Genomic DNA, 133,274 nt, shown 5'->3' on the forward strand with positions numbered 1-133,274 from the left:
GAGAAAATAATAAATTACTCTTATTTTTTTTATCTAAGCTACAATATTTAACCCATCTTATATTAATTAACCTCATATCTATCAATAAATTACTTATTTATACTATAAACATATTGTTAATATATAAAAATAATTAACTATAATTCAATTTTACATCATATTAAAGACCCGATCCTTATAAAAATATTCCCTACAGATATGAAAATAATAAAATAAAACTTTCCCTCGATAACTAAATGAGGATAAAAACAGAGATGAAAAAACACTCCCAACAGAAATTGATCCCATTACCATCCCTACCTGACATGCCGCTGCCAAATAACACCTATCTACAGCCGAAATCAATGGAAGGGAGAAAGTACAGAAATGTTGGGAGTTGAAATAAATGCAACCATCAGACGGTTCAGATTTAGGATAATGAAGCGCGCAGGACACAACGGATTGGAGAAAAATAAATATGTCATATGCATTGAAGGAGAGGGACGAGCTATTCAGTGAGGCAACCTTCAAAACGCAAGATTTGTTATAACTAGCCCAGTTTACGTGGGTTGCAACCGATCTTTAATGTATAAATAATAGTAAAATTTTAAACTTTGCACATAGCTATCTTTCACAAATATTTATTTTTAAATATAAAAAACAAATTGGTCATTAAGCCACAATGAAACCATATGAGTGCGGCTGTGCGTAGGGGATCTCCGCACACATACACGCATACACAAATCAGTAAATATAAAATCCTACAAAGTTGAAGTGTAAACCAACCAACCATTACCATCGATCACCAATTCCAACTCCTAACTTTTTAAATAGTAAAGATAAAGATATCAGCATATATCATGTGATCGATGTAGTCAACTATTGTACATGCATATTCACTCAAGCATAAGCTATATAATTTACTTGTGCATTTTACCTTAAATCTAAGCCTCCTCGCATGCCTGGGAAATAGACCTCAGCACCCCCTTCTCATGTCTCGGTGCCAACAAGCATACAACATTAAACGAAGTAAGACAACTATATATGTTGTTCCTCCACTCCAAACCAAGAGATGGTTCCAAGATGTATGTCGCTTTGCCTCTACACAAAACAATTGCCATGGTTATCTAATCTCTTTTATTCCTTAGGATGGGTTTTAACGCGAAGCTTTAACTTTCAACCTGAATTTTATAAACTTTAACTACGGAATCCTATCAACCCAGAAAATCGAACTTTCAACAAGGGGTAAAAATCTTTCAACTCTTATTAAGAAAGAAGACAATAGAAATCACAATTTCAACTAGCTAGATCAATTTTTTACAAAGTAAATTTGAGAACTTCCGATCAACCAGGTCAGGTTTCAATGTGAAAATTTTCTTCCGAGGGATTAGCTATCAACTTTATTTGCCGATCGACGTCTGCAATTCCAAATCTTTCGCCACCATATCCATCGCACGGGAGCTTGTTGTATGAGGGTGAAGAGCAGCAACACAATGGGTAAGGTTCACATCGGGGTCGACGAGGATGAGCGCGAGGCAGTGATGGAGGAAACAATCAGGCCGGGAGGGAAAGAGAAACTAGGCAAGGCTTATGGAGGAGAAGGGGGAGTAGGAGAGTGTCGTCACCTTAAGCCTATCAATGTAGCCAGAGATCACACGGGTTTGAATCTTGAAAATCATGATGGGAATTCAGAAAAATAACCTATAGTCAGCCAAACCCTTCTTGCACTATCCAACGGTTGACATATTAAGAATCACTACGGTACAATTCTTCCAACTTTGACCACTGAGTTACCCGAACCATGCCCACAAGAACAGGTATGCACCTAGCAGTTAAACTGTATGGATGCTCATTAACAGAAAGAACAAGCATATAGCCTGAAAAGGGAATGTTACCTCACCTCTCCCATTCCCTTCTCTTCTCATTCAACATACGTTCCTATCCAAAGTGTCATCATCCCACAGCCAACTGCCCCCGAGTCACCCCCAGAAGTGCGTGTGTGGAAGAAAAAGAAGTGAGGGGGGGGGGGGGGGGGGGAGAAAGAAAGTGGAAAGAAAGCAAAAGGAGCATGGTGTGGGAGAAAAGATCAATCTATATCTTCCTTCCTAAGACCACCTCCAAGCAACAAAGCTACACCCCTCTTTTTCACTCAGCACACATACAAATACAAACACACACTCCTGTCCTTTTCATTCCAACTCTCTCTCTCTCTCCCCCTCAACCCCTCCCCCTCCTCCCATTCTGAACTCCTGCTCTCATACTCTCTAGTCTCTTCCAAGCAAGAAATCCTCCTCCTCAATTTCCTTACTCCGCAACCAAATCAGGCACAACAACAGAAACCATATTATCGTCCCTCTCTTCAACAAAATACGCCACCGGTTTCTCTTCATACAAATCACAAGAGCAAGAAAATGGAGCTGTTCCCAGCACACCCTGACCTGCAGCTGCAGATCAGTCCTCCCTCAGTCACCAAGCCAATGGACTTAGGGTTTTGGAAGAGAGCTCTAGACACCACATCGCCTGCAACATCAACAGCGGCAGCCAGTACAGCCACTACGGCACCATCCATCGCCATCGCCTCCTCGGCGCCGACAGCCGACGCAGTCGGCTTCCATCCGGCGGCCGCCGCTCATCATCATCAGGGGTCCGGCCACCCCGGCCTCCCGTTCTTGCACCAAACCCAGCCCATCCTACCGGAGACGCGCGGCCTCCGGGACGTGGCCTCAATGAGGCCCATCCGCGGCATCCCCGTGTACAACACCTCGCAGGCGCTCCCCTTCCTCCAGAGCCATCCGCACCACCGCCACTACAGGCATTGGTACGACGCGATCGGCATCGGCCACGCCGCGGCCGCCGCCGGGCCGAGGTCTCCCAAGGCCGCGCTGCGGCTCGCGGCAGCGCCGGCGAAGCGGGGAGCTCGGGCGCCGAGGATGCGGTGGACGACGTCGCTGCACGCGCGGTTCGTCCACGCCGTCGAGCTGCTCGGGGGCCACGAGAGTATGCGCCCGCCCTCTTCCTTTGCCTAGCTTGCTTGCTTGGTGAATGCCTACGTAGTGTCCCTGACGATTTTGCTTGTGCAGGAGCTACACCCAAGTCAGTTCTTGAGCTAATGGACGTGAAGGATCTGACCTTAGCCCATGTCAAGTCTCACTTGCAGGTGAGGGGAATGAACTAAATTTTTATTCCTTAATCGGTTTAAGTTTCAGCTTGAAATGGACCTCTATATATATACTTATACTCTAGCTTCTCCCTTGGGAACAAGCTTTGCATTCTTTTTACACTGGCTTGGTCTACGAACGCTCATCCTCTCCTTAACGTACAGATCTTACTTCTAATATATTTTCCTAAATAAAGAGTACAAACTAGACCTTACTACAATATGGAAGAGATAATACATAGTATACATACAACTAGCTATACTCGTTTCTTCCCCGAAAAAGTTGACCTTTTTTCATCAGTTTCACTTGTACTGCTACCAGCTAGCTCATGCATGGAACAGTCATATATTTTAGATTTTACACTTCACTTGCTGAGCAGTAAATCTCTCTCCTGCATCACCACCCCATCTCCCTCTAGAGACGAGAGAGAGAGAGATAGAAAGAGAGAGAGAGAGACGAGGGGTCTGATACTGTAGCTATAGCTTTTCCAACACCGGCCGCAGCTTTTCAATAAAAACTCGATATCAGCAGTTCCGCACAAAGCATGCAATGCATGCCATTAAAAGCCACACCGGAAGGAGGGAGGGAGGTGCATGGTGGCGTCGTCGTGGATCGATTGTTTCGATCTCCATACGTACGCGCACACGCAGCAGCAGCATTGATATGGATACTGCCCAAGAAGAGGTGGCAAGTACAGCCCAAAATCATTTCGCAATAATCAATCTTACCCTTCGAGAGCTGCTGCTGCACACAGTATCTGATCGAACCATCAATTGCCCCGCCTGTGCAGCCTTACTTATTCGCCCTCGTTGTAGTCCAGTACCCCTTTGACTTTAATGCACTCACTCGATATATATATTCCTAGCTTGCGATTTTTTTCTTTGTTATGCTTGATCATCAGCATGTATATCCATGGTTCTTGCAGATGTATCGGACCATCAAGACCACTGACCACAAACCAGCAGCTGCTTCATCCTATGGTACGTAGCCCGATGATCAATTGTGAGCTTGAAATAAATCTTACTAGTACGTGCCAGCAGTAGGCTGTAGCAGCAGCGTGGAAAAATGAATTGATAGTTATCTGGCTAGTAGTATAGAGTTTGTGACATACAACTAGAATATTTTGCAGGGCAAGCAGCTGCTAAAACGACTATAGATATCTCCGACGACAACCTGTTTGACGTCACAAACACCACCAGCGGGTCTGAGTCGTCTGCGCAGCAATCGAATACTGACGGCAACGAGAATGGTTCCACCATTTGTGCTCTCTGGAGCAACTCCTCAGTAAGGTGCCATGCATATATATATAACGCCATTGCTTCCTAGATACTTAAATTTGTGTCATCTATTTTGTGATGCGACATGTGTTGTACGAGATCGAACCATTTCGTTTTGTTAGCCTGATCGATATCTGAAGCACTACTAATTAGTAAACCATAGGCCGTTAATTCGCCGTTACCTCTTTACGCTACCCCATCTGAAACCAAATCAGCCTGTTGAAGTGTTCATGATAATAGTCACAAGCAAATCTGCTAGAGATCTTGAATTACATGCACTAGACTCCGTACGCCATTTCAGGGTTCAATTAGTAATTAACAAAGCGAAAGCTAGCTTAAATTCTTGTGTAGTAACAATTTGTCTAATCGACCGTATAGGTCCATGAGGCCTTAGTACTGGTCAAAAGGCTGTGTAGTGCTAAAGGCAAAAACAAAGTACTCCCCGAATACATGTCATGTCCTACTCGCATTTTCAGACTTCCCATGCAAGTATGTCTCTCATCTCTAGATGCAGTAGATTACACATACAATATTGGCGCACATATACTATGTGATTGTTTGATAGAGCTCTCTTTGATCCAAACTTTTTAGAGAACGTATTTTCTAAAAAAAGTAATTCTGTAGCTGAAAGTGATTCTCTATAGTAAATTTTATAGATAAAGTGATTTTATAGGGAGTGAATCAAGGAAAAACTGGTTTTTTCAGCTCTGAGCATCTAATTCATTTTAGAAAATTACTCTAGAAGCTAACTGCTATTTGACAGAACTTCCATTAATTCCACTCTAGGAGCTCTGTCAAACATACCCTATATATAGCTAGCAGTATAACAATGTTGTAAAGAACAGTCAGCTAATGCACAGTTTCCGACATCCTTTAGACTCAAACTACTCATTTTCTACCTACTTTAGGCAAATCAATGGAGTATTCCTTTGTCTCATTTCCTTGTTTACTATAACAATCACTTCCAAGTGCTCACAAAAAGCACCAGGGCTCGTACCTTTGTTCCATCTGCTCCCCATGATGGTGCAATCATCTCTCGAATATATTGAGCTCTTAAGATTGATTAATATGTATGCTAGATAGCTATAGCAAAGTGCACATATTTTTCACCACCACAAAGAGACAGTGGTAGAATCTTGAGAAACTACATACATGAGAAACAACATGATATATACAATCTTGTGATCTCTTTTAGTTACATATTTGTATGTACGGTTGCAAGCACCTGTGCACTACAAACGTACACGGTAATAAATGGAGTAGTAGAGAGTACCAGTGATGTATCTATGTCTCGTACATGAACCTCCCTAGCACCTACATGCATGTTTGTGCATGCATACAGCATATATGCAGGCATTGATCAGTGTGCCATATCACATGGCACGAGAGTAGCATAAGCCAGAATATATACACAACTTTTACCTCTAATTAGTCTGATCGTCTGATAAAGTTAGCTTGTCATTTACAGCATCTTAGCAGTGAAAGTTGTCGTTGCATGCATGCTTTGTTCCCTACTTTTTTCTCTCTAGTCTCGCATTTGTCTCCCACTACTGATGAAAAAGATATGAAGGCATTTGATTCTCTCGATCGATCAGTACGTCCATGATAATCTTTTTTGATGATTGAATTTCCTTTCTTTCTTTCTTTGCTTGAGCAGCAGGGGGCCCTGGTTCCAAGACAAATCAAGAGATGCCACTCCCGGCGACATCAAATCCTTCGAGGTAGCCTGCTTTTTCCAAACCAAGTTCATCATTATCTCCAATACCTCACCGTACACCAATGGCCATGATGCTATATGCTAGTTAGTGCAACCACGATCATTCGTTTCGTGCGTCTTTCGACAGCTTCCTGTCGAGCTATGATCAATGCGTATTGTCGGCAACATTTTGGAGCCATCGGTTAGTACAGTTGTAACATCATTCCAATCTTTTAACTCCCCCTTTTTGCTTTTTTCCCCACACAACATTGCAGGACATGCAATCACAGAGCCTTGATGATGTCTCCGACCTGAACTCGTCGCCATTCCAAGTAACCGGGATGCTCAGGAGCAAGAAACCGAACCTAGACTTCACCCTAGGACGAATATAACCCGCCGTCGACATGTCGACATTGACTGAGCAAGGATCGGATAAGAAGAAGACGGCTAGCTAGCTGCATACATCAACGTGCGTCTAAGTAGCCATATGATCTGATATGTGGAGCATATATACGCATGTGTGCCCCATATGGTCGTCCGTACGTAGCTGGTGAAGGGAACCAATGCTTGAAGAAAGGAAAAGAGAGGCCAGGAGTAAAGAATAAGATAAGACAACCGTCCATCTAGGAACAAAGCGCAAAAGGAGCTAGGGGGAGACATCGGTGCGTGCATGTGTAGTGCCTGTGTGTGCGTGGTAGATACATAGCTAGATATGCTTTATCAAAGGCAGGCAAGACCATACAAGAGGTAGCTTGCTTGCCTGCCTTCTCAAAGGGCATATGCATATGCTCGTTGCTTTGCTTTTGGATGGTGTACACATGAAGAGTGAGGTGTGTGTGTACCTGCAGATGCATGAGCTTGCTAGGTAAGGGCCGGTTGGCCGGCCAAGGTTAACAAAAAGGCTCCATCTTTTGTTATATGCTTATGCCACAAAAAGTGTGTAAAGAGAGCGCATCTGTTATATATGCGCGCATGTATGTATGGACCATGCACGGGCTCATGGGATAGATTCTTTCCCTGGACTGAGTATATCATGCGTACCACCTGGTCGGATTTGTAGTTCATGAGCGAAACAAAAGGCGTTCAATAATGAAGTACTAGTTAAGTACATGTTCCCTGCAAGCAATTTTGTGGCAGTTTCACTAAAGAAATGAAGCTGCACAATAGTAGTACTTCCTTTAGCTCCTACAAAAATTGATGGAGATCATATATGCTGATTTCTGAAGCCTTGGTTTTGCTCCGATCTATTGTGCTCGTGAAAGATCAACTGAATCCTACCTATAGTACTCTATGCATGCTACCCTTGATTTCCTGAACAGAAAAAGGGTTCCTCTACAACTGTGCATACCTATGTAATGTAGACCAAGAAGTACATCAAAAGCTTATATATACCACCAAAAAAAACACAGGTCGACAACAAGGGCTAACAAGCAACTTGAGAAGCCTCGTACGGCCTCAATATAATTAACGAAATTACAAGCATAGTACTCCAATTTACAGGTGAACAAGAGCATGCATGCATAAATACATGTAGCAAACTGCAACAGCAGGCATGCCATGTCGATTTGGCCATTTGGGGAGCCACCCTATGGCCAGCGTGCATGGATGCATGCAATTGTCTGCGTCAATCAATAAAGAAGAAGAGAAAAGGCATGCGTGGAGGAAGGAATTGAAGTCAAATCTTTTCAGGAGGAGGTTGGGACGTGGATGGATGGACGCGCCTGATCGATTGAAGTGACCTCTCTTGGAAAGCCTTGATTCAACTACCGCCGTTTACCCTCTTCGCTAGGGTAGCTGCCTACTTTTGTTTCCTTCCTTCCCCCGTCCCACATGGATCGATATCCGGGCCCAGCCAGCTCCTCCCATGTACCATCTCGAAACTACCGCAGTACCGGACCAGTCTGACCCTATTGATAGTACTAGCTAGTACAATTTTCGTTGTCATTATCTTGAATTCTTGATAGTTTAAGTGCCCTTTTTTCAGCATGATGCTCTACTATCTAAGGTTTAATCAAGTCTGCAATTTTTTCAGTAAATATTTTTCCTTTCCTAGGCTACAAACATGTGCTTTTTTTAATCAAGACCTTCATTTACTAGTTTTCAGTACTATTGCAATATAAAATCGAGCCCTAATACATGATACTTCTTTTATGTATAAACTAGCGTATCAATTCGTGCGACTGTACAGGTTAGAAATTTAGCTTACGGCTGAATTGTAGATATTTATGTTAATAACGGTTGTATGCTAAGATACATTAACTATTCATATTTAAATATATGAATGTAAAATATAAATATATTTTTTGTTCATAATATTGGAATCATGTTTATTATTTGTGAATAGATCAAATTTATACTTTTCATTTTATGTGTTATGCAAATTGATTTTTATTTGTTTCTTGATTTTTTGAAATTATTATTATTTTTAATGTCGTCACCGTATCTCACATTATTTTTTTAATACATTATAAATTCTTTGATAGGAGTATTATTTTTGTGTGATAATCTGTAATATGTTTGCGTTCTGTTGTTTTAATTTTGTAACGTTTGATTATAATTGATTTGGAAAAGTGTGTTAATTGCTAACGTAACTAAGTTGGAGTTTGCTAACGTAATTTTGTTGGACAAATAGTATCTGCAACAAAAAGAAGAAGAAAAATCAAGACAAGAAGTAGTCTTGGGGCTGAACTCTATGATTTATTTTTTAATCTTCTATGTTGTTTTGTCCGGTTGTTGATCTATGGTTACAGTTAGTCAATTAATTAATTCGACGGTTGAATGTTTTGATTTTTTATGAGAATTTCTAGAATTTTCTTAGATTAATGTGGAGGCGCTAAAAAGAGTCTCCAATTAGTAAATATAAGATATGTAACTTTATTACAAACACGATTAGTATAAGAAATAGAAAAATTCAAAATCCTCCCGCTAAACTCCTTAACGTCATCGTGTATTAACGAAATCCCATACCTCTATGTCATCGAGTAGTTTACTATTCGTCTCTATAAACAACCGTTACCTCCTTCTCGCATAGCGAATAATAAACCATCTCCGCAAACCATGTGCTTGCATAGCTGCATGAAGGACGGGCGGTGCAGTAAACCGACAAGCACAAGCAACGTAACGTAGCGCGCAGAGACGCAGACGGACCAGGTTGCGTGATTGACCGTGTTGCAACTAGCAAGCTACGCAGAGCCATGCGCCAAAAGAACAGAAAGAAAAATCCAGCGCCGCGTGATTTCCGCGGGATCCATGCATCCATCCATCCATGCATGCATGCATGCCAACGCGCGCGCGGGCCACGCCGGGACAGGCGCATCTGTACACGCAGAGACACTTGGGTCGCAGCGCCCGGCTAGGCTACTCACCGGCTCCTCTCTCTGGTCACTCACAGCTACGTATGCACGTACGTACAGGTTGCATACGTGTCTGTGACAGAGAGACTGGACCAAGCCACTTGCTCCGGTACCTTGTTTTAGCTGCGTTCGAATTTGCACTGACTTTGAAGCAAAAGTGTTTCTTCTTCTTTTTTTACTCTGGCTTCTCAGTCGACAGAGATGCTCGCAGCAGGTGATCAGTCACTGGTAGATGATATACTGGATAGCTAGAAAAATACAAGTAACCATACGTACATATAGAGCTACTGCATCCATGCATGCATGTAGAAAAAGTCCAGTTAATGATCAGTATGGAACCAAGCTCAAGTAATGTAGTCAGGCAGCAGAATCTCAGACCGTGGAGTCGGCCTCGGCCATTGTAATTCAAGCTTGGTGATACTGGGCCAACATGCAGCAGGAGTACTGCGGATCTTCTGAAAATACTACTCCATGCGAATTTGGTTTAGGTTAGCACAGAGAATTTATTTTGCGTACAGATATTGCTCTACATCGTGAATAATTCAAATAAATTGAAGGGGCGGCCTATGTAGCTGAAGTAGCTTTGCTTTGCTTAGTCACACGTACGGCAGCTAGTTCTTACCTGTTGAAAAGCTGTAGCGCTGAAGAATCTGCGATGGGTGTAGACAACACGCAGCCCGAGAACGAGGGTTTGAGCAGAGGAAATACAGAACCGGGAAATGAATGATGAGGCACTCCATTACGCTATGATTGGGGGGGTGGGGGGCGCCCCAAGGAGAAACAACAAGCGATCGAGTAGCAGTAGCCGCAGCAGCTAAACAATTGCCAGCTACGGGCAGGTGCAGACGCAACAGTCGCGAGAGATAGAAAAAGAGAAGCTAGGAGGGAGAGGTCTTATCATGTCAAGCGAACGCGACGCAGGGGCAGGGCAGAGAGAGATGGGAGCTGGTGCTGCCGTGCTGGTGCTGGTGCAGTGCGTCGCTGTGGCCTCGATCGAAGCAATTGAAAGCAGCATGCAGAAGCGAGCAGCGGGTAGCAGCGTTGGCGCCCAATGGAGGTACGACCGATCCGTCCTTTCGTCCGTTCGTCGTCCTGACGGCGACCAGACGTGCATTGCATACCCCGCCCGCCCGGCATTCAAGGCCCCCAATCCCTGTCCCTCGCCTCACACCCGACCCGAATTATTTTTTGGAGAAGGGACTTGACAGAAATTGTTCTGCTCCTTGCAATATTTTTTCAGAAAGATCTTCTTGCAATATTACTGTGGCTTAAACTGTAGAAACTGAATTGGTCCCACCGTTTTCAGCTGCTACTGGGAATTATACAGAGCCTAATGTTATGAAATGATCAGTACGATATTCTCAAAAAAAAAATTAAAAAAAGCGCCAGGAGCTGTGTCATTTCCTGAAGAAGGGTGTAGACACCCGAGGCAGACCGCTTCACATGTTCTCACGATTTCGACACCGTATTCCACGAAAAGCATAGGCACGCTGCACGCATGACGCGAGAGAGACCGAGCGACGACTGACGACTCACCCTCCTCTTTGTTTGGAAACTGGTCGCAGCCCATTTCCGGTACTGTACGGACGCGGTCGCGGTGCTCACATGCACGACCGAAGCGAAGGAAACAAACGAAACGAAACAGGCCATGGATGCGACGTGACCTTCGCGACCTGCTCGCCTCGCATTTGCTTTTCTTTTCTCTTCGCCACACCCGCCGCCGCGCGACGAACAGCAACATGCCGAGCTTTTTTATTTTTATATTTCGAAAATAAAAAAATTATAAAAATAGGTGTTTGTTTGAAAGAATTGTATAAGTTCTGGGGAACAGGTAGGTTACATTAATTTAAAATAAAAATTTACTATAATCACCTAAGAAATCATGCCAGTAGGGATCATAGGTCGTTAACACTTATATGCGTAGTATAGCAGAAGAAGAATTAGAGTAGGATGATCCAATATCGTGCACGTCAAACTTCTTGAACAGTTTCTCAATCAGATCGACGATCAGTCCCGTGTAGGTGGTCATGCTTGACCAACTCCGAGCAGGTGATCGTGCTCCTCGACCAGTTACTCGACTAGCTCCCGATCAGGTCTATCGCGACCTCGACTAGTTCTAGGTGGTCGTGTCGTGCTATCTGAGGAGGTGAAAAGATGTTTCTGAAAATTTAAAATTTCACAACTAATTACAGAGTCTGAATACTCTGGGTCAATTCGGACACTTCGGGTTGTACATGATCCGAATATTCTAGGTGAACCCGGATAGTTCGAAAATAACAGGAAATCGAAAACTATGAATTTTTAAGCAAATCGAGTCTATGAGTTACCACAGGTTCCAATTGATATATGAGCTTCTTTTCCACAACCACATGCTGTAACAAACTCACAGACAAGTAGATTAGGGCAAACCACCCAAAAGATTAATCAGAACAAGAAAGTATTCAAGAAAGTAAAGAAAATAAGTATTTATTTCCCGAAGTTCGGATAAACTAAAGATGCCCAAATGGGCCATACCTACTGGGCCGACCCGAGGCACGACACTGTAGGCACGGCTCAGGCATAGTACAGCCCGAGTTGAGATGGGCCGGGCCGGCGCTTCACGAGGCCACGGGCCGTGCCTGGGCCGAGCACGCGGCACAGCCTAGCCCAGGCCGGCACGGGCACGGCCGGACACACGGCGGCTTGCACGGCACGGCACGGCCCACCGCGATGACTCGGCACATGGCGGCCCACGGCACGGCACGACCTAGCGCGCGGGGCACGGCCCGACCAGCACGCGGGGGCACGACGGGCGCGTGGGGCCGGCGGGGGCTTCCCGGCCCGTTTAACCCGTTAACCCGGTATTTTTGAATTTTATAGCCGTTTTGTGACCGTTTGAGCTCCAAAAAAATCAAATTTTTTTTGCAAAAATCACCATTTTTCACCTATAAGTAGAGGAGCACCTTGCCCTTCCATTCCACACCAGCAACACCATTTTCTCTCTTATTTCCTCCTCTCATTATTGTCTCAAAGTTCTTGAGAATTAGCAATAATTTGGCAAAATTAGTTTGAATTGTTGCAAAAAAATCCGAGCAATTCCAAAACCGTCATCCTGCTGACTTGCTGTCTTGAAGTTGAAGAAATCTTGGTGATTTTTTTTGCATCGTTGTTGAGTCTTATTTTATTATTAGTTTTATTACTTGATTATTTTTAACTCTGAATATTTGCAATTTTTGTAGTGTCATTCGACATTGATCATGGATGCCGGTGATCATGATACATCCATAGATCATGATTTTTTTCTCCAATGACTCACAGTGGACTACGCCCCCTTTCATACCAGTGCTGCAGGTGATGATGGACCCGATGGTGAACCTCCGGTTGGTTCACATGTAGGTGATGCAGCAACAGTTTCATCGTTAGACTCTATAAGTGTGCACACATTAGCAAGCACCGGGTCTAAAAGATCAAGAGCTGGTACTTCTGAAGTTTGGCAAGACTTTGCAAAGTTCTACAAAGAGGAAGATGGGGTAAGTGTCAGGTATGCTAGGTGTTATATTTGCAAACATGAATTATCTGCAAAGCCCTCGGGTGGAACGGGGCACTTGAAGAGGCACGCCACAAGTTGCAAGCGAAAGAGTGGAGCAGCCATGAAGTAGACTGTATTGCAATACAACCCCGATGGCTCTGTTCGTCATTGGGAGTACGACTCTGCCAATGCTCGAAAAGAGCTATGTCGCTTCATTGCAAGAGCGGATCTACCACTCAATATCGGTGAGTCTGCTGTATTTGAAGATTACATTAAGCAAGCTCATAATCCTAGGTTCACACATGTTTCTAGGCAGACAATTAGTAGGGATATGGTAAAATACTACAATACGTGTCGTAGCAAGCTTAAAGAAATATTGCAAATATGTACATTTTTAGTCGCTTTGACCTCGGACATATGGGCAGGTAGGGCTAGAGAGGATTATCTTAGTGTGGTTGCTCATTTTGTTAATAATAATTGGGAATTAGAAAAGAGAATAATAGGTTTTCGGTTGATTGACAACGCGCATACTGGTGAAAATATTGTTGAAAAAATATCTAAAGTAGTTGCAGACTTTGGTCTCACGAATAAAATATTTTCTATCAACGTTGTGCAATGGATATTCTTGCTCCGTTGTTTAGTACCTATGCTGAATATTTCTTGTTACATCAACGTTGTGCTTGTCATATTATCAATCTTATAGTAAAATCCAGTTTGAAGAGATTGTCGCAATACCTAGACGATTTTCGTACTGCAATATCTTTTATGAACTCCTCTAACCAATGAATTGCAGCATATAAACAGTATTGTATTGCAATGGGTGTGCGTCCACGTAAGTTTGCTCTGGACATGCTGGTAACATGGAACTCTACTTTCTTAATGCATAAAAATATTATACCATATAAGAGCACATTTGGTGTGTTTATTCATACACATTACCATCAGCATGGGGTCAAATTTTACTCACGAAAGCGCATTAGTATGTTGGTGAGAGGATACTGGAGTTTCTTGAATTTTTTTATGATTCAACCGTGAGTTTATCAGGAGTTTATTATCCAACATCTTGTTTAGTAGTGCATAATATTATTAAAATTGCTACTCATTTAAACAACTATGAAAATGACAATCTTCTAAGAGATTGTGTAGTTCCTATGAAATCTAAATTTTTAAAGTATTGGAAAGAAATTCCTTTGTTGTATGTCTTTGTCTTTGTTTTATATTGTAGAGCTAAAATTGCAACTTTATGTAGAGTTCTCGCAATTCTAGGTGATGCTCTTGGTCAAGATTATTCTAATTATTATACTAATGTTCGTTCTAAGTCATTCGAAGTTTATAGTAAATATGAAACAAAGTATGGCGGAGTTCGCCTGCAACGACCTCCACTAGCACCCACAACAAATAAGAAGACGACAACGTGGGGGGAAATATTTGGTGCAGGTTCTTCATCAAGAAGTTCAGACTATTCATCACGATCGTCTACGAGCACCGGAATTCCAACATCCGGAGGGGAGCTAACTACATTCTTCGTTCTAAGTTATTCGAAGTTTATAGTAAATATGAAACAAAGTATGGCAGAGTTCGCCTGCAACGACCTTCACTAGCACCCACAACAAATAAGAAGATGACAGCATGGGGGAAATATTTGGTGCAGGTTCTTCATCAAGAAGTTCAAACTATTCGTCACGATCGTCTACGAGCACCGGAATTCTAACATCCGGAGGGGAGCTAACTACATTCATCGACAGTGACGTTTCAGTCATGAACAAGAAAACTTCAACATACTGCAATAGTGGCATGAGCACAAGACGAATTATCAAGTGCTTTCACTGTTAGCGCGACATTTGTTAACAGTTCCTGTATATACAGTTTCTTCTGATGCTGCCTTCAGTCTTACTGGAAGGATAATCGAAGAGAGAAGAACAAATCTGTCAAGTGAGATGGTTAAAATACTCACCATGGTAAAGAATTGGGAACAAGCTGAAGCACGAATGTAACACACTGTAGAAAACACTAGTTTGAAGAATCATTCCAAAATTTGTATCTAGATGCTGATGAGAACGTGTAATTTCAAATTTTCTGAGCTAGGTTGTACTCTTTTTTCCTTTGCTAAAAAGGTTTTTAATGAAGCAACCTATCAATAAAGCTCATTTTTAGAATTAATCATGTGTCCCTTTTTTTATTTTATTCATGTTTTTTCTTTCTTTTTTTGAAAATGACCCCACGGCCCCACCCCCACCCACCTCTCGTCTTGATCTATAAATACCATCTCAAACTCTATGTGATCTCATCGGTCACCCATCTCTCTTTTCCTAGTTGCTAGCAAAGTAGCCAGTAGCCACTTCACATCAAGAAATCAATTCCATATTTCAATGCATGGATCAAGACGCCAAGAACTCGCGTGCATGGTCATGGGTGTGGCAATATTTTGAAAAGGTTTTTAGAGAAATTAACGGGGAATAGGTAAGGTTTGCTAAGTGTAATATATGCATCAATGAATTAGGTGCCAGATCTCCAAATGGAACGGGACACTTGAGAAAGCATATTAAATATTGCAAGTAAAATTCTGGGGTTTCTAATGAAACTATATAATTTTCAGAGCATAATCATAGGTTTTACTCTTTTTTCCTTCTAGTAAAAAGATTTTTAACGAGGCAACTAATCAATAAAGCTCTTATTTATTTATTTTCTATTTTTTGATTTTTTGGAATTTTTTAGCTATTTTTTTATTTTTTCCTATTTTCGGAGTGCTGGCGGGCCGTGTGTGCCTCCACCGTGCCGGCGGGGCTTGTCGTGCCTCCACCGTGCCGATCGGGCCCGTCGTGCCTCCACCGTGTCGGCCGGGCCCGTCGTGCCAAACAGGCTCGTCGTGCCTCCACCGTGCCGGCCGGGCCCATCGTGCCAACCGTGCCGTGGGTTGGCCCGGCACAGCATGGTGAAAGCTGGGCTGTGCTGTGGGCCGACGACTTGGCACGCGGGACGACACGGCACGTCCTGTTACTGTAAATAGGCCTATCGGGCCGTGCCGAGCTGGGCCCGTCGTGACTCCACCGTGCCGGCCGGGCCCGTCGTGCCGACAGTGCCGTGGGCCGGCTCGGCACGGCACGGTGAAAGCTGGGCCGTGCCGTGGGCCGACGACTCGGCACACGGGCCAGTACGGCACGTCCCGTTACAGTAAATGGGCCTATCGGGCCGTACCATTTTCGGCCCGTGCCGAGCTGGGCCCGTGCCGGGCCAACCTGAGTGGCCCATTTGGACATCTTTGGATACAACGATCCTACATCTCCACTAAGGTGCTCACATAGAGTCAGGTCCCTCTCAACCCCTATCCTCACCAAGCGATCATAAATATCAAGCTCGAGACTTACTCAACCTTCCTCTTCCCTTGCAGAAGTGAGGATGACCTTCACAAACTTTCCGGAGCACTCCATAAACTTGGGTGCTCTCCGGGTGACGCCTAACCGTCTAGGAGCTCGGAGCTCCAAGAGTAATGAATGTGTGTCGACGGCTTGACGATGAACTCAAGTGCTCAAAAGATGAATTTAAGCTCACTGGCACTAAATCTCACTTTCCAACCCAAACTCTCAAATCCTTTCTAGAGTTAATGCACTATAGGAGTGGGTGGGCTCTAAAGAGGCTATGAAGTCTTTTGTCTCGAGTTGGTTCAGCAGTACTGGATGAAGGGGGAAGGGGGTATTTAAACCCAACTCCTAAAAAACCAGCTGTTACAGTTCTTTTTTACCGACCCAGAGTATTTGAGTTCACCTAAAGTATTCGGGTTTGCCTTTGAAAGCATTACAGAGACCTCTGCCTGGAGCCCTATCCGGAGTATCTGGACCTTCACCATGACCCGGAGTATCCGGGTCACCCCGAAGACTTCAGGTTGGGCACTCAAGCCCAAACAGAGAGCTTGACTCGGAGACTCCAGACCACTGACCAGAATTCAGAATATTCGGGTCAACCTGGAGACTCTGAAGTCAGTACCTAGGTTCTATCCGAGCACCCCTGGCTCGAGCCTTACCTGGAGGTTCCGGCTCAACCCAAACACTCCGGGTGCAAACTAACACTAAGACCTTTCCGGTGTCCGTGAGGTGATTGTGTCTGTTATATTTGGTCTACAATAGTCATTTGAGCACTAAGACCTCTTCAAGTCAACCTAAACGTATCTTTTTTGATAAGACAACATTCGTAAACTCAAGTTCGGGATTAAAAACAATTTAAACTTAATAAGAAATTCCATGCTGCTTCTCTTTTCTTTTTGAGGGATGCCAACGTCATTTAACTTCTCCAATGAACTTAAAACATGTTCATAACTTCAATAAAACACATTAGTCCCTTAATCATTTGTTATCAATTATCCAAAACCCACATAGAGGGCCTAGATGCACTTTCACTATCCGACTAGATCTGAGTGGTTGTGTTGTGCTTCGTGACCAGACGAGTAGGTCTGTCGACCAGTGTGTCACGATCGATGACCAGTCCCAAACACGTCACGATCAACTCGCTGAGAATATCAGCGCCACAATAGCAGGAGCACCTCTACGGTATCCACACGTACTGGATTAAAACACCGAGCGCCGATGTGCTAGCACATTGCACACGACTAGGGTTTTGGAAGATCGTGTGAAAAGTTACGGTTAGGGTTTTCGAGTGGCTCAACCTCACCACACCCCACCCCACGTCTCTCCTTATATAAAACTTGCTAATGGGCTCTTACGTTAGAAGCCTTTTAGGACTCTAACACATCATGGATCATAATCCCATCAAACCCATAGACGAATCCAATTCGTATATTTTTTCCAACCCATTAAGTATGTGACCCGTTAGGTTTATATACAAATGTCTATGACTCGGAAACCGTTTTCAAATCAAAATCAATAGCAGTCCCTAGCAGGACATATTGGCTCTCGAGTAGACACAAAAGATCATATTGACTGAACCTTGATATACACATGCACCAATCTCTTTGCCTCACGATACTAGTCAAGCTTAAGGCGAGATACATGACATCCTTGTGATAGCTCGACTATTCACTCATTCAAGTAGTGGGTTCATCATGATTAACTCTTTAATCATATTGACATGATCATGCACTTTCTCAATCCAACTACCTCGAAGGGCCCACTATCTCTCTTGTTATTAAGGAGGAGCAAATTTCATTTTGATCGCTCACACCCCATGACATGTTTCATGACAAACCCGAAAACTATCTTTATGACTACCCAGTTACAGAATAACGTTTGACAGCTCCAAAATATGTCACTACACATTCTGTGAATCAATGATGATCTCAATTCTATAGATCCTACAGGTACACCATTTAAGATAACAACTGATGACACATCATAATAACAATTCCAATAGTATCGTAAGGTGGGTCTATGCAACATTATATTCTCTAATATAAATGTTCACATTATTGATTTGGTAGATCATCAATTAATACATGTTTTGATCTTATGTATCATCATAATGATATGCGATCAGAGATCGACTAAGAATAATATCACGGTATAAACAAAATAGTTTTATGAATAAATCACATACTTGCCAATCAAAATAAACGATTGTCATTCTTAAAATAACACATTATTCAGAAGTATATGAATATAGACATGTGATACAATAATCTTTATGATTATCTCTAGGGCATATCAATACTTTGTTCAATTGATGTTAAAACTTAAAACACTATCAAAATTGTCATAATTTTTTTAGTTTTTTTTATAGAGAATACTAGGATCTAACTTTAAAAAAAATTCAGATAAAGATATAATATGTATATAAAAAAGATAATTTTCATATAATTTTCATTAGAAGGACGACAAGGCGATAGGTGCATGACACTTATTTTTGTAATTTTTCTAACGGACGCTTATTTTTTATTTTTCGAAATAAAAAATGAAAAATGCCACATGCCTCGATTGGTTAATGGGCCGTCTCGCCCACTTTCCTGGGCCGTCAACGTGGTGGGCAGCTCTGGCGCATTTAGAGTTATGATGGGCTTTAACGGGCCCACTGGTGTGGTTCGTTTCGGGCCCCAGTTGGGCCGGTTGGGCGGGTGCGTCGGCCTTCGGGGAGGAGGCAGGTTTTTGGCGGAGCGAAGGCGCATTTCGTTCCATTCTAGTGGAAGTGCGCAGACGCCGAGTAGAAGGAAGCCGCGAGCTCCGCGACCGCGAACGCGAGAGGTCGGTGTGATTTCGGAGATGGGCAAGGGCGGCGAGCTGTGGGACGACTCGGCGCTGGTCGACGCCTTCGACCGCGCCGTCGCGACCTTCAAGGTATGCGCGCTTGTCTCCGGCCTCTACCACGGATTCAGGGATAGTCGACTCTTGCCGCAGCTGCTAGGGTTTAGGGTTTAGGGGGCTTTGCGGGACGAGTTGGAACGGTCTGGGATCGGGCTATGCTGTGGGTGGATGGGTGGGTAGGTGCGGTGGGGTTGGGGATTGAATTGGGGGATAGGGAGCCGAATCGATTTTGTTTTGTTGATTGGCGATTAGAAATTCATTTAGGGAATGCACATGTCTGTCCCCTTTTTGCAATTAGTTCGAACTTCGTTTGCTTCGGGCTAACGTTGATGATTGGCAGGCAATGCACGGCAAGAATACCCAAGCAACGCCATGTGAGAATGAAAAGCCAGAACATGCTTCTGCTGCTGCAGAAGAAGAGGAAACAGATGAGTAAGTTTTTTCGCAGCTTCAGTGACTGGCCATTGTTTGTAATTTGAACTGTTGCAGTGGACTGATCATGAGTTTGTGACTATGCTATGTGAAGATAATGTAGTGTTACATGAGTTGAAGAAGTACTTACTGATGGAAAAACTTAGCATCGCATGAGTATTGAGATCAGTGGAGAGAAGGGTAGCCAGATGAAAAAAAAACCTGTTCTCCTTTCCCATCTTTGTATCTGATTGTTCTGTTTGGAACTCACTTTTTTTGTAAATGGGAAGAATTAAAGTATGGGGATGACGATGCTATGCAACCATCAACTAGTTATGCATTTTGTAAACAGTCGACCAACACAAACTATTATTTGAGGCCAACTACTCTTTTGTCTATCTAATGTCTCCCCAATATTCCCGATGAATATTGTAGACCGTGTGTTTTGGTGAAGGAAAAACCTTAGAAGCAGCCAGCTTTGGCCATGCATTCTTGTCGTTAGGCAAATCCAGCCCTTTTTGGGGAAACTAGGCACCAGTTGTTGCCAGCCAGTTTGTGATTACCTTTTCAACCTGATTAAGTCTTCATCCTGTGTTCAAAATGCAGAGTGCCAGATAACTGGAGGTGCTGAGATCTTTGATTTTCAATTTCTTTGAAACATATGAAAATGTGCAATGGCCTAAAGACATTACCTTTTCTATTCACCTGGATCTATCTTTAACCTTTGCATGCACATTTGTCATTTATTTACCCGATTCAAATTCTTGTTTATAGTCTTAGTGCTCCATTCTTGTGAGAGTGATAAGTTTAACTTTGTTTGTGGATTTTAAAGGCACAGAGAGAAAGATGACAACTATAACAAAATACCCTGTGGTGCGATGGAGACACTACAGGAGCCCTCTGAAGAAAGCAAGACAATTGAGCAAGCTCCTCCTCTTCAAGAAACTGATCCAGGCATAGAGATACATGCTTCAGAGTTTAAGACACTCTCCTCAGATGCTACTGATGCTGACAGAAATGTGAGCTCAAGCCAGCAAGGGGAGCACACCGAATTGCTCAGACGATACTATGAGCTTGAGGAGCAGAGTCGGAATGTTCTTCAACAACTCCAACAAACAAACTATTGGAATTATAAAGAACCAGAATATGCTTCTATGTACCAACAACAGCAAGCGCCTGCCTATAATGGTACAGCACCAGATCCACACTCTTGCACCGCTCAATCCTCATGCTGCTATTGGAATGTTCCCCTGGTATCTGTCTCCTGCTGTTCAGCTGGCCAGCCAAGTGGAAGTTCTGATTCTGTGCCACCTAATGGTGGTTGCAGCGTATCATTGACTTGTAGGTGCCTAGTTTATGCTTTCTTCATCTTTTCAAATCTCTTAGCCCTAGTCCAGTGCCTGCAAATAGACTACATGTTATTGATTTTTCAGGTGATCAGTGCCCTGGTGCAAGCACTACATACACTACCGGTGCAAACTTCATGCAGCCCCCAACAACGGTATCAACCAATGACGATCAAGTTACCAAGGTTGCAATGATGACCACCGAAGGTGCCTTCAATTTCATGAGAAGTACAATATCTGGAGACCCTGCCTCCCAAAGTAAGCAATTTCGTGTTTGAAGCGGTGGCAGTTCATCCACTTTCCCTTTTTTAGGCATCTTAAAATAAGTTAGCAAGAATGCAATAGCTAGTTGTATGCCTGTACTTCCCAATTATACTTGTATTTTGTGGTCACGAGCTTTCTTTCCAGTTTTGAGCTTGAGATGATTATATCATACAATGGGCAATATGCATATATACCTCGTCTCACTATTCACCTCTTATCTTCAATATAGGAAAAGAGACTGAAACTGGAAAGGAAAGCACAAGTATGGGTATGTGGCCGAATTTTGACACCACGGGAGCAGATAGTGATCTTGCTGTTGTCTTAAATGCATGGTATGCAGCTGGGTTTTACACTGGCAGGTAATCCTTGTCCCTTGAACTCTGATATTTCACTGTTCTCAGATTGCAGTGCTGCCTTTTTTCTTCTTGTCATCCACATTAACTTTGCATTTCTTCGTTAATGCTTATTCTCACTTCCCGGTGTTTAAAGGTGTCCCTGCTTTTTAGGTTGGTTTTTGTATTCTCCTCTCCATTAATGAAATGAGGCAGCGCTCTTGCTCTTATGTTTTTTTAAAAAAGAACACTTATATTCTCACTTAATAGTTGAGGAAAGATGCAGAGATTACTTGGTTAATTGACATAAATTATTTTGGAATACTAGAGCTTGAAAGAACTATGAAGTTCTATACTCGTACCGACTAATTTTAGAAAACTGTATTATACCTGTAAATCAGTTATATTTACGGTCCGTTTGGTAGGGTTCTAGATTCTCCCAGAAACGTTCTGGTTCTAGTTTCTCCCTGGAAACATTTCTCTGATGAATTAGAATCACTTTGTGCAATCATTTGACTAGTTCAATGGATTCTGATTCTCGAGAGAGGATGACAATTGTAAATGAGAATGGAGTGATTCAGAAATAGGAGAAACTACCTTTTGCATGTTTCTGCCTCAGTGTAAAGAAGAGAAACGTTTCTCCCATTTCGGATTCAAATCACTTGCCAAAAGCACAGTTTGGCAGGGATCCGAGTGATTGTGGGGAGAAATGGAACCGTTTCTCTCGCATCCAAATGGAGCCTTAGTTTCTGGCACTTGATCTTTATCATTTCTGCACATGTTCTTACCATTCTACCCTATATTTTTTTTATCATCGATCTGAAATGTCTGGATTTTGTTTACAGGTACCTCATGCAGGAATCCGTGAAAAACTCGCGACAGTAGTGTATTATGCTACTGCCGTCGTGATGTAGATTTCTACCAAGAGTTAGCTAAGAGTCTCACCAAGGGTGCCTGTTTTGCTTATGGAAGAACTGAGAAATCTACTTAACCTCCCATGAAACTGAATATTTGGATGGACTTCTGCAATTTACTGTATTGCGCTTGTCTTATGATTTGACAGAAAAGGGGTAACATTTGTACTGTTGCTTCAGCTTGTCGTTTTGCAACCCATGTTTGTGAGATCCATAGCATCATATATATGGACTGTGACCTTGGTGAAATCTCTTTTCCAGTTACTGATGGTGGTGATGTCTAGAATGCGCTGCAATCTGTAACCTATTTCGGCAGGCTGTTTTTAGCAGGTAGCCATTTGTGGGCTCGAATAGCTTTACAAGTGCTTCTGCTATTAAGCAATGCCAACAGGAAGTTTTGGTGCTTGTGATTTCTCCATGGCTCCATGTGTGATCCCTTCTTTTATTATATTGTACGAGTTGAGTTGCTTTGATATTGCCTGCCGACCGGTTTGCCCCGCGCGTCGTGGTGTTGGCGGTGGTGGTCGGTACACGGCACCTTTCAAAAGTCGTGGCGTCCGTCTCCGAGGGGAGAATGCTCTGCCATACTCGTCCGTCGTTTCCAAATTCCCAAGCCGGAGCCTGCGGTAAACGAGATACAGCCCTCTCTTCTTCTTTTTTTTTCGTTGAAACACGCTATACAAATTAGAACCCTCTAAACAAATATTTGGCGAGTTCATATATATTGTTCCTGTTTGAAACACCTGAATTTATGAATTCATCTTAACAAAAAAGTTAGGACGAATTGGTTCCTAGATTTCTTCTTCTTCTGATTGACATGGAATTGTTGGCTTCGTGCACTCATAGGCGATTCACCAAGTGCAATGGGTTATTTGAGCGGGGTGTTTGCAATTTTCCCATTCAGAATTACGAGTAACATAGATGTAACAGCACCAAAAAGGCGGCGGAGTGTAACGGGGTTTATGGTTGGTCTAGAACTCACCGAAAGAGACCGCGGCTGCGAAAGAACTCACCGCGAAGCAACAAAGCGGAAGACAAATCGACGGGTACGAGAAGCAGACGTCGCTCCAGATGGATTCCGTTCCATTCTTCCACCCAGCATAGCAGAAGTCGTCTTCGATTTCGTCGCGGAGGTGCGCCCCCGCCCCAGGCCCCAACCCTTCACCCTAATCCTCCGCTTCTCCTGCTTGGCTGCTCCCTCAATTTCCTCTCAAATATTTGGATCTAATCGGTTCTCTCTCTCTCTGTGCTGCCGCCACCCGCCACAAGCAGGGCTTCGTCCACCGGAGTATTCTCTGGTCGGGAGGCGTCGGTCTACTCCTCCGCGCCCTCTGCTGGTGCTGGACTGCCGTGGGGTGAAGATCCATCCGGGCTTGGATCGAAATCTTCTTTAATTTGTTGGTAAGTAAACCCTAGCGTGCTTGGACGGATTCTTCTAGGGGTTCGTTTTGTTGTGGTGGGGTCTTCTCTTTGCCAATTTGCTTGGTGCTAGTCCAATCGAAACTAAATATATGGTCCAATTAGGTTCTTCGTCCTTAGCGTGCAAGATCAGTGTATCCAAAGCAGTTTATTTCCAAAAAAATTGGGGGTTCGAATGAATTCCCTTGCCCCACGTTAAGTCCGCGCCTGTGCTTTGGACTGTTGATCTAACTCTGCTGTGCCCCCCCTTTTTTTTTAATTTACCAATTTGGGGCTTCTTTAGGCGAAAATGAGTGACAACCTGATGGACAAGGTTAGCGCCCTCGGTGAGCGCCTGAAGATCACCGGGACGGAGGTCAGCAAGAAGATGACGGCTGGCATGAGCTCCATGAGCTTCAAGATGAAGGAGTTGTTCCAGGGCCAGACCCCCGCGGACAAGATTGTCGAGGACGCCACCTCGGAAAACCTGGATGGGCCTGACTGGAACTCAAACTTGGAGATTTGCGACTTGATCAACACGGAGAAGGTTAACAGTGTGGAGCTCATCCGTGGGATCAAGAAGCGAATCATGCTGAAGGAGGCTAGGGTCCATTACCTCGCGCTGGTTCTTCTCGAGACAATTGTGAAGAACTGTGAGAAGGCCTTCTCAGAGGTTGCGGCTGAGCGGGTTCTTGATGAGATGGTCAGGTTGATTGATGACCCTCAAACGGTGGTGAATAACAGGAACAAGGCCCTTACGCTGATTGAAGCATGGGGGGAGTCTGGTGATGAGCTCCGCTATTTGCCAGTCTATGAAGAAACCTACAAGGTATGCAAACACAGTTACATAAGTCTTCGTTTTGTTTACACTGGATTCATCAACCAAACCAACTGTACAAATTATATTATGTTTCAATTGGCTCGTTCTATCACACAGCAGTGGGTTTGTTTCCATTCTGCTAGTGCATGCCAAAAAGAAAAAAGAAAAAATAATTTGTGTTGTTCCATTGATGTAAGTATAGAAAGGAATCTGTTTTGTGAGCAACGTGCTGAAGTGAGGTTGCTTTAGCACATTACATTACTTCATGCAAGTATGCAACCACTGAGCTGTTTTATGCTTCACACTTCACAGATTTCATACTTTTGTACTTGGAACTTACTGGCATTTTTTTAATGGTTATAATTTTGTACAATCAGGCCATACACCAAGTACTTATAATGAGCAGCCCTTAGGCCATTCACCAAGTACTTATAATGAGCGGCCCTTAGGCAGCACTGGTATCATTTACTATAGTTCTGGACTGATTACTTATAATAAGTTACAGGTTGTTTTGATGTCAAATTTGATGGCAGTACTCCCTTTATTCTCTTAGTTGGTCATTTAGACCTCAACACAATATCTGATACATGTCTTTGCCATTACTTTTTCTAATTATCTGTTAGAAAAAAGCTATTGAAAGTATGATGATATGGAAGTACTTGTGATAGCATATCTTACAGTATCGTTCTTTTTTATACATTTGTGGTCAAAGTCTTGAAAGTTTGGTTGTACACATCCTAGGACAACAAGATAATGGAGGGAGTACTACAGATGCTCAATATGTTTTATATCCTTGCACTAAAGGTTTTGTACTTTAGTAACCAAGGTAGTCCTTATAAATATCTATAATAATTAACATGGTTATTTCTTTCTTGTGTAGAGCCTGAAATCAAGAGGAGTGCGGTTTCCTGGACGTGATAATGAGAGCTTGGCCCCCATATTTACTCCACCACGATCAGTTGCTGAAGCTGAAGTTGATGCAAGCTTGCCCCAGCAGGCATTCGAAGATTTGCATGTGCATACATATACTGCCGAAGAAACAAAAGAAGCTTTTGATGTAGCTCGTAACAGCATAGAACTTCTTTCAACTGTTCTTTCCTCTTCTCCTCAGCAGGATGCTTTGCAGGTAACTAGATTTTGTGTAGTTGATTCCTAAGTTCATTTTATTATTTACACTTGTTGCCTAGCTTTTCTACACATCATGACACAAATAGCTATTTCCATGCAAGAGATATTTTCCTCATGGACCTTTTGCAGTGAAAGATGTCTTGAAATTCGGGTATTGCTTGTTCTGTCGTGTTGATGAGTAAAAATACTTATAGCAGATGGATTCATTTTACAGCATATAGAGGAGTACCGATCCCACCATGATCGCCAGAGCCCTTTTCCCCTCACCTACCTCCCCATGACGAATCCTTTGTCTACCTGGATCTTCAAAGAGCCTCATAGCAAAAATTTCTCAAGCACAGCCTTCCCCTTTCACTTCCATAGTGGTCTTCTTTGTCCGGCTCACTCATTTCACTCTCAAGCTCTATGAGAAGTGAGAATCCGATTCAAGATGTTTAGAATTCTGCCTTTCCTTCATGTCACTTGCAGTACTGATACTAGGTAATAAATTGATGCAGTACTTTATTTACTACTAACAAGATATTTTGCAGTCCATGCTGCTTGTCAACTTAATATAATGCATATTCTATAGTCTATACAGTCATTTAAGTAATCAGAATGACTGAAAAGGTACTCCATGGTGCTTTGTTGAGCACGACATGCTGATTGCTTTCCCTGTTAACAATCACACTCATTGCATTATAACAACTGCAACTGTTGTAGGATTAGGGAGCACATTTTGAAATGTTTACACTTTTTCTTTTGTGCATCCCGGACTAGTTTGATCATGTACTGTATTTTCATGCTTTACATTAAGCACCGACTGCTATCTTGCGGCCTGGCATGGAAGGCCAATAAAAAAAACTGAAACACCATTATTTGTTAATCAAGTACAAATTATACTCTGTGAAGGTTACTTTTTGACTAGTTATGTTACCACCACAGGATGACTTGACAGCCACTCTTGTGCAACAATGCTGCCAATCTCAGCACACTATTCAGAGAATCATTGAGACGGTTGGAGACAATGAAGCTGTGCTCTTTGAGGCCTTGAGTGTGAACGATGAGATCCAGAAGGTGCTAACCAAATACGAAGAGATGAACAAACCCATGGCCTCAGAGCACTCGGAACAACGGCCAGTAGTCATACCGATTGCCCCAGAACATGAAAATTCCACTGCTGTTGGCAATGAAGATGGCCTGGTCAGAAAACCAGCTGCTGCTAGAACAAGGTCAGGTGGAGATGATGATATCCTTGATGATCTCGACGAGATGATATTTGGCAAGAAGGGAGGAAGCAGCTCACAGGAAGGGACAAAAAAGCAGGATCCGAAGAAAGATGACTTGATTAGCTTTTGAATACCTTCCCATAATCCCAGCCGGTAGTTGCTGCTTTATGTGCTGAATAGTATCTGTATTCAGCCGGTAGAAGATTGCACATTCATTAGGATTCGTATCGCTTGTTTATTCGAATACGATCGTACCTGTGGCTGTGCCCCCTTACAGTTTGTTCAGTTGTTAAGTTGCTACACTTTATCATCTTCTGGTTTCATGGATGAATGCCATGGATGTATTGGATGGTGAATTATGCCTCGATGGAAGAAATATGTTCAGTGGGTTAAATGGGTCTTTGTTCCTCTCTTCGGTAATCAACTAATTATTCCGTTCTGCCTTGGCTTGTCTATCAAATTCGCTATGTGACCGTCAAGAACTGATCTCAGTTTTCCTCTTTTCTTTTGGCGAAATGAATGAAGCTCTCGTGGAACAACACCTGAAAATAGGCACAGCGTGGACACAAAAATGTGGTCAGAAATAGCCGAGCTAGCGTCCATCAACCGTTACCAAGATGACGTTTCACAGTGACGTTCAGTAGTGTAGCCGACTACAGTACCTGCTCGGATATGAACTCCTCGATGGCCTCCTCGGCGATGTCGGAGTCAGCGGCGCGGACCACGAAGGCGACCGGGACATCACCGGCGGCGTCATCCTTTTGCCTGTCATGTCATGTACATACACCCATTCAAGCCGAGCAGTTCTTCCGGTGTGTTGTGATATCAAAGCAACCGATCGAAACGGTAGTCTTACGGGACGACGGCCTCGTAGGCGATGGACGGGTGAGCGATGAGCAGAGCCTCCAGTTCGGCCGGCGGCACGTGCACGGGTGTTACAGCTTCAGAAAAGGTTGAAGCAGTTTTAAACGGATACACATTTCTGGCTTTCAGGTGTGGACCTGGAACCCCATGAACTTGATGAGCTCCTTGACGCGGTCGACGATGAAGACCTCGTCGTCCTCGTCGACGTACCCGATGTCGCCGGTGTGGAGCCAGCCGTCGACGTCGATCGCCCCGCGGTGGCCTCGGGGTTGTTCAGGTAGCCTGCGCCACACGCGTGATGAGTCATTGGTGCACGGTGCAACACACCGAGGCTACGAGCAAAACGTACGTGCAGTTGGTTGGTGCCCGTGTCGGGGTCGGCCACCTTCAGCTCCGCGTTGCGCACCACCGTGCCGCACGACCCCGGCTTGGCGGGCGTGGGCTCCTTGGCAAACGCCGGGCACATGGACAGCACCGTGTGTCGGACTGTTTCTCGTCCGGCACAACGCAGACAACAGCCGAGCTGATAAAGGCGTGACGGAGCGGGAGTGTTGACGCGTTGCGGACTGACTAGCGTGTGCTGGAGGCATGCGTGTGTGCGTTGGGTCCACAGGCGTAAGATGGTAAAAGGAATCGGGTGGCCTGTAACTAATTCAAACTGAACAGATGAACCTTCTGAACTGAAAGGCAGACAGAGCCCGAACCACCTCTCCCTTGCCATTCTTCTCGTTCGATCAAATCGTGTTGCTGTTAGAGATATGCCCTAGAGGCAATAGTAAATAATACGGATTGGATACATAGTTGACCAATTAATTGGATTAAAAGGTCCTTTAGTGTGAGGAAGGTCTATTCTGTCAGTTTCATATTGCTAATAGATATGAAGATGGAGGGTTTTCCCCTATATATATGGAGCAAACCGTGATCCAAAACTAGCAAACTATACAGACAACTATTTGGAACAACCCTTATTTGGGATTGCTCATATTTGGTTAATCCCTTGTTGTGCGTACGGTGCTAGCACACTAACGCACAGTGTTCTATTCCTATATGTGTGAATACCGTAGAGGCACTGTTATTGTTGTTGCGGTGCTGATCGACGACAAGGACGCTAGGAGGAGATGCTTGGTTCATATCGAGATTGACTACTTCCTCTACATCGGGACGCATGGTGTTGGATTGATCTTCTCCAACTTTTCTTCCGCTGCACTGCGCGTCTAGTGGTAACGATCCATGATCTCCTACTCGCATGGTTTTCTGGTTGAATGTGGTAGAGAAATTTTGTTTTGCGCTAGTGTAGCCTACCCGTTCCCCAACAGTGATATCAGAGCTAGGTTCGTAGTTTTTGATCTGGATCGGTCACATATAGTTGATATGTGGTAGTAATAGATTGGATCTATCATTGTTCATGTGATGGATCGATCGATGCACGACTTGTTGAAATTGGGATCAGAATGAGGTGTGAGTCGATGGAATCACACGACCAAAAAGATTAGCTCGATCTTTCACTTGACCACGTGTGCGACTTGCCCTATTGGCCGGAATCACTACGGGGCTAACAGCGTGTGCTGCTGCATGGTAGAAAAAAAATAGCAGATCGAGATTGTGTATGTTATCGTTGTTTCTAGAAAACCTCACGCAATGATCAATATGATTGATCTAGTGGAAATCAAGACATTGTGAATGACTCAGAATTGGCTTGATATGATCAATTCAATGAGATTTTCATAGTCGTTGCATAGTGTACACGTATAGATTATTATAATAACATATTCATATCACGACATTAGAATTCGATTATATGCTTAACTTGTTTTTGCAGAGAATATTGTGATTGGTATGGCCTTATTATGTATGTGATGCATGTGTGCAATTTTTATGGCTTGTGTGTCATGGTTAATTACAGCCAAAGACTGTTATGTTATTGTATAATGGCCTACGTATTGACTTGTGATACTTCTTTTTTCATGCAATTCATCTAGTGCTATTAGGTGTAATATACTAGCACATTATCATGGAGACTTGGAGCATGATGACTATATGAAGGGGCCATACTATACTACAGTCAATATGATTATTTGTGATCCTTTTAATTCCTATCATACTATTCTTTCATGTTTTATATACGGTGGATATGATTACTATGATATAATAGCTTTCATCAAAAAAATTAAGAGTAATTGATGCCCTTCCAATAGCTGCATGTACATAGGTTTTGATCATTGTTTGGTAGGTCTGCCAAAGCAGGGTGCCATCATTTATTTTAACCAGTTAGGGTGGATATCGGATATATACATGCATAATAATGGTTTGCTTAACAAAGCTATTAAAACAGTTTTGGGCTTTGAGGTATGGAGTTGGGAGCTAGAGCATTTGATGCCACCTAACAAACAAGAGTCACATAGAGATATGATCAACAATGTGTTGCTTACCTATGTCACCTAGGTTTCTAACAGTGATGCCAAAGCTCACTAGAACCTAGTTGAATATGGATCTTATCCTATTGTATGACATTAGAGGGAAATGATTTGAAAACATACAATGGAAGTATCTTCTGATAAATTGTTTATTGTAGGATACATATAAACATAGTCTTGAAGCGTTGTATATATTTTGTTGTAGATTTTGGAAGTAGTTGCCTTACAATTTCTGAATTAAATTGTGACGATTGATATAAAATTGAATTGGGAATTGTTCTCACTCAATGATGCAAATGACGTGTTCTAGAGTTTCTTATCCTGATGAACTAGCTCAAAGATGCTATATTGTAACTAAGGAAGTTTATGGGAAACACCATGATTACTCACTTTATGTCCATTGCCTCACATTGAATATGACTTCAATATGATTGGAGGGCATATTGCTTTGTGGAGAATCAAGCTTGGCTAAAAGATACTTGATCACGAAAGCCTCGCTTGTGTACATGTTCAAAAAGTGGGGCATAACACTTAAAGAGCCGTAATCATACGATGATAGTTCAAAGAGAAACATGGATTACTTATAAGTTTTCAAACAAGGAAAGAAAGTATGACTTCTAGCATTAGATACCAATGATATAGACTTAGATCTTGCCATTTTCTCTTATAACTCCTGGGTAGTTGATACTAGAATCAAACTGGAGTTTTTGACAAGATGTGAAGTTGATATGTGCATCGACAATATATCAAATGGTTTGTTGTGTTGGTCGATTGGCACTATAGCTTCATTATTATCCTCAGAGTTTTGAATGGAATAATTGTTATTTTGATCTTAATTTGACTATAACTATAAAAACTGCTTTGGAAGTAAAGGATTGTGGACAAATATTGTTTAACTTTCTAGCAACTCGGTCTAGTGATGATCCATTGGTGAATAGAATTTTAAGGATGTGTGAGTCTATAACATTGATTGGCTCCACTTTTATCTGGCATTGTTGCTTGTGTCATAAGAGACGTATGGAGAAGTTCCGTAGGGATGGTCTTTAAGATTCATTTGATTTTGAATCATTTTACATGTGTGAATCTTGTTTACTTGGCAAGATGACTAAGTTACCTTTCACCGGTCTAGGAGAAAGGGCGAGTGAGTTATTAGCTCCTGTACATATAGATGTATGTGGGTTGAGGAGCTCTATAGCTAAAAGTAGCTCTCGATACAAATTTGAATCCTTCGAAAAGTTCAAGAAGTTTCAGAATAAGGTACAAAATCATACGGACAAGATAATTACATTTCAGTGATTGGATCATGCAGATGAATACTTGAGCCATGATTTGATGGTCACTTAAAGTAATGTGGAATTGTTTCACAGTTGACTCTGCACGACATGCCTTCACGAAATGGATGTCTAAATGAACGAGCTGTATTTTGCTGGACATTGTTTGGTGTATGATGAGCTAATCTGGTATTCCATTGTCATTCTGGAGTATGCTCTAGAAATTGTTGTTTTCACGTTAAAAGGAGTTCCTCCTATGTTATGGGGGAGACGTCATATAAGATATGGACCAGAAAGCGTCCCGTATTGTATTTCCTTACGGTGTGGGGTTGTGAGGCCTATGTAAAACGTTTAATGTCTAATAAGCTTACTCCCAAATAAGATAAATGCTTCTTTATGAGGTATCCTAGGAAAACCAAAGGATATTATTTATATAACCGGGAACAAAGCAAAGTGTTTGTCGTCCAGAATAGTATTTTTCTGGAGAAATAGTTTCTTTGAATGAAAGTTAGTGGGAGCATGGTGCAACTCAAAGTGATTTGGGAACAATCAGAAAATATTTCAACTCCTACTAAACCATAACTGGATGTTGCAGAACATGTTATGGAGACACTAACTCCACATCATTGGACAGGGTCAGTCGTGCTCCTGAGATGCTTATGTTCCTAACCACGGAGCAGCGTGGTATATTATTGTTGGACAATAATGAGCCCAAGTACTATACTGAAGTAATGGTGGGACCAAACTCTGAGAGATGGCTTGAGATCCGAATTAGAATCCATGGAAGAAAACCAAGTTTGAAATTTGGTCGATCCACCCAATGGTGTAAAAACTATTGAGTGTAAATGGGTTTGAAGGAAAATGGGTAGATACTGATGAAAATGTTCGTGTCTGCATAGCATGATTTGTGGTGAGAAGTTTCATGGTAATTCAAAGTATTGATTATGATGAAACATATTTCCCGTCGCAATGCTAAAAGTTTACCGGGATCGTCCCAGCGATTGCTGCATATTGTGATATGGAAAATGGATGTCAAAACAGCTTTCCTTTATGGAAACCTAAGTTAAGGCATGTATGTGATACAACTTAATGGTTTTGATAATCTTGAAATATTCTAGGAAGCTATGGAAGCTTCGATAGTCCATATGTGGATTGAGGCAAGCATATCAGAGTTGGGATTTTCACTTTGATGTGGTGGTTGAAGGAGTTTGACTCCATCAAGAGTGAGTAAGAACCTTGTGTTTACAACAAATCTAGTGCATTAAGTTTCTCAAATCTTCATTGAGAAATGGTTTCAAGATAAAGTTATGGGAAAGACAATATAAATAGGGCATAAAGACCTATATAGATAGATAAAAGGAGGCCAAAGTGTTGGCACTTGCGAGAATGAGTGTGTGGTGACACCTGATAAGCACGATATCCTAAATAAAATACCTGGAAAAATGCTAATGAGATTAAACCGAAGAACGCACATTAATAAGGTATTAAAATAGTTCAATATGCAGGACTCCAGGTGAGTTTTCTTGCCAATGCCATGCAACATCAGTCTTTGCATGACTTAGTGTATTGCGACACCTGATGAGCAAGAAAATCTTGATATCAATCACAAGTCCTGTTGATAGTCATCAGGAAAAATCAGCCTCAAATATTGGATAAGAACAAGGATGTGACCATGGTTTTTGGAGGAAAGAAAAGGTCATTGTAAATACATCGATGCTCCAAACCAACAAAAGAAATCATGGTGTGGAATCTGGTTTTATGTAAATGATGGAACAGTGAGCTAGAAATGTTCTGTGTAAGAACCATTGTCTACTTTACAATTATTGCTAAGTACACCACCGCTTTTGAAGTCGCATTCGAGATTGCTTGGATCAAAAAATTAGTTTCTGAGTTATGCAATGTGTTTAGTCCAATGGGTCTCTATTGTCGATAGTAGACCTATTGCTCGAGCACTGGGAGCATTAGTACCACCATAATTTTGAGCATGTACTTTGGCATAGATACATTATTTTGAATTGAATGGAGAAGGGATGTAAATACATGCAATGGGTATTGGATACCTATTTGATTTGATCTATTAGCTTGTTTTATCCTACAACCTGAAAGAAGGTGCACTATCGAGCAATAGGTATTGGATACCTATGTGATTGGCTCTAGTGCAAGTAGGAAAGTTTTGTTGATATGCCATAAAGGAAATCATGAAGATGATTGTATCACTTATATGTTTGTGTTGTCTCAAGTAATTTGTTACTCTGTTCATTGAATGACCATTATAGATATTGATTAGCAAGTACGTACCTTGCTCATGAGACTCATTGTCTGATGTCATTCTAAAATAGTCCCTAGTTTCACATCATCATATGGAACAATAATGATTCACAAATCAGTACATGTATTGATTGATGATCATGCTTTATAGATAATTGATATAGAGATATCAAATCAATAATATGGGCATATGTTAATAAACATAGTGTTGGTCAAACCCATCTCGAGATACTGTTGGGATAGTTATGTGAAGTGCCATCAGTTGTAGTCTCAAATGGTGTACCTATAGAATCCTTTGACCTGAGATCATCATTGATTCTAGAATATGTAGTAACACTCTTAGGGGCTTCCAAAGGTTACTCCGTTACTGGTTAGTTATAAAGATTGCTTTCGGGTATGTTATGAAATATGTCATGAGATGTGAGCGATCAAGATGGAATTTGCCCCTCCTGTATAACGGGAGATATATCTCTAGACCCTTATAGGTAGTTGATTGAGAAAGTACATGACCATGCCAATATGATTAAGAGTTAATCATGATGAATCCACTATTTAATCGAGTGAATAATTGAGTTATCATAAGGGTGGCATATATCTCGCCTTGAGCTTGACTTGTATCGTGTGACAAAGGGATTGATGTGTGTGTATATTAAGGTTCCGCTGATGTGATCTTTATGTGTTCTTGGGAGTCAATATGTGCTACTAGGTACCTCTATTGACTTGCAATAGAGAAAGGATTTTCGCGTCGCGACCATTTACACATGAACCTAACGGGTCACACACTTAAAGAGATGAAATTTAATTCTTGCATGATTGACTCTAGTGCAAGTGGTAGATTGTTAGAGATATGCCCTAGAGGCAATCGTAAAGAATACGGATTGGATCCATAGTGGGCCAATTAATTGGATTAAAAAACCCATTAGTGTGAGGAAGGCTCATTATCTATTAGTCCCATATTGCTAATAGATGTGGAGGTGCATGGTTTTCCTCCTATATATATATGGAGCAAACCGTTGCCCCAAACAAGCAAGCTATACATGCAACTATTTGGAGCAGCCCTTAATTTAAGAAGGCTCGTATTTGGTTAGTCCTAAGGTTTTTATCCACTTGAGCCACCCACCAATCGCCTGATGTGAACGCGATGCTAGCACACTGGTGCACTGTGTTTCATTTTTGTACGTGTGGATACCGTGGAAGTACTTCCATTGTTATTGCGATGCTGATCGATGACAAGGATACTAGGAGGAGACGCTTGGTTCATGTCGAGATCAACTACTTCCTCTACATCGGGACACACGTCATTGGATCAATCTTCTCCAACTCTTCTTCCGTTGCATTACGCATCTAGCGATAGCGATCTATGATCCCCTACTCACATGGTTTCTAGCGATAGCGATCTATGATCCCCAACAGCTGCTTGATCGAGTCGAGATCATCACGAGGTCTGTGACAATTGGTATCAGAGCCTCTCACCTTTGATCTGCGCCGGAGCGTCGCCGTGGAAGACCTCTTTTCAAAACTGCAGCAATTCACCATGTCAGCAGCAGAAGGCGTAGGACATGGAGGAGCAATTCACCATGTTCCTCAAGGCTTACAACAAAGATTGGCTACAGCAGCGTCAAGACAATCGGGTGATGCAAGAGCACATGGAGGCTCTACAGAGATTGTTCGATGACTGGCGGTCGAGCTTGGATATGGAGGTGACGGATCTGCACCAAGCCATCGACACGCTGAATCACCAGGTGGAGCAGATCGAGAAACATTTGATGATCGCTGCGGAGCAGCTTGCACCACTTTTTGGGAGTTTGACGGTAGAATCCAGAATCCTAGAGAATAAGATGTGAGGATTACTTTGACGTCTGCACTGTGCCACCAGAGATGTGGGTGTGAGTGGCATCATACCACTTCATCGGCAACAACACGATCAGGTTGCATGCCTAAAAGCTTTCAGGAAGTTGGGACAAATTGTGCCATAAACTCTGCAATCAGTTCGGAAGGGAGCGGTATGAGGAATTGATTTGGTAGCTGTTCAATATGAAGCAAAGCAACACGATGGAGGAGTACATGGCCAAGTTTGAGATGATCATGCATTCGATCCTGGTTCATAATCTGGTCTTCGATCCATTGTTTTTCATAACCAGGTTCGTCGATGATCTCCATGAGGACATTCAAGCTATGATCATGCTTCATCGCCCCAAAGATCTGGATACTATGTATGCTCTTGCTTCTTTGCAGGAGAGCATCAGTACCTTCCCAAGGATAAGAGGAGATCATCCCAAAGACAATGTTTCTGGTGTTCGAGGAAATGCTCGTGTCCTACCTCAGATGATGCCAGTGGCTCGGGGAATAGGTGAAGGAACTATTGTCGACCATAGAGGCGTAGAAGGAGCCTGGGCATTCGAGAGGAAACCAACCGAAGATAAGCTAACATCCTTACGAGCATACTAGAAGGCTCAAGAATTGTGTTTCCAAGTGCGGTGAAAGTGGAATCCACATCACAAATATGCATCAACACTGCAACTCCATGTGATGAAGGAACTGCTTGATCTATTGAAAGATCGTGAAGGCGTGGAAGTGGCACCTCAGAGCGAAGATTCAGATGGGGACAATTTGATGTCGATCTCAAAAGTGGTTGTCACTGGAACTGATGGAGCTTGCACTGTCATACTGCTAGGTATGATTGAGGATCAGAAAATTCTCATATTGGTGGACTCAGTGAGCTCACACGATTTCATCAACTCCTCCACAACTAGCAAACTCTGCAAGAAACCCACTGTTCTTCCAGAAATGAGAGTGAAGATCGCCAATGGAGGATACATATATTGTGATAGCATGTTATCCATGTGTGAGTGGTGGGTGCAAGTTAGTCTTTCAAGACAAATTTGAGAGTTTTGCCTCTAGGCTGCTATGACATCATATTGGGAATGGATTGGTTGGAGGTTCACGGCATGATTGTTCATCAATGGGACAAAAAGAGAATGTCATTTCATCACAAAAGGCAAATTGATATCATTGCAAGGTATTGTGCCCAAGTTAAATGCTTGTCCATCCTTATCAACCATTCAGTTGCAGCAGCTGCTCAAAAGCAACTCCATCAAACATCTAATGTATCTGTTTGAAAACTGTCCAACAATAGACAACATTGTCATACCGCATGTAGTGCATACTGTAGTGATGACTTCTGTAGAAATTTTGAGGACCCAAAATCTCTACTGCCACATCGGGCATGTGATCATCACATCCCTCCCTTACCTAGGACCAAAGCCATAAGTATTCGTGCCTACTGATACACTCTAGAGCAGAAAGCAGAAATTGAAAGGCAAGTTTTAGAAATGCTTCAAAGTGGCATCATTAGAGCTAGCACAAGTCCTTTTTCATCGTTGGTTCTTTTAGTCAAGAAAAAAGAGGGAACCTGCAAATTTTGCGATTGGCTTTCATCATCTAAATGCAATAACTATGAGGAACAAATACCCTTTGCTAATCATGGAAGAATTATTGGATGAACTGGACGATGCCTCTTGGTTCTCTAAACTTGATCTTCGGGCTAGGTGCCATCAGTTCCAATTGTCTGAGGAAGATGAAGCTAAGGTGATGTTTCAAACACACCATGGTCACTTTGGATTTCAAGTAATGTCTTACGGTTTGTGCAATGCGCCAACGACATTTCAGAATGCTATGAATGAGATCTAACGACATTTCAGAATGCTATGAATGAGATCTTGGCACCGTTGTTGAGGAAAGGAGTACTCGTCTTTATCGATAACATTCTTATTTACAACAGTACACTTGAAGAACACATGCTTCTATTGGAGAAAGTGTTCACTATCCTACAAGAACATGTCTTGAAGGTTAAACTATCCAAATGCACTTTGGCATAGTAGACCATTTCCTATTTAGGACACACCATGTCCAAGGAAGGAGTTTCATCAGGAGACAAAATCCGAGACATTCAAAATTGGCCATTGCCGGCAAATGCCAAAGAACTCCGTAGTTTCCTGGGATTGGTCGGGTACTATTGCAAATTCATCAAGTATTTTGGTCTCATTATTAAACCGTTGATAGAGTTGCTAAAGAAGCATGCATTGTTCATTTAGACACCTAGATCAGATAAGGCCTTTAACAAACTCAAAAACCATTTGTCTGAAACACCAGTGTTGGCACTACCGGACTTCTCAAAGAAATTTGTAGTGGAGACCGATGCTAGCAATCGGGGGATTGGAGTCCTGCTCATGCAGGAGGGACGCCCCTTCGCATTCCTCAATAAGGCTTTGTTCCCGCGCAACCAAGGTCTGGTTGTGTATGAAAAAGAGTGTTTGGCGATGATATTATTGTCCATTGATCACTGGTGAGCTTACCTCCAACATACTAAGTTCCTGATCAAAATAGACCATCGAAGCCTAATACATTTGATCGAGCAACATGTCCATACTCCAATTCAGCAACGCACTCTGACCAAGCTCATGGGGCTTAACAAGGTTGCTGATGCACTGTCACGCCGTCCTCACTCCCCGTCTGCTGAAATTGTATGCTGTCCAGCATGGTTGGAAGTAGTCATTCAAAGTTACATGGAAGATGCATTCACCAAACAATTGTTGACAGAACTGTCTTTACTAGGGTCATCTCACTCTGATTTTGTCCTTCAATATGGAAATCTAAGGTTCAAAGGGCATATCTAGATCGGGACCGATGCTAACATATAGAAACATATTGTTTCAGCTCTCCATGATAGTGCATTGGGTAGACCCTCGAGGTTCTTTGCTACCTATCATCGCATTAAATGAATTTTCATGCGGACTAACATGAAGAAGATGATCAAGGCATATGTTCAGTCATGCTCCATCTATCAACAAGCGAAGACCGAGTGCACCACATCACCTGACCTCTTGCAGCCACTTAACAATCTTGATTAGGCTTGGCACATAGTCACCATGGTCTTCATCGAGGGCCTACTAAAATCGGTAATCACGACACTATCTTGGTGGCCATCAACACATTTAGTAAGTACGCTCATGTCTTACCACTGTCACACCTGTTCACAGTGTTGCAAGTGGCTAAGCTCTTTATGCAGCACATCTTCAAACTCCATGGTCTACCGCATGCGATTGTCTCTGATTGGGACCGCATCTTTACAAGTACCTTATGGCAAGAACTGTTCAAGCTCTCCCACACCGAATTACAGCTCAATTCATCTTACAATTCATAGACCGATGGGCAAACTGAACGTGTCAACCAATGTCTTGAGACCTCTCTATGGTGGGCGATACATTCTTGTCCTAAAAATTGGTTTCATTGGCTTGCTCTAGCAGAGTATTGGTATAACACATCCTATCACACATCTCTCGAAGTGACACCCTTTGAAGTGGTCTATGGTCAGAAACCTTGAGATTTTGGTGTTTTTCAATTAGATGAATGTACAGTCCCTGATCTATCGACATGGATCAAAGAACAAGAAGTGATGTGTTAGCTCCTTCGACTTCATCTAGATCGTTCCCAGCACCACATGAAACAACAGGCAGATAAACATCCGACTGACTAGGAATTCCAGATCGATGATCAAGTGTTCTCAAATTGCAGCATTATATTCAGTCATCGGTGGTGAACAGACCAAACTAGAAGTTGTCATCCAGACACTATGGCCCATTTCCGATCCAAGAGAAGGTGGGTTATGTTGCATACAGGTTGCAGCTACTGAGCTCTAGCCAAATCCATCCGGTGATTCATGTTTCACAATTGAAGAGAGCAATTAGTCTGACAATGGCGATCAGTCCTCATCTTCCTCCATTTCCTTAACTTCTATAGGTGTCTTAGCAACTGGAAGTTTTTTTTAATACAGGGATACCCCATTTCATTACTATGTAACAAAATTAACCATAGTTATGTCTTTCTTACATTCACCACAAATGAGATGGGACAAGGAAGTCTTAAGAGCAATTATAGAGAACAGCAGAACAAAGCCAAAAGAGATATTGGACGTAAATGTACCAACTACCAGACATAACATCATAGAACTAAGTCCAAAAAGGGTAACATTAACCATCAGCCAAACACAAAAGAAACTCATATAGTAGCATAAAACAGAAATATAAACTTCAGAGGTTCATGTCATCACCATTAGAATGGTTATGAACATCCTCATCCTCCGGATCCTCAGCAATTGTCACACAAAAACTCGGAAACGTTCTTGAGTGAGAAGATTCCTATCGAGAAGCTAGAATGTTCATCACAATTGATAATAAACCTTGGGCACCTTGCATTAGATCCTCCTTGTCCATGCCTCTCAACAAATCTACCCAAATTTTCAAAAAAAAAGAATAAGCATGAAAGATAATTTCGTTAGGTTCATGAATCAACTTTTTCTCAAAGCAAGTTTTGTTACGGGCTTTCCACATAGCCCAACAAACAACATCAAAGCCAATCATATGGAAACTCTTTCCATGAGGTAGATATGAATTTATCCAGGTATAACATTGACTAACATTATTGGGATAGTATCAATACCTAGAAATAAAGCAATAAAATCCCAAGCAACTTTAGCCACTGGACAAAGGAAAAACATATGAATGCAGGATTCATTCTATGTACAAAAGTAGCAAGTTCCATCACCAGACCAATTACGTTTAATCATATTATGTTTAGTAAGCAGAGCTTGTTGTTCTAAAAGCCATAGCAAAATCTTTATCTTAAGAGGAATTTTTGTTTTCCAAATATGTTCAAAAGAAATGTAGCAACCGGAAGCTATTGTCGATTAGAAATTAATCAAGATAGGAAAGACTATTGTTCCTCGAATTCTGGTGAAATGGAGAGGTCTGGACACGAATTTGGCTACCTGGGAAGATGTCGCTGCTTTTTGTCGCCGTTGATGGGGAATGTGACGGACTGTTACTCGTCCAGCACAACACAGACAACAACCGAGCCGACGGAGGCGTGACGGAGCGGGAGTGTTCGCGCGCTGCGGACAGACCGGCGTGTGCTGGAGGCGTGCGAGTGTGCGTTGGGTCCTCAATCGGGTGGCCTGTAACTAATTCGAACTGAACAAATGAACCTTCTGAACTGAAAGAAAGACATAGCCTGACGGTGAACCACCTCTCCCTTGCTGTTCTTCTCGTTCGATCGAATTGTGTTGCTTGATCGGGTCGAGATCGCCGCGAGGTCTGTGACACACCGGCCCGGCCTCCGTCATTCCGTACCCCTGCACGCACGCGCGCGCGTTGTGCAACAACGTACGTCGACACCCATCATTTTCGTCCGGTTCATCGCAAAATCGCGGCGAAACTGCGAGTGTTACAGCCGCGTTCGCCCTCGCGCCCATCGCGGGGCGGGTGGAGATGCGTTGGGCCGTGCGCCGACGAGGCTCGCGGCTGTGTGTATGCATGGCGGGGACCTGTCTCGCGCTGACGCGATACACGTGAACAATTGTCGCGCATCGCACGTCTCAATCAAGCGGCCGTGCTGCACGCCTACGCACATGTCTGGTGTTGTCTCTGGTTCCGGAGTCCGGACTGGGCTACGGAGACGTCTACTGACCGCTAGTACTACCTACTACACCTATGCACTAAAGTGAATTTTCGACGGCATTAGCACGCTAATTTAAAAGTGTTACTCGAAGCAGTGAAGCAAACGGAGCGGAGATACCGACCTGCCCGACGATAGCCCGCGGCACGCGGGCGCGGAGCGCGTCGACGAGCTCCTTGCCGAGTGGCGCGGCGCCGGAGAGCACGATCCTGATGGAGCTCAGGTCGTACCTCTCCAGCGCGGGATTCTTGGCCAACGCGAGCACCAGCGGCGGCACGACGGCCGCCATCGTCACGCGCCACCGCGCGATGCCCTCCAGAATCGCGCCCATCTCGAACTTGGGCAAGAATCATTTTGTACCGGTAATACGCCGTTCCATTATCTTCGCCAAACATGCCAATACACTTCCTGTTATGTGATTCTAAGCCCTTCAAAAGGGGCACAATATCCCGCGATACTTCTTTTTATAAAGAAAGAAAACTATCAAACATTTTTCTTCAAACATGTCTACCATGTAATCCATTCACAGCAAAGGGATCATACACTTGTGTGGAAAAAATAGAAATGGTTGTTCACTTGTTCATATTTACACCATCAATCACAGTTCACACCCACCTAACCCCTCACCAGTAGTTTCTGCAGGTGCAGGCGCCGCGCCTGAACCGGTGGAACCTGTTCCGGTCCCTGACGACGATCTCCCTCCCGAAGATCTCCGATATCAAGGCGCTGTACGCGTGGCACTCCTTGCTCATCCGGAGGTTGGTGACGATCCTCACCGTGCTTCCTTCCGGCGTGCTGAGCAGGCCGAACGCCATGGCGAGCTTCTGGCTGTGCGCGGCGACCGCGCGCCGCTTCTCCTCCTCGTCCACGTCCAGCGCCACCTCCGACGTGTCGGGCCAGTAGCCGTCGAACCGCAGCTGCCACTCCATCTGGTGGAGCATCTCGTATATGTCGTGCGTCCTCGGGTGCGACATATCCTGCGACACGAACCGGTGCACCTCGCCGCGCACCTCCACGGCGCTGAACCCTGGGGCCTGCGCCAGGCCTCTGTCCACGGCCTCTGTCCGGAGCGCGGCCGCGGCATCCCAGTTCGTGACCCTGGCATGCATGTCCGCGAGGATCACGTGGTCGCCAGCGTTGGCGGCGCCAAGGCGCCTCAGCTCCTGCAGGGCGCGCTCGGCGAGCTCCAGGTTGCCGTAGATCCGGCACGCGTTGAGCAGGCTCCGCCAGGCTGTGTCCGTCGGTCCCGTGGGCATGCTCCCGATGAGCGCGCGCGCGTCATCCAGCCTCCCGGCGCGGGCCATGAGGTCCACCATGCAGCCGTAGTGCTGCGCGTTGGGCGAGACCTTGTGCTCCAGCCGCATCCGGTCGAAGCACCGCATCCCGTCCTCGAGCAGCCCGGCGCGGCTGCAGGCGTTCAGCACGCCGACGTACACGGCCGCATCGGGCGCGTGGCCCTCCCTAACCATCGCGTCGAACACCTGCAGCGCCTTCCGCCCGTCGCCGTGCAGCGCCAGGCCGGACACCATAGCGCTGTACGTCCACGCGTTCTTGTCATCCGTTGCGTCGAACACCGCCGCGGCCTTCTCTATGCAGCCGCACTTGGCGTACATGTCCACCAAGGACGTCTGCATGATAGTGTTCAGCCTCGCGGTGTTCCTCAGCAGCGTGCAGTGGACGCTCTGGCCGACATCGTATGCGCCAAGGTGCGCACACGCCGAGAGCGCGCTGACCATGGAGCTCTCGTCGGGTCTCCACCCCTCGCGCACCATCGCGCCGAACGACTCGAGGCACTGGCCCCACAGCCCGGCCCTCGTGTACGCCGCGAGGAGCGCGCTCCAGGAGGCCGTCGTCCTCTCCTCGGCCTCCATCCGGTCGAACACCAGGCGGGCCGTGTCCGCCTCGCCGCACTTGCCGTAGAAGCTGATGAGGCTGTTCTGCACGTGCTCGTCGTGCTGGAACCCAAGTTTTACGACGTGCCCCTGCAACTGCTAGTGAAAACAAAGAAATGTCACATCCCAGCTCGTCACCAATTGCTAAAGAGCACACTCGTTTGTGCGAGCTGAAGCTGTCACCTGCCTCCCTTCTTGCAAGGCCACGAGCTGCGCGCACGCCTTGAGGACGAACGGCAACGTGTAGTTGTCGGGCCCGACGCTCGCCTGCAGCATGTCACCGTACAGGCGCAGCGCGGCCGCCGGGTCGTTGTCGCTGCGGCCGCCGTTGACGTGGCCTCGCATCAGGGTGTTGTAGTCGAAGGCCTCCGGCTCGTCGAGCGACTCGAAGATGGACGCCGCAAGCTCCATGCCGCCCGGCCATCCCGAGAGCGCGCACGCCGCGAGCAGCGGCCGCGCGTGCCGCGGGGAGCGGTCGAGGCCGAGCTTGACGTGCCGCGCGTGCGCCTTCCTGACCTCGTCAACGCTCCGCGCCGAGATCGCCGTCGTCGTCGTGCTGCATGGTGGCGCCTGCTCCCTCGGCCTCTTCTCCAACGCCGGCGCCGGCGCCGGCCCGGTGGTTCTTGGCGTGGCGACCTGGTGCGACTGCGCCTGGGAGAGAACTAAACCTCCCACCATGCTAGTACCATCGGCGTGCAGCGCAGCGCAGGCAGTGAGACGAAACTACCATTGCCGAACCACAACCAGTGGGCACATGGAACTCTTGTGTTCACAAGAATCGGTTACTGCGACGAGTAAAAATCCCATGTCTCTCTCGCGGTCGTCTTGCTCGATCTCACTAGTTGCAGAGACATGGACACTGCGCTAGCGGGCCCCACGTGCAAGCGATTTGTGGCTGGGGAGCAGCGCTGGGATTTTCTTGAGCTGCGGAATGTCATCCAGGAGTTGGAGCGGGCAAATGGCAGCCGGGCAGCGCCGATGCTGTGCAAACTGATTAGGCTGAGGATAAGGTCCTTGTCCAACGGGGCAAGCGGAGTGCAGACAGACTGGAGGCTAACAGTCTAGATCCACCTACCAGTGTACTCACCAGTCACCGCTCGTCACCGTACGATCTGGGATGGACGGTGATGAGTTCACGTGGGCCCTATAATTTGTTGACGACACCGAGGGCCTGTTTGAAGCGTGGAATTTCACAGAATTTCAGGAAGCACTTCAACTTATGAAGAATTCCGTCAAAATTCAAGCGTTCCGGGGGTCGACTTTGATCAGTGTGTGGCACTGAACATGTTTGCTACTGTGATCCTTGAAACCTGTATTCCAGAGCAATTGACTCTCTACCCGGCTAGAGCAGTACACAATGAAATCTTTTCCCCCATTTCTGAGAGAGAGACAAGGATAGGCTATGCGTTCATACCATTTTCAAATGCTTTGCTCCTGCCAATTAAAAAAAATAAAAGAATCTTTAAAGAATCGTAAAGCATTAAAGGGAAAGTGAAAGGGCTAATCAAATGGGCTGGATTATACGCGGTCCGTATTTTGTTCCCACCTGAGAGATGTCCATTAAAGGGAAAGTGAAAGGCTCCCCTCGCTCATGGCTGGTGGCCTGCACCATCATAAGGTTTTAGGTTCTTCATCAGGTCTTGAGTCTCTGTTGGGGCCAAAGGTGGTTTTGTATCTAGTAAGAATTTTAGGACCGAATCGAATTTGATGTATCGGGTTTTAAGTCAAGTACATTTTCACTCTATCTAACCCTGATCTGACTCGTTGCCATCCTTATTCCAGAGGGTCTCCTGCTTTCTATAATTTTCCAAGAAAAGCCGGTAATGAGCCGGCCTTCTTGGGCCGAAAGCTAACCTATCAAACCGCCCACTCGGACAAACTAGGGATGGTAATGGGTCCAGATCTGTCGGGTTTTACCACCCTAGACTCGTACTCATTTCAAATAAACACGCTCGCTACAATACCCATACCTTCCCACGAGTATAATTTTTACCCGTACTTGTACTCGACTGGGTAATAGGTATCCGACAAGTTACTCGCACCTACTTCAACAGGCAACCAGAGGATGAACTGGCGGCATGAGATGATCAACACAGTAGCACGAAGGCCGCGCTCAGACAATGAGCATAACAACACGATGGTCAAGCATCACACCGAGAAAGAGAAAGAGCATACGACGTGGCTAGAGCATAGGCTATGACGGTATGGCTGGGATAAGCTTGGCGGCATGGTGACATACCTCACTGATGGTGGTGATAGGGGTTGTGACCCTACATGGTAGGGTCTTGGCGTGGCAGGGACTTGTCCCGCTACTTTCTTTCCTCGGTCGATGGAGACAACAATAGGGATGGATTACGGTAGAGGCACGTCAGTGTGTAGGGCAGCGACGAGTGGCCAGCAGGGCTATGACTGGAAGCAAGGGGTGGCACGGCTCAAGGCTACTACCATGGCGCGACAAAGGCTCCACCCCTCCTCCCTCGAATTGGTCTCCTCTCTTCTGGATCGATCCTCCTCTTATATAGGCGCCCATAGATTGAATCGATGTGAAACATGTTCCAATCTATTAGGATTCGAAGGGTTTTGGATAGAGGCAGGATGCGGATCCGGTTTTGAGTGGATTTGGTGAGATTTGTTATAGATTTGGTTGGAGATTGGAGATAGAGAGGGGGCTCAGTGCGGCTCGGGTGCTCGGTGGGTGATAGCGATGGTGACTCCCTCTCGGATGTTGTGTCTGGAGGAAAGAGATGTTGAATCAGTAGGCATTGGCGGTGGCTGGCGCTGGCCAGGAGGGGAGCTACATGCAACAGGGCCCCGAGGCGAGGGCGACAGGCAGAGGCGACGATCGATGAGGGCCATGAGCAGTGAGGGCGATGGAGGCACTAGAGGCCAAGGGGTTGGGGGCTAGCGATCAAGGCGACCAAATGATGTGAGAGATGATAGGAATCACCGAGTCATAAGATCACAAGACTATGGGAGTCTGCAAACGGGGTTAGGGTTTAAAATTGGATTGGATGAATGAGAAAATACGATGGACAGTGCCGTAGTGAGCTGTGGGCTAGTGCAAGATCGTGGATCATGAGTAAACGGGTTTAGTACTACGAGAAATCGAGAACATACAACTCAATAATTGCTGATTTCACCCGTTATCAGACCCATACGTATGAAAATTACCTTATACCCAATCAATAATAAAATAATTACCCGCCGGGTCTAGGTATCGGGGCCCATTTGCATCTCCCACCGCGGTTTTGATCGCGACGGACGGCGAGCCTGCCTGCCTGCCAGCCAGCCAGCCTTAAACCCTACTCGCCCAAACCCACGAGCCCCCCGCCACGCCACCATGACCGCCGCCGCCGCCGCCGCGAAGGCCGCGGCCGCAACCATCTCCGCCGGGACCGTCGCCGTGCTCCGCTCCGAGCGGGCCCACGCCGAGGGGGGCGCTGCGTTCCGCTTCCCGGGATTCTCCTCCCCCGCACCTCCCCCCGCCGCGTCGCCGCCGCCGTCCCCTGCGCCGGCGGACGGACGGCGCGCGGAGGCCCCGGAGGAGGCGCCCAGGGTCTCGAATCATTACCCTCGCACAAGCGCGCCGGGGTTCGATCCCGCCCCGTTGGAGCGCGGGGTCGAAGCCATAGATAAGCTCAAGAAGTCACCGAACCCCAAAAAGGTCGGGGTTTTCGAGGGGCTTTCTCGGTGGTTTTTGTTTTAGGTCGAGTTCTGACGGGAGGCTGTGTGGTTGTGCAGTTGTTCGAGCTGATGAAGAAGCAGGAGGAGACGCGCCAGCAGGAGATCATTGCGAAGAAAGTCGAGTATCAGAAGGCGGTGGCCGAGCTCGAGCTTGTGAGATATTTCTTGTCCCGTCGCTGGTGGCTCTTGAATCTGTTGGTCGTGATTGCTTTGGTCGGATTAGCATACTTCGAACTAAATTTTGCAACAGTTTGGAGAATCATTGCGAAGAAAGCTCTTTTGCTTTTTTTTCTTCAGATTACAATATGACAATTTTGAGTGTATGTTGCACTCATGGAATCTCCACATTGACCATCATAAGTTGGTAACTGTTGTAGAATAGATCTTCAGTCCTGTGCTTCAAGGGTCATACCTTTGCGTTCATGTTGATGCTCTGCGTTATATTTTGTGCTATTGTCAACAAGCTGCTTCAACTGATTCCTTGTTCTTGTAATTCTGGCTTGTTTGTCCAAATTAGAATATACTACTTGTTAGCTGCCAAGCAGCTAGCAATACAAATGTGGGAATCAACGTGCTACCTGTTATTTGTTATTCATTCACTGGTTTATTTTGCAATATCTGGTATGGTTTTTTCTGGTGCTTAATTTTGCTGTAAGAATCAACTCCTTAAACTGAAACTAAGATGTTTATTGAGCATTGATTCTGTTACATTGTATTAAATAATTCAGATCATTTCATTCATGTTTATTCAATGAATTGTGTGTATTTGCAAATGCACTAAGTGTGCATTGGTTCTGATACACGCATCTACTAAATTGATGTTTACTGTATGTACTCCCTTCAGCCCAAATAAGTGTCATTTTGCACACTAGCATGGTCTCCAGATTGTAATTTTGAGTGGCAATTTTTGTTCTAGTACAGTTGCAAAATATAATAAAATTATAATGTTATCGATATTTTTCGAGACAAATTTTTTTGTATTATTTTCATATGGCTGATCTATGTTTTCATAAATATATTTGGGCAAAGTTAAAATAGTTTCACTGCACATACTTATTTTTTTATTGGAGGGAGCATTAGTATGTTTGTGTAACTTGTTGCATTATCGTAAAGGGTGCGACAGCCAGTGTAAATGTGCTTTGTTACGTAACAAATTAGGCTCAATTTTGTTTTGTAACACAAGGTGTTTTGTAGGAGAAGAAGCGGTTAGATTATGACGAGAGGAAAAAACTTGCACAACATCAAGCTCAAATAAAGTCACAGATGGCTCGATATGAGGATGAGCTAGCAAGGAAGCGAATGCAGGCGGAGCATGAGGCACAGAGGGTTAGGAACCAGGAGCTTGTGAAGATGCAAGAGGAATCTGCAATAAAGCAAGAGCAGATACGACGTGCGATTGAGGAGCAAATCCAGGCACAACGGATACAGGCAGAGAGGGAAAAGGCAGCAATAGATAGGGAAACTACTAGGTTGAAAGCACTTGCAGAGGCAGAGGGGAAGTCACGTGAAAAGATACTATCTGAAGATGTGGACAGGCGTATGCTTGTGGAGCGGGCAAAAGCTGAGAGGGAGAAGTGGACCCAAGTGATCAATGCAACCTTTGATCATATAGGAGGTATACCTTACCAAGTGAACGGTTCCTTATAATTATTTTGACTAAATTTGTACGTTTATTGAACTTTTCTGCAGCTATTGCTTATTGTGGGCTATTTGTACTGGTTTTTGGATGATTTGATAAAAAAAATCCCAAAGTATTGCTTTTAATTTTAAAGAAGTATTTGGACCAGGTATCACCTGGGACAATAGTACTGTGGGCCCCAGCATTATGTTACTTTACTCAGACTATAATGTTGTATCCAACCTGGTGAGGTTAGGGGTGTTTATATGCTTATATTATGAAATATCAGTGGTGATATAGGAAGCTTTGTCACACCTTCTCTGTGTAATAACTCCCTTTCCTCCTTTTTTTCTCCAGGTGGTTTGCGAACAATATTAACTGATCAGAATAAGCTAGTTGTAGCAGTGGGAGGTGTGACAGCACTTGCTGCGGGGATATACACAACGAGGTAAAATTCATAGGTAGTGCTCTATGTTTCAATTTCTTGTATTCTACTTATGTGGTTTACCAAACATTACTATACTGTTTCTTAGTGTTTGTAAGTGGTAGTGAAGAGAATGCTACATGTGTATCCGCTCATAAGTTATTACACCAAATTGCTGCTGTGTATACACTTGCAGCTTCTAATACTGCAAGGAATATGAAACCAATCATGAGGCCAGAATTACACTGCAAGCTATTGTATACCGGTTGGAATTCTCGAAAGTAATAGTCACAATGCAATCAATTTCTCTATTATCACTACATTACTCAATATTTCATATGCTTTGGCTTATTCCCGTCTTGACTACATTTTGTTTCAAGATTAAGCCATATATTTTAGTACAAGGATGAAGATCCTAGCCTTCGTATTCATTTTTGCTGAATGTGCTATTGCCTTTATTTTTCTGGAAGTCGATTTTTGTACCTTTCATTTGTGCCTTGAAGATTTTCCTTTTGGTGGCATTTTGTTTTTCTGCTTTTGATGCCCTTACATAGCTTCACATTTTTCCTCAGGGAAGGTGCAAGAGTAGTCTGGGGCTATGTTGACCGTATTCTAGGTCAGCCATCACTTATAAGGGAGTCATCACGAGGGAGGTATCCTTGGTCTGGTGCCTTCTCTCGTGGCATGAGTACCATGACTAGCAAACTGAAGAATGCAAGCGACTCAGGGAAGAATGGGAATGGATTTGGTGATGTTATTCTAAATCCTTCTCTCCAAAAGAGAGTGAAGCAGCTTGCTAATGCCACAGCTAACACGAAGCTTCATCAAGCTCCTTTTAGGAACATGCTTTTCTATGGGCCTCCTGGCACAGGGAAAACGATGGCAGCAAGAGAACTAGCTTGCAAATCTGTATGTTGCATAAACCACCCCCCTGTGAACACTAATAAAAACATTGGAAACATTGCCATCTTGCTAATGATATGATCATTTACAGGGATTAGATTATGCATTAATGACTGGTGGAGATGTTGCACCATTGGGATCACAAGCAGTCACCAAGATTCATCAGTTGTTTGATTGGGCAAAGAAATCTAATAGGGGTTTGCTCCTCTTCATTGATGAAGCTGATGCTTTTTTGTGTGAGTAAGTGGGAATCGAATTTTCAGACTAGTTTTCTTGTTTGAACTTCCATGGCATCATTTGATTTGCAGCATCAGAATTATTTGAGGAAGTCTTCAAATTCTCTTCTAAGATGCTAATAAATCTAATTGTGGTTGATATAATAGATTTGCATAATTGCTGTAGTTGCGATTTATTGTGCAAGTCGTTTCCTATTTGGCTGCTAATCGGTTGTCATATATCACATTTGTTGAATCACCTACCTACTCTGAACTTCGTTATTGTATCTTGCTTGCTTTTGTCAATATTGTCTTTTCATGGAGTAGCTATGTGGACTAGCTGACATTTGGGCTGAGAAATTGCTGTCTTTCATGTCTTCATCTGCATAGCTATGTTTACCTTTTTTTTTTAATTCTGAGAGCTGTTTACGATTTGTCTAGCTAAGGGTGGAGGGTACTGCAGCGTTGATCTGTCTAGTCGTCATAGTTGTATTATCATTTCTTCCCATGTACCAGTGCAATCGAGTTGTTAAGATCTTGTGGTTCAGATCACATTATATTTTAGGTCGTTTTTCCCTATTTGATGAGCTATTGTTACTCAGAACTGTATTGCTGACATTTCAGACTGGTTTCTTTTATCCTGCAGACGGAACAAGACCTACATGAGTGAAGCTCAAAGGAGTGCCCTGAACGCCCTCCTTTTCCGCACAGGTGACCAATCCAAGGACATTGTCCTTGCACTTGCCACCAACAGGCCTGGTGACCTTGACTCTGCTGTTGCTGACCGTATCGATGAGGTCCTTGAGTTTCCCCTGCCTGGGGAAGACGAGAGGTTCAAGCTTCTGAAGCTATACCTCGACAAATACATAGTGAAAGCTGGCGACAAGCATGAGAAGAGCTGGCTCAGGTTCTTCCGCCGCCAGCCGCAGAAGATAGAGGTGAAAGGCATCACGGAGGACTTGATACGGGAGGCAGCTGCCAAGACCCAGGGCTTCTCTGGAAGAGAGATCGCTAAGCTAATGGCGAGTGTCCAGGCGGCGGTGTATGGGAGCAAGGACTGCGAGCTCACTCCAGGCCTGTTCCGTGAGGTCGTTGATTACAAAGTCGCCGAGCACCAGCAACGGAGAAGATTAGCTGGTGATGAGAAGAAGCAGAGTGCGTAGGACGACTCATTTTTGCATCCGTCCTGTAGCCATATATACTATATTTATTTCTGGAGAGATTACCTCGACGGGGTAGGCGTTTATCTTCTTCGTCGTCGAGTTATTCTCTTGCTGCAGTCCTCACCGCAACAGGGGGTCTTTGGTGGTAGGCGATGAAAAGAGAGGAGGACATCTACATGTGGTAGGCTAGGCATTGTTTTACAGTTTTAGTAGTTCCGACTCACACGTGAGACCCTGAATCAATGGACGGTTTCTTCCATGTGTGACATCCTATCACAAATGCAGTAGCTGTCTGTATGGTGTAGACCCCATCCATGGTGTGATGAGTCGCCGCTTACGTCCCCTGCTTTCTGCAGGGCGAACCATCAGGGACGCTGCGCCCATCAGGGACGCTGCGCCACATGCCGACGCAATGCGCCGGTGGTGATGCTAATGCGTTATAGGCCGCCAATATTGACAAAATAGATAATGTATAGAATTTATATTAAAAAATAGATAATATTACTGTATTTATAAATATAATATATGTATTTAATATTATACATCGTATTTAATATATGAGGAAAACTGTATTCGACACCTTACACACGAGCCTCCCGCCGCTGACGCCGGCGCCTAGGGGACAGCGGCTCGCCTCGCTCGACGTCTTCAGGTGCATCACCGTCGCGGTCAGTCAGCTGAGCTACCCCTCGAGATATACGTTCTCCACCGTGAAATCCAAGATGCACGCATGTTCTGGTCTCTGTGCCCGTAGATAACCTGGTAGCCATGCATGGTGCCTGAAGCAACCAGGTGTCGCCCGCCATCACACCATGCATGGTGACGCACGTGCAAGCAGTGCGCGGTGGTTCCCTCAATCGCTTGCTAGCTGCCATGGATGGATGGATCGAGGGAGGAGAGGATCCAGATCGAGAGAAATATGCGCGTGCGCTCGGCTGCGAGAAGCAGCTAGCGATAAAAAACCTGCAGCGGTGGGTGGCCACCGGGTGGCGCGGATTCTCCATCACAGCGAATAGGAAAAAAAAAAAAAGCTTGCACATTGTGGCTTGTCATTTTGTTTAGGGGAGGAGGTGGTGAACCATCGGATAGAAGGAGGTGCTGAATACGGTAACTTCCATTGTATTTGGTATCTTATATATTAAATACAGTCGAATATAGTGTATAGTGTTGTATTTGATATATAAGGTAACGAAAACATTTGAGACATCTTTTTTTTTCCCAGTGTATTAAAAATTTATTTTTAGTGAATGGGGTGTCGAATACACACTACATGAAAAAAAATCATTAGTGACGGATGATAACCAGTATTAGTGACAGGTCTCGTACCCGTCACTAATGAGGTCATTAGTGACGGGTGATGATCGTGATCCATCACTGAATATTAATGACGGATCCTGTCGGTGTATCAGGAACTAGGGGTCCCTGAGTCCCGAGACCGGGCCGGCCATCCGTCACGCGTCACCATCCCGCGAGGTCCACCCTGCAAGATAAGAAGAAGCTAAGTTCCGGGAGAAGGAGCTCGGGGCCGCCGCCTCTGGTTCCCGAGCACCCTAGTTCTCCGATGATCCGCAGAGCCCAAATACCGGGAAGGAAGTGCTCGGGAGAGAGTGCTCGGGGCTGCACGTGACAGCCCCCGAGGACTCGGTTCCCCGAAGGTCCCACCAAGTGCTCGGGAGAGAGTGCTCGGGGCTGCACGTGGCAGCCCTCGAGGACTCGGTGCCCCGAAGGTCCCACCGAAGTGCTCGAGAGAGAGTGCTCGGGGCTGCACGTGGCAGCCCCCGAGGACTCAGTGCCCCGAAGGTCCCACCGAAGTGCTCAGGAGAGAGTGCTCGGGGCTGCACGTGGCAGCCCCGGAGGACTCGGTGCCCCGAAGGTTCCGCCGAAGTGCCCGGGAGAGAGTGCTCAGGGTTGCACGTGGCAGCCCCCGAGGACTCGTTTCCCTGAAGGTTCGCGCAAGATCGTCCGACGACTCGAAGAGTCCCATCGTCGGGATGTCTGCCAGTCAAAGGCCCAATACCGTATTTAATGGGCACGCGCGGCCTGACATCCTGACATTCTCAGCTGCCCACGCCCCAGTGTCAGACCCTGCCATGCACTGGCAGGGGGGCGTGGGTCCAATAAATGCACGGGTCCCGTCCCGTTTCACCCGGGTGCCTCGGGATAACATTGCCAGAATCGAAGCGCTCCGCCTGCCACCCTGCCCTGGCAGAAGAACAAGACAGGGTGGGCGCACCGGGCACCTCTGAGGCTGCCCGGTGGGCCCCCTCAATGGCGCCGAAGGGCCTTCACAATGGCGGGTGGTCGGATGCGCGCCGTATTTTTCCACTGCCCCTGTCACTTCGCCAAGACGGAATGATGATGCCTTTCTCCGTGGCGCCTTGGCACTCGTACCCCCTCTTTCCCATTCAGGATATGTTGAGGTCGGCGCGCCTATAAAAAGAAAGGATGAAGAACACGTAAAGGGGGCGCAAAAAAAAGGTGAAGAAAAGAAAAGAGGAAGCTCTCTAGAGGCACAGACCGAAGAACAAGACAAAGAAAAGCCCGACAACGCCCACGCTTGAACCAGCTTAAGCCGAGCTAGAACACGAGAGCCTCAAGTTCTCTGTAAACAGTTCTCCCCTGTAACCAGATACATCCTTGAAGAATTCCCTTCAAGGATAGATATAGCACTCACACAGGAGTAGGGTGTTACGCCTCCATGCGGCCCGAACCTGTCTAAACCCCGGTACATCCGTTTTTTCTCGCACTAGGGCGGTCATCTCCCACCTGCCACTGCATTTGTTTCCGTTCCCGCTTATTTTCCAAACAAGCTTATCCAGGATCATCCCCCCGGCCGAATCTCTAAAAAGGGGTCTCTCGGGATCCCTGCGACAGGAGTTCATCCTCCGACAGATCCTAACTGTGATGTGTCACTATTGACTAAACATTAGTGACAGATTGTAATCTCGATATGTCTCTAATAACTGATGAATATTTTTTTATATTTTTGGAAACGAAAAAGTCAAAAAAATGTTTTTTTTCACCCGAGCCATCCCAATGCAGGTACATCCCATATACCTCACAAGCCACTTTTTTTTTCATATTATTTTCAAGTTTACGTTCCATAGGAATCGAACCCACGACCTCCTCCTCATATGTGTAGCCACCTTACCACCTCTGCTATCACGTAGTTGTAATAGAAACCAGATATTTTATCCTTTTGACCTTCTTTGATAAAGCTCATTAATGACATCTCATAACCATGACCTGTCACTAATAACTAATTTTGCTAAATTTCGTCGAGGGTTATAATTTGATAGGGTTATAATTTGTCTAAGTCTTGAGCTTTGGTCTTCAAGTGCCGGTCACTCTGAGCTTCTACTCGGCCTGTCCAAAGCTTGACTTCTATCAGCCGTCCCCTTCTTCGAAGTGCTACCCCCCTTTTATCCTGCCGGGGGGAGGCTTGGCATGCCCAGAATGCGGGCATGAGTTCCCGTACGCTATAAATGGAAAGCAACCATTATGAGTCTACAGTTTGATGTTACAGGGGTTGAAGATGCGCCATTCGGCCGGTCCCGTCGCCCATTACGCCCAACTTTAGAAGGTGCAGGGGCCCACCGGGCAGCCGCCGAACATCCCCGCATGCTCGTTCAGTTAGGGCAGATCTGACATGGCAGGGTGGCAGGCGATACGCATCAAGCCCAGCGACAATATCTCCAAGCCGTTTCCTTTATGGGCCTTGCAGGGTGACGTACGATGGGACCCGTCGCATTAAATGTCCCCACGCCTCCTGCCAAGCGGTGGCAGGGACTGACGTACTTAGTACGACAGGCGTGGGGGGAAGTGGTTGGAAGTGACAGGCTACGCTCCCTCTTAAATGCAGCATCGAGTCTCATACCGATTGACACCTCACCGTGGAACTCTGGGTTCTCGGGGACCAACTGTTCATAGCCCCGGGTGCCCTCTCCCGGATTTGTCTCTTTTCGGGTCCTCGGGGAACTCTAGGTACTCGGGGACCACTGTTCAAGGCCCTGAGCACCCCTCCCGGAACTGGCTCTTCTCGGCCCTTGGGGAGATGGTCCCTGAAGGAAGGCGCCACGTGGCATTCTGCTGTCCTGGCCTCGGGACTCGGGGACCCTTGGTTCCCATCTCACCGACAATGCCATACATGAAGAATTAGCAAATTTTGAGAGAATCCAAGTTTGAATCTTTGTAGAGCCACTCCCAAATATTCACACTACTGGCACCAAATGAGTTTTAAAAACAAACATGGGGATGGGTCTGTAGTGAGAAACAAGGCTAGACCTATGGCTTAAGGTTTCACTCAAATATAGGGGATAGATTTTGGAGAGACCTTTGCTCTAGTAGTTAGATTAGAAGCCATTAAAATCCTCCTAGTATCTGTGGTATCCCAAAGTTTCAAGTTGTACAAAATGGATGTCAATAGTGCTTTCCTAAATGGTTTCGTAGTGGAAGAGGTCTATGTTAGACAACCTCAGGTTTTGAGTACCCTAAATACCCACATAGAGTATATAAGCTTTAGAAAGGTTTGTATGAGCTTAAGCAGGCGACTAAGGCTTGGTATAATAGGTTTAAGTCTTTCTTGCTAGAGCATGGATATGTGATAGGGTCGATGGATAAAACTTTGTTTATCTTTAGACATGTCAATGATTTTCTCTTGTTCAAATATACGTGGATATTATCATTTTTTGTGGCTCTTCTCATACACTTGTGGTTAAGTTCTTTCTTGGCCACAGATATTATGAACAGGAAATTTGAAATGTCGATGATGGGCGAGCTCAACTTCTTTCTTGGGCTGCAAATCAAGCAATGCAAATAAGGTACATTCGTCCACCAGATAAAGTACACTAAGGATTTGCTGAAGAAGTTCAAAATGAGTGATGCAAAGCCCTTAGCGACACCGATGGCTACCTTGACCATACTTGATCTGGATGAAGATGGTGAGGAGGTAGACTAGTGGGAGTACAAGAACATGATTGGCTCCTTCCTATACCTGACGGTGACAAAACCCGACATCCACTCTGCCGTCTGCTTGTGTGTCCGCTTCCAAACTTCACCAAGGACGTCTCACCGTCAAGTGGTGAAGCACATACTCACGTACCTCAAGCACACCCTTGAGTATGGTCTTTGGTTCTCTGCATCCTCTTCACTTTCTCTTCGAGGTTTTTCGGATGCAGATTTTGCTGGTTGTAGAATTGACAGAAGAGTACGTCAGGTACTTATCATTTCTTAGGTACTTCTCTTGTGTGGTGATCTTCTCGTAAATAGTCTAGTATTGCACAGTCAACTACTGAAGTTGAATATGTTGCTGCTGCTAGCTATTGTTCTCAGATTTGTGGATGGTTGCTACTTTTAGAGATTTTATGTTAAATATCAAGAGTGTGCCACTCCTATGTGATAACACCAGTGCTATAATCCTAGCCAATAAATCCAGTCTAGCATTCCAGGTCCAAACACATACATATGATATTTTACTTTTTAAGAGACCACAATGAGAAGGGAAACATTGAGCTAAATACATAAATACCCAAAACCGGATTGCAGATATCTTCACTAAACCTCTCGATACATCTAGATTTTCTTTTTTGATGGGAGAGCTTAGAGTTTGCCATCTCTATGATATTGTGTGAGGGGTATAGTAACTATATATATACTCTATCTTACTTTTGTTACATTTGCATTGCATAACATCTTGTAAGATAAACTTAGTAGTTGAGCTTTGACTTGTATATCTTTAGCATTTTCAATTTGCTAGACTTGGACAAGTTGAGTAGTTGTGCAGAGTAATATTTTTATCTTAGACTCCTCTTGATACTTTGACATGAAACATCTCAACCACGCTAACTTTCCTAAAGATAAAATTTGACAATTTTATGAATCATGTAGACTATGAAATGCTACATTCTTGATCACCATGTTCATAATTACTTTGGCTTAGTAAATGCTTGTGTTAAGTCTAGTTTGATCAATATCTTGCTCTAGACTTCATGGTTTAAGATAGTGGATTGGGGAATATTGAACTATGTTTTCTGTTTTTGTTAAATATTTATCTCATGATAGAACCTTGGGGGAACATGTGCCTTGTGTCGCAAAGACACTACTTGACTTGATTTTGTGAAAAATAAAAAATCTTGTAGAATCAAGTTTCTTGTGCTCAAATGTGATCCAATACGGTTGCCTTGAAGCCTTGAGGCATTTGCCGTATATAGTCGCGCGACACTTTGCTTGGATTAGAGACAACTTAAGGATAAAAATAAAATAAATAAAAAGTACCAAAAATGATCAATTCTGTTTTAATCACTTGAACTAATTAAGTTTGTTTCATATGTGAGCGTTTGCAAAGCCTTCTGTCCTGAATGCTTGTTTGCCTAGTTTGAGATTGAAATTGGCTAGTTCTTAATGATTGCATTGTCTCGGCACGAGTAAATGCTTATATGGTGATCTCATTTAACATAATTTAGCTATGTGAACCTAAATGAACCAACAATTCTTCAGTTTAGCTTGTGCAGCTTCATGTTCTTGTGTAACTGTATCTTTTCGAGCATTTGTGCAATTAGGAGCTCATCATTCCACTCTTCATAGCCCTTTGAAGTTTCTAGCTCTTGCAAATGCTTTGTGATATATTTGTGAAAGCTCATTAGGATTGCATGTTCATGTATTATATGGTGTTTTTGCCCTTGATGTTTGCATTGCCAAAGGGAGAGAAAATATGCTATACACAAAGAATCTTGTATAAATGAAAAAAAGGATAAAATATACTAGAATGAACTTATGCATTCATCAAGGGGGAGCATTTGAGTTTTCATAGCGATCTTCAGACTTTTGTAATCTTCTTATGCCAAGTGACATCTTCTTTTGCTCTTTTTTGAGTTCTTGGTCACTTGGATAAGTTTCTTGGGTTTTCTTCAAACTAATTATTTGTGCTTTGCGAAGTTGTCAATGCACTCATCAAGGGAAAGATTGAGAAACTAAGTTGAAATGCACCTTCATTCATATGTGATGAGTGATCGACAATGGTGTTGATTTAGTTTGTGTATGGTTATGTACTGCAATTATGATCATAACTAACTAAAGTTGTAGAGAAAATTGAGTTGGGATGTTTGTCTCTGAGTTTAAAAAATTGTACACACTGGATGATCCGACACTGAAGAAAATGAACTCGTAGGATGATCCGACGTTCATATACAGTACATACCAAAGCATTCCAACGAAGAAGCGAAAATTGAAGTACACACCGGATAGTCCAGCGTTGGGCATTAGTGAACACCGATGCTTTTATTGCAGAGAGGTTGTAAACTGGCTCTGGCAGACTTGTATAAGATGGATGGTCCGACGCTGGGCAATGTGTATGCTGTTATTAGTGAACACCTTATCTGGCAGACTTGTTGGAGAGATTTTATCATACTCTCTTTATATATGTTTGCTTTTTTTTCTTTCTGAATCTTGATTATTACTTAACTAACTCTAAACTAAAGCAGTGACAGATAAGATGGGCATCGTTTAAAAGGGACACATCTTGTTCCTTTCAATGTTCTAACTCAAGCAACAAACTAATCAGGGCGTAATTCATAGCTATTTATTTTTGAGATTTGTGAAGCAGAGTGGTGTTTCGAGCAATAGTCGTTACTCCCTCTGCGTAAAATTAAATTATAATGTTTGCCTATTTAAAAATTCAATCTTTATAAAATTTGACTAATGACTATACTAGTTATTTCAGTATGCTTCATGCTTAAATATTTTAGACATCAAACTTAGGGCCTATTTATTTTAGCTAACAGATTGCAAATTATAATCATAATCTGCAAGCTAAAATAAATAGGCTAGATTGTAAAAGCTGTATTCTACAATCTGTAGAAGCTGATAGAAGACGGATTGCTAGATTGTTATAATATAGAGGCTGAATTGTACAATTTAACTTTTATGATCTAGTTTTTTTTTACAATACATAGTATACAAGTTGTTGGGCTCTTGGGCTCCTTTATCTTTATTATTACCATTACTAGAGATTTCAATTTCATTTTACAAATTTTTTGTTCGTATATGAAAAGATCGAAATTCACAAAATTTCACTAAAAATTCGGTTATTCTTCATCCTTTGTTCTGTGGGTCATATATGTAAATGAAAAAATATTCCAAAATTAGATATTTTGTTCCCTTCCGAAATTTGTGAAATTTTGGTAAAATTTTAATCCCTAGTCATTTCTATATTTACTATTAATAATATATTTTTATTTTATAATCTTTAGTCTATCCAACTTGTTTTGGACAGAAAGGTTGTTTGTACATGCTCAATTTAGTGTGGTCAACCCGCACCGAGTATCAGGTCAATGGATCAAACACACATCGATGCTTTTGTTTAGAGAAACAGTAGCATTGATGGTTGGCGAGTCAACAAAATGAGGTATAAAGACAAGTTGGCAATATGTCACGTCCCAAAATCATAATCGTATGATTAAGTCTAATTATATATCATTAACACCTTGAGTAGTTTTAAGATAATTTATTTTGGAACGCTAGTGTAATTCGTTTAAAGTCAATCGGATGAGAAAAAGAATTTTAGGAGAGAAAATAATATATTTTGTAGTTAAAGTGAACCCTTTTATCAAACACGTGGGCCCCACATGTGGCCCCACCACCCTTCACTTGTGCAGCACCCACTTGCTCCCCCTCTCTCTCCCTCACTCCAGTCTCGTGCTCCCTCTCTCCTCAACTGGCCAAGCAAGAGATCTCCCTCCCTCTTAAGCTCCCTCTCTCCTTCTCCCAAAAAATCCCACCTCAAGAGAAAGAATCGAGGTATGCATGTGGTACTCACGCGATCATGAGCTCATGATCTATCCATCCATCCAACATTTTTGTTTTTCTGAAGGATTCAAGCCGGTTTTGATGTCTTTTGGTGTTCTTGGTTGAAGCACAAGTAGCACCGGCGTTTTTCCTCTTTCTAAGCTTTTCCTCCTTCAACTGACGGTCTCCAAGCTTGGCAAAGCATCTTGGGTGAGTCTCCTAAGCTACCATGGCATAGATGCATATTTTGGTTTGATGAATCCGGAGTTTGAAGCTTCGGTTTGCAAAGTTCTTAAGTTCTTGAGCTTTGAAGCTAAAATGAGGATTTGGGTGAGTTTTGAGTTAGGAATCGTGTTGTTAGGTTGGTGAGTGAGTTCTAGACTCTATAAACTCTTTCAAACATATTTTCCTTTGGTTCGAAGAAGCTCAAAAATCAAATCGACAGAGATTTCCCCCTTAAAGCAGCCTCTCTGAACAACCTGGATAATCCGGATTGACCCGCATACTTCGGGTAAACCTGAGAAACCCCATTGAATTATCCTCGGGAACTATGGCATTTTAGGGTGCAATATGAGTCTAGAACCCTTTGTATAGTGTATATTTATATTTTGGTGGAATAGATTTCGCATGCAAGTTGAATTGACCGAGGAAAACACTATAGAACTCAACTCGGCAAGAACCCGAAAAGTCCGGATCAACCCTGTTTGGCCCAATCCGGAGTATCTGGACTCACTTGGAGGTTCCGGGTTATTTCAAAAATGGCTAACTAAGAGCTCTCACTTGGAGGTTCATTCTGAGGTTCCAGAACCCGGATACTCCGAGTTTAACCCGGAGTCTCCAGCCTCCTGTTATTTTTTCGGTGTTGTTAGATCGCAAATTTCGTTATTCCTATGTATGTCTTACACCTTTAGCTTGTTATTATGTATATTATAGCATACATTGTGTATTTCATCCATGATCATCATTGCACTCGTTCTTCTTTAGTGAATGAAAACCAGAGTGTGTCGCGATCGTGGTTGAAGGCGATGCCAATCTACCTAAGTTTTGCGAGTGTTGCGCGGGTAGCATATGGCAAACTCCAAAGCAACAAGGTAAGCATCTAAGCATATTTCTCCTAATACTTTAGATCTCGTATGATATGATGTGATAAATATGCTTTATGTATGATATGCATGAGTTCGAGTCGATGTCGGGTTTTTGATGGGTAGAACATATGTTGATGCACTAATTCTCCTATTTTGAATAATTTTGATCCGTATCCTTATAGTATAGATTCATGAGCATAGGCTTTAATTACTTGTACAATGATCATAATGATGGGTTGATGGTGTCGGTTGGATGAGTGGGGTGGATGAGGCGAGATGTGGGTGGTGTCAAGGGTGTTTGTTCTGCCCGAATGTGGAGTTTCCCTGGGTAGGTCGGGAGAGGGATCCAAACACCGTAAACCTATTGTATCGTTTAAGCACCGATCGTTGTTGCAATTGGTTTTAGCACTTCCCGTGCTTACTACTTGTTGTATATGGGAACGATAAGCTGATTACCTTTGTAGATGTGGTTTTTTTTTTGCGGGTCAATAGTGTCAGGCATGAGGCTGGTTGTGGTATCCAGTTTGCCCCGGAAGTAGTTCTGGATGCTCTCATACCTATCATCACATGATTAAACGGCCGAGGCTTATTGAAAAAGGTGGACATAAGTACCTCTTTATACGGACCTGTGTGGTCATGCAAACCATATGATTCTCAAGTCGTGCAGGTAAAGGAGTACCCTGCAGGGTGTAAAAATATTTCAAAATGTTACGCTCTCGGTCATGAGCATGCTTTTGTCCATTTGCAACAGTCGTAGAATTACAAATGTGGTTTGGTATGGTTGAGATGTTGAGATGGTTCATTATAGATGTTACTACTATGGTTTCTTTTACATTACGTTCAGTTGATATTTATGAGTTAGTTTATTACTTTGGTCAAGCATAGATGCTCAGACATATTTATATCAAATTTGTTTTCGCATATGAATTTACTTAACTATATAGTCGTATTCTTGCTAACATCCCATTACATAATCTTTGAAGTCAAGCTATTTATAAGTGTCCATTATGAATTAAGTCTTGCAAGTAACTTCGTACTCAGATACGAGTGGTGAGAATAAGTAGTGCATCCTACTCTTGGAGATCGCACGTTCGGGGTGAAGCCTAAGGGTATATAGCTTCATTTATTTTTTATTGTCTTTAATTTTTGTTTCCGCTGCGTAGTTTTTTTTGTTAGGAGTTGATCAAGTTTTAGTCTTCTTATAGTTCTTTTTTTCTGTAAACTGTATTAACTTGGTACATTCTTAAGAACTTATAATACAATATTAATTACTTATTCTTTTTTAATTTTTGTTATAATGTTCTATATTGAAAAGACATATGTTCTGATCTTAGACATAAAACACATGCTGAGACTATCGAAACAGTATTCTGATTAATCGTTGAAATCATGATTAAAAAAATAATCGACTTAATAATTAATTAAAATACTATTTAGACGATTCCTCGCATAAAACATCAGACTCAGAGCTAGAAGGACATTTCAAAAATGTAAAATCAGAGGAAATAGTACAATTTATGTCGAATTTCTTTGAAAATGTAAAAAAAGAAAAAGAGAGAAAAAAGTCGGTAGGGTGTCCCGGTCCCAGCTGCCAGCGAAGTCTGCGCAACAAACGGGGAAAAAGGAGAACGACTTGGACCGGAAGCGACTTGAGTATTCGGTCAGTTCACCACGCCTGACACGCCCACTCCTCCCACCGCTTCCCTCTCCTGTGCAGGCATCACCGACCCCGACCCACCCCGATCAACGCAACCTGTTCGCCGCCCCGTCCGCCGCGCGAAGCCAAGCCGCCGCCGGCGAAGCAGCGAGCATGCACCACGACCCCAACCCTTTCGACGAGGGCGCCGACGACAACCCCTTCTCCGTAACCCCCAACCGCCCTCCCTCTGCTCTCCCGGCTGATCTCGAGTGGCGTGGCAGATCTCGGCTGAGGAAGATCTCCTCGCCTGCCCGTTAGGCTTCTGGCGTGTGCTAATGAGGTGCGGGGTTTTGTGCTGTGTAGAATGGAGGCGGTGGAGGAGGACGTGGCAAGTCGCAGTTCGCGTTCCGGCCGGCGGAGACGGTCGGGTTCGGCGGCGGCAGGGGCGATGCGACCGTCGATACCCCCCTCGAAAACATGAGCGTAAGAGAGGCTGCCCCATCTCTTTACTACTTTGTTGCGTGCGTAGTGATCGAGTGATCGTGTGTGGTAATGTGGCTGTTTTTTGGGATGAAGGATTCGAAGGGCAAGGCGAAGGAGCTGTCGCAATGGGATTCAGATCTCAAGAGGCGAGAGGCGGTACGCGTGCTGTGCTGTTTCCTTGGATTATTACTGTTAATTGTTACCTGACAAGGATGTTGATTGCTTTTTTATTCTTCGGTGGAATTTTTGTGGGTGAAGGATATCAGGAGGAGGGAGGAAGCTCTCAAGAGTGGTACACTTCCACCATTCTACGGGAACTAAGTTTAGCTCAATGGTTATCTTCTTGACGTTCTGATGGAACTGTGAACTGAGAATTGGTTACTGTACTCTGTTGATGTAGCTGGGGTGCCCATGGAGGACAAAAACTGGCCGCCGTTCTTCCCGATCATCCACCATGACATTGCCAACGAGATACCAGCAAACGCACAGAAGTTACAGTATCTTGCGTTTGCGAGCTGGCTTGGTATACATGCATCCCTGAATTGTTGTCCATAATGCGTGGTGCGCTAAATTTAGTGTTTTCAAGAGTATGCATTGTTTTTGTACTTACTGTCTTAAGGAGGATGTTTTTTGTTGCAATGATGTACAGGCATTGTGCTTTGTCTCTTCTGGAATTTTATTGCTGTCATAGTCTGTTGGATCAGAGGGGGAGGTGAGCTCAGCATTTCTTTCTAGCTAGTTTCTGCCCTTCCCATATGCTGGTTTCCCATGCACCTCCACATGTGCTGTACCGAACATACTTGGCCTATAATCTAAGTACCGACAGGTGCTCATTTCTATTGCACTGTTATGTCTTTTAGTGCAGCAGACCACTAAATCTTTGATATTCTTATGCTTGCAGACTCCAAACTTTTTTTCCTGGCTACCATCTATGGTATGCTTGGCATCCCTTTGTCCTACTTGATGTGGTATAGGCCTCTATACCGTGCAATGAGGTATGAGGCTATTGGTTAATCCTTCCTGCTACATATACAGAATAATCTAAGCAAGTTCATACTGCTAATTTGTGAAATTCACTTCCTGTCAGTTGAGCATTCATAGCATTATTTATAGGCAATAGAACAATGTTGATATTCTGGTCTGACCGAAATAGGGTACAATTTCGACCAGATGTGTTTAGCTTTAAATGAACTGCCACATCTACTTTATGCTTTCTGGCGGTGGCTTCACATTAATACTCAACCAACTTGTTGAACAGAACTGACAGTGCTTTCAGCTTTGGATGGTTTTTCCTTTGTTACCTTGTAAGTTCTTGATCAAGTCGTGATTTATGCATTCTTGATATTGAAATGCCATGTCTCTTATGAATCTGATTTAATTACTTCGTGTATCTTTGATCGTGCACAGATCCACATTGGCTTTTGCATACTTGCTGCCATCGCTCCACCAATTGTATTCCGTGGAAAATCATTAACGTAAGCTTCTTTACCACTGTGTGCACTGATTGAAGTAAATAATTTTCAATAACTACCATCCTTTGACCCTTTCTTTAATCACCACCAGCACTATATTCATCATGTTCGCTGTAACATAATGCCAATTAGCAGCACCTAGACAGCTAGTCTTATGGAACTTGATTCCACTCCAGTGTATACTAAGTCCAGTGGCATGACCTTTCCAACAATAGGTTGTGCTTGTCACGTCTTGAACTTGATATCACTCCAGTGTATACTAAGTCCTGACTATGTACACAATATTGAGTTACCTTTCTCAATACTTACTATTCAGACGGATGTCGATCTCATTATACTTATCTAGATTCAAGTTCACAAGAATGTTGATCTGTTATCGTGTGCTAAGAAAAATGTGTTCTTTTTGTCATCAGGGGTATACTGGCTGCAATTGACACCTTCTCTGATCATGCGATAGTTGGAGTGAGTAGATCTATAGATGCTTTTTAATCCTTTTGCAGTTCATATCTATAGAAAGTGCAACTGGGCATGTTTTCTTCTAGTGCTTTTACACCACATGAAAATCAATGTTTTTTTGTCTTTCAGATCTTTTACTTTGTTGGATTTGCCTTGTTTTGCTTGGAGACACTTGTGAGCATTTTGGTTCTTCAGGTCAGTGACTTATCCAATTTACCATTATATCCCTTCCCTCCTATGCTTTTTCCTTTTCTTTCTCAAGTTTCTTGGTGTTAGCAAATCCTTGCAGTTATCTATGGGTGCTTAATACATGTGGGGTAAATGGGTATTTCAATCAGGGCAGGCTTTTTTTTGTTGATTATATATATATGTAAGGGTGTCTATAATCTTTTAATCTTCTACAATTATATATATAATATAATTGTTTTTGGTTAGTCATGGGAAATGTAATTCCTTTCAAACATCTGCTGATAATCTTCTACTAATTGGTATCTTTTTTATTATTTGTAACTGCATTTACCTCCACGATTTTAGCTTTCTGATTCTATGCATAAGTTTTGACAAACTGAAGTTCTCTTGAAACTAAGAAAAGAAGATTTGTCCAGTTGTGAAATGAAATATGGTATCATAATTAATATTTCTACATCTATGTATTTATACTTTTGAAGTTCACAAGTACCATTTTTTAAGCATAGGTGCAGAAGTTCCTGGGAGTGGTCTGGTTCTACTACTTTTTAATCCTTGTCTTTGTGGTTGCTATGTTTTGCCTCAACAAACAACTGTGTATGATTTAATTCACGTAATATTGCCATAAAAAAATACTGGAAGGTTGAGTGAGCATGTCACATCAGGAGTGACTCATTGTGAACAATGTACAGTTGCTTTTTGTTTATGTTGTCAACATGTGTTTGAAGAACTTTGGTTCGTCTGATACATTCTGCTCATACCAACACTGGTTCGATATTGTTCGTTTGCTGCATGCAGAAAGTATACATGTACTTCAGAGGGCACAAGTGAAGTACGCCATGGAAGAAACTTACAGAAGTCTGCCAGTACCATCTGGTTGCGCTGCGACTCTGCATACATATCAGTCATGTCAGTCTTTGTATGTTATGACAGTGTACTTTTTTCCTTCAGATTGTATGGTGGATGTCTGTTGTTTCTCTGGACCATTATATTGTAGTGTCGTTTCTCTGGACCGGTCTGTTGTTTGAAGCCTCAATTCTTTACAGATACAAATTGCACTTGGTGTACACCTCTGTTTGCTAGTATGCCTGTGCGTTTGATTGGTCTGTTGGTGCCTACAACAAGAGTCATGGTTATTGGTACCCAAGATAGCAACTATCCTGACCTCCAGGGATCTCATTCGTGTGCCTTGTGACGCTGAACGAAACTCCCAGTCTTTCTTGGAGATTCAGCTTCTGCTGAGCGGCATAGTCTCGTGCTCCTCAGTGTTTCCGACTTCACTTAATTGTTAGCTTCAACAAGGAATCAAGTGAGACTTCCCTGGCAATATTCTGGTGCTTCACAGTTTATACCAGTCAGCGTTGATGCTACTCTGAAGCAAACAAGGCAAACATTGCTGTCGAGACATGGTTATGTGACGCGTAGACCATGTAGCAGATATTGTTTCTGTTCATGAATCCAAACCAATGGCAATTCGCCTATTTTTTCTTCGAGATGAAAATGGCAGTTCACTGGAGACTGGAAAAGCGCATGAATCGAGTTTCTTTTAGTTTTCTGGGTGCATGCCGCACAGATGCTACGGGGCGGCATATTCTCAGAAATGGAAATTCCCTTCGTAAATTTTGGGCATCAGGTGACATGGACGCTGACGGTCTTGCCCATCGAGATTGTGACATGAGTGCTTACCTGGAGCACCCTTGAAGCCATAAGATTATCGTGTGGACTTCGTTCTGTGACCAATGAAGTACATATGGTGCACAGCAAGGGGGGGGGGGGGGGGGGATCCGCAACATCCTCCCAAGTTCTGAGAGTCCAGAGCCCTAGTGAGCCCACTCAATTGCCAGCCATCCCCTGATCCGCAGGCAGCCATCCCTGTGCTGCCACATGGCAGAACCATATCTAAATTCCTGAAACCACAGCCAAGCTTTCTCCCGAGCGTCCCTGCCCATCACAAGTCAGGCATCGACTAATCAGCGAAGGGAAAAACAAACACAAGTATTCTCCAGGGCATAAAAAAGCAGACGTGTTCAAGAAATTTTTAATACGTCCTTCTCGTCTTGGCAGCTAGCAAACAAGCAGCAAACAAACTGGTTTTCATCCCATAAACCTTGTAAAAACCTACGCTATATGACAGAACTGAAGGAAGAACACATTTTCAGCTCGCTATAAGCTGCCCAGCCCTTGATATTATCAGAAAAGAAAGGAAAAATAGGGAGACCACATCATCGCCATCCTCTTTCCCTCCTTATGTTCTCCTAGCTCTACATCCACCATTCCATCCTCCTCTTCCCTTCAAGTCTCACCAACAAGGCTTGAAGGGAGGAAAGCAAAAGCGAAGTCCACAAAGCAAAGATGGCGATCTGCAGCGCGCACACCACCACCTCCCTACACTCCCCATGCACAACCGTCTCAAACACAGGCTTCAGGCAGAAGCGAGTCATCTTCTTCACCAGCAACAGAAGAAGTGGCAGAAGGCACGGAGGAGGAAGAACCTTTCACGTTTCATGCTCCGTCGACAAGCCAGTGGTGATTGGACTGGCGGCCGACTCAGGATGTGGGAAGAGCACCTTCATGCGCCGGCTCACCAGTGTGTTTGGTGGTGCTGCAGAGCCACCCAAAGGCGGGAACCCAGACTCCAACACACTCATCAGTGACACGACAACAGTGATATGCCTTGATGACTACCATTCCTTGGACAGAACTGGGAGGAAGGAGAAAGGAGTGACTGCCCTCGACCCAAGGGCGAATAACTTTGATCTCATGTATGAACAGGTGAAGGCAATCAAAGAAGGACAGGCAATTGAGAAGCCAATCTACAACCATGTCACTGGCCTCCTCGACCCACCAGAGCTCATCCAGCCACCCAAGATTTTTGTCATTGAAGGTTTGCACCCAATGTAAGCGCACATTCTATGCCCAAGCTCCACTTGTACTACTTCCCCCTGTTCCTTCTGTCGTAGTATCTTGTGTCTGTTCTTATGTTTCTTCATTGTACTCGTTTAGTTATTGGGTAAATGGCTATAATAAACTTTTCTCCACAGAATCTTCAATTCCCTGATGCCTTAAGGAATTAAAAAACAAATGAAAGTAACAAGATTGCATTACAAGCTGTGACAACAAGAATAAATATATTTTCTAAATTCTCATTACCACTAATGTGTTTACTTAAATTTTTAAACCAGGTTCGATGAACGCGTGAGGGACCTCCTAGATTTCAGCATCTACTTAGACATCAGCGATGAGGTTAAGTTTGCATGGAAAATTCAGGTCAGCTAAACATATTAGATGCTTCTTTTTCCTCATGAGCCATTAAAGGGGATCTTTCTGCTGCTTTCTATCTTTTAAAATAAATTACTGGTACTTTGGCAGCGGGACATGGCAGAGCGCGGGCACAGCCTAGAAAGCATCAAGGCTAGTATTGAGGCCAGGAAACCAGATTTTGATGCCTATATTGGTACTGCCTTCTGCCAATGATGTTATAACCAGCATAAGTTGTTCTGAATAAACAGAATATATACAAGAAAATACCACACCAATTAATGATAATTTAAACTTACCAGTACCAATATGCTAGAGCTTACCACTTTGTGTGACAGATCCACAGAAGCAATACGCTGATGCTGTGATTGAAGTTCTGCCAACCCAGCTGATTCCTGATGACAATGAAGGAAAGGTGCTGCGTGTTAAATTGATCCAGAAAGAAGGCGTGGAGAAATTCAACCCAGTTTACCTCTTTGATGAAGGATCAAGCATAAGTTGGGTCCCTTGTGGAAGAAAGCTCACGTGCTCTTACCCTGGCATCAAATTTGCCTATGGCCCAGACACTTACTTCGGCCATGAGGTAATTCATCTCAGTTTATTTGTCCTCTTCTATCCCTCAAGCAAACCTTACTTCTGTTACTTGGAAACTAAACTGACACACTGTATAGCAACCTAGCTGGCAGTCCAAAGTATGACCAAACTCCAAAACCACTTTTAAACTAGTAATTTTCTTGGGTTGACCAACTATAAATATCGATCAGCTTCTGCCTGACCCAAAGCTTTACAAACTTAGCATTTACTTGATGTCTTCAGGTATCAGTGTTGGAAATGGATGGGCAATTTGACAGACTAGATGAACTCATATATGTGGAAAGCCATCTAAGCAACCTCTCAACCAAGTTCTATGGCGAGGTGACACAGCAAATGCTGAAGCATGCAGATTTCCCAGGAAGCAACAATGGAACAGGTCTCTTCCAGACCATCATTGGACTGAAGATTAGAGATCTCTATGAGCAGATCATTGCTGAGAGGGCTGGCACACCCGCTGAAGCAGCAAAAGTTTAATGACTGCCACATTCAGACTTCCTATACCTCTTCAAACTCAATGAGAATGAGAATCCTCACATTTCTTGTAATTAGTTCGGAAATATCACAGCTAGCAGAAGGTAGAAATGTCATTGCAGAACTCAGGAAAATATGCAATGGAGTTTCTGGAAATCCCTCTCCATGGGGGTGTTCTTCACATGTTTAAATGTACATCTTCTTGCATGCTTCAATGCAGAAAGAATTACAACTGCCTGCTACTATCAAGAGTAGGTGTTTCTTTTAGCGCTTTGTTATTTCTTCTCACTAGGAGCCAACATTCATGCAAGAACAATCAAGAAGGATGGGGATGGAACTTTTCTTTTTATGGACATAGTAGAATTAAAGTGGCACAATAAGGAGTACTGGTGTTCTGGCAATATGGCCAGCCCATCCTATTGTGTGGATCAGCCACTGTTATTATAAGTAATCTTGGATCATTAATGACAAAAGATCAAGGTTAAAACTTAGGATACATGCAGCTATTCTCCAGACATAAGTCTGAAAGAACAATATTGTTTCAGATAAACGACTAATGGAAAACCATAATAGGAAATTTTGAAAAGATTAAAAGGCAAGCACATACATTCCAAACAATAGGAGAGAGCAAATGTGGATATGCATATAAATAACATGATCCGTGTGTACCTTTTATCATTAATTTAGTGTTTCCGTATGTTAAGTGGTAGCTCATTTCAGAGAACCGCTATGGAATCACTCATTATTTCAGTGCCATATACTATAAAAGTAACATGTTCAGTATTTGATACTACAGCTGAATGTAGATATGCTTCTTCTACAAAGAAGCATTTACTATTCTTGCCACACTAATAATCAGAAGAAGAGCTGTGGGTAAACCCATATCTGCGATGGCCATGGCAGGCGTTCCATTGCCCTACAGGTAAAAAGCTCATCCATCGCCAGTGCCACCGCCGGGAGGCGCCTCTCACCCTGGAGGGAATGCTCTCCAGGTACGGCACCCGGGAACCACAACATAGACTCGATTCTCCTCCACACCACAGCTTCCGACATCTATGCACGCAGCTGTGCTCTTCCCGGCGCAGTCCACAAGCAAGCTGTACGCCCCGATGTTCTCCACTTCCTCCCACCTCATCCGCGCCGTGTCAAGTCCGTGCACGGCCACCTTCTGCACCCTCCTGGGTGCCTGCAGCAGGAAGCCCAATTTCGGCCCCAGCATGAAGAGCACAAGGAGCAGCCGGTGCCCAGCGGTGACCAGACGGGGCCCAAAGTGCCACCGATCGAACATGGTGGCGTCCGGGAGGCCGGCGGCGGACAGCATTTGGACGGTCTGGCTCGGAGGGCCCGCGCCGAGGTTGAACTCCAGCAACTGCGCGCGGTCGGTCAAGCTGAGGACGCGGCGCGGGGAAGGCTGTGCTTTGTCCATTCGGGATCGGAGGAGCTGGGGTTTGGGCCGGAGAAGGGGAGGGGGAAGAAGGCGTGCTTGGAGTGGAAGACGAGGTGGGAGGGCGAGAGGGCGGCGTAGTGGTAGGCGAAGCGTGGGAACGGGAGCGAGAGCTCGCGGCACTCGGCGCCGGTGAGGGCGTCGATGACGATGATGCGGCTTTCGGATGGGCCGCGGCGTAAAAGGACGAGGTGACCGCGGGAGGCGGAGAGGAGCGTCGCGTCCACGGGGAGGCCGCGGAAGGGGAGGGGCTGCCCGACGACGAGCGGGGAGAAGGGGACCACGCGGAGGGAGGGGGCGTCGAGGAGGAGCGGGGGGAGGCGGGGGCGGAGTAGGTCGGCGGCGGAGTCGCGGAGGAGGCGGCGCCAGGGGCGGCAGGTGGCCGCGAAGGCGTAGATGGAGCGTTGGCAGGGGAGGAGGCGCCGCAGCACCTCCGAGAGCGGCAAGCTCGGGCAGGCCGGCCCAGTCGCAGGTCGGCATCATCGCGTGCGCGGCGGCGGTGGGGAACGTCTCGGGCGGTCCCATTGGGTTTCGCGGCCGCGGCAAGCGTAAACGGGCAAGGCAGATGCGCGCTGGCCTGATCGGACGCTCGGCTGGTTGGCGCGGCTGCTTTTACGTTGACGAGACGGCGACCACCGCGATGCCTGGCAAACGCTGGGCCGACTAGGCCGCGGCGGCACGGACATTTCCGTCGCGCGTACTGGCCTCCTTGGGCAGTTCCTCATGGGTCGTGGAGGTCGCGATGGTTCAGTGTTCCATGGGCTTTAAGAGAGCGGCAAAAGCCCACCGCGCCTGAGAACTCCTGCTCCCAATCGATCCAGGCTTGGGGTCGAGATTTTGGGTATAGGTAGAGCTCACAAACGAGCTGACTGAAATCAGTTGAAGATCTGTTAAATAATAATTTATTTTTAATTTTTAAAGTGATTTTTTTAAAATAAACTAAATATAATAAGTTAAAAAAATAATTTATTTTAATTCACTTACTGACAGAATCATTTTTTTATTAAGTTTATCTTAAAAAATCACTGAAGAATCACTTTTAGCTACGTAATCATTTTACTAAAAAAATTACTTCATTCATATAGATTAAACCAGGAGAGCTCTACAAGTTTCATCCGACTCCTTCTCGCGACCCGATCCTCTGTAGTAGAGGAGACAGTGCGACCCGATCCTCTGTAGTAGAGGAGACAATACATGAGGCAAACATCGAACATATTAACGCTGCAGCAAGGTACTGTAGTTATAGGATTTCCGTTTGATGTAGAGACGATTTTGTACTGTTTATCAGGTGCTGTAGTATCTAATTTGAGCAGTTGGTTTTTAATTTGACATTTTCAGAGTGACCTTAATGCACTTCAGTCTAGCTGAAATCGAGGGGATCCCGGCCCGCCAAGTCAACAATTTTTTAGGATCGGGGGCTCACTTCGAGAACCTGAAATCGAGGGGAGAAGATGCCTGTCAGTAGAAGCAAAGTTGATCTCCACTGTCTTCTTCCTAATTACTAACCCGGCAATCTAATTAAAATCAGATGCGTGCTTCACATGTACTCACACTGTTCCCCAAGCTCGATTGGTGTCACCACAAAGGCACTTCTATTCATGAGTGTCTTAATCAGCACAGATCGAAATCGCAAGGATAGATGGACAAGGACAGATCATATCCATCGGAGTCCTTGAGTTCACACACAAGAAATAAGTTTTTCTGACATCGCAAAAAAAGAAAAAAGATTATGCGAAACTTCTCTGTCATTTTTTCTATTTTTCAAGTGCTTCAAACTGACTTGTTTTTCAAGCATGGGGTGTTTTTATTTTGCATATATAAGATTCCCTAAGAGAAGGAGCTTACTTAATGTCCAGCCATGCATATATATTATTGAGCATTGGCATTTTAAGTTGGAGATCCACGTCATTGAATTTCAAAGCAACATGACAACACATACATATATTAACTAAGTATGATATATATACAACTAATACGCAGACAGTGACGCATGAACCAGATAGGTGATGTACCCCACTCATTAGTGTCACTAGTTTATTTTGTACTTCCTACCTACTAGCATTATAATCTAAATATTCAGTTTGTATAATATGAATACTTAGTTAGCTACCTAGTTACTACCTCTATTCTTAAATAGATGTCGTTTTAAGAATTTGATTTTATTTTTAAATATATGTTGTTTTAGATTTTCAAGATAGTGTTTTACTATAGTGCTTATATTAAAGGTTATTAGAAAGTGAAGTTCAATTCAATAAGTCTAGTGGATTAGTGACTTATGTGACATTGATTGAACGTTGAAGAAATCGAGATAGGTAAATATATCATATATAAAATAATTTATTGTAATTTTATTCTATGTGTCGAAAGTTAAAACGATATCTAAAATCGAATAGAGTTAGTAGTAATTATTTATCCATAAGAGTAAGCTACAGTTGCCTTTGGTAAACACCTAGCTAGCTCATCCAAAATATTGCGTATTAACTGTAGATCTGGAGATCACAAAATACTACCATGCATCAAGCTAAGGGAGATGAGCCATGTTTTAAATTACTCTCTCCACTGGGTTTTACATATATAGTTTAGCATCACAAAGAGTAAACTACAACTGCACGCACATATTCATATATAATTGGAGCTATCAAACCCATTCTTGGAGCGAGACAACTCCTGAAATTGTTTCAAGCACGGCATATTCACATATAATTGTTTTTCCTCTTAAGTGTCGAGCTCATAAGCTATAGCCAGTCAGGTACGTAACGTACTCGACATGCAAGGGGGCGTCTTTATATGTGCACATCATATAGATTGTTGATTAGCTAGGATGCATATATCATCGATCTATCTGTGTAGAAATAGCTAATATAGTGATTACGGAAGCATGTTTGGACTGATGCGTAACTATTCTAAGACAATCGCTCAGCTCGCTTAATTGATATGGCTTGTGAGGATACGCATGCACAGGTCAATTGTGCAAACAAAAATAGCCTTTTGCATTCTGGCACATATATATCCTTTTGCTCCATATATTTATTTGCAACTGCAAATAAAACAAGGCGAATGCATGTGTGAACAACTGAACAAGGGCTTCTGCTTAATTCGATCGTTGAAGGTCTCACATGATAAATATACTACCCATCAAGCTAATAAATAGCGTTCATAGTGGTCGTTATTGCATCCACTATTATAGTAGCGGACCTATACAGCTTCCACGTCAAGGTAGCGGGTCAAATGTAATGGATTGTAACTTTGTGGGCCACAATAACACTTAACGGACTGTAATTGCAGGCTGTAGTCACTTAGCGAGCCGTTATGTTGCGTTGTAAAACCTAGTAGGACAACTCAACTCTCTAGCCCAGCCTCCACTTTAGCTGCCACTCGCCAGACGTCTAGGCCCCAGATCACGCTCGGCTGCCGCCTCACACTAGTCAGCGTCGCCACCTCCCTTGCCCCAGTCACCGTCTACAGCCTACCAGTGTCGCCCTGCCCTGATCGTGGCGCCGCCTGTGCCCTACCAGGCTGCCTGTGCCCAGGGTTCAATTTATCGTCGGTAACCGCTCGGTTATCGCGGTTACCGGATGATTCAGTCCGCACCGCATCCATAAACCAAGTAGTTACCGATCAAACCCAAATTCAAAATTCAATTTTTTTTTGAAATTTTGATGAAATTTGATCGGTTTCTATCAAATTTCACCGAATTACTATGTAGTTACCGCGGTAACCGCAGTTACTGCCGGCGGGCAGTTTTTGGGGTCCAAACGCATTTGTGAACCTTGCCTGTGCCCCGGCTGCTAGATTGTGCCCGAGCCAGCCGACCCCCTACTACTCGGCTGTGCCCTGGCTCCCAATCTCTTGGCTGCTCGACCGCCGCCTATGCCACAACTGCTCAAAATTGTGAGTATTTTTAAAATTCTACTATTATAACTTAGTGTCCGCAATATCATCCGCTATCCGTAATCCCTACTCCGACACCAATATGCGATCACCCCATTATATGCTATTTATTACCTTGTTACCCATCTGGCTCAATCCAATTATTCTGATGACACATTCTGTAGATAACCATGACGACATATAAACGATCGTCTGAGACCGGTCTGTATTTATCAAACAAATTAAGCTGGCTCAAGCTTCAGAAGTGAGCAATCACTCAATCGTAAAGCTCACTGTATTGTTTATATGCCGGGATGCATGGACGCAGAGGAAGTGCACATGCATATGCAAGGAACCGATTGGCACGTGAAAGGATAAGTGACATTCTAACAGGGGATAAATTATGACGTCTTAAAAACCTAACCGACTAAAGAAACTTCATAAGATAAATTTATATTAATCTTTATTTAAATATGCTATAGATTTATCTAATATGTCTATTCTATCACTTAAAAGGTTTGTAACCTATAGCTAATTCTAGCAAACTACTCAAGAAAATTAAATGTACAAAAGTAGATTGCAAGAATATAAATACAGACGCGTAAAGACGATAGAAAAAACAAACTCAGCACAGAGAATTTTTATCTCGTGGTATCGATGACAAAAATGTCACCCATAGTCCATATTAAAGCTCTACCAAGGATATGCTCACGATCGTCAAGACTCTTCCGGTCACAACTCTTGAGTCACCAAGTCACAAAGATAAGGCTTCAACCCGGATGAGCCACCAAGCTATAAAGGCAAGATCTCACCACTAGCCTATATCATGATCACTTATCGCTATCTACACTTCGAAGCTTGAGCCACCAAGACAAGGGTCTTCGCATCCCCGTACACGTGTCTTACCGCCACTCAACATCAAGTCAGAAGGACTAGGATCACTCCTTGATCCACTCTCTATGTAGCAATCACCTAGCAACGCTCTCTCTAGGCTATAAGCACTAATCACTCACTAATTTTATATTTAATTACCTTGAATGATCACTTTAAGCAATTTTGTGGCTTGGATGTCTTATGAAGTGTCTATATCTTTCAAGACTCTAGCCCATTCAAATGACTGAGTGAAGGGGTATTTATAGCCTCAAACCCGATAATTAGCTATTTTCTCTATGGCTCAAAAAAGTTGTTAACACCGGATGATTCGGTGAGAACAGTAGTACTAACACCGGATCATCCGATGAGTACATCTTCAGAAATTAGCCGTTGGAACCCCTACTCAAAGCCTCTGTGAACACTAGACACTCTGGTGTATACTTTATCTCCATCACAACACCTATCATCGGACTATCCAATGAGGTATTCTTCAATCTTCAACTCTTGGAAAAGCTTATGCAGGAAATACTATGGTGTGAAACACCCGGTGTGTACAACACAGGTGTCAGATCTTTCGATGTGTTGATCTTCGTTCTTCTGTGCTTAGATTCTTCTCTACAAAAAATAGTCTGTCGTACATCCTCACTGATCGTCAGACCTTCCGGTGCCTTAAATTTCCTCTGCCTACAAGCAAAATACTCCGGTGTAAACTGCCCATTAAACACCGAATCATATATATGAAGCAGTTCTTCAAGATATATATATATATATATATATATATATATATATATATATATATATATATATATATATGTAAGTACTCTTAATTAACATATGCATGTTGCATTACAGTATGCTCACATGGTAGGATGCTTCTTATTCCCTCTTGCTGCTTTTCGGCCCATGTCGTTTAACTGTGCGTAGGTGTCGTCTCACGATCAGAGTTAGAGAGAATCCCAGTGATGACTGATCGAGGAGAGAGAGAGAGAGAGCAAACATAATGGCGTGCAATCAAGTTAGCTAGTAAGATACGATGCTAGATTTTGGAGCACGTGCATGCATGACGGTGCATGTTACGGGCGTTGGTATTGGATGGCATGCATGTGCGGACAAAATATTCGGAAATCGTGTGATGATGGTGAGATGCAGGGAATCACTTCACTGCAAACAAGTGTACAAGTGGCGTTTCTTTTATGGAATTAATCTTGTCTTTAGGAAGTCTTAGTCATATATATAGAAATTTCTGGTACCAGTATAGGCAAGTATTAGCGTACGTGATCATGTAGTGCATGTGTTGAGTGTTTGTGCGGTAGTACATGCACATAAGGACCTGTCATACATGTATTTGCATGGTTTCGTGACGCACGTAGGAACAAGTCAAGAGTTTAGGAAACAAATGTAGTTTGGGTAGCTAGTTGTCGTATATGAACCCGTATAGAAGGAAGTCTACGGAGTTTACGAAATCCGGCAGCCGATCGAGTCATCGAGGTTTGGTAAGAGTACAACCAGTGCATGAAGTCCAGATTGTGTACGTGTTGAAGTTTGCCCGGTTAGCTGCTGGTGCTTTGGGCTATAAAAGAAAAATCATGTAATAGGAACAGTGAATGCGAGACAAAAAGAAAGAAAGAAAAGGCTATGCTATTGTGGCTTCAGAAATTTGTGTGTTCTCTAGTTGTTGTGTTCGCGTGATTGTTTGATCATAGCGAAAAGCCAAGAATTGGTATTAGAGACATGTGTGCGGTCATATGGGTAGCGAATGTGGCAAAACCAACATAGATGTGAAGATGTCAGGATCATCGACGAATGAGAGTTCTTTGGTATCGCTACTCTACCCAATGCTCATAAGGAGAAACTAGACAACTTGGGCGATCAAGATGAAGGTGTTTATGCGTGCACGAGGCATATGGGACGATGTCAAACACGATGGCCCGAAGGTAAAGGTGGATATGAAGAAGGATCAAATGACACTCACCTCCATCTATCAAGGCATCCTAGAGGAGATGTTGCGGGCAATATTCAAGAAGGAAACTTCCAAGGAGGCATGAAAGTTCATCAAGACGATGTACCAAGGTGCCGAGTGCGTTAAGGATGCTCGTGTTCAAACCCTCATAGAAGAGTTGGACGGCTTGCAGATAAAGAACACGGAGTCAATCGATGACTTTGCGATGAAGGTGAATTCCATCGTAAGCATGATTTGTGGGCTCGACGACAAGATGGAGGACTCGTATGTGTTAAAGAAGATCCTCAGAGCCACACTAAACAAGTTCTTGCAGATCGCCGATTCAATTGAGCAATTCGACGACCTCGTAACCATGACAATCGAGGAGGTCTTTGGCAGACTTTGGACGTACAAATAAAGGTTCCATGGTTTCGACGATGACAATGCTGAGCATGTGTTACTCACAAAAGCTTAATGGAGTGCTAAGGAGAAGAATGAATATGAGCTTCTGTTGCTCACCTGACAAGAATGGAGGGCTAAGGAGCAGAAGGATGGTGGTGATAGCTCCTCCAGTAGCGGTGGTCGGGACAGTGAGAATAGGAAATTCAATAAGGCTAAAGTGAGGTGCTACAACTGTAACAATTATGGGCACTTCCAATGGGAATGCGAGAAGTCAAAGAAACATGAGAAGACATTGTTTCTTGTAGAAGAGAGCGTTGATGATCATTCGGCGCTACTTTGACATGAAGGTGACAAGATTAAGGGGATGAATCATGTAATTAATATTGTCTTTAAGAAGTCGTAGTCATATATGGAAATTACTGGTACTAGTATAGGCAAGTATTAGCGTAGTGATCATGTAGTGATGTGTTGAGTGTTTGTGTAGTAGTACATGCACAAAGGACCTGTCATGCATGTATTTGCATGGTTTCATGATGCACGTAGGAACAAGTCAAGAGTTTAGGTATGTGTTAATTAGGTAGGTCGTCGTTTAGCAAACAAATATAGTTTGTATGACTAGTTTTTGTATATGAACCCGTATAGAAGGAGGTTTACGGAGTACATAGAATTCGGAGATGGACGGATTTGACACTTGCTTACAGTTGAAACAGGTGGCCCTCACGTTGCTCCCGGGGGGCAACTCAGGCTGCACCCAAACTCCCATGCCACCATAGTGCAGCTTCCTCCCCTACGTCTCGTTGCCACCTGACCGAGCTGTCGGAAACTCATGCGGCCGCAGGGATAGTGGCGGTGGGGCCTTTTCCTCATTTTCTTTCATGGAGGCAGCGGGGAAGCATATCTGTGGCATGGTGATGGCAGGGTGTTGCCCCTGCCTCGACCCAGCGTGCCCGCGTGAGCAGCGATCGAGGCTAGCAAGACAGCGCAAAGGCAGGCGACGTGGCATGGGGTGACCTAGATCCGCGAGCGGATCTGCGCAGCCCCCAGATCCGGCATGGTGGCAGGCGAACGTGTCAGATCCACGGCCATGGATGGCTCATGGAGGTGGCCCGATGTGGATCTAGACTGCGGCAGACAGGGTGGCCACAACAGCAGGAGGGCGTTTGGATGCTAAGGGTGGCGACCCTGGTGAGGAGCAATGGAGGCCGGTTGTGGTGCCTGGCAGGCAGGCAATACATTTGGTGGTGGCTGTTGTGCTAGATCTGCTCAGAGCGTCTAGGGCTTGGCACAGTGGTGCCCGATCTTGCATGCGGTGGCCGGCTCGATGTTGGGTGCTCCTTATTTGTCACATTCAGAGCGGCGAGGCAGTGGCCAGGTCAGTATGGGAGTTGCCAGATTATGTGAGCAGCTAAGTTCCTGCACTGCAGTGGCTACGTATAGCGGTGGTTAGCTCGGTGGGGTGCAACCTGGTCTGAGTGGCAATCTGATGATATGTGGTGTGATGACCGGACCTGGTGTGGTGGTATGGAGGCCAGTAGTGCTACAGTCTGATAGGCGTGAAGGTGACCGACCATGTGGGTGGTGAGGTGGGGGTGGACGTGGTGGTGGTGGGGTGGTTGTCAGTGCGTTAGTGTCCGGCTTCGTGCCATGCAATGGGGACCGGAGGCAGTGGCGTTGCTTGTCTATTGGTGGTGGGCCCATAGAGCGTGATGGTTCGATAGTAGCTATTCTTGCATGGCGGCGACCCATTTTGGCGATAGACAGCCATGCTCCACTTCGCTGCGATGGTGATGGCCATGCGGGGCGTTGTGGTGAGGCTTGTCGTTGATCGACATGCCACCTAATTTCAAATAGTTTGTGTGATGTGGCCGCATGAGGTTGGGTAGTGACCCGTGAGTTGCGTTGGCAGCCGTGTGCAGTGGCATTATGGGGGAGGTGGCCACAAGAGTTGTGTTGGTGGCAGCGGGTGGGCGGCTAGCCCTGCATGGCAGTGGCTAGTTCTGTGTGGCGGCCAAGGATGGCAACGGCAAAAGGGTGGGTGATGTTCGCGGCAGCTAGTACCCTGCTTTGTAGCGACTAGTTTGGCGTGGTGGCAAGCCAGCGAGTGGCGGGCCGCGGTGGCCACTACCTTAGAAATCCACATTAGTGACGGGTGATAATCCTAATTAGTGATGGGTATTTTACCCGTCACTCTTACCACGTCAATAATATAAACTCATCAGTGACGGGTCTGAACCAGATCCATCACTAATGACTGCACATTAGAGATAAGTCGGGTCCAGACCCGTCACTAATATATATCATTAGTGTCAGGTCTAGACCCAGACCCGTTACTAATGACTGCACATTAGTGACGGGTCAGGTCCAGATCTGTCACTAATGTGTATCATTAGTGACAGGTCGGGTCCAAACCCGTCCCTAATGTGTGTTTAAAAATAAAAAATAATAATAATAATATCCAAATCAAGCCCAGATCCGAAATGTAAGTTTATATTCACATGCACTTTAAGTTTAAAAACCTCAAAATACATCATGATAGATAGTGCCATGTAACACAAAATATATATTTACATACACATCATGAGATTTAAGTAAACTCATTCCAGGCATATGCGCATCATGAGATTTACATGTACATCACTAATGTCTACATCCTTTGCCTGTGAAGAGCCTCCAACTAGATGCAAGTGTGTGGTTGAGGCAGCCCCTAAGGTGGAGATCTAGATGCAACATGTAGCTAATTCTCCCACATCAAAAACTGATCATCTGTATATGAAGTTGACAATGGCTTCAAAGATGAATGGATAAAGAAAAACAATGTGAAACTTAATATCATGCATGACAGCACCATCAAAGGTGAAATAGCATCAAGAGGGCTCAGCTTTGCCTTTACTCAATTATATAAACGCAACCCTAACATCTCTAGCACCACAAGCTACTCATCCTGATGTAAGTGGAGCTCGCTTGTTATCACTCGTATGAGTGACCATCCTAGGCACAAAACCACCAACAAGGAATGGTAGCATAGGCTCCAAGAGAGCAAAAGGGCAGCTCAAATTTGATACCTCACACTTGCCTCAATTGCTCAAAGTCAAAGGCATGCTCTCAGAAAAGGCTGATCATCATTGCCCCATATTGGCACTTCGGACCTGTTTGGGACAAGTTCAGCACATCATTAGTAGCCAGAGGACAAGTAGAGCCCATGACAAAATAAACCAATCATTGCAACCAAAACAGTCATCCATCACTACAAAAATGAAAAGCTCGCATATCACCTCGGATGAATGAACCCTCAATTCGGGAGTTGCACTAGGCAACACCACCCTATGGTTCCCAGCCCCTGGCACTGCAACCTCTGCCTGGGAAGAACATCCAGCCAGCAGCAAGTGCATGGTCAAGGCAACCCCTAAGTGGCGATCTGGATGCAGCATGTAGCTAGTTTTCCCACATAAAAAACTGGTCATCTGTGTATTAAGTTAAACCATTAAAGGTGAAGTAGCATAAAGAGGAGTAAGATTCACCTTTGCTCGATCATTGGAACTCATCCCTAACATCTCTTGCTGCACAACACCCTGATGTAAGTAGAGCTATGCTGATTATCACTCATCTAAATGACCATCCTAGGCACAGAACCACCAACAAGGTGGGGGAAGCAAGCAAGGTAAGAAGGAGGCTATAAAATCACGGCTAAACAACAAAACATCCATCAGTGGATGCCTAGATCTCACACTGCTCAAGAAAACCCCAATCGGAAGCCACTGCAAACTCACCCTGAGGTTCTCAATCCTCCACCATTGCAAGCACCAATGGCTTCTCAAGTGCCTAAAAGCTGACGTGAAGCAGCAGGAAGGATGGCCCTGGGAAGCGCAGATCCGAGGGGGCACCATTAGGAGCTGAGAGAGAGGGTGGTGAGGCTGGACCGAAGCAGAGGCGAGAGACAGGCGGCAGGTTGGAAGCGAGGTGGAAGGTGGGCACTGCGCCGTGATCCGCACAGTTCTAGAGTGGATCCAGACTGTGGTCTTTGGATCCGGCCGACACCACCACCACACGCAGCCGCAAGAGCCCACCACTACCCCCTCCACGAGAGCCCACCACGATCACGCTTCCCTATCGACCTCGGCCAGGCCAGACTGGCTCGCCATGGATGCCAAGCCACCACCATTGCGTATGCGCGGGCCAACGAGTGAGGAGATCGAGAGAGAGGGGGGGGGGGGAGTGAGCGCTCATGAGAGAGAGGAAGGAGGAGGAGGAGAAGAGGTAAGCCTGGCGCAAAAGAGATAAGGCTGGCACACGAGAGAGACAGGGTGGACGTGAGTCTGCTCTTCATTCAATTGGATAGAAAGTTTGGATCCGTAGCACCTGCCTCTTCACATTAGTGACAGGTGTTTTCAAGACCCGTCACTAATGACTATTACATTAGTAACGTGTGTTGTTATCACCCGTCACTAATGAGTGATCCCTCTGTAACCCGTCACTAATGTGTGGTCCCTCTGTAACCCGTCACTAATGTGTGGTCCCTTTGTAACTCATTAGTGATGAGTGATTTTCTCACCCATTACTAATGATTTGTTATTAGTGACAAGTCTAATACAGGTCCCAGCTCGGGATAACATTAGTGACGTGTATTAAGTATCTGTCACTAATACGATATCTCATTTGATGGTTTCTTACGTAGTGGGCTAGCGTTGCATGGCAATGTTTAGCTCGGTGTGGTGGCCGAGGTCACCAAGGTGGCAAGGCAGCGGGCATCGGCCTAGCTCGACCCTGTGGTGGCCAGATCAATGCGAGGGCAGCGTGGCCTCTAAGGCGACGAGGCCGTCTCGGAGGTGGTTGATGCGGAGCGTTGGCGGTCAGGTTCCTCTATGTGGCACTTGATCTCACATGGCAATAGCCAATTTGGTGTGGGTGTGACTTGATCATTATTTTGCTTGCAGGGGTGTATCGTTGGCCAGTGTTTGTCGCCGGTGGTGCTATGCAGCGCATGTTATGCTCTCTCCAACCGGTTGTGGTTGTTTAGTTGTTGTATTGATATTTATGTTATTGCCCTCTTCTTTTAGGTGATGTACTTTACAGTCTAAATAAATTTCTTCTTTTTAATATAATAAGCAGCTCTCTACCGGTTTGTTTTAAATAAAATGAAATCCGGCGGATAATCGAGTCATCGAGATTTGGTACGAGTACCAGATTTGGTACGAGTACCAGCACTGGTGCATAAAGTACAGATTTTGTACGTGTTGAAGTCTGGCCGGTTATGTGCGGGTGCTTTGGGCTATAAAATAAGAGCCATGTAATAGGAACTGCGAATGTGAGGGGAAAAAAAAAGAAAAGACTAAGCTATCGTAGGCTTAAAAATTTGTGTGTTCTCTCGTTATGGTTCGTGTGATTGTTTGATTCTGGTGAAAAACCTCTTTAACGGTCTTCAAAAACGATACTTAACTTGCCTAGCGTGTTATATAACGAGTCCTGAATTCAGTTAATTGGCTGTCGTCATGTGACCATCCTGTCTGATCTATACACTGACGCACCACCATGTCCTTGATTATTAATTTATGGCAATTAGTAACATCAAACTACACAGTACCAGACAGTAAGTAATTTATAACCGTTCTGCATTATTACCGCTTTACGTAAGCGATGCTTACTCTTATCATTAATTAAACAAATAACTCGAAACTTGCATGTTCTTTTGATCCGTGTTGCAACAGGAAAGAGAGACAGCTCGCACATTGCAGTACACTGCTAGCTACAGCGAGGTCAGTTAAGAACAATTTTTTTTGAGCGCACAGTTAAGAACAATTGTTTTGTGAGACCGAATGACCGATAGATGGCCATGTATTTGCGATCAGAATCTTTCCTGGGGAGAGGAATGCGGAGAAGATCATATCTCTCAGGAATTCAATATACAACCAGCTGGTTGTCAGTTCAAAAATATTAAGAAGCATCATCACGCACAGGCATCAAAAGATACGTGCGTACGGTTGCATTGTGTGCAGTTACTTAACCTCCTGCAGTCCGTGCAACCAAACGCAACTACACACCCTGAATGATAGAGCTGCCCTTGACAAGTCTCCAAGTACTACACGCGCATGCATACACATGCTGGGGGTCAAACTGCTGATCAAATCGTAAATTCCTGCACGCATGAAGAGTTTGGTTTTACCAGCCAACCATCGTCGTTGCATTGTTCGTTGGTCTGAACTTTTTTACATACGTCTTCAAGCAGCAGTGTGTAAAAAAACAAATTGCTTGAATTCACAGTCCAATTTACATGGGGTTTTTGGCTATTTATATTACCAGACATGAACAGATATCGTATTAGCAACAAACTATATTTTGCCGAGTTCGGATAGGTATAAAATCGTAACCATACAAGCTTTCTATATATAGATATAACTCTGATTCTATTCCTAAACAAGAGATCTAATTCCATCTCTTAACACCTTCCCTCAATCTGGACAAGGTAGACTCATGTTCAGATTGTTGCGAAAATGAATGAACAGCTGAACTGGCAAGGGTTTAGTAAGAATGTCTGCACTCTGATCTTGTGAGGATATGAATCGAATATCCAGAGACTTTCTAGCCACTCTTTCTCTGACAAAATGATAATCAACTTAGATATGTTTAGTTCGTGCATGAAAAATCAGATTGCTCATCATATAAATAGCACCAAGATGATCACACCATAGACATGGTGCTCGATCAAGACAAATACCCAATTCCCCAAGCAAAGACTAGATCCACATGACTTCAGCAGTTGCATTATAGCCATTGCTTTATACTATGCTTCAGTGCTAGAATGAGCAACCGTTTGTTGCTTGCTTGAGATCCAGGAAATGAGATTGGCACCCAGAAAAACCATATATCCCCTGGTGCTCCGACGATCATCCAAACTTCCAACCTAATCTGCATTGGAAAAGGCACTTAGTAACAAGGAAGAAGAATGTCAGAGAACAAGACCAAGCTGTGATGCTCTCTTGGGATAGAGAAGGATACATTTTACTCCAGACTAGTGAACATCCGTAGGATTTTGTAGGAACTGACAAACTTTGTTTACGCCGAATGAAATATCAGGTCTGGTTAAACTGAGACATTGAAGGGCGCTAACCACACTTCTATATTTTGAGGCATCTTCAAGAGATAAAGGTGTACCATCATGTTTTGAAAATTTTTCAGACGAGACCATTGGAGTAGTAGCATCTTTAGCTTTAGTCATGTTTGTGCATAGCAGAAGATCTGTAATATACTTTTGTTGAGACAGAACAATGTTGTCATGAAGATGAGAAACCTCAATGCCCAAGAAGTATGTAAGATCACCCAGATCTTTAATAGAAAAATCACCATGAAGTTGACATAGTAGATCATCAACAGCAGAGGAGGAAGAGCTGATTATGATCATGTCATCCACATAAATAAGCATATACATAGTTACTCCTTTACACTTATAGATGAACAAGTAGACATCAGCTCTTGATGGGACAAAACCCACTTCCTGCAACTTGGAGCTAAGTCTTGAAAACCATGCACGAGGTGCTTGCTTTAAGCCATATAGAGACTTGTTCAGTTTACACACAAAACTAGGACAACTAGCATCTTCATAACCTGAAGGTTGTTTCATGTAAACTTCTTCATGTACAACACTATGAAGAAAAATATTTTGTACATCAATTTGTCTTAAATGCCATCCTTTTTAAACAACTAGAGAGAGAATAGCCCGAATAGTAGTAGGTTTTATGATAGGGCTAAAAGTTTCCTGATAATCAACTCCATATCTTTGCTTAAAATCTTTAGCAACCAAACATGCCTTAAACCTGTCAATACTGCCATCTGCCCTTCGTTTAATTTTGTAAACCCATTTACTATCAATGATATTCATCCCCTTTTGTGGAGGTACTAGATGCCAAGTCTGATTCTTCATTAGTGCATCAAATTCAACATCCATGGGTTGCTTCCATCGAGAATCTTTCAAGGCATCAATATAAGAATTATGCTCGGTTTCAACAGAGATAGTTTTAAGAATTGCATTATATGTAACAGTACCATCAGTTCGACGTTTTGGGCATCGAATATTATTTCTCAGTCATTACTATAGCGATGCTGAGGAACAGCTAAAGGTGTGGATTCTGATGGTTTAGTAAGGGGAACAGTTTCAGACTGATCTTCATGCTTTTTAGTAGCATCAATTTGATTAGTAGACACTTGTTCTTCTCACTGATGACTATCTGACTGAATATTATCATCATGGCTTAAATGAATCTCCTGATAAATTAACTGATCAATTTCAGTTCTTCCGAAGTCACTGTCAGGCACAAATCTTGTTGGACTAGGAAGATGCAATGTTGATGATGAGTGATTACTGTTGTTCTTCTCTATTTTCTGAGAAAAAGGAAAAAGCTGCTTATCAAATATAACATCTCGAGATATATATATACTCTTCCAGTTGAAGTGTCTAAGCACTTATACCCTTTATGTAAATTGCTATATCTCACAAAAATGCATTCTTTAGATCTGAACTGTAATTTATGTTGATTATAAGCTCTTACGCGAGGCTAGCAAGCACAACCAAACACTTTCATCAGTAATTTGGTTTCATCTAAAACAACCTCTCCAAGGGTGAAGCATTGTCAATAACCCTTGCTGGAAGCCTATTAATCAAGTATGTTATAATCAAGAAAGCTTCATCCCAGAATTTGAGTGGCATAGATGAGTGAGCAAGAAGTGCAAGACTTGTTTCTACATTATGCCGATGCTTCGTTTCCGGCTGAACCATTTTGCTGGTGGGGGGGGGGGGCAAGAAACTCTATGTTCTATACCCATAGTAAGGAAAAATTTGTGTGAATCTTTTGATATTCTCCTCCCCAATCAGATTGAACACATTTTATTTTTCTATCAAGTAGTCTTTCAACATATCACTGAAACTGAACAAAGATTTGTGCCACATCTGTTATGTCTTTAAGTAAATATATCCAAGTAAATTTACTAAAATCATCAATAAAACTGACATAATATATATAACCCCCAATAGATTGAGTTGCCGGATCCCATACACCAGAGTAGACCAACTCAAGAGGTAACACAGATTTATAATCAGAGTTTGAATAAGGTATATAATTGATGACTTTTGGCTAACGGACAAGCATTACAGACTCTAGGTTTATTTAAACTAGTCTATTCTAATTTATTCAAACACAATATAGACTGGACTACTTGATAGGATAGATGGCCGAATCTTGCATGCCATAGCTCCTTTCATGTGACTGCACTGACCATAGCATTCTTGACACGATTTGGCTTGATTGGATGGAGTCCCAACTCACACCTGCCTTGCAGGACCTCTTCGCACGGTGGTGGCTCCATCGCGCGACACGACATCGGAGGAGGCGGTGTAGGCAGCAGTGGGTGAGAGTGAGAGCGAGTGAGTGAGAGTGAGTTGATCGAGTGTGAGAGCAACACCATTTAAAGTCGCTGAGAGAAGCCGAGCAGGCACGTGTGCGTGAAGACATACAGATTTTTTTATGTCATTGCTAGATCTTAAATGCAACCGATGATACCTATTATCACCGCCGATTATTAAAGGCACATCTTTTGATGAGCTAATATCACTGCCTATTTATGTTACTAACCGATAGTGTAAATCACTATCACTACCGGTTCTTGCTTGGTCAACTTTTTTATGTGCGCCTGAAGCTTCTGAACTTCTTTGAATTAGCAGTGAAAAGGGGGTGCGGATGACCATTTCTATAGTAGTAAACTAAAGTACAACTACCACTTGGCCATTAGGGTACAATACGTGTAGTTAGTGATGGCAATGGGTCTGGACCCGCTAGGTTGTACCACCCCGTACTCGTACACGTGTGAAAAAATCACGCCCGCTACAATATCCATACCCGCACATGTGTACGATATTTACCCATATCCGTGCAGATAATGGGTACCTGACGGGTTACCTGCACCTGGCAACTCACCCTCAACGGCTGGGAGGGGCAGCAGAGGAGGCGGCAGCGATGGTAACAGGGAGGGGCAACGAAGGAGAAGGCAGCGACGGCGGCCGGGAAATTTGATGGAGGAGGCGGCGACGGCTGGCGAGAGGGGCGACAGAAGAGTAGGCGGCAGTGGCAGGGAAGGTCGACAGAGGAGGCGGTGGCCGGGAGGGGCAACGGAAGAGGAAGCGGCGGCGGCCAAGATAGTTGATGAAGGAGGAGGTAGTCACGACCGGGATGAGTGGCAGAGGGGGTAGTGACCGAGAAGGGTGACGGAGGAGGCAGTGCTGGCAGCCAAGAGGTGCGATGATGGTGACGGATGAGAGGGGCGACGAAGGGGGCGACGTCTGAGAAGGGTGACGGAGGAGGCGGCACCGACGGCTAAGAGGGTGATGATGGCGGTGGCCGGGAGGGGCGGCAGAGGGGGCGACGACAGCGACGGCTGGGAGGGGTAGGTGGGGGGTGAGAGAGATGACTTGTAGGGGTAGGCTGCGGGGGAGAGAGCTCCGAGGCGGTTGGGAGGGGTGGCCGGGAGGGTGGTGTCTAGGGTTCTCGGTGTGGGCTAATGGAGCTAGTTGAGTCTAGGTGGACCAGATTTGTTGGTGGGCTGGGAGATTGATGACCCATGGGTACATGGGTGCGAGTAGTAAAAGCGGATTTGTACTCACTCCACCCGATAGGTGACGATTTTGTCTATTAATAAACCCACGGGTATAAAAAATAGTCCATAATTGATCCCTACTCGTTAGGTATCGGGTTTCGGGGCCGCTGCCATCTCTACAGGTAGTCATGCTCATCAGCTCATGCATGCGTCGACGCTGGACACCATGGACTGACTGCATACATATTTTTGGGCGTTTGATCATTAATATATATTTACTAGATGATCGATCACGATCAGTTTGATAAAAATATCTCAGAACCAATTTATTTTAACTTTGTTTTACTTAATTTTTGTTGTGAGCGACATCGTCGGCAGTTTGGCGCTGGCCTTTGGAGCTGAGGTACATGCCTGACGTGGGGAAGACGAAGTCGCGCACTTTAGTCAGCAGAGTAGCATTTAATGTCGCGGAAAGAGAGATAACATCGAGCTTAGTTTATCGATGCTAAGCATGTCACTTGCGCAAAGACACATTCAAACATGGCGTCCGGATTTTTTGTGAGCGAGAACTGATCAGTTGTATGAAATAAAAGGCCATGTCTCTAATAACACATGTCAGGTAACTATAAAGTTGTTCATATTAGATTTTTATCTATGTGAAATGGGGAGTAATACCTTTATTATCTATTATTATTTTCTCATTATCTTTTTAGTTTTTTAGTTGAATCTTGTGAGTTTTATCTCTAACCTATCACAACTTACTTCGGGATAGAAGTTTTGTTGCTATTATTGTTGTTGAAAAGTAAAGTAATGAGGAGAGGTTAAAGCTAGACTACTAACTAGTAGTTAGTCTATTCATTTACTCTATTAATCTTGCAATCTATTGTATGTGAGCCTATATTAATTGGGACAATTCCTTGAGTGCCACTGGAAAGTTCTCCGATCCCGAAAATGCCACTAGAAACACGCGTATCCCTTGGGTGCTAGCCTTCTTAAACTTTATCCTTGTCAATGCCACTGTTGTTAGTTCTGCTACATCTGACCATGAGTCAATCTTCAAAATGCCTGTCCTGCCCCTCTTCTCCTTCTTCTATATCATCTTGCCCTTCTTTCATTGTATTTAATGAGTAGACTATCGACTAATTAGTAGATGATATTTCTCTCTCTTCATTCGTATGCAAAAATCTAAACAGGCCTCTCTTATAGCTAGCTCATATGGATTGTTGGAGACATCTTATGATAAATAATCTATCTACTTTGTGATAAGTGACTGATCCAAAATTAAAATTAGAGACGATTCAACTTTTTGTTCCTCCTTCCCTCTCCTCTTTTTTTCTCTTCCTCCTCCTCCTCTTCTCCTTTTCTTCTTCTTCTTCTTTTATACCCAAAAATTATAGAGGGTTTAAAGGGCTCTCAAGTGTTCCCGGTAGGTAGGGGTTCAAGCCCCCCAGCCCCCGGTGGATCCGCTCATGTTTGTGATAAAAGATAATTTATTTGAACGGGCAGGTCTTGATGATAGGCTAGATTACGATCAAATAGATGATAAAATTACACCACAGGTCCTTAAATTTTACCGTATATAGTCTCACTTAGGTTTTCTAACACTGCATATTCATTTAGCAGATTCTTAACCTTACCTGCGTGGCTCAATTGGATGTGTCATTTCTCGCGCTGCGCTGGACGCGGTGACAAAAGCAGCTAGCATCGGCAACCCGAAGCGGAGGAAGGAACGGTTGGTGTGGCCATGGAAGACACATGCGACATTCATGTGAACCAATTAGGATCATATTCAGGACTTGCTGTCCACTGGTTGGGCATAGTATTGTAGCCTGTCTTCCTCCCCGGTGCTTCATCAAGATACCAAAGATTTTGCCATGGACAGGTTAGGCATTGCAGCCCCTCCTCCGGCCCCATGTTTCACCACCAAGATGCTAAAGCTTATTAGCTGCGCCTTCGTGTTATTGGGTGAAGAAAGAAGATCGACAAAAATCAGAGACGACGAGAAGCTTCACTGCCGAGGAAAAGAAACAAAGGAACTTTTTAAATAAGTTAATGATCAACTGACATAACCTAAGGGGTTTACTTTTATACAAGTTTAAGGATCCTTTCATACAATTTTGAAAGATTAGGGACCTACTTGCGTACCCTAACTTAGGAGCACTTAAGTATCATAACATCAAATCTTAACCATACTATCTACAATTAGGATCTTCCAACCCTACAATCCTGTGGGACTATATATTCGATCTAGAATCCTAGATACTCGGCGCCTTGATTACATAGGACCATCTAAGTGTGGATCAGAAGTAGAACTAATCCTTCAGAGTTAGTAGTACAATTTTCAAGGTGCGATTCTACCATGGTCTCGTCTCTAGCTAGTACCACGGTTGCCGACAACAACAGGTCCACGTGTACCAGTGTGTATACGCATCACACATCCAACGACGCATCGCCATACCATATGGCTTGCACTCTTGGTCTTGCTGTCGGGGCAGGTCACTCGCTCTGCCCCGCGCCCTCTGGCCAAGGCGCGCGGCAGCGGTACGATAAGCGTCCATGAGCTCCTGATCCAATTTTTACCACGCAGCAACACCATTTTTTTTACCTCGAGCTCGGCTCCGTGCTGTGTTTCCGCGCATCGAGAACACTACTTGCGCCCCAGGAACAAGAAGTCAGCGACCATGCATGATATCTTCTACTTTTCCATCAGAAAAAGAGCACTACCACTACCAGTTCCCTCTCTCCTCCCTTCTTCTCTCTGCAACATTTTTGTCCGCTTGGAGCCAGCCCAACGTACTCTCTCTCTCTCATACATGTCCTTGTAAAGAAAAGACAGTTCGATTGAGTTTGATTGTACATCCCACCGCTCATATCATCCGCTTCCCCTCGCCATTTCTCCTACAAAAACAAACAAGACCGGATCGAGCTAATTCAGCCGAGCCAGCTTCAGGAAACCCTTACTCGATAGGATCCTCTGCAGTGTCGAGCTTCTTCTCTAGCCCTAAATTAGTTTGCTTTCTTGAGTTCTTGTGAATTGCCAAGCAAAAACTCACTCTCCTGTACACAGACTTAGAGAGAGGACTCGTTAGCAAAGCAAATTTACGGAGGTAGCTATGTGTGACTACTTCTTGCAAAGGATGGAGGGCGACCACCAGGCCGGAGACCTCACCGACATCGTCCGAGCCGGCGGTGCTATGCAAGTTGGTGTCGCGGAACTCCCATCGACGGCCACTGGGTGGCAGCACCAGGCCGAGCCCGAGCTAGCAACCCTCTTCCCGCCACCCCAGCCGTCGTCATCAGATGGGGCGGGGCCGTGCGGCGACGGCTTCGGGGACGCGTTCGTCGGCCTCCCGGACCCCTACTTCACCAGCGACTACCGCAACTCCTCCGGCGGCGCTGCCGACTTCTTCGACTTCGAGGCGCCTGTCGGTGGCATAGGCGGTGGAGGAAGCGCAGGCGTACTGGTGGATAGTGGCGGTGGCGGAGTGGTGGCGAGGGGTGTGCAGTCTTTGCAGATGCCGGCACTATCGCCGTTGTCGCCGAGAGCGATACGGCCGTACCCGGTGATGATGGGCTGCGAAACCGTGAATATCGACATGCCCATGGCCGGGCTGGCGGTTGGGCCGCCGTGCGCATTCGACGCCGTCGCTGGGCTGCAGATGCCGTCACCGCGCGCCGGCGGGATCAAGCGCAGGTTCGGCACCGCGATCGTCGCTGCCAGATCTACACAATTCTTGATCAGTGTCATGCGTGAAGCAAGCCCTTAATCTCTATTCCATGACATGTGTGAACTACTGTGAAGTGTGAACTATGCATCGAGTTTCTTGTGTTAGCTAGAATCACAGTTCGAGATTCGTAATTCAAGGAAAAACTGCTGCTGCAAGTCGCTTTTCCAGCTCCCGACCTTGTGTTTTCCTCATTATTCTGCATCTTCCGAGAAAGTAAGGATCAAAATAAAGTGGACTAAAATTAACAGTCAAGTTTTTGTTGTGACTAAAACGACAAGATCAAAGTTTCCAGGTAGGAACTCCTAGCTAGGTGTTCGTGCACATCTTCTGAGTAAATAAAATAAAATAAAATAAAATATACTATCTAGGATTTCATCTAAGCTACTAGTCTTGTGCACATGAATGCTAGCTAGACCTATTTCTTCATCTTAACTTGTATTGCAAACCCTAGTTTTCATTTTCCGCAATATGCTTTGAGATGATCATACACACATATCTATGTAGCTGTTCAAAAATCAAATTGACGGTAACCTTCTGATCCCTGGCACTTGTTTCTTGGTGGTGGTTTTGTGTTTGATATGCAGGAAAAACCAGGCAAGGAAGGTGGTATGCATCCCAGCACCTGCAGCATCGGCAGGAGGGAAGGCCACTGGTGAGGTTGTTCCTTCTGATCTCTGGGCTTGGAGGAAGTATGGCCAGAAGCCTATCAAAGGATCACCCTTCCCAAGGTATATGACTGATCTCTCTTCTGACCCATGCATGTATATATGCATTTGAATACATGTGTGCAGTAATAATTGTAGCGATCATGTAATCATATTAACAACATGCATTTCTCAAATTCCCATTGATTCTATCCTCTCCTCAATCAGGAGGTGAAGACAAATGGATTCCTCTTTTTTCTATTAGTATATTTATTTGGTTAGTTGTAGAAGTTAGCACATGATAAGCTAGCAGATGACACTATATCAATTGCAATCGGCAAGTGCAAGAATTAATTGAAGTCTTCATTCTATATCAATTGCGTCTGGGAAGTGCGAGTTAAGAACTCTGATTTTTTTATTACTTACCTTGTCCTTTTGAACAGCACCATGGAACATTTCAACATATACAAGATATAGTGGAGTACAGTTCAAAAAAAATGCTGAGTGCATTCAGTAGGATATTTCTCATTTTGTTTCCATACAAAAAGTACAACTACTATAAGGTTGAGACATTAGAATGGTTAATATAAACAAAAAGATTCATGCATTAAAGAAGTTGTATGAACTCAAATGAATAAACCAACAAAACCTAACTGAATCGAGTTATTTTGCTTCATACACAATTAATTATTTCTCCCCTCATGTTTTGTATGAAAATTTTGTCCAACTAATAATGTTTAAGTTCTCAGAAGAAAAGAAATGGTAAAACCTATATCTAGATTATTGATAATCTGTTTATATTAGATTTTCATTGTAGTAGTCCATAAATTGAAGCTAAACACAATAAGTACATGAGAGTTGAACTTGAAACTATGTTTGCATTTGCACTGATTATTTTTTAAATATTTGTATTCAATGTGATGGCATACATATCTGTTTTGGCTGTCATATAGCTACTCACCAACAGATTGAAAAAATCTAGATAGATGAAATATGTCCACTTAGTTTCGGGATGTCAAGTTGAAGTACTATATATATACTAGTTTCATTAATCAATTCATTTAGTATTCTCTTTGGTCACAACATAGTTGTAGAAGTTAGGAATACGACGCACTTATAAAAGTTATAAAAAAACCATAACACTAATTCTGAAAGTATATATATTTATTTTTTCTAGTTTATTTATCTGACTGACATAATGTTTAAATGGTATAATTTTAACCAAAGATGGTCACAACGAAAAGTATATTCCCACGGTACATGTTTCTTTGTGACAGGAAAAAATATATATATATATGTAATAATTAACTTAAGTAGGTATGTGCTGAACTAACAAATTAATTAACCTTGCATATGCATATAGTACCTAAAATTCTGGAACATAAAAATAAAAATACTGGCACTTCTTCATCTATATATAGCATATTGGTTAACTTTTGATAAGAAAAGCTGTACATTGTTCAGAGGATACTACCGATGTAGCAGCTCCAAAGGATGCCCGGCGCGGAAGCAGGTCGAGCGCAGCCGGACAGACCCCAGCATGCTCGTCATCACCTACAACTCGGATCACAACCACCCGTGGCCGACGCAGCGCAACGCGCTCGCCGGATCAACACGGTCTCACCAAGCCAAGAACAACGGAAACAACCCATCAGCTTCCAAGAAGCACTCCTCGCACAACCTGCAGAAGCCAGTTGTTAAAGTGGAACCGGATCAAACCGCCGCCGCCGCCACCACAACCGCAGCCACAAGCACCACCACCACAGCAACCACAAGCACCAGTAACAGCACTCCTCGGACAATGGCTGTGAAAGAGGAGGCAATGGTCGGGTCAGAAATGGAGAAGGGCACAGATCATGGTATTTCTGTCACGCTAGATCACGGTGATCTCATGCAACAGATGTTCAGCCAGAGCTACGGGCCGATGATACCGGAGGGCGGCCACCACGACGACTTCTTCGCGGACCTCGCCGAGTTGGAGTCGGATCCCATGAGCCTGATCTTCTCCAAGGAGTAGATGGAGAACAAGCCTGGCGGTGATCCTAGCAAGGAGAAGGCGACACCCAAGAGTTCAGCCGATCCATTATTCAACATGCTGGATTGGGCTACCACTAATGCTGTTGCTACTTCTGCAGGGTGCTCATTTGAGCAAGGCGAGAGCGGTTTATGACACTATTTACCTTGGAAAACGCAAGCATATATGCATATGCAAATGCACACACCACATTTGATCTCTAGGACAATAGCCTTCAATTTAAGATGACAAGTTGTAGAAAAGGAAAAGATGAGGGCCTTTTTGTTTCTCTTTCCCCTCTTTTAGTATTTGCTTCTCCATTTTCTTCGTTTTAATTGATGTACTAGAGATCATGAGAAAAAAAATCGGATTTTTGAAAAAATTGGAGGGCACCGGTCAAACAATTTTGGTCAAATTTCGGTCCGATTCCGGTCAAATCATCGCGATTTTGATCAAGATGATCTAAGTAGCTAGCTGTAAACATTTTGTCTACTATTTTAGGGAGGTTGGTGGGTGTATGGATGGATTGTGTTCTCTCTCTCTCATCAGTTCTTCAATGTTCATTGTTATCTAACAGAGCATTATATTCGATGTGCTTGGAGAAAAGAGCACATGAAGACAAGTATTTCAAGATGTGACAGAAAGCTGTGGGAGTGTTGAAGGCTTGGCTTGCAACTGTTTTAGGGAAGTGCAGTCAAGATGTGACATGAAGCCTAAGTTCTCTTAGAAGCAGCTCTAATGGTAGATTAGAGCTGGCAGGTAGCTCTGATCATTGGAACTGTTGTAAGTGGGCTTGCAGAACAGTACACGTCTGTCTGTGTTGAGAATCTGAACACAGAAATGTGAGAACAAGTGCTGGCTCCTTGCTTGCACGAGAAGGGGATATGTTGAATCTGCCATGGTACATACTTTTTGCACTGCTGCTGCAAGGAAAATAAATTTAATTACTGCGCCTGTTCCTCATAGCATCTCTGTTTCCTCACATGGCGACACCCTTCCTAAAAACACTCCACCTTACACTCCACCTTTGCCCATATACACAAGCATTCATTCATGCATGTGCGAGACACAAGTGTTGGCCAATCTGGAATTCTGGATCACAGTGTGTGCATAAGTGTACTACGTAGCTATGAACATACTATATACGTGTAGTATGTGACTATGTGTAACTGGTCACATGCACATACGTACCACTAAGCTGGTTGGTTGCAGTTGCTTCACTCCAAACCGGGGGTGCTGCTGCACCTGCATATGGATATGTGCATATATGCATGGCCTCTAGCTAAGCTTAATATTTTCCTCAACATAAGTTAATATTGTTGGTGATATGCCCTAGAGGCAATCATAGATATGATTATATCACGATTATGTTTATATACTTTTGAACAATGTGTTATTCTACTTAATGGATAATTATTATTTACATTGATAAGACAAGCATGTGACTTGTTCGTAAAGTTCTCTGTCTACATTATGATGTTATTCTAAATTATCCTTGGTCTCATATCATAGTGATGATTAATGGATCGACACATGTATTGATTGATGATCGTATTTTATAGATCGTAGATCGATATATGAAATCAATAATATGGACATATGTTAGGGAACATAGTGTTAGATTGACCTACCTCAAGACACTACTAGATTGTTATGTGGTATACCATCAGTTATAGTATTGGATGGTATACTACCTACAAGATCATTAAACTGAGGTCGTCATTGATCCACAGAATGTGTAGTAGCATACTTAGGGGTCGCCAAATGCTACTTCATAACTAGATAGTTATAAAGGTAGTTTTTGGATATACTATGAAACATGTCTTGGAGTGAGCGATCGAGATGAAATTTGCCCCTCCTAGATAACGGTAGAGATATCTCTAGTCCCTCGACGTGGTTAGATTAAGAAAGTTCATGTCCATACCAATATGATTGAAGAGTTAATCACGAATTAGTACTCCACTACAAGATCGAGTGAATGACCGAGCTATCAAAATGATGACATGCATCTTGCCTTGAGCTTGACTGATATCGTGAGGTAAAGGGATCGGTGCATGTAGATATCAAAGGTTCAACTAATATGATCTTTGTGTGCATTGGGGAGTGTCGGACCCTATTTCCGTGTTCACTATCTCATGTATTAATCCCTGGATTAGTAGCTGATTCCCATATATTACAACAGAATAATATCATAGTCACACTTTGAATAGCATATATTACTAGATTTAAGCCATAAATTGGTATTGTGGTTTAGGATTTGTTTACATCCACAGCTGACCAATCAACTGAAGGAGAACCCGACAACAGAAAACTCGCTAGCCTGATGCCACAAGCAACCTGAGTGCGAACACAACCTTAATCTTCTATGCTCCATCAATATAATGTTCTGGCTCCTTATCTGCATTCAACATGCAAGTTTGAGTAATGAAGGTACCCAGCAAGCCCCAACACTTCTCAAAAGGTTCGATTGATGTTTACAAGGTAAAATCAAGGACAAGGCTATAAGGCTTTAGTTTTAGCGGTAACCAATCTTTAACACATTAAATTATTATTGCACAAGGGTCAGGTTTAGTGTTTAATTAGAGTTGTTGGCCTGGGGGAAGATATGACCCATCATGCGAGTTCCCTTATTTTAAGCTGGTCAACAGGGGACCGGTTCAATGGCTCCACATCGGCATATATCAAAAACAGGGCACGCAATCCACCACACAGGCACACAACCAACTGTACTCAGCTAAGCTAGTGGGGTGTGAGACCAAGTCCTATCATATAAAGGGCATGTGGTTGCACTATGGACGCTAGGTAGGATGTCACAATGAATCGATTTTTATATGGTTGAGGTGAGCATCTCTATACCAGTAATCCTCCTAGAGGAATTGTGTCACACCTCAAAAACCCTAACCTAGTCATTAAGCATGCTTATGCATCATGACATCATAATTCTTGTTTTTGATTTTTGTTTTATGTGTTCAATAAACTTTTTGAAAAGGTTACTCGTTAAATACCTCGCTTTTTCCACCTATGTTATGAGTGGGAATTGTTTGAAGGTGGTTAGATATCCCAAGACCATTTAGGAAGGAAAAGGAAAAAGAATTGGAAGAAATGGGGAAACAAAATAAAACTTTTAGCATGTGGGCCTAGCCTGCGGTCTGACCGGGCCTCCCTATGGTCAGACCGGCAAAGCTTAGAGGCGTCACTTAAAGCCATCGACCAACTTTCACCCACTCTCTCTCCCTCATTCACTCCCTCATTCTTTTCCTTCCCCACTCGCGCGCGTGTGAGAGAGAGAGAGAGCTCTCACCATTCCTCCACCTTGAGCTCCACGGAAGCCGAAGATCGAAGGAGAAGGTCACCCACGAGTTTCTCACGTTGTCCCCGAGCTCATCCCCAAGCATCCCCCTCACCGGAGCAAGCCCCAAGTCTTCTTCCACCTCTAGACAGTCGGAGCCCCCCGGAGTCAATCTCCATATTGGAGCTTCTCCACACCAAGGTGAAGCTCCCCAACCCCTTACCATCATTTCCCTCGAGTTCCCCCACTCTCCATATCCATAGGACCAAGTTCCACCTAGCCATGGACATTGATCCAGGGGCCCAAGCTTTTGGCCCCATGAATGTCGTCCAAACCACCTAAAATGGATCCCTCTAGTTCCATAGAGCATTTAGGTGCCGGCCTTAGCCAAAGGCATCACCGCAAGCATCGTCGGCGAGCTCACCAAGTGCCACCGGCTGAGCACAATGGCCTGACGATCGTTCCAGGAGTTGACCGCCTCTCAGGCGGTCTAACCACCATGTATCAAATTGACACACTTCCCCAGAGTCTGACCACCCTTCTCCATGGTCCGACCACCACTCTCAGCGGTATGACCACCTATATTGGTGGTTTGACCGTGGTCAACTCAGACAAACCCGTTTTAGTGCAGATTACTATTTTACTGAAATGTGTAAAACTCATAATAAATTCTCTATAGCTCCAAAAATTATGAAACTAATTTTGTGGTTTCATAATAATGTCCTCTACCTATTAAAAATATCCATATGCATGAAATAATTAATTATTTTTCTAAGATAAATTAATTATATTAAATCTTCATTAATTCACTGTTAATTCATTACAAGTACAAAATTGGTGAAACCAATTTTGCTAGTCTTCCTATGATATGTGATAACTAGGAAAAATGTTTTTATGACATGTCACATTGCTTCTTGTTCATGATCACGGGCCATGAAGTTTACTTTATGGTATTTCATCATGCTTATTGCGATGCATTTTTTCCTCTTTTAGTAATCGATGAACCGAAGAGTGGCGGATTTTCTTGAGGAGATTTTTATGGTTGATCTTTTTTTTTGAAGCTGAGCACTAAGGTAAGAATCTATCATATTTCTCCTATATTTTGGTGAATTATTGGTTAATCTGTTAGATATTGCTATGTGGCGTATATACATGTTTAGCTAGTTGATGTCGAGAATAGGGTAGAACCTATCTTGTTGCATTTACCCCTATCTTGTTATTATTGATATTAATTCTTGTAACCTGGGGATAACCATGTTAATGTCTAATTTAAAATTTATCCGAAATGCTTAGCAATGCATAGGCCACCGGTAGAAGTTTAGCAGTGGAACGTTTCATCATTCACGAGCTATGGGCTTAATTACTTTCACGATGATAATGATGTTGGGATGATGAGTTGGTGAGAATAGGACGAGATATGGGCAGTGCTAGAGGTAGGTCGGGAGAGAAATCCGGATGTCATAGACTATTTGCACTGTTTAAGCACCGTTCACTGGCGCTGTTGACTTAAGCACCTCTTTGTACTACCATATATCTGAATAGGGTAAGAATGAGCCAAGTACCGTAAGTCACAACGTTCATTTAACTCATATGAGAGGGCTTGTAGAGGCACCTAAGGTTGCTCCGAGAGTAGATCTAGGTGTCCTACGCATACTCGGGCATGGGAACAAAGATTCGAGGTGGGTACATGAACAGTTGTCACATGAATCATGGCTTGTAACCAACGGGTTGTATGGAGGGTGGTCTCATATTATGTGGGTAAAGATATACTCCCTTGCATGGTATAAAATCAATTCGAATTGCCTCTCAGTTATGAGCAAACTTAAGGTTCATTAGATATCACCGTATAGTCTCGTTTAGCTTGGCAATATGGAGGTTATATGTGGGATAAGATGAGATAATTCAACTATGTTCTATGTTGAGATGATCACATTGGTATGTGGTTATGGTTATGCTCTTATGGTCTTGCTAGGATAGCCCAAGTGTTAGGTTATGTAGTTGCTTACATGTCTATATCGTTAAATTGTTTTGCATAATATGAGTTAACCTTGTGGCCTATTCCTTGCCAATTCATCCTAATGTATTATCTTTGGAGTCGGAAATATATATACCCATATGTGTAAGTCTTGCGAGTATCTTCGTACTTGTCGTGCTTTGTTGATTTTTTTGCAGGTAAAGTTAGGTGTCGGCTACTTGTACCCCACCGAGAGCGATATGGTGACAAGTAGTCACTATACTAGTACTATCCCCAGTCGGTTGCCTTGTGGACAAATGGTACCACCGGTCTTCATTTTATTTTAGATGTTTATTCCGCTGTGAGTTATGTCTATTTACGCTAGATGATACCTTATTATTTGTTTAATTTATCAACTTGTAATCATTTGAACCCTTGTTTAATCATGATGTTGTGATGTACATGTTGGTAGAGATATATGTTGGATAATAGCTCTCCTGAGAATTATCCAAATGCACATATCAGGACTACCAGGATTGAATTCGTGTTAATCATTTGTGGTTACGATTGCTGTGATTAGATGTGGGTTAATATGTGGCGCATCGAGAGACAGGCGTGTGCTAGCTCTTATCTTATTAAATAATCACCCTAATGATTAATTCAAATACAATTTGAACAAGTCCTCACAAGTTGCCCCATGAGGCACCCTCCCTAGAGGGCTACCTCGCTCAGCCCTACCAAAATAAGTTTTGTTCCTCCCACCCATGTTCCATTAACACCGTCCCACTCATTTTACTCACACATGCTCACTACCAATCAACACACACCACACACATGTTTTGTAAAAGCATATATCATGATTTATTGAGTAACATGTCTATGAAGAGATAAAGTAATCATCCTAAGTATACTAGTATAAAGGTATCATCCATCATTATTATATCAGATGATGGAGTAACTTAAGTTTAACCATGGCATATGATATTTTTTGGATATGGTCAGGCTTAATCAAAATAGGTCATAACTATCATAATGTTTTAAATTTATAAACATACTCCCTCCGTTTCGCAATGTTTGTCCATGGTCTCGGGAGTATCTGTCTCAAATTATTTGTCCATTACGGTAACCAAGGATACTTTATGGTCTATTTTTCTGCTATGCCCTTGAGTGCATGCATGCATTTACTTCAATGCTAGTGAGTTACTTGCACTCATCCTTGCATTAATTAGGGGTAGCATGGTCATCTCACTATATTTTTTCACTCGATTTCAGTATTCCTTGGTTTGTATGCAATGATGGGCGTGGACAAATATTGCGAAACGGAGGGAGTAGAATGCAAGCATATAAGTCAAGTTTTATATTCGATGTTTTAATTGTATAAAACTTAGGTTCAATATGATCAAGGACTTAGGACCTACCTTTATCGGAGACATCTCTCGATCTTTCCTTGTAACCTAGGTCTTGCCCTTCAGTTTCTTCCATGCATTCTTGCTCGTACTCTGGTACTAACCTGCACAGTTTAACGTCGACAAGTGCTTCAAAGAAAAGAACTCAAACTCGAGCACAAGAGTAAAACCAAAGGAACTCCAAAGCAAGGAACAACTCCAAGAAAAATGGTTATGTCTGCTCTAGAGGGATGGACTCTCATGTTGTCTACCACTATATGAATTTGAAGTATGAAGACTAAGTTTAATTATCTGGCAAAAAATAGATCAATTTATTATTCTACTTGTTATGTGAACCTGAGAAAAAAATCTAATAAAATCATTATGACTATCTTGATGTGATTCTATTAGTTAATCAGCTGTGGAAAGGCTAGCAGGGTTCCTTAGGTGATGGGCATTCCGGTTATATACTACTATGTGAATTTGAATTGTGATGATTAGGCATTGTTATCTGGTGAAAATCATATCAGGTTATTATTCTACGCTATCATATGAACTTAAGAGAAAGCCTGATCAAATATTATAATTATTTAATGTGACTCTACAGGTTATCTAGTCGTGAAACGACTACTAGGGTCTTCTATGTGTATATGTGTGTATGTGTGCCGGTATGTGCATGTATGATACTTACGTCCATATGTATGTGACTGTGTGTACATATATAGCAAGTATACCTAGTCACCATGCATTTATTTATTTCTACATGTGCCATAATTACTCTTCCTAATTTATGATTATCTAGAAAGTTTACCTAGTCACCAGACATTTATTTATTGACTACACTAATTAAGATATTATTTGTTCCTACTAAAATTTACATTTATGCCTAAAACATGATTATTCACATTTGTCTACCTTTGAACTAGTTAAGGTATAAGCTACAAGGTTATTTCTAACATTACGACAAAATACACGCAAAAATCAAATAAATTAAAAAAATCAAATGGGCTCTAGAAATTACAAAATTGTTATAGATGGATAGATCTTGAATTTAGATGAACTTTGGTGGAAGAATCATCAAAACCGAAGTTAAAACGAAGGGAAAATGGCTCTCAGAAGGTCTTCTAGAAGATTAATGAAGAAAAGAAGGTCTTCTGGAAAAAGGAATTTTGAAATGAATAAACATTTTTAGAAAATTATAAATATATGAGAGACTGTAGGTGGGACCCAAGTCAACCGTCAACATTGACTTGGTCAATAGTAAGCATGGTGGTACTATTTGGTGGACGTAGTTTAGGGGTTGTGGACCGGTGGACGGTTACTGGTTGGTCAACCATGGATTGGGCCTGTGAGGCATTCAGCGGGGCATGCTGAACTAGCACAGTGGGGCCACTCATCGATCGGAGAAGGAGAGAGAGGTGGTGAGACTGAGAGAGGGGCTGCGGAGAGAGAGAAAGAGAGCAAAGATGAGGAAGAGAGAGGGGCGCCGGTGACGAGTGTTAGGGTGGTGGGCAAAGGAAACGAAGGTGACGGAGCGGCAGAATCATATCCATTGGCTGTGGTGATCTCGCTGGTGGGGAGGTTCAGGTCACGTGACACCTAAAGGTGGTGGCGGTGAAAGGGGATCAGTGAAGAACCATGTGTGTGTGTTTGTGTGTGTGTGTGTGTGTCGTGTAGGTTCGTGAAGAGGGAGCAGGGGCTCTAGGAGGAAGGGAGGGGGACGGTGGTGCTCATTAAGTTGTCAGCAAGACAAGAGGGGGCTCATCATTGCCAGAGGAGTGGGATGAGATGAGGATAGCTACGATGGGCTTTTTTTCTTGTCCCAATCGATCCATGTTGGCGCCCCAGCAGTGGAGATAGGTGGGAGAGTGAGCAGGAGCGCGAGGAGGATGTAGTGACCGAGAGGGAGGTTGTGTGGTGCAGGAGAGGGGCTTTGAAGCATCTAGGCTCCTAAATTGGCTTTGGTAATTAATGACAATGGGTAATTGTGAACTAATGTGTTAAATTGAGAAATATGAAAGGTTAGTCCCGGAGATGATAAAAGATCTAGAAAACACATGTGTGAAGGCATATGAAGGTGGGTAGCTCAAAGCAAAGCAGAAATAATGAAAAAGCTAGATGAAATATGTGTGGACGACATATCAAAAGGGATAGCTAAAGACAAAGGTATAAATTAGGATATTTTGTTGTACCGGCCAAATGGTGATTAGAGAAGAGGATGACCAGATTGTTAAGAATAGATGTTGTATTATTAAGAGGGGTTGATGCTCGTTTACTTGAGGTATCTATAGCTGCCACGTTGCTCAAACTTGAATTGCATTATAGACAAAAGAATAAATTGTGCGAGTGCGAAAGTCTTTGCCGTAAAAAAATTTACTGTTGAGTCATTGTCGGTTTGACCACCATTGATGGTGTCATGTAGATGGAGAGGGCAAAATCTCTAAGATTATATCATGGAGAGACCGTATGAGCGGTGATTTGACTCATAATAGCTGAAATGGCCGGCGATCTGACTGCTAGAGGGACAGTCCAACTGCGAGAATGAACAGAGAGCAAAATCTCTTTGCTGAGGTTGTGCAAGGCTCAATTGCGGGCAAAATGGAGATGGGCCAAGACCACAGGGTTAAGTGGCAACGGTTGGCCTCCATTCGGGTTGTGAGGGGAGGGAAGAGTGGAACTTGGCCAGATAGAAAATTGAGAGGGAAGAGGGAGTGATTGGGCTAGAAAGGAGATGAAAGAGGAGACCTGTCCCAAAGAAAGTTCTGGATTTAGATTTGGTTTAGGAATTAATTAGAGAGGAAAGGATTCAAATTTGAACAACATCTGAAATTCCAAGAAAAGCCAATAAACTCTCAAAATGCAACATGAATAATTTTATGTGCGTTTTCAGCATTTGATTTTTTTTTAATTTGGTGTGTGTTTTGGAAATACTTTACTCGTATTACATACTTAAGTTTGATTTTTTGTAAATTTGATTTTTTTTGAATTTTTAGTGGTTTTTAGAAATGATCCAAAACACAGGGTGTTATAGGGAGTTAATATATTTTGCTTGGTACCGCTTTAACTTGTGGTATGGAAAGAATTTCTGAATGATGACCATTCACACTTGAGCCTAACATGTCACACTCTTACATGGGCTACATAAATAACGATTTGTGAGGGTTTAGAGCCCATTAACGGGCTCTATATAAGTGAAGGCATGTGGCTATGGGCGAGTTAATTCTTCCGTCCTAGAACTCGAGCCGCCACCTCTCCCACAAAACTCTAGTCATACACACGGTGCTAACACACCGACACACATCGTTCCACCCCTAGACGCATGCATATCGTGGAGGCATTGTTGTTGTTGCTATGGTGTTGGTCGGCAGTAAGGACATGAGGAGAAGACATTCGGTTCATGATGATATCGACTATTTCCTCTACACCAACATGTGTGACGTTAGAGTGAGCTACTCTAACTCTTGTTCCACTACTCTCATTACGTCAAAAAATTATTAGTGATGGGTGATAATAGGCATTAGTGACGGGTCCTGTACCCGTCACTTTTATCACGTCACTAATGATAGGTCATTAGTGTCATTAGTGACGGGTCATAACTGTGACCCGTCGCTAATGTTCAGTCATTAGTGACGGGTCGTAATCATGATCCATCACTAATGATTGAACATTAGTGATGGGTTAAGATTTTTTTGATAAAAAAAGTAAAAAAAAAAATTCACTCGAGCCATGTCAACGCAGGCCCATCCCATATGTCTCACAAGCCACATTTTTTCACATTGTTTTCAAGTTTGCGTTCCATGAGAATCGAACTTACGACCTCCTCCTCGCGCGTGTAGCTACTTTACCACCTCTTCTATCACATAGTTGTGATAGAAATTGGATATTTTATCCTTTTAAACTTCTTTGCTAAAGATCATTAGTAACGTAACCATGACCCATCACTAATGACTAATTTTACCAAATTTCGTATTATAGTACTGCTAAGGTGAGAAAAAATAAGAGAAAAATAAAATAAAAATAAAAATATTTGCGAATACCGTCATTAGCGACTAGAGCTTGTCATTAGAGATGGATTACAAGTTGACGTGTCACTAATAACTGGCATAGAACGACCCGTCACTGATAAGTGGATCATTAGTGACGGATCAAGTTGTGACCCATCACTAATGACTAGCCTAGGACGACCCGTTACTAATGACTAGCCTAGGACGACCCATCATTGATGAGTGGATCATTAGTGATGGGTCAAGTTGTGACTATCACTAATGACTGACGTAGGACGACTCGACACTGATAACCTTATCATTAGTGATATGTCAAACTGTAACCCGTCACTAAGTAATGGCCTAGGATGACCTGTCATTGATGACCTAGTCATTAGTGACAGATCACAACTTGACACATCACTATTATCATCAGTGACGGATCATATTACGACCTGTCACTAACGATCACTCATTAGTGATGGGTCTATATCTGGTCCCGACCGAAGATATATTAGTGACACGTCTTTATTGGATCCGTCACTAATAAGATATTAGTGACACGTGTTAAATAGCCATCACTAATATAATATCTCCTTTACTGATTTCTTACCTAGTATCTACATATTTAATTGTAAAGATGTAAAGATTTATAATCCTCTACTGACATGATTTTCTAGAAATCACCTACCCATCCACCAACAAATTCCTCTTACCTATCCGCCCTAGTGCTGCACGAGTGCATGGGACACCCCGTTTTAAATACGAACCCCGCGCACCATTGATGTGTCACCAGTGTCTGCCTACAATGCCATATGCAGCTAATTTGGAACCTCGCATATATGCATGCATCGCTCGTAATAGTTGACTGGACTGGTCGTTCACGAACCTTTCCACAAGTAAAGGAGCGTGTGTCTCCGGGTTCTTGCATGTCAAAGAGCCGCGTGCCAGCTTCGATCGTTCTTAGAGTGTGCGTGCTCATTGGAATACATGTACATGCATGGAGTTCTAGGAGTGCGACATAATTTTTATACATCTACTGTTTCTAATATAATTTTAGAATATTAAAAATAAAAATGAATAATACAATAGGTAATATACGGTTAAATAGATAGTCACGTGCAAATATAATATCACAACAAATTTATCTTTCAAAACATCTAATGCCTAATACACTTAATAAATTTCCATATACGAAAGAAGATGTCATCTTCACATTCGTTCCCGTTATACTTCAGTAGGTCTACAAAACTGTTTCCTCAGTTGATAGTCATCCTACATGTGTTTTGCATGTTAATCTTTTCCATGGAGCACCGTTTTTTCTATCGACGGCTAATACACAAGCAATTTAAGTATTCTAATCTACGCTCATCTAACAACTGCACGTACACTGTACTATCGACCCTTTCAACGTTTACAGTCCGGCTCACAACCAAAACCCCCATGGTCATTGCTCGTGAAACTTTCAATGTCACTATTAGTTGTAACTATCAGATAATACACTCAAATCAGTCTCCCCATTAAATATATGATAGATGAATTATGGTGAAACAAAATCGAGTAAATAAACCATCACCGTACCTATGGGATGCATCGGTTCACATGAAGAAGGTTCTCGATTATTAACACCGAACACTTCATATTTCTTTATCTGGCAGGCTAAACGTTTCTTCTCTAAGTATTCAACTCTCTTATCCATAAACATTTGGGCATACCACGATCCATTATGAAGAGACGGATGAGCGTGATCCATGCAGTCAGCATCTAGTTTATTTTCTGCACCCATCACAAGTTACAATCAGATCAACTATGAACACATGTTTTTTTAATTATTCACGTAATATATGACATGTTATTATACCTTTAATCGGAGTGTTTTTCATGTCTCCAAATGAGGTACGTATTGCACACGACGTGTCATGTAACTTTGTGACAGTGGATTTTCCAGATCCAATTTGATCAATGTCCAATGTTGCAACTGAACCATGTGAATTATGGATTTTTGACCGTTGGTAGTTATCATTTTGGCGCAATCAACAAGTATTGTCGCTAACATTTTTCTTGTTCCATGCGGTGTAATATTGTCCACATACACTTGATATGTCTACAGACACATCATAACAAAAGGCATGGTATGGTTTCATTAGATCTCCTAGAAAAATAAAGGTATTCTGAAGAATGGTAAAATGAATTATTGGAGTTACCATGCGTTATTGAAAGTGGATTCAATGTTTCACGGCAATCGGCAGTGGGAATTTTCGGACCATCTTTCTTATTCTTATGCCGCTCGTGATTCTTTCTGAGTAATTCTTCTTTCTTTTCTACAGAAATTTACGCATATTGTTCCCTTTTCCTCTGCTTCTTACATTATTTTGGATCTATGAGTGATGGATGCGTAGTGGATGGCTTGGATCAACCACCAACATTGTATATGTTAGAGTCATCTAATAAAGAAACCGAAACATGTAAGTACCACTTTAAACATTGAATACTATGCACAACATATTGCAAGTTATTGGTATTATCGGGAGTTAATGAAAGGGAAGTCGACTCTCAATGGCATTCAACACTAAGAAGTGTCACATCATCTCTCTTTTTTGCTCGTGTGCCACATGCTTCATTTTGAGGATTTCTTATTTCTTATCTATAGTCATTTGCGTGTATTGGTCGCTTTCTCTCTCACGCTTAATTTTGAGGAACTCTTCTTTCATATCTACAGACATTTCAACGTACCAGTCCCTTACCCTTTCACGCTTAATTTTGAGGAACTCTTTTTTCATATCTACAATCATTTGCATGTACCAGTCCCTTTGTGATGTGACCATGTCCATCATGCATACAACCACAACACATAAAAATATTTATGTGAGCTCATTCCTAAGTTTGAATAATGAATTTAGTGAGAATTTGTTGCTAACTAATGTTAGCAATTCACTTGTGCTTTGGAATCATGGTGAGGATGATGCATACATGAAGAGGGTGTCTTCTACAAACTCAATACCATCCTCTACAACATGTTGGACATGGATGCACCAGGCCCAACACCAAACTCGGAGTACAAGGCCGCACATATCAAAAATTCAGTTCGAAGATAGCCTGACAGTACTGTATTTGGAAGGCCATAATTCCTTCGTCTATAGTCCGATGGAGGCATATGAGTACTTGATGGAAAGCTTATTTGAAGACCTTTCCAATGGATCAAGTCCCACATCCAAATTCATCCAGAAAGGCCTCCAGGTCGATGCTCCAATTTGCTGCTGTTTTTGCAGGGTGTTACATCACCGTTTGTTGGTCTACGGGCCTTGTAATTCGATGAAGGGGACCAGGCCCAGGTTGTGTGCGTCCCAACCAACAGGAGCACTCCCTAGGGTGCCCTAGGTCAGCAACCTCCTCCTTTATGGCCGTCGTCACCCGTTCTCTTATATAGTTCATGCTGGCACCATTAGAAACTTGGGTTTTTGCTTAGATTAAGTTTATACACTTTGTTTTGTGAGATATCCCTCTATATCGGATCGAATAGGCTACTAATTTGGTTGTGGAACCCCACTTTATTGTACGATTAATATTATTTGCAATTTTATATTGCATCTATCGTGTTCTTGCTTGTGTTCTCAATTCACATGCAGGGATAAGCATTCTTGGCGAGGTCAACCCTGTCTTGGCATGGTTGATAACCAACAAAGTTGTGGTGTAGCGATTGTGAGGGTTGCATTCAGTTTTGATCGAAAGCCTTGAATCATCAACGTCGAGTCTCCACAAATCGATTTATCATTACCTGTCGGAAGATCGAGCCAAATCCTCTCATCACTTTGCCTCTTACATTCTTTGGCATCCGTGAGAGATGGTTGCGCACTGGACAATGTGGACCCACCCACATCAGTAATGTTGGAGCCATCTAATAAAAACCCAACAATAGATTTAATCAATAGTTGATAGATGAACTATGCAAAGTATGGAAAAACTACTGCTTCAGTCAGATGATGATCAACATTACTTGTAATACATATGTTAGTTAGGTCATTAAACGGTGTGGTACAATCAGTTCACTTCGAATGTGACATCTTCAAGAAAAGGATATCTAACCATCAGATTTGGCACATGAAAAAATGATCATCATCAAGTTATTATAAAGTGAATATTGTTCAATACACAATATATTGCTGCAACCACTAACACCAAACTGAATCAGTAACTAAAGAAAAATCATATGAACAATACAAGCAATCTAAGTAGAGAAACACGTTCATCTCTAAAAGAACAATTTTTAAAGGGCCGATCACAATAGTAAGAATAACGTGAAAATCTATGACATAGTTATACATGTTGCAATCGAAACGACGCCAGCAGGCACGTGACCTAATCGCTTTCTAACGGGGAGTTCGAACCTGATCATGGACGAGGGAAGGTTATCGTTGGACCTTGCCATGTTGCATGGAGGGCACAACGACGCGTGTGGGTGTCTCATGGTCATGGATGTGGATGTCTGCTCCGGCGGGTATCTCGTGTAGCTCGCCATGTCTCGTGGATGTCTGCACCGACAGTGAAAACGTGCTGAGTTTAGCGGTTGGCACAGCAACGCGCGTGGGTCTCTTGTGGTCGTGGACGTGGACATCTGCTCTGGCGGGTGTCACGTTTAGCTCATCGTATCTCATGGACATCTGTATTGACAGCGGCAATTTGCCAAGTTCATCAGTGTAGTAAGTACATGGGCGAGGGGCAGGCCACCGCTATCAGTGTTTGGTGATTAACCGTGATCGATTATTTCTATACGTGAGCATGATCATTATTTTTATACGTGAACATGATCATTATTTCCATACACGAACATGATCGATTATTTCCATACGCAGATACATGGGTGAGGGGCAGGCCACCACTTTCAGTATTTGGGGATTAACGTGGGATCATTATTTCTATACACGAACAAGATCGATTATTTTCATATGCGAACATGATCAATTATTTTCATACGTGAACAAAAACAATTCTTTCCATACGCGAACAGGTAGGAAGACAGGACGCAGATCAAGCAGAATACACAAGGAGGCGTTAGAGGCGTTAGATTTAATTTGGAGATGTTCAATAGGATGTTCAATAGGATGCTCAACATCAAACGTATTCGTAGTTTTGTAATTTAGATTATGTCGGCCGGTGCCGTGTTAATGTGACATGCATTACCGTAGGCAAAAAAAATTCTCGAAACTTATGGGCTCAAAAAAATTGAAGGGAGAAAATCGATCAACTGTATTGCATAGTAGAATACATGCTACTATTTCTATTCTTAGTTACTTATCACCAGTTTTTTACTATAGTAATTTTAACTTTACATGTTTTCTATAAAAAGGTTATAGATACTTAAAACTTTTATATCATTATATTCGTCGTGAAATATATTTTATTAGTGCTGTATACTTTTAAGTATTTGTAAATTTTTCATAGAAAAATTTAAAATCAAAATTACAATATTAAAAATTAATGATAAGTAAATAAAAATAAAAGCAGTACTTGTCTATCTGGTCTGCAGCTAGCTGCGCGGCGACAAACCGTGGCCGTTCATAACAGCACTGATAGGTCGCTTTCGCTTTTAAGCCCTGCTGTCAAGTCAAAGAAAAGCTGGTGGACAAGAAAGACCAGTCATGTCTCTCTCTCTCTCCGACCTCCACTCTCTCTCTATTCTCCTGTGTCCCCATTTCCGATCGAGTTTATAGGATTATCGATGCTAGATAGTGTGTCGTGGACTCGTGGTAAAGCATTATGCCCGCCGGATCACTAGCTACAAAGTACCAAAGTAGTACCAATTGCTAAGTACAAGCATGATTTGGAAGTCGAGTAGCATATCAAATACTTAGGTATGTTTGTTTTATTATTTTTTACTTCTGTTTCTATCAGATATTTAGAAATCTAAATAAACAAATTTATAAAAAAAGTAGTTTCTAAAGAAACTAAAAGTTTATTTATGAGAAAATAAACTAGAAGATGAAAAACTATCCAACAGCTAAAATTCAAAAATAATTTTTCAAAATTTTAAAAAATATAGCTTTTTAGATAAACTAGAAATAAAAGAACAAACAAACAGACCTTTAAAACGCATGCCCGAACGACCAAAATGGATTAGCACTTAGAACTGAAATGATATGCATAGTACACATGCAGCTGATGGGTAGTTCAGATAAAATCTCACTTGATCTATTTCGTCGTGAACGCTTTTTGTTTCTCTTTAGTTAACCTATTGATGAGATAGTTAGGTCCAGTGCGCTACTGAAAAAGGACAGCTAGCCGTGGTTCGTTTAGGACGCACGTTAGCAAATTACGGAATTTTTTAATATAATTTTTCACGCATTGAAATATAGAAAATATTTCCGCGCGAACGTCAACCGAAAATGGGTCGGGTGAACAGTATTCACTGGGATTTAAATGTTTTCCTTCTCTTTCTCTATTTAGACAGTAGGATTGTCGTACTCTAAAATTTATAAAACTTTTTCTATAGATCCTATAATTTATGATGAATTTATTTTAAAAGGATTCACTGCATACCCATGTAGGTATCAAAATAAAAAAAACTCCAAAGAGAACTACTTTTATAATTTTTAAGGCTGAAAGAAATTATCAAAAATCTAGAAAAATTCATTAATATTCCTCTCATGTGGCATAATAATTTCTAAAATTATTTCCAAACCTAGATTACTTGGTGAAAAAATAAGTTCCTTTACAATGCTCCATTTATATATATTTTTATTATTTCATGCGATATTCTCTCTTTAATTCAATTTGAATCATGCACAGATGCATCCGAACTCTTATGTAATACATATAAATATGAATGTGCATAGTTTAGGGTGTGACATCAAATAAAAAACTAAATGTCGGCAATCGGACAAATACCTGCACAAAATTACATCGAACGAAATTATCGGCAATTAGACATTCTTTCTCAATTAAGTAGCACTGTCATCATCATCGCATTATCATGTAGCATTATCGCATAGCAAATGATCAAATCCTTCAAGAGTTAGTACTGCCAAATTAATCCACACAGCATTAAGCAGCAATATAATCGCTCTTCTCTCAAGGCATACAGAGAGTCACGTACTACTATATATATAGATATAGACCCATGTACGTAGCTATCCTTGCAACATAAGAACCGATCAAGAACGAAGCTTTATTGGAAACAGGTAGCTAGCTACAACAATATCTGAGCAGTATAAGACCTCCACGACACCAGCTGTTGTGGCTCTCCTCCTCCTGCTCCTACCGATGATGCTCCCCTTCGCTATGGCTACGTCAGCGACGCACCTACCCATCGAAACTATTATTGATTGCCTCCCCTTGGATCACATAGTCATCTATCCCCCGCCACCGCCGACTAAGAGGGAAGCACCTCCTCCATCGCTCCCAACCCTAGTAGAAGATTTTTTTTATCTATTGATGGTCAAATATAAAAAAAGATTGACTTAGGATAAACCTAAATGAACTTATACATGAATCATGCTAAACAAATGATTTCGTCATAAGCCTGTTCATGAGGTCTCCATGCTAATATATAGACATGTTACAAGGAGTTTAAACCAGATATAACTGTCTCTCGGTTCTATTTATACAAGAGTTTATGTTTGATTGGAGATAAGTGTACTTGGTTAGAGATAAGAAAATAGAATACAATTCAAACTCTTTAACATCTCCCTCAATATGAACAGGGTAGTACCATATTTAGATTGCTTATTAACCTGTCGAATAGAGGAGTAGGCAGCAGCTTCGTAAGAACAACTTCTAGCAGATCACTTGAAGTTATAAACTTGACCTCCAACTCTTTGCACGCAACTCTTTTCGTTCGATGTAATTGTATGCATATACTTGTCCGATTGTTGATATTTTATTTTTTATTTGATGTCACACCCTAAATTGTGCACATTCATATTTATATGTATTCTGTAAGAGATTGGATGAATTTGTGCATGTTTAATATCACATGAAATGATAAAAATACATATAAATGGAGTATTGCAAAAGGAACTCACTTTTTCACTATGTAACCTAGGGTTAAAAATAATTTTAGAAATTATTACACCACATGAGAGGAATATTAGTGAATTTTCTCAAATTGTTGAGGATTTCTTTTATTCTTAAAACTTACTAAAAGTTCTAAAAGTAGTCCTTTTTGGAGTTTTTATTTTGAAACCTACACGGGATTGAGATGAATACTTTTAAAATGAATTCATCATGAATTATAGGATTAAATTTTTTTTGAACCTTTAGCGCGGCAACACCACTGTCCAAATAGAAAAAGAGGAAAGCAGAAAAATTGCAATCCCAATGAGTACTGTTCATCAACTTGCGGAAGCTCTATTTTCGCATAACGGTCCTAAAAAATATTTTCTATATTTTAATGAGCAAAAAATCTAGTTTTCACGCATTGAAATAGCGAAAAGCATATTTTGACTAGATCAGTATGCGAAAACTAGATTTCGCTAAACCATCTCGCGATAGTAGATTATTTTTGTAAATTTTTGAATTTATACAATATTTTTTAAATTTTCATAAAAAAGATAATATTAAAAATCGCAAATTACAGGTCTTGAAATTCTTCTGAACATTTTTCCCACGGCGCAGCTCCATATTCGAGAGGGGTGATGGCCGCCCGCGTTGCGTTCAGGTGCGCCGCGCGTTGCCTCGTCACTCGCCGTATCGACCGCCGGAACCAGCGGGATCTCTGTTCCTCCCGCACAAGCTCTATAGAAAATATACGTGGCCACCGCGCGCTGGACGTGGATTCGCGCGGTGGCGACTGACGAATAGGGCATCCGAACGGGCGCCGCGCCGGGGGGCGCCGAGTATGCGTGCGCGATTGAGAAGTCTATCGGTCGGATCCACACTACTACATAATCCATAGTAGGACACCCTATACAGATCGATTTATGAGCCTCTTTTATAAAGAATATGTAGACGATTTTAAATTAGAATTGTCTGAGAAAATAATAATAAATAGCTGTAACAAAATAGGATGCTATAATATAAATCGTTTGTACTAATAATACAGATAATTCTAATTTAAAATTATATGTACTATTTTTTAATAGACGGTTTCAAATTAGAACCGTCTATATAAAAAAATAATACAGACATTTATAAACTAAAACCGTGTATATTAATAGTGTCCACTTGTTTTGAGCGTATATTTTATATAAATTATTTTTATATAATGGTCAGCAATAAACGACAGGTGAGACGGTAAGAAAGGTTCGCGCGGGGTTAGAGGTTGCGAGTTCAACTCTAGAAAACACACTCGTGGTATTTCGTATAAAAAATCGTGTGACTTGCGATCACTTCTACATAATAATATAGGGGGCTGGTGTAGGTAGAAAAAATATTTTTTAGATTTTTAGCTCAAAAAATTTAGTACATACAGTTCCAATAACAAACCGTCTATATAAATAATTTGTACAAACGATTCAAAAATTATTTGTACAAATCTGATTTGTACATACTTTTTTCTACATACGATTAAAAAAGTGTCCCACACGAATTTCCGAACTGTCTGTATAAATTATTTTTTACTAGTGTCAATAGTTATGCCAGATTTAGGTATGTTTGTTTTGATATATCTAAGTCTGTATATACGAGAAAATTGTATTTACTTATGTGTTTTCGTATAGAATTAGAATTTCTTTTTTCACATAACTGCTCGCGCCTAAGTCGCGGATGAATGTAGCGTGGGGCTTACAGTAAATTTTTTAAAAAGTTTTTTCTTCAAACTTTTGAGGTAAATTTTTTTCATTAACTTTTCCTTAAAACATTTTTAGCTAAACTTTTCTCAAGCAAACTTTTTCGTAAAACTTTTTGGGATAAATTTTTCTCGTACAAACTTTTTCAAAAACAAAAGGATGAAAAGGGAAAAATTTTCAAAAAAAAAAGGAGGAAAGAGTGAATGTTGTCAGGGTGGTTGGCAAGCTGTGCTGCTCACGCGCACGCGTCAATTAGCAGGTTCTATACAAAAATATGTTTAGTTGCCTATACGACAGATGCAACCTGTATAAATAAAAAAATCTGTTTAATTGTCTATATGACATATGCAACCTGTATGAGTTATTCTGGTTATACTATACATCTAAATTAAGTTTCACTCACATCCAAACTAGGTGAAAACAGATTGCATAAGCTATATATATTATCAGTATGACCCACTCGCCAATCTCAAATCACAGTATCATTACATCCATTCAATTAAACATCTTCATGAATTCATTATATCTGTTATTATATCCGTATAATAAACCAAATATTTTTCTTAAAAAATATATAAGTCCCCAACGTACTTTCACTCAACTAGACTCTACGAAGTCTCTTTTACAACCAAACACACCCTTCAGCGTCGGATCCGTCGTGCACATCAGGCTGCGGCGGAGGCAATCATCGGCATGGCACCAAGTACACGATCGCGGCAGCGCCGTATCATTCCGGTCACTGTTGCCAGTTGGAGCGACAACCCCCATTGGTGCCAGAATTGAATGATCTCCGGAGCCGGCAGCTACCACTGTAACGACCTAATGATTGCGCGGTGGCGAATTGGCAAATCTATCTATACTATATACTCGGCGCGCTCTTACCTCCTGTAGCATCTACTTACGTTACTGTATTGACTGTTTATGACTGTAGTTCATATTATTCATACTGTGTCTATTATTCACAAATCATATATATATATATATGATATTATAAGTAAAAAAATTCAACATCCCCCTCCACAGACTCCAGTGCCCAGTTTAAAAAATCGTCGACACATCCTTTCACATTTCTAAGTGTTTTTCTCTATCCCAACTATATATACATGAGTCAAGAGAAATTCAGCGTCCCCTCCGCAGACTCCAGTCATTGGTCTAAAAAGATCATCATCACCTCCTTCTTTCACGTTTCTGAGTGTTCTCGCTCCATCCCAACTCCTGTCCCACATGAGTCCAGAAAAATCCAACGTCTCTCTCCACAGATTTCAGTCGTCAGCTAAAAAATCCTCACCACCTTCTTCTTTCATGTTTCTCTCTCTTAGACTCTTGCTCTCACCAAATAGCAAAGTCAGGAAACCGATTAGCTAGACGTGCCCGCTGCTGGCTCCCTCTCTGACTTCATAGTCTTCCTCCTCGACTCTCTCTCAGCCTGCAGGTGTGGTAACTCTTTCTAGACCTCTCCTGTACAAACATGTCGGTGAGAGCAGTTCGCGGCACCGCTGGTGTCGGGGAGCCCACCAAGACCATAGAGTGAGAGAGGGCTATGCTCTTAGATTTTATTTATTATATTTTTAAATAAAATTTGTTAATATTTCTGCACGTTTTAAAAAATTGTAATCTAGACTATCGCTCGTTGGAAGGACAAAAAGTTTAAAAATAAAAATATTTTTCTTCAATACTTTAAAAATTCAGAATACTATTAAAATAGTAATGAAAAATTCTAAAAAAATATGTAGTGTAGATGATGCTATCATCTAACTCTCAATAAAATTTAGATAAAAATATGACTTGTACAATGAGAAGTGGAAAAGACAATTTTCAAGGATCATGAAATTTGTCTTTTTTTTCTCATTTCACAAGTAATTGTTTAAGTTGAATTTTTTTTAGCTAGATGATAGTATTTGCTACACCATATATTGTTTCAGAATTTTTTATGACTACTTTAATAGTGTTTTGAATTTTGCGAGTATTATAATGCAATATATTTTATTTTTAAACTTTCGTCCATTAAAGGAGTGACAAATTCCTCTTATGACGAACAATAAGAGTTTATATTTATAATTTTTCAAAATTAACATATATTTATAATTTATTTTTTAAATTTCAGCGCTCTTAGCCAACAAAGGAAGTAAGAAGCTGGGCCGTCAAGCCATGGCCATGGGTTACGTCCGAAAGGGCGACATAGAAAATCGAGCCTTGCACGCATAAGTGGAAGCCTTGCTACACCGGAAAACTATAGGCCGCATATGCATCTCCTCCCGGGGATTTCTAATTCACACGCGTCAGCTATAGAAGTAGCAACTCAAACAGCCCCTTTCACCTTTCCGTTTTTAGAAAAAAAATTCTCCTGCAACTTTTTTTTTAAAAAGTTTTCCGGACAACTTGTGTGTCCAGACAAGTTTTTTAGACAAGTTAACAAGAAAGTTTTGAGTAAAAGTTAACGAGGAAAATTTGCTCAGAAAAATTTAATTTTTTTTTTTCAAAAATCCAAAAATGGGAAGTGAGCCTCTGAGGGGGCTTCGTGAGCAAGGGAACTCGCGTGCGTGTGTGAATAAGAATTTTTGTCTCCTCCCTCCGCATGGCATGAACGTAGCGCTCGCATCGTCGCTCTCCACTGCGCTGTGTCGCCCCTAGCCTCTCCCTTCCGGCCAACTTCCCCATCGAGGCTGCAACAGCACCTCCACCGCTGCCTCAAGCGACTTTTCCGTGCTTCTTCCCTGCCCCAGTGGCACGTGATTCTTCTCCTCTACGACGACGCTTGTTAGATCCAGCAACCCCTCCGCCCCAACCGCGCTCCACGGACGCCGTGCCGCCATATCCTTCGGTGAAGTCACCTGCGGCGAGCAGGAAGAAGAACCAAAATGAATTTCAGAAACAATCAAATAAAATGATGATTGAAACATTTTTTTCTACATCTAGAACATTTTTTCTTGTGAATAGAACAAGTTTTCTTTTGGTTGGAGCTTTTCTCTCTGTACCTGCAACATTGTGTTAGGGTGGTGTCGCTCTCCGGAGAGGCTCGCCGGCGCCGACAAGCGACGGGATGGCAACAGGTCGTTCGCTCGGGGCGGGCGCGTCGTGGGCCGCGCGGCCAGGCGCTGATTTATATGGGCTGGACCACAGAGGAGATTGCCGGTGGGTCTGCGATGTGGGTAGTGGAGTCGCACCTGCGCTTTGTAGTCGGCCCGTTTGCCACGAGCACTCGAAGCGGGCGATGACAAGCAACGCCTATGACCTCTGGGCTCTTGTGATCTTGTGGAGTAAGAATTGTTTTAGATGTTAACCTTTTCCGCATGAATTTGTTTCAGATGTTTTTAGATCCAAGAGTTTGCGCTTTATTAATCAACATGATAGTAATCATGATGGATGTACCCTACGAGAAAGGTGACTCCTGATTTAGCCAGGTATGCCCTAATAAAGCAGACGACGCTTGTTTAGCTGTTACATGAGCTGCCATATTAGCATCACGTTTTACAAATACTAAATTAAAAGAATTGAAGTTCCTGCTCCAGATGTTAGTTGTACCAACCTATTCGCATAGACTTGACCGTCAAAAATATGCTTCTGATCTTCCCACGAGTTCTTAACTGCTTCAAGAACGGTTCGTACAGAAAACACGCCGCAAGTAATTTGCAGGCGATTGCACTGACAGCAGAAGAGAAATGGAATTGGAAACGCGCGTGTGACGCAGAAGGTGTTGTTGTTTGCGTTTGTTTTCACTGCATGCGTCAATCTTCCCAACGACAACAAGAGGTGTACTAGTAAATCCTGTTATCCACATAATTAAGCAGTTCATGGGAAGACAAGGAACCATAATGGCTGATTTTTTAAAATTCTCTTATAACGCTTCTCCATAATTTCCGATCATTCTACTCGTGCTTAAAAGGAAGTGGGTGATTCCTGATTGTGATGTTCCAGGCACTGAATACTTGCAAGCAGCTGCTTTCTTTGGGGGCTCTACCAACTTAGTTGTTAATTTTTTAGTATTATCTTTTTACGGAAATTTCAAAAATATTGCACAAATTTGAAAAATTACAAAAATAACACAATGTCGCGAGATGGCTTAGCAAAATCTAGTTTTCGCACAATGAACTATTGAAAATATGATTTTCACTATTTCAATGTGTGAAAACTAGATTTTCGTTCATTGAAATATGGAAAAAAAATTCATGAAACCATTGTGCGAAAACTACCATTGAGCGCAAATGATGAACATTAGTCACAGGGATTCTAACTTTACTCATTCTCTTTTTCTGTATTTGGACAGTTGCCGTACTCCAAAATTTACAAAACTTTTTTTATAAGTCATATAATTCATGATGAATCTATTTTAAAAGGATTCATCTCAATACTCCGTGCATGTTTCAAAATAAGAAAACTCCAAAAAGAGATACTTTTAGAACTTCTAGCAATTTTTAAGGCCTCAAAGAAATTCCCAAAAATCTGGAAAAAATCATTAATACTCCTCTCATATGGTGTAATAATTTCTAAAATTATTTCCAACTCTAGGTTACTTGGTGAAAATGTGAGTTCCTTTGTAATGTTCTATTTACATGCAGTTTTATCATTCCATGTGATAATCTCTTTTCAATTTAATTTGAATTCAAACATGCACAAAATCCATCCAAACTCTTATGGAATATATATAAATATGAATATGCACAAATTGAGGTGTGACATTAAATAAAAGATGAAATGTCGGTAATTGGACAAGTAGATGCACAAGTTTATAGCTTCAAGTGATCAGCTTGCAGATGTTCTTATGAAGCCGCTGCCTCAGTGGGTTATTTTTTTTTAATATTTGAATTTGTGAAATATTTTTGAATGTTTTGTAAAAAAAATAATATTAAAAAAATTCCAACTTGGTTCCCTATATATATCCACTCTTCCTGCATAGCATGATGGTACCAGTGCTTCAAATGCGCCAGGTATCAGTAATTTGCTTGGGATAATTTTCTAATGCCCGTGTTAGGTGATAGCGTGCTGTTTTAGCCGACTCTTAGTGGGCAAGAAAAACTTGAAAATAATTGTTAATTGTTAGAATTTGATTATAGTTAGTGATCAATTAGTAATAAGGTGTCTTTACTAAATGGACATGTCATTTGGTTAAGAGACTTCACATCATTTTATTGTATCAATTGGAGAGAAACATGTCTCTCCAATAACATCCCTTCATTATATAAAAATATGTAAACATCTCATAAATCAAGTCAAGTTTTTCATTCTACTGTTCATCACGAACTCCTCGCAATACTTTATCACCACTTAATCCTACCGCTAATCAACCAGACAAGAAGCGAGGCACAAAGGCCTCGATCAACAGAGGCACATGATGCCTTTCCAAATTCCAGCGCCGAACAGAAGCACAGAGGAACTACGACTACTATGGATTCTTCGAATTTGGCATACGATTAAGCATTCCTCGGAGTACGATTCACATGGACCAGAATGCCGGTGTAGACCACTTCATCTGAAGGATGAACTCGCTCCATGGCACCATCCAAGAGGCTCATCGTAGCGCGCCTTCCTCTTCTCGCCAACGACCCCTTGCTCCACCGATGACATCTCCAAGATCTTCCAATCGGCGGTGACACAGTCCATGACCTGGTATGCTCTTCGTCTTGGCTCCTTATCACCGGTGGCGATGGCCGCTCACACCATGCACACCAGCGGTGGCGATTCGCCCCTTCTAACGACGCTTGCTCGAGCCAGCCACGACCCGGTGGTCGATGGCCTCAGCTCACTCGACGACCGGTGAATCTAGAACGACAGCGCCTCACGAGTCAGGAGATGACAGGCAGATGCGGTCCGCCCATGTCGGCAGCCCTGTCTTCCTCCAATAGCGACCATGCCCGCCCAAGCCCATTCAGTGGCACCTCACCCTCACGGCAAATCCGCCCTCAGGCGGCAACCATCTCGGCCCTTGGCGACCACCAGCCGACCACTCGGCATTTGCGACTTGCCCATGGTGGCCGGTCCGAGCTAGCCTGGTGACGACGGTGGCCTGCCCATGGGTGGCCTGCCCAAGCCAAACACACCGGCGTCACTCTGGCGCATGGCCCCAACAGATCCGCCCAGATCTCTTTGGACCGTGGCACTTCGGCAGCACACCTCCACCAACGGCACCCGACATGCACCTCTGCCCTTTGACAGCCTCCTCAAAGGTCTGCACTCCGGCGCAACTGCCCTCATGCGGCCTCCTATCGCGCCTCCTCCGGTGGCTGTTGCGCCCTTTGGTGGAAGAGCCCCCATCCAGTCGAATCACATCTAGTGGTGTGGTGCCCCTACGGGGAGGCCAGTCTATTAGACCTCCTCCCGAGCGGCGGCTGCTCATACGACCACTTAGGCGGTGGTAGCTTGCTCTGCCCACTCACGGCCCTGCGGTGACTAAGACATGCCTGAGCTCCTGCCGGCCGATGACCAGGGCACGGTGGTGGAAGCCCGACATGAATGGCGGTGGCTCCAAGGTGGGTGGGGCGAAAACCCTAACTGCCCCCTCCCCCACACATCCATTATATTGGGTGGCATCCCCACCCGGTAAAATAGGCCCAAATGTTGGATGGGCCTTAGCCCAAGTTATTTAGGCCCATTCGACCGGAAACCTAAGGTAAATATATTTTTACAGAAAAACCCCTATTTTTTGTTTAAATTACCACACACCAGTAAATTGTGTCCTAAGGCTATTTTACACATAAGACCCTGAGTTTCTATGAAATTGCAAAATGGCTTGACAAATAGTACTGTGTATTAAGTACTTATCATGTTTAGGCCCTTAAAGTTTACTGTAATTACATTCAGTACACTTTACTATTGTAATTTGATATTCCAGACCTTATTTTTCTGGAATATTGTGTAATGTTCAATGTGTTTGCTTCATGCAATCCCTAAGTAGTTGAATTAATGATCGTGTTAATTTTGCAATTGAGAATTTCTTGCATAATTACATATTAATTCTCCTTAATTAAGCCCAAAGAGTTTTTATGCCTAAAAGTGCTTAATTCAAGCAGAATTAAAAATGCAAAATTAAGTGACTACCTCAACTAATATTGGTATAACACAAAGTTGTGGATGTTATGAAATCTACTGCAATATTTGTATATTATGCTCATAGCAGCGAATTACTCGCCCACTACTATGCGGTCTACACCATTTTTGGTGACTACCGTCAAAGGGTTAAATCGCTACATTTTAGGTCTACACTATTTTGATGATTACCTTCTATGTGATTACATTCATTAAATATTTACGAAATACAAGGTGATGGAACAATGACATCTACTGCATATTTCCAGATTATCCACAATTACTATGAGATCTACATTTTATCATCTTAACTTAATGATTACCTTCAACGTGTTCTTCTAAATATTATAATTAGCATAACATAATGTAATAGAATCATAGTCGTCTACTGACAAATATCAAATCATGCCTCCTACAACTATGAGATCTACATCACATTTAGTGATTATCTTCAACGTGTTAGCTACATAATTTGAGGTCTACACTATGTAATTCAAGTCTCAACTTGACTTTACGAATTTTACATCATTATTACAATATTACTATGATGAATTTTAATTTACTTACTATAAATTAATCAAATCTATGATCAAATCCATATAGGATACAATGACTGGCAAAGAGTTCGATGAACTCGCGCTTGACGGTCATAATTATTCAACATAGGCTATGGACGTCAAGGTCAGCCTTGCATCCTGTGGAATAGTAGCGGAACTACCAACCTCCCCAAGAGGGAGATCTACCGCTACTAGATCATGTTAAATATGGCGCATTATACATATGGCATCATATCCATCTGGATCTCAAGTTTCAGTACCTGATGGAAGAAGATCCGAGCACTTTGTGGCTAGCTCTTAAAACAAGATATGAATAACAGAAAACAGTCCTTCTGCCTGATGCAAGTCATGAATGGACACATCTCCGACTATGGGATTTCAAATCCTACGGAGATTACAATCATGATGTTCATAAACTCTGTCCAAAATTGTATTTTTGAGAAAAAGAACCTACATATGTGGAAGAATAAAGAAAACTTTATCCTCTATGCTTCCCATTGATAAGATCTTACAGCAACAATACCGTGCAAGAGAATACCAAGTTTATTCTGACTCATTACATGTATTACTTCAGACCGAATAGCATGATAAACTCCTTCTAAGAAATCATCATTAGCGTACAATCAACGTTGCTCCTTTACCTGAAGTACCTACTAATGTACAGAATAACAACAATTTCGATGACTCTTTTAGACGCCATCCAAAGGACTTCAAAGGTAAATGCAAACGCAACAAGAAGCAAAAGCCGGATCAGGGTCAAGGCATTTCCAAACTTGACAAATCTAATGTTTGTCACAAGTGTAGATGCTACACGCACTCTAAGAAATGTTACACCCTGAGATATTTAATTGATATGTATTTTATCTGTGGGACGTAATCGACCTACTCAATGGCAAAGATTTTAAGCACACTTCAATCTTCAAACTGACTCCACCAAGAAAGCTAATTGTTCACAACAAGTTTTATAAGAATCAAGCAACTACCAGACTCTTCTACAACCAGAAGATTCCATGAGCACAGAAAACATGATTATCGAATTTTCTTTGCACGATATGTTTGGAGACCTTATATAGTCTTCCGATTCCTTAGATAACATGTTATCTACGTCCCATTAAATGTTGTAATACAATATTATATCAGCACTATGATTCTACAATAAAATATGTATGTATTCTATATATTCGATAAAAAATTTCATATCAAATTCTTTAATTCTATATATATAGATTTCTACGGGGAGTCAATCCGATGGAGGAAATGTGTATTGTGGACAACTATACCACAAATTCTATACTTAAGGAAACCAAAATATTTTCAAACTCTTACTAAGAGATAAAAAATATTTTGATAATCGTTGGGCTCAATGCAGTGATTGTTGGCTTTAGTCGTGCCATAATTACTCTTCCTATGGGTACACAAGTAATAATCGTTGGTGCTCTATTGCATCCCGATTCAACTCGTACTTTACGAAGTTATAGAGATATCTGTCAGAATAGTTTTCATATTGAAACGTATGATCACAACAAAAAGAAATTTCTCCTCTTAATCAAAATAACAGATATGACAATCTTCCCAAAATACCATCTGAAATGTATTATACATACATCAAATTCTGTATCACATATTGCGTACAAAATAATTTTTCTATCTTGATCAAATCAAGACTTGATATGATTGCCTTGGTCACTCTACCTTAGAGATGATGAGAAAAATTATTAACAATTCTATTGATCACAGTATTCCCAAAATCTTCAGATTTATGTGCACCATATGTGTCACAGGGAATTTAATTTTAAAGACCTCTTACCGTAAAATTCAAAATACGCCACCCAATTTCTCCAACACCTTTAAGAACATATATGTGGCTCTATTCAGCAATATTACGGATCATCTAGTTACTCTACAATACTGATTGGTGTATCTACAAAATAGTCCTACATGTATCCTTATATATAAGGCACCATAATTATACCAAACTCATTGCTCACATAATTAAAATTAGAACAATTTATCCTGGACGCAGGATCAAATCCATTCACATGGATAATGCCATTCCTTAACATGTATTCAATTATTGTTTGGCTTTTGGGCACTACTGCATTAAGTACCATATGTGCACATTCATAATGGTCTAGGTTAATTTCTCATCAAGAGAATGAAATCATTTAATGACCAACCATAGAATTGTAATTTTCTAACATCTTGTTAGTGATATGCAGCTTTACATACTATATCATTAAACCAAATTCATCCAACTGCAATCATACAACTCATTCCATTGCAGTCAATACGTGGAAATTTAGCCTCATCCAAGTATTTTCTATCTGCAAATCGGTTACGTTTTGCACGTATTGATATCACCACCGTAAAGCATATATCAAAGGGCATTGAGAATCTATATAAGGTATTATTAGCCGTCAATCAAATAATACCTTGAGTCCCTCAGAAGGGACTTATTTATTGCCCGTATGCTCATAATATTTTGAGGACAATTTTAGACATTAGGGGGAGATTAATATCACAAAGAATACCATGAATCATAAGACAATGTCGCACATATTCATATTTAGTCCTCATATCCACGCACCTAAGATATGAATCCTCATTCATAACATCTTATATTTATAATATATTACAAATATTCTGTCAGATGCATTTACTCATCATAAATGTATCATCAAATCCTACATTCCTCCTAAGAATATGACGGAAAGAGTGGAGGTACCAAACAAAATCACTCAACTCCCAAATAAAAATAATAGAGGGAGAAGTATGGTCACAAAGGATAAAGCTTTTTGCAAGCTACCGCGAAAACAGAGAAATCCCTCCTCCAAGACAGTAAATACAAACCAACATCAAATTGATAAACACCTTGTGAATATTCACTATCCAAACATCTATGGATGTTCAGCATCCAAATGCTCAGCACAAATGTGTACACAAATTCAGACGTTGGGTCATGGGAACATCTTAACTCCATAGTTTTGGGAAATACACGGAGTTAAGTGGGATAATATTTTCGCAAACTATATTGATTCTATAGAATCAATTAATACCAAAGACTACAAATTATCAACAAATATTTCTCTTTAAAAATTGCAGAAGATCTTCAATTGGATCCAGGCCAAAGTCCATGGTCATGGCACGGTGCTAAAGTACTCGGACTGGACTAAATAGAAGGAATCAATTAAGGTAGAATTGCACTCGCTTATAAAAGAGAGGTATTCATAAAAGTAATACCTACACTTCTAATGTCTTCCATACAGAAGCAAAATAAATTTTATTCCATAAGGTGGTGAAATAGCGAGGCTAGTAGCACAAGGGTTTACGCAGAGACCTGACATCAATTACGATGTTACATACTCCATGGTATGTGTGAAAATTATGCTCTCATATTCAATATCATTGGCATATCAAATAAATTGGATAGATTCGGACATATAAGTTCATGATGGACTTCGCATTCTAAATCTAAATACAAATCGTCATATATATTGTGTACAACTTAAAGTCATTCTACGACTTCAAGCAGTTAAGTTGATTGTGGTATAACTGACTAAATGAGTTCTTTCCACATAAAGGTTACTCCAACGATTGCATATGTGTGTTCATAATAGAATTTCAATTGGATTTTATATCATCTCTAAACTACATATGATAAAGTATGTAATCATCTTAAGATGGAATTTAAATGAATGATTTAGTTAAAACCAAATTTCAAAGTATCCAACTTAAGCATATTCCTTCAGGAATACTTATTCATTAGTTCACCAATATTCAAATAATATTGGACAATCATATCCATCAAAACACTTATGGTCATTCAATCCCTAAAAGATCCATTCATAACTTGGGTTGACAATGAAAAGATATTGAACCTAAAGTTTTATATCTTAGTGCCATCAAACCACTCATGTATCTTGCAAATCACAATATGCTTGATATTGTATTTACAGATAACTTGCTAACTTAAACAACACAGCTCTAACAATGCCATTAGGCGAGAGTCAAAGAGAATATCCATAGATATCTTTATGGCATGAAAGATCTAGATTTTCTATTAGAAAAATCAAGATATAACCATAGTGGGATTTTCAGATTATGGCTATATAATTGATCCTCATAACGCCAACTCATAGACTGATTTCATGGTAATATAGCTATCTCATAGGAGTCATCAAAACAGATTCTAATAGCTACTTTCATCTATCATTCTGAAACATCACATACATGTGTATGGCTTTGTAGAATGATCAACCTCATAGAAGTCATGTGGTAGTGGTTCCATTGAATCACCAACCAATAATTATCTATAGAGATAGTTCTGCATGCATTGCTCAAATAAAAACAGGTTATATAAAGAGCAATATTATCAAACATATTGCTTCTAAATTGTTTTATCCTCATAATAGGAGATAGAAATCTTGCAAAATAAATCATGTGATAACCTTGCTGATTTATTCACTAAGTCTTTATCAACTTCCATATTCTAATATTCACTGAATTGGTATGCGACAACTCCAAAATTTGCAAGGTTCAAGGGGAGTTTATCCCTAAATAATAACATGTTCATATTATATTGCATTCTTTTCCTTTATGAGTTTTCCTATACGATTTCTCATATAAGGTTTTTGATGAGGCAATATCTACACGAGATCATATGTCACATCTTTTATTTTTTTCTTTCAGAGTTTTTAAATAAGGTATCAAAGACATATCTATTGTTCTCTAAACTCAGCTTGTAGTTTTTTCCTTTTAAAGGTTTTCTCATATGAGTTTACAAAGAGATAATAATAAATATATGATGTACTATTTTCTCCATATTTTTTCACTGGATTTTAAAGGAGTTTTAACAACATATCACCATTATTCCTCCTATTTTTTCAAGAGATTTTTGGAGATTTCAATATGATTCATAGATCATAGTTATTATTCTCTAAGCTCACCAATGAGTTTTCCGTATTTAGGTTTCTCATATGAGATTTAATAAAGCAATAATTAATATATGCCATATTATTTTCTCCTTACATTTTTCTATTGGATTTTAAAGGAGTTTTAATGACATACCAATATACTATTTTCTCCTCATATTTTTCCACAATGTTTTAGAGAAGTTTTTCAACAAAAAGTTTATATTATGGATAATTGATCAAGGAGTAGTGTTAGAATTTGATTATAGTTAGTGATCAATTAGCAACAAGGTGTCTTTACCAAAGGGACATGTCCTTTGGTTAAGAGACTTCATACCCTTTTATTATATCCATTGGAGAGAAATATGTCTCTCTAATGATACTCCTTCATTATGTATAAATATGTAAACATCATATAAACTAAGACAAGCTTTTCATTTTACTGTTCATTGCAAACTACTCGCAATATTAATGAATGGGAACGACAATGAATTCCTACACTTGGGCATGTAGGTCGGAATGGGGTAGAGCTGTCAAATGGTGAATATACTCAGTTTGGTCATAAATGCTTATCGTTTTTGACTTTTTACGATTTTTTATATACAACTTTGATCATTATTTTTTTATTAGAATTAGTTATAATATTTAATAAAAATATAATATTATGAAAGTATTGTTTAAGACAAATCTACACGTATAGTTTTTATATTTTCAGAATATTTTGAAAGCTACTCACCATCAAATTTTAATAATTAAATTACATCTTAATTAAAATGATAAGTATTTACGATGGAAGGAATAAGGTTTTAGGTTTCTCTGTACCTAACGATAGCAGACTAGCAGTAGCAGATTCATTCATTCGGACTAGCCAGCTTGAGTTCTTTCTATGACCAGTCCCCAGCATTCTGACGGCTCTGTTCTTATCAATGTCGTTTGGGAATCTACTGAGCTCACAAATAGTCTCATTGGTTTCGGTTTTTTACAACAGCTGGCCGGAAGGTGGGCTTCCACCAAACTTGGTTGACAGGCACATTGACTTCCACTACTTGGTTCTTGCAGACAATTTTTTTTGGAAAAAGAACTTTATTAATCCTTATTATTATATCAAGTTGATACATTCAACTCTTGATCTCTGTATTACTGACATGCACAAGACTACTCTTGCCCGTTTGCTATAACCGTTACATTCTTGCAGGCATGTTTGCTATAATCTACAGAACAAACAGAGTTAGGTGAGTTAAACTGCTTTGCATGCGAAGTATGGATAATCTGGTTGACCTCGACTTCAATTCAACTTTTGGGGTTTTGTTTCATAAGTTTTGATGCTTTTATAATTGCAAGTATGACGTGGATGTTCTACGCTCCACATGTTCAATTTTAAATTACAGAAACATGTGCAGTACTCCAGAGAAAGACATTCAAACATGCAGTAGGTGATTGTGCTGCATAAATCTGCCAGCTGAAGTCGTTGAACACTAAGAAATACATATCAAGATAATGTCAAACTCGGTACTTTCTCTAGTTATAATTATATATTTTTGTCATACAATCGTAATTTATTCACCTCTGCGTATACCTAGTTACAATACTAAAAGTAGTATAGTTACGATCATAACTGATTTTTTATCATATAATCGTAACTCACCTATCTGTGTCGTCGTAACTGATGTAACACGACAGTAATCAACAGTGCGCGTCGTAATTATATGTTTTTTGTCATATAATCGTACATCAACTATTTGTGCCATCGTAACTGACTATTTTCTTAATCGTAACTTGAGAGTGACGTAACAATGAACTACTTACGCAGACAATTTTCACCCTTCAACACATATCAGGATAATGTCAAATACTCAAATCGTCCAGAATAAACCAGACAGCAGTCTGAGATGCATTTATCTCTATGTTCTCGCTTCTGATTCTGGCAAGACCTATTTGTGGCTTGTAGTCTTATTCACCAACTTATCCACCAACTTTTTCAAGCATGATATATTTGATCAGAATCTCCGGATATTGTTTAGGGAGGATTTAGGTACAGTTGGGTTTTGGAAAGACGTGAATAACATTCAGGTATTAGTTGTACCAACCCATTGGCCCAGGGGAGACTAGTTTTAGTCATCATGCTCTGTAAACTATACCAAAAACAACTTATCCACCAACTTTTTCAAGCATGATATATTTGATCAGAATCTCCGGATATTGTTTTGGGAGGATTTAGGTACAGTTGGGTTTTGGAAAGACGTGAATAACATTCAGGTATTAGTTGTACCAACCCATTGGCCCAGGGGAGACTAGTTTTAGTCATCATGCTCTGTAAACTATACCAAAAATATATATAAATATATATCTGTTTGCATATTCTCTAATTTCTTCAAGGAAGCTTCAAACCCAAATAAGATTTCCTACAAGTGTAAGATTCTGACGACTGAGCAGAACAGAAGAAGAATTGTAAAATGAAAACGGAGGAAAATGTCAAAGAAACTAAACATCGTTTACATCTGAACGCACTGCTGTAGTCCTCTTATCAGTCTTATATAGCTATATTTTGGAGCTGAAATTTCTCAACAGCCACGAAATCAGAATTGTCCTGTGACCAAATGTGAAGGTTCTCCTAAATTCACATGCGCTGAAATCAACGTGTTTTCATTTGTATAATCAGTTTATCAGAAGAGGAGACCAGGAGTCTCGCGTTTGCAGCGGACGATTTTCACCCTTCAGCCCATTCATTTTATGTTTTTTCTTCTATTTTTTATAAATGAACGTTTATTGTCCCTCATCATCACATCAGATACAATCATGTAATAGTACACTCTCGATTTTTACATAACTAAGATAAATATAACCATAAATAAGAAAAAAAGAACTCAAACAGAAAAAAAACGTAACATAAATTGGTAGGGGAACACTCCTGTGCAGGTCTATCATGGAAGAGCATCTATCCATAATCTAGATTACCATCCAAACAAAGTAAAAAACTCTCTAACCACCTGTTCCAAGTGTGCATATAGCTACCACCGTCTTTTTATGCTCCCGCCACTGCAGAACAGATCATGTACGAAGCCAACTCATACAAGTATATATAACATGCAAAGAAGAAAAGTTTTTTTTCTTGTTAAAGATAATATCATTTCTGTATAGCCATAACGATTAACAAAAAGTGGCTACCGTCACCATTATTTTGGATTTCCATTGTTTACTGAATCATGGAGCCAATTTCTAAAAATGTTTGGTTCACTATGCGGTGGATAAGATTCGAAGCCACTTAGACGATAAGCCATGCAGATCAGGCAAATCGTTAGTCAAAAAAGATGTGCTTAATCGTCTCATTTTTTTACAAAAGAAACACTTCTGCCTACCTTACCAATGTCTTTAGATAAATTGTCTTTGGTTAATAGTACCCCTTTGCATAAGTACCAAAGCATTTTTTTTATTTTTATAATACCTTTATTTTCCAGTGTTGCCTATTCATAATTACATGTCACTATATAGGAGGGCGCGATAAAGCGAATTCACATAGAATTTTCTAGTTTGGTTCAAGTTCCATTGGAGTTTATCTCACTCTTGTGATATGTTAATATTGATAAGGTGTTGAAGAAATTTGTTCCATGCTGTCAATCTTGATCCTAATAATTTCTTCCGAAATGAAATATCCAGTGGAAATGATTATAATACTTTGAAAATTGTGTCGTTCTTATTTCGCACTATGTTATATAAGCAAAGGTATTGGTCTTTAAATGACGAATTTTCCAACCATTGGTCTACCCAGAACTGGATTTGGGACCCATCTTTTATGATGAATGTACCAAAATGAACAAGGTGTCATTTTACCTTCATTAGACCAGCCCAAAAATGTGAATCGGCTGGTTTTCAATTAACTTGTGACAAAGTTTTAGAACCAAGGTATTTATTCCTCAGTAATTCTTGCCAAATTGTCTATTTGATTTCTAGTTTATAAAGCCATTTATATAGCAGGGTCATATTCTGAATATCAATGTCTCAGATTCCTAAGCCACTCTAATCTTTGGGTTGGCACAAGACGCTCTATTTCGCTAATCGATACTTTTTTCTTCTGACTGTCGCTTTGCCTCCAGCTGTTAGATGCAAAAGTGGTCAACTTTCTTTAGTACCCCTCACGAAATAAGGAAGAAAGACATCATATAAGTGAGAATGCTACTAAAGCCTGAATTGAGAAGAACAAGCCTGCCTCCTGCGGTTAGATGCTTACTCATCCAACTACCCAGTCTCTTTTTGAACCATTCCTCGACCACTTTCTAGTTTGAATTCTTGACCTTTCGATAGTGAATTGGAATTCCCAGATAGCGCATGGGAAGTTCACCCATAGCACATCCGAACAGTTTGGCATACTGGTCCACATTGTCATAGGTTGAGCCAATACAAAACAATTTACTTTTTGTGAAAGTTGATCTTTAGTCCAGAAAACTATTCAAAAGCACAAAGCAATGTCTTCATATTCCTACCATTTTCCATATCATGGTCCATAAAAAGAAGGGTGCATTGGTGTATTGCATTATATAAACCATCATCTACGAGGTGTGGCACTAATTCTTCAATTTTCCCTACTCTTATTGTTCTCTCAATGAGTATTGCTAACATGTTAGCAATAATGTTGAATAGAATCGAGGATAGCGGGTCCCCTTGGCGTATACCCTTTTTGTTTGGAAATATGGGCCGATGTTATCATTTACTTTTACCGCTAAACTACCCCTCGATATGAAGGTCTACACCCACGAATACCATTTAGGCGAGAAACCTTTCGACCAGAGTGCCTATAGTAGGAAAGGTCACTTAACTTTGTCATAAGTTTTTTTAAAGTCAATTTCTAGTAGGACTCCATTCATCTTTTTACGTTGTAGTTTTATAAATGGTCTCGTGTAGAATGACAACCCCTTCGAGTATATTTCTGCATTGTATAAATGATGTTTGGGTGGGTCCAATTATCTGATCCACCATGCAATTCATGCGATTGGTGGCTACTTTAGTGTAGATCTTGAAGCTGACATTTAACAGGCAATTATCCTATATTATTGAATATGGCATGCTTCTTTGATCTTAGGGAGTAGCGTAATTACACTGAAGTTAAGGTTGTGAAGCGGTAGAGTTTCAAAATGCAAATCATGAAATAGCATCATCATATCATCTTTAGTGATATCCTAGAAAGCCCGATAAAACTCTGTTAGGAATCTATCAAGTTCAGAGGCTTATGTTTCATTTGAAACACCGTATCTTGAACTTCTTTTTTTGTTAAAGGAGTCAT

At 42.3% G+C, this 133,274-nt stretch overlaps 8 protein-coding genes and 2 pseudogenes across 9 annotated transcripts; 7 read left to right on the plus strand and 3 right to left on the minus strand.

Annotated features, from left to right (window-relative positions):
* The first annotated feature begins 2,023 nt into the window (after positions 1–2,023).
* LOC133919573 (probable transcription factor KAN2) lies at positions 2,024–7,188 on the plus strand. The gene is made up of 6 exons (XM_062364007.1): positions 2,024–2,976; positions 3,060–3,136; positions 4,063–4,117; positions 4,267–4,426; positions 6,072–6,135; positions 6,386–7,188. The coding sequence occupies exons 1-6, from the start codon at positions 2,391–2,393 to the stop codon at positions 6,500–6,502; spliced, it is 1,059 nt and encodes a 352-aa protein (XP_062219991.1). The 5' UTR covers positions 2,024–2,390; the 3' UTR covers positions 6,503–7,188.
* Positions 7,189–19,079: 11,891 nt separating this feature from the next.
* LOC133919576 (uncharacterized) lies at positions 19,080–22,918 on the plus strand. Of its 2 annotated transcripts, none has more exons than XM_062364010.1 (6): positions 19,080–19,249; positions 19,557–19,648; positions 20,460–20,968; positions 21,061–21,231; positions 21,467–21,596; positions 22,415–22,918. In XM_062364010.1, exons 1-6 carry the CDS (start codon positions 19,175–19,177, stop codon positions 22,452–22,454), a joined length of 1,017 nt encoding a protein of 338 aa, XP_062219994.1. In that variant the 5' UTR covers positions 19,080–19,174; the 3' UTR covers positions 22,455–22,918. The 2 variants fall into 2 exon arrangements, with proteins under 2 accessions (XP_062219994.1, XP_062219995.1); XM_062364011.1 differs by having other exon boundaries at positions 20,460–20,815.
* A 497-nt stretch (positions 22,919–23,415) lies between these two features.
* On the plus strand, positions 23,416–27,431 carry LOC133919575 (TOM1-like protein 1). Its single transcript, XM_062364009.1, has 5 exons — positions 23,416–23,616; positions 23,756–23,884; positions 24,186–24,710; positions 25,582–25,827; positions 26,754–27,431. The coding sequence occupies exons 3-5, from the start codon at positions 24,192–24,194 to the stop codon at positions 27,165–27,167; spliced, it is 1,179 nt and encodes a 392-aa protein (XP_062219993.1). The 5' UTR covers positions 23,416–23,616; positions 23,756–23,884; positions 24,186–24,191; the 3' UTR covers positions 27,168–27,431.
* A 259-nt stretch (positions 27,432–27,690) lies between these two features.
* On the minus strand, positions 27,691–41,712 carry LOC133919577 (4-coumarate--CoA ligase 2-like; annotated as a pseudogene).
* Positions 41,713–41,870: 158 nt separating this feature from the next.
* On the minus strand, positions 41,871–44,201 carry LOC133919574 (pentatricopeptide repeat-containing protein At1g31920). The gene is made up of 2 exons (XM_062364008.1): positions 43,442–44,201; positions 41,871–43,354 (listed from the first exon to the last, which is right to left on the minus strand). Exons 1-2 carry the CDS (start codon positions 43,934–43,936, stop codon positions 41,990–41,992), a joined length of 1,860 nt encoding a protein of 619 aa, XP_062219992.1. The 5' UTR covers positions 43,937–44,201; the 3' UTR covers positions 41,871–41,989.
* Positions 44,202–46,457: 2,256 nt separating this feature from the next.
* LOC133919579 (uncharacterized) lies at positions 46,458–51,531 on the plus strand. The gene is made up of 7 exons (XM_062364012.1): positions 46,458–46,922; positions 47,000–47,095; positions 48,137–48,557; positions 48,918–49,008; positions 49,557–49,893; positions 49,979–50,127; positions 50,749–51,531. Exons 1-7 carry the CDS (start codon positions 46,599–46,601, stop codon positions 51,263–51,265), a joined length of 1,935 nt encoding a protein of 644 aa, XP_062219996.1. The 5' UTR covers positions 46,458–46,598; the 3' UTR covers positions 51,266–51,531.
* An 11,234-nt stretch (positions 51,532–62,765) lies between these two features.
* On the plus strand, positions 62,766–66,425 carry LOC133919582 (secretory carrier-associated membrane protein 5). Its single transcript, XM_062364015.1, has 12 exons — positions 62,766–62,995; positions 63,134–63,253; positions 63,347–63,409; positions 63,512–63,545; positions 63,654–63,776; positions 63,903–63,965; positions 64,155–64,248; positions 64,512–64,557; positions 64,661–64,728; positions 65,139–65,187; positions 65,311–65,376; positions 66,166–66,425. Exons 1-12 carry the CDS (start codon positions 62,942–62,944, stop codon positions 66,196–66,198), a joined length of 813 nt encoding a protein of 270 aa, XP_062219999.1. The 5' UTR covers positions 62,766–62,941; the 3' UTR covers positions 66,199–66,425.
* Positions 66,426–67,496: 1,071 nt separating this feature from the next.
* LOC133919580 (phosphoribulokinase, chloroplastic) lies at positions 67,497–69,957 on the plus strand. Its single transcript, XM_062364013.1, has 5 exons — positions 67,497–68,264; positions 68,550–68,634; positions 68,737–68,821; positions 68,964–69,208; positions 69,442–69,957. Exons 1-5 carry the CDS (start codon positions 67,720–67,722, stop codon positions 69,691–69,693), a joined length of 1,212 nt encoding a protein of 403 aa, XP_062219997.1. The 5' UTR covers positions 67,497–67,719; the 3' UTR covers positions 69,694–69,957.
* A 465-nt stretch (positions 69,958–70,422) lies between these two features.
* On the minus strand, positions 70,423–71,749 carry LOC133919581 (uncharacterized; annotated as a pseudogene).
* A 19,808-nt stretch (positions 71,750–91,557) lies between these two features.
* Positions 91,558–96,070, plus strand: LOC133917676 (probable WRKY transcription factor 35). Its single transcript, XM_062361549.1, has 3 exons — positions 91,558–92,487; positions 93,106–93,249; positions 94,630–96,070. Exons 1-3 carry the CDS (start codon positions 91,907–91,909, stop codon positions 95,180–95,182), a joined length of 1,278 nt encoding a protein of 425 aa, XP_062217533.1. The 5' UTR covers positions 91,558–91,906; the 3' UTR covers positions 95,183–96,070.
* Positions 96,071–133,274: the final 37,204 nt, after the last annotated feature.

The sequence above is a fragment of the Phragmites australis genome, chromosome 5 (assembly GCF_958298935.1).
Source record: "Phragmites australis chromosome 5, lpPhrAust1.1, whole genome shotgun sequence".
NCBI lineage: Eukaryota > Viridiplantae > Streptophyta > Magnoliopsida > Poales > Poaceae > Phragmites > Phragmites australis.

Coding starts and splice junctions, on each gene's coding strand:
- LOC133919575 (XM_062364009.1), top strand. CDS start 24,192: ATGAGTGACAACCTGATGGACAAGGTTAGCGCCCTCGGTGAGCGCCTG. Junction 24,711..25,581: donor TCTATGAAGAAACCTACAAG/GTATGCAAACAC, acceptor TTTCTTGTGTAG/AGCCTGAAATCAAGAGGAGT. Junction 25,828..26,753: donor CTCAGCAGGATGCTTTGCAG/GTAACTAGATTT, acceptor TTACCACCACAG/GATGACTTGACAGCCACTCT.
- LOC133919579 (XM_062364012.1), top strand. CDS start 46,599: ATGACCGCCGCCGCCGCCGCCGCGAAGGCCGCGGCCGCAACCATCTCC. Junction 46,923..46,999: donor AGTCACCGAACCCCAAAAAG/GTCGGGGTTTTC, acceptor GTGGTTGTGCAG/TTGTTCGAGCTGATGAAGAA. Junction 50,128..50,748: donor GCTGATGCTTTTTTGTGTGA/GTAAGTGGGAAT, acceptor TTTATCCTGCAG/ACGGAACAAGACCTACATGA.
- LOC133919576 (XM_062364010.1), top strand. CDS start 19,175: ATGGGCAAGGGCGGCGAGCTGTGGGACGACTCGGCGCTGGTCGACGCC. Junction 21,232..21,466: donor TGGAGACCCTGCCTCCCAAA/GTAAGCAATTTC, acceptor TCTTCAATATAG/GAAAAGAGACTGAAACTGGA. Junction 21,597..22,414: donor GCTGGGTTTTACACTGGCAG/GTAATCCTTGTC, acceptor TTTTGTTTACAG/GTACCTCATGCAGGAATCCG.
- LOC133919574 (XM_062364008.1), bottom strand. CDS start 43,936: ATGGTGGGAGGTTTAGTTCTCTCCCAGGCGCAGTCGCACCAGGTCGCC. Junction 43,355..43,441: donor CCTTGCAAGAAGGGAGGCAG/GTGACAGCTTCA, acceptor TTTCACTAGCAG/TTGCAGGGGCACGTCGTAAA.
- LOC133919582 (XM_062364015.1), top strand. CDS start 62,942: ATGCACCACGACCCCAACCCTTTCGACGAGGGCGCCGACGACAACCCC. Junction 63,254..63,346: donor CCCCCCTCGAAAACATGAGC/GTAAGAGAGGCT, acceptor TTTGGGATGAAG/GATTCGAAGGGCAAGGCGAA. Junction 63,966..64,154: donor CTGTTGGATCAGAGGGGGAG/GTGAGCTCAGCA, acceptor TTATGCTTGCAG/ACTCCAAACTTTTTTTCCTG.
- LOC133917676 (XM_062361549.1), top strand. CDS start 91,907: ATGTGTGACTACTTCTTGCAAAGGATGGAGGGCGACCACCAGGCCGGA. Junction 92,488..93,105: donor GCCGGCGGGATCAAGCGCAG/GTTCGGCACCGC, acceptor TTTGATATGCAG/GAAAAACCAGGCAAGGAAGG. Junction 93,250..94,629: donor AAAGGATCACCCTTCCCAAG/GTATATGACTGA, acceptor TACATTGTTCAG/AGGATACTACCGATGTAGCA.
- LOC133919573 (XM_062364007.1), top strand. CDS start 2,391: ATGGAGCTGTTCCCAGCACACCCTGACCTGCAGCTGCAGATCAGTCCT. Junction 3,137..4,062: donor ATGTCAAGTCTCACTTGCAG/GTGAGGGGAATG, acceptor TGGTTCTTGCAG/ATGTATCGGACCATCAAGAC. Junction 6,136..6,385: donor GCGACATCAAATCCTTCGAG/GTAGCCTGCTTT, acceptor ACAACATTGCAG/GACATGCAATCACAGAGCCT.
- LOC133919580 (XM_062364013.1), top strand. CDS start 67,720: ATGGCGATCTGCAGCGCGCACACCACCACCTCCCTACACTCCCCATGC. Junction 68,635..68,736: donor AGTTTGCATGGAAAATTCAG/GTCAGCTAAACA, acceptor GTACTTTGGCAG/CGGGACATGGCAGAGCGCGG. Junction 69,209..69,441: donor ACACTTACTTCGGCCATGAG/GTAATTCATCTC, acceptor TGATGTCTTCAG/GTATCAGTGTTGGAAATGGA.